This window comes from Nothoprocta perdicaria, unplaced genomic scaffold, assembly GCF_003342845.1.
Source record: "Nothoprocta perdicaria isolate Ctin4 unplaced genomic scaffold, notPer1 scaffold_191, whole genome shotgun sequence".
NCBI classification, from domain to species: Eukaryota; Metazoa; Chordata; class Aves; order Tinamiformes; family Tinamidae; genus Nothoprocta; species Nothoprocta perdicaria.
In genome coordinates this window covers 456796-589338 of record NW_020455105.1, presented here as the reverse complement: position 1 = coordinate 589338, position 132543 = coordinate 456796, and the positions used below count along the sequence as shown (strand labels likewise).

Sequence of the window (132543 nt, the reverse complement as noted above, 5' to 3'; positions counted from 1 at the left end):
GCTATGGCGCCCGGCTTCTCCCCGCGGCGATGGGGGCGGCCGGGCCGCGGCTCGCCCGCCATGGGCGCAGGGCATCCGCCGGCTCCTTTGCTCCCCGTCGGCGACTGCGACGCTTTGGGGGGGCTTAGTTTGACTCCGGAGCCCGCGTGGGTGCCCCCGTGCCCCGCGGCGCTAACGGCCGTCGGGCCGGCTGCCTCTTCCGTGGGTGTAAATTAACCCAAAAGACGAGCGGCGGGCCAAGAAGCTGCTTTTCTGCCTTCTCCAAGCGTTTTAGACGGAATAAAAACAGAAAACAACCCCCCCCCCACACACACACACAGTTCAGGGGAAACGAGCGTCGCCGAACTGCTCGGACAACCCTCACAAGTGAAGCCTTTCAAAATCCACGTAGGAGGCTCGTGCGTGAGGAGAACCGGGAAACAGGGAGGTGGACCACGTCAGCCGGCCGCGCTGGCGCACACGCCAAGGCAGGGAGCCGGGCCGGGCGTCGAGCGGACGGGGCGGCCGCTCCTCGCGAGGAGGGGTCGTTCCGGAGCACAGGTTGGCTTCAGTTTGCCCCCCCATGATGGGTGGTTGGCGTTTCCTTCGGGTGCTTGTTTTTAAAACATGGGGGAAGTTGCACCTTGGACTCGCTGYGCGCAGGGCGGCGTTATGTGGCAGGCGCTTTGGGTGCAAAGCGGATTAAGAAGGTGCCGCCGAGCCTTGGCAAGCGCCCCATCGGAGCAGGCCCCTGATGATCAGATCAGGCCCCTGGTGTTTTTGCAGTGTTGAAAATGATGTGGGCCAGATGTTAGAAACACTTCTATAAATATATTAATAATGCTTCAGTTGTCCTTACAGATCTCGTTTTGTAGTGTGTGCGAGCCAGTTGACCCAGAGCCCAATCAAATAGGGAATTTACTGTGCTTTACAGAGCAAAACTGCAAGCGTTTGCCCTCTGGGAAGTGTGAGATGTAGAAGCTGTGGGCAGCCAGAGCATGTGTCTTAAATGTGCTGAAGAGGATAAACACAGAACGGGAACAAACTAACTTTGTTAGGAAGTCTTTGTTTGGAAGTCTTTCRGATTTGTTTTTGAGCTCCTCTCATCTGAGAAGTAAATTCTGTAAATACAGTACAGCTCACTGTGCATTCTTTTATATCTACRAATTCGTATCTCTGCTCAGGAAGTTATTAAAAATAGTAGGAAGAAAATCTGTGGAGAATRTTTAGTAAAAATCTTTGGAAATGACAAAAATAAAATGCAAAAATACAGCTTAACTGGGTCACAGGAAGGAGATAAACATATACTCRTAACTCAATTTTTCGTAAGTAGAGTCCACAATTTAAAATTACTTTAACTCTTTTGTCTTTGGAGATGAAATAATTCAGGTTTGTGATACTCATGTGGTAGCTTTAGACCGACACTTCTAACATACTTAGTCTYGTAAATAAAAGACTGAATCCACAGAAATAAACTACTTTCTCTTTCTCGCAAGGGGAAAATCCTCATTTTTCTTAGGCAGTATCCTGACGGTGATGCTTGCTCAYGTCTTTCCCATCACGTACTTCCCCATCCTTCCCTGACTTAAAGATGAAACACTTTTTTTTTTTTTTTTTTTCCTCTCTCCATCAGAACAGATTTAAGATTTCTTTGCATCTTGCTGCTGCCTGATTTCTTATAAGGAAGAAAGGTTCAAAATACGGCCCAAAGCCAAATAGAGAACTCCYGAATTTGAACACTCTGTTGGGCATGGATTGCACAAGAAAGAGCTACTTGGTGTATTTACACAAAGAGGAAGGTACTTGGATTACTCGAAAACTTAAAGCTCTTACATGTAACAACAAACCCTTAGGACTGATTTGTGTTTGGAGCTGTAGATGGTCATTAAAAGAACCCTTCAACTAGATCAAAGCGTAGACTGAGTTTAGTCTTGTTTCCTAAACTGTTGCATGTCCACCAGTAGTTAAAATTACAAAATAATGTTATTCTCCTGAATGACAAACTGGCAGCTCTCAAAGTCTTTATTTTGTAGCTTATCCAACAGTTTGCAATTTCTTGAAGATGAGACARTGTTCCTGTAACCGCACTCAATTGCTCCGAATCGCTAAAGCACTTAGGATGCAATTAGATTTCAGGTATTGATAACAGCAAACTCTTGTCAAATTGACAGAAAATTGCTTTTAGCGTTCAGCGTGTGCTTCGGGCAGCTAATACTTAGAGCCTGCCCTTTTCAAAGAAAGCTTTCTCAAGGACTGATAAGACTCTTGCTGGTTGGATGGAACAGAYGTGCTTGAACCTTGCTGAGAAGGAAAGTGCAGTATCAGAAGAAATTTGGGATGTCTAGTAGCTCCATTTTAACTTTCATTTCTTGTTAAAATGTCACTACCATACATGAAGGGAGAGAGGAGACAAAGATTATTTTTTCCACTCACTTTTTGCCTTTGGCCAGCACTTCAGGCATGCAACCCAGCGTCCGGCTTTTTTCCTCATTTACCAGGTCTGTCCAAAGAACAGAAATACTATTAATAAAGTACTAAGTTATTGGGGATTAAGTTGGTGGTGGTCCTCTTGGGCAACCTGAGTGAAACTTCTCTTGGTTGAAAGTGGAGGGGGGCAAGTGAGGAAGTGTGAGCTGGTGGTTTTCAAAGTTCTGGCCTTCTCATGACAGGTGGATTTATAAGGAACAGGTCATGACATTTTTCCCGTTCATGGTCAGGATAGCTCAGTCACAAAGCTTCCAACAGTTCCACTGACTAAAATACTAAAACTAAAATTTCCYCTTGAGCTGATTTAAGATATCTAACTTAACAGCAAAACAGCTGCAGGAAATGGGRGAACCAGCTCGTACTTGGAAAAATGTAGTTTCTATCTCTTTCCTTGCATATTACCTTTGCTGCCCTTCTCACATTGTTTCTCTGCATGTGGTGTGAACATGCTCATTTGCACTTAGCACTTTGGAATAGCTGCTACTTAAAACTGCTATTTTTTTTTTTCTTGCAGAATGTGGAAAGGTGTAGGAATAGGATAAAAGGGAAAGACCTGGGAGTTTCTGAATAATCCAACTGGAGTTTAAGTTAGTGGAGGAACCTGCCTAAAGATATAGCTCATGTTCTAAGGAAGTGTGCTAATAGCTGGCAAAGAATAGGCAAATTATTTGTGCTAGAGAGAGTGGTTCAGAGTTCCTGAAATACCAAGTTGATTTCTGTTCTAGGTTSTGGACTTGCCACCTCTCCCCGAGATGAGTTAACTCCCTTTGAGCACAAAATCTAAGTGATGACTATTCTTTATGCACCTGGGAGAAAAAAGCTATTCTAGGATAGAAGCAGTGTGGATTGCCCATGAGGTGGCTCCTTGGAATGTAACAGGGCACTGAAATATTAAAATTAATTGGTGGTAGTCTTAGCAGCTACCCTTCAGTCTGGTTCATATTTTATCAAAATGAGCCTGTTGATCTTCCAGTTCTAATTAGATCTTTTAAACCACTTAATTTTTACTGGCTGGAAGTTGAGACTGAGATAATATTGACTCTTGACGTTGTGAGCAGGAAAAAAATGCTGTTGGGCAGTAACTGCCTTCATTGAATAACTCCCAAGTGGCATGGCAAACACAGCTGCTTACAGGTGAAAATATTGAATGTTCTCTGGCTGTAAATAGAGTGCAAGTGCTACGGACATCTGTGTTTTCCTGCAGTGGAAACAGCTTGTTGCCTGCTAGCAGATCTCTGTGCCAGTGGTCACTATTGGAAATGAGAGAGAACCTCCTGCTTTTGCTAGTCTCACACTACTTCTCTTTTTCTAGTTGGTGCAATGAAGGGATGGCAGCAGCTCTCTGCTGAAGATCTTGGAAGCTTTTTGTTTATGTTGGTGCTTGYAGAGTAAGATAAATGGTCTGAAAACCTCAGCCTTTGAAATACCAGAGCTGTTGGCTCACGGGCTTCTGTGGAGGCTTGGATCATTGGTAGTGTTGCACTTTAGTCTGGGATTGGAGTTAATTTGTAAAGCAAAGTGACCATTTTTTTTTGATACAGTGTTTGTTTCAAGTCTGTATAACTTTGCCATCACTCTTCCTTCCCCCTCATTTCTTGGTGGTTTCTCTTTGGGGTAGCAGGAATTCCAAGGTAAACCAGATCTGGAAGCTGTTCAGAAGGGAGGAAAAATGCAAGTTGTCTTTTTTTTTTTTTTTTTTTAGAGAGAACGCCTGCAAGAAATTGTCTGTATCTGGATGCATTTGTGCAGGAAATGAATTTGGCATACCAGCTTTTATACTTGTTTTGAGACACTAGTGGCAGAAAGCAATACATTAAACAAAACCTTTAAGATCTTGGCACCTATGAAGTCTAAATAACTTCCTGTTRCTTGCCATGCACAAAGACCTCTCTCTTTGCGCTGCTCCGCGGCTTACTAGAGTTTATCAACAATTTCAAAACAGGCTTTTGCTTTTTCACAAAGTTGCATTAGTCTGTGGCACGTTAGTGTTTTCTGTTGGGTTGTTTAAGTGTGAGAGTTGCTTCCTAGCTCAAGTGTTGTGTTAGGCTCATCCTTTCATATTTTAATCTGCTATTTTGCATGGGTCACTGTTCATCTTCAGCGTGCCAAGGTGTGGCTGTGGGTGCCACTGTAAAGGAACRTGATGTATTTCAATTATTCTGTGTCACACTTTAACTTGGTAGTCTGCATGGGAGGAATAAATGGTCAGCCTTGGTTCAGAGATTTTTATCAGCAGCAATTTCGGGCCAACTTTTTACAGTTTTCTTGTAAGCTCCAGGTTTTTCGTGTTTACTTACAGTGCCCAAGAAGTAACCTTTCACTTCCTGCATGCTTCTTTATTTCAGTTTTCCTCAAAGTACAGCAAAACAGACACCACTGTTAACTTTGAAATTGTCAGGGCCCATGTATTTAGAGAGTTTAAAAGTTCAAGAGGAACCAGCCAGTTAAAATAGCTAGTCTGACCTGTATGACTGAGCTGTCCTGTTTTATAGCTCTGTAACCTGTGCCATAAAGCACTCTTTTATATAAGGAATTATCTGATCTTGCTTGAAAACAAAGGCTGACAAATGCTGTTCTCCTTTTTTTAATTGTTTTGTGTTGCATTTTTATTAAACTACTTGTTTTTATTTGAAGGCTTTCATCTTCTGCCCTCTATTTCTTATTTCTCCACTAAAAATCCCTTAGTACGTGCAACCTTTTTCCCACGACAGTGCTTATGTTAAAGTTGCAAATCGAGCTTTTTGATGAGCTCATCTTGTAGAGTGTGCACACCAGAACAACAYGTGGATGCCTGATGGCACCCTGAGGATGAAGCTCTCTCCATTCCTATCTTTTTTTTTTTTTGTGGCACTTTTTAGTAGCTGTAACCCTGTCAATCCAAGAGCTAAGCTTTTGCTTCCCTCACAGTTCATGGCATTCTCTACTTAAAGGATTTAAGCTGAAGCAAGATAGATGTATTCAACGTACTAGCAAAGTAATAGCTGCAATTTCCAAGCCTTCCCTCTTCCACCCCTTCTAATGCTGAGGGCCATTAGAGTGGTCTGCAGACTGTTATGGGTGCCTGATTTTTCTGAAATACTAATGTGACGTCATGACTTTGTAAMGAAGGGTTTTTCTCTTGGAAGCATGTACAGTGCCCCGGGCAGAGAATAGCTTAATTGTGTTCTGCTTGACTGCTGTGTATGGGTTTTCAGAAAGTCTCTTAATCCCTGAAAAACAGGGGAGAGTCAAAGTTCATGCAGATTCTGTAAAATACTTGTAGATGTGAAAAATGAGTGTCAAGCAGTCGATTTGAGGCTACTCTTGTTACCAACCACTTACCTGTCAGCACTTACTTTGGTAGTGATTTACAGTCATAGATACTCTTCTTCTAAGTGTGGCGTTGATAATATAGGAGAGAGTGGGTTTGAATTCACCATAGAAACACAGTTGGGAAGGGACGTGATAGAGATGGCTTAAAAAAAGCTTCATTTTTTATAATGTAACTATCTTCTATCAAGTTAAAGGAATCCTGCTGGTTCTGCAGTCATTTCAGGTTCCTGTACCTATGACTGACATTGCAGGCAAGTTAAATCTATATGAGCAAGATATATCGGCAAACAAAGAAAAACCACACCTTTTGAATCCTGTGAGTATGAACACAGCTTGGAATAACTAAGACCTGGCAAAAGCTGCTGGTTGCATTAGCTTTGTACAGATTAACTCTTTGTCCTGTGGTATTCATGTAGAATTTACCATGCAATAAAAACGAGGTGTTCAGTGCCTGCAGGGTTTTATCGCGCTGTGCTCCTACAAGTTAGCTGTTGAATCAAGAGGCTGAAGAGCCAGCTGTGTCCCTAGCCTGTACTGTGTCTGCGGGGGGAGCAGGGAAGCGCGGCGCTGCGGGGCATTAAGCAAGGCCATGGTTTTGTGCTGCACAGCGTAGCAGGATTGCTTTGGGTGCTCTTGTTGCAGCATGTCACCTCCTCCATTGTGCAAGGAGCACCCTGGCGTTTACCTGTTTCAGCTTAGCCTTCTTGTCAGCTCCCTCCCATGCTTTCCACAAGGATATGCTAGCTCAAATGCTTTGTGTTGTGAAAAATCTGCTGAAGACATGAGGACGTGAAATGCTAGTATGCTTTGAAGAAGAAGCAGTTTAACTTCATGTTGCCCAGAATACATCAAATATCTTCTCTAAAATTCACTTGCATCACAGTATTTACTAATATAAGGGTTTTATGCATCCTTTAGCATGCAGAGAAGCATTTATATAGAGCCATCCTCTTGGTCTCTATACAGGGAGAATTAATTTTGTATGACAAGGGCTGGCCCTGCCAATTCGTAAGTCTGTGATTAGACTCWGGCTTCCTAGGGAGGCAAATCTGGATAACACTTCAGCTTTGCTTATGTTATGYTGGCACTATCTCACTTTGTTATTTGCAATTCTTTCAAACTTTCTCTGATGAAGTTACTTACAACTCTTTCAATCCACTGTGTCTTTGTTACTTATCTGATCAATGAAATTGAACTAGCAGTTACTTGTTTAGCTAGCTGTACTTGTTTATATGCATATATTCTGTTAATTCCGAACACTGATATTTTAGCGATAGTTTTCCAAGATCATTTTAGCATAGACAAATTAGTGCACATCAATGAGGCTGAAAAAATATGTACCTTAAGAAATTCAGTGACACCAGACTTTATGGTGAGTACAGCCTTGAAAATACAGCTGAGCTGGAACCACTGTGTCTTTCTGATAATTTCACTCAAACTCGCAAGGACTTTTTGTTAGAACCAACTTTTCTGCACAGATCCAGCTGAAAATAAAACTTTACACACGTTTCAGCTTTCATCTTTAAAGCAGCTTAAACTGTGTGAGTTCTGCAACCAGGGCTAAAGACAGTCTGCAGATATGTACACGATGCTTTAGAAACTGCTTCAGATGTTACCACCCCCCAGGTGTTCGCTGCTCCCTTTCTGCTGGAAGTTACTGCTCTCTGCAGCTGGACCATAAATGCTTCCCTTTTTGTTGCCAGCACACTGCGGGCTGCCAGCCACCAGGAAGTAGCCAGTGGCATCTTCAGTGGGCTCTGCTGTCTGTATAACATCTGCTCATGACCATGGCTGGTTYCTTCTATTTGAAACAGTTTGCATTGCAAACTTGTCACTTTGCCACTTTAATAACTAAGTTATACTTCAAAAAGAAGTCCTTTTTTTTTTTTTTCCCTCTGAGATATGAGTTAGGAGCTTCTAAAAAAAACAAAAAAGTGGAGATCAGCTTTTCTAGAATATTTGAAGAGCCTTTTTAAAAAAATCTATCATTACTTGGTTTCAGAAAGAGAGAAAAAAGTGAATAGTGTGACAAACAGACATAAAGATTGGCATTATGCTTCTGATCTTGTAGAGGCAAAACAACCTCCCAAGACTGTAGTGTCCTACAATCTGCTGCACCGGTTTTGGTGAAACAACTTGCAGGGCGTATTTGCCCCTAGAAGGTACAGCCCACAGATACTTGCACTTAATTTGCTGAGCCCAAACCAAAGGCTTAAGGCAAAGCTTGGTGTTAATAGAGATCGCTTTTCCAGACATCAAGGCCAAACTCTTGCTTAGAGTTGCTTATAGAGGAGCTAGAAAATGCCCTTTAAAAGGGTAGGAGGTGAAGATACCTTGTTGGAAATGTGATGTGTGAAGTCAAATAATGCTTTTTATGAAGACAGCTACTGTGTTGGCTTTTCTTTATTAAATACAGCAAACTGATCATTTAGAAATACTTTTGTGGAATTCGGTCTTGATTTTGCATCTTGAGTTCCATAGCTGAGGTATCTTTTGAAGGTCTGATTTGTGTTTGATCCTGTTCATTTTCAGAAGCTGTGGCCTGAGGAGAAAACRTACATTTTTTTTTTTCAAGTGTGAGTAAGAGTAATTTTGAGGAGGAGGTTGGGAAGGGGAAGAAAGGAGAAGCTTGATACAGTAATTTCTCATTAGTTTTACTCTATTCTCTTTTTATTTTGCACCTTAATGCTTTTATAACTATGATGTCATTCTAAGTCAAAGGCACTGGACTTATGTAACAAAAAGCACAAAATGTAGTTTTCATAACTTTTTTGATAATACTGTAGGTCATACTTAAGAAAATAACAATTTTACTTTGTACACAAAAGTTCTGACACAGAGTTGTCATTTAATGGAGCTGTTACTTAAATGTATGTATCTTTAATTTATGAATAATAAAAAAATCTTTCAGAACAAAACCTAAAATTCCGTCATTGGAATTTTTGCCAGACTACAACATATTGAGTCATCTAAAAACCAAATAAACAWATGATAGTAACTAATAAGGAATGGCTTGTTACTGGAATATTCGTTAATGAGAAATGGTATCCTTATTCTGTTCCCCTCACCATATCTGTTTGTTCTTCTGTTATCATGTTTAAAACAGCAACAACAACAACAAAACCCCCCAAAACAGATTTTAAAGGGTTTTGGATGTGCGTAGTTCTCAGTTAAAGCTGCAGTAATTCTTAATTAAATTGACACGCCAGTCTTTGAAAAGAGTTTTCCATCCAAGTATTCTTTAGAGGTCTAGGTTAAATGCATGATTACAGCTTGCAGAAGCAAAGTTTAAAAAAACCTAAAGAAATTCTTTTTCTGTTCTCCTTTGCCCTGATTTCAGAGACTTCTGRACGCAATGATTAGTTCTCCATTTCTTGCAGAAAAAGAAGTGGTCTAGTATTTATGTTATGTTCAACACTTAACAAATCAGGCTTTCTCTTATCATTAAACCTACAAAGTGTAGAGCAWTTTTTTTTTTCTGAATATCATCTTGAATTCTGAGTTTACTTGGCATTCCTCATTATGATTGGTAGCAGAACCATGACTTTTGCATATCTGTCTTCTCCATACGGGTAGGGATTGAACTCTGCTCATAGTGATTTTGTAGAAAGGGCTTTTTGCATTTCTCATAATTTCAGGTGAACTTATTCATAACTGTTTCTTTGCTGTTTCACTAGATTTTCTTGATTTCACAATCTTAATGTTAAGAGATTAATGGTACGTTGAACACCATAAAGTCAAGTTACTAGGAACTTCTTGGAAGATGTTTACAAGCTTTTAAGTAGCTTGGTAAGAACAGAAAATGAGAAGATCAAGAGTCTTGTAACTGTAGGTATCATTTACTTAAAAAAAAAAAAAAAAAAAAGTACATGAGTGTCTTTGACAAACATTGAGAATCTGTGTTCTGCTCAAGACTTTTCAGCTTGATGAAAGGCCTGGAACACTGTAAAGGTGGGACTGGCACCATGTTAATGCTTCGATTCCGTGTGGGTGAAGATCCTGCCAGAAAAAAACTTCTTAAATCTGTATCCAAAAATGATCTCCCATGACTCCTCCCAGATTGCTGGCATAAGACGTGTTTTGAAAGGGAGAAGGGAGATTCCTAGGTGTAAGATATTGCAAAAGACTTTGAACAGTTGTTTAAAAAGCAGGTTATTTCCTCTTACAGTTCTTGGATTGTTTAAGAAAACTTAGGGAAGAGTGATATCCCAGTTACCCGAGGAATTACAGATAGGTTAAAAAAAAATCATTTCCTCTAAAGGAAAACATTGGAAACTTTAGAACAGTTGGTTAGATGACAAATTGTATGTTGTCTTGTTTTCTGGTCATCTTTTAGCTGAATTCTTATGCTAGTCTTTTCCATGTTGTGTAACTTCAACTCAAACTTAAAATATGTATTTTATTTTTATTTCCCATAGGGATCACATTTCTGGCAATTAAAGTGATGCAGGCTAGAAGTTTGAAGGGAAGATTCTTGTTTGCCTAAATGCCATGGTGCCCTATGAAGGGGAAGGAGTGTGTTTTGGAGCATATTTAGTGTACTAGGTATCAGTTACCAGTTTAAGACTGGGACTATTTGTATGTTGGCACAAAACAAAAATATAACAACATCTGAAAGAAACTTTGCAAAAATTCTTGCATGTTAATTTACAGTTTAATTTCTGAGTTGCTTCTAGGYGCACAGAAAGGAAGTAACTTTACGGTTGATAGGATTTGAAGCTAAGGCTGAAGTAGCCATCTTCAAGCRGGGAGTTTGTCTAACAGGCAGTGCACTTAGTAATCAGCATGTGCTCTGAGCTTCTACTGTGCTTTTCTCTTTATTTTTCACCAAAATACATGCATTTTCATAGATGGATTTATTTTCTAAAACTATTTTTTCCCCCCAAAGTATCATTTTGTAGGAAGCRCAATACAATGCAGTTAAATATATATTTTTTTCCTCCCCAGAGGAGCTGCACCTTGATATTTGTGCATTGTTTGGTTACAAACCTGTAGCCAAGTATGGAACGCCCGTCTGTGCTTGAGAAAATCTTTTCTCCTTAGGCCTTGGTTTTGAAATCTAAGTTTTGGAATTATAATTGTAAGACACATAATTGCACCATAGTTTATATGTTTCAGATTTCCTTAAACTTGCCTGTCTTTATCTCTGTCTTGTTTCCTGCTAGGGCTTCGTTGAAGGCCTCTCCAGTGGCCCTTTTGTGTGAGCTGCGTTCACTGTCCTGTGTGTCCTTGTTCATAGGAGTATGTGAAGGAGTAAGCGGTATGTGAAGTTACTCTTGATTCAAAATCAGCAGGGCTGCAGAGGAGCCCTCACCCAGCCCTCCGTGCAGAGGATTTTGGCTCTCTGGCTCCTTGGAGGTCAAACATATCATTACTTCTGGTATCAAATTCTGAAGGGGAAATACAAAAGCCCCTATTCTAGCATTCAGTTCCTGTTTTTCTGAGTTGGCACTTTGAGCTGGGACTTTATCACTGTTAATTTTGGAAGCAGGCAAATGCTATTYGATAGCCATGTAAGTGGGCACAACACTTACCTATCTGCTCTTTATTCGGAGTGAGAAATTACTGTGACTCATGCATAACGTCTGTAAGAAAATAGAAATAGTGCAAATACAGCACTCCCCAACTTGCAATTTCTCTAAATTACCAAACAGCTTTTAAAAAAATTTAGGTCAATGAGTTCTCCTCATGCATCTTCCTTTCCTTGATATTATATGTTTATATATATTAATATATTTAAGCACATTAGTAGTTCTTGAGGGGAATTCATGCATATAAAGCATGAGGAATCAAATATTGCCACCTATATAGTATCCAAAATATTAAACAGATTATAATTAATATTTGATTTTCTTGATTAGTTTTAGTTAATTTTTACGTCTGTTATGAAGATTTCATAATGGCTTTTTTGTTCTCCTCGGATGTTTTGATCACAAGTGTGCAGTTGGAGTACAGAAGTTATGACCTTAGCCACTTGGAAAACCCCTGTATGTGGCTGTGGGTTTCTGTAAAGTCCAGCAAATAAGACTAATGGCTCTAAAAGGTGTTCTCTCTGTTTTGTCAAGTGCTTTGAGTAAGTAACTGCAGAGAGCCGCTGCATTTGGAAGGCTTGTCTGCACAGCACACAGATTTCGAGGAAAAGGACCTTACTAGAGAGCAACTCACTAACTCTGAGCAGGGAGAAAAGGTAAGAAAATACTTTCTTAAGCAGGATGCTTGACAACTGTCTGAGAGACTTTTTGAGAGAGATTTGCCTTGCAGCACATAAGATAAGGAGGAAACTGAAACAACTGCCTGGGATGTTTTCTTGGAGGTCTGGAGCAGTGCTGTCAAGTGTGCAAAGAGGTGTTAGTGTGCACTGGGAAAATAGGTATGGCAGGAGAGACGCATGCTGAGTCATATGTGAGTCATTGCTAAAAGTGATTGAACAGGAGTGTTCCTSCAGAGCTATTTTTAATATTTGCTTACTCACATTTACTGTACTAGGCTCTTTACAGGAAAGTAAAATGCTGCAAGGTCCTTAAGATCATTTTCATGGCAGCAGCTTGTTATTGATGTGTAATGAAGTCTTCAGTCTTGCTGCTTTGAATATTTTAGGATTTAGGGTGATGCTGATTCTTCCTGCAGCTTTCCAAGGAACTGAACTGCAATGTTCCCATCATCTTCATGCCCAGACCCATACGAATAAATTGGCATTGACCTTCAAACCAAAGCAGCTAGCAGTGACATACTGAAGAGGCAAAGCAGAGTGCTAATGAGTAGCTAGAGGTGGGAGCTGTTTGTGCTTGGTGGTATTTAGAGGTGGACGTGTGTTTCATTAGGCACATGAATTATTGTCGGCCAGAAAATCTTTGTGAGTTTTAGCTATGGTGAATATAGAAGTGACATCTTCTCTGTTTTAAAACCCTGCTTGCAGTCTATGTAGTTTTGCAGAACAGCAGCATGTTTCCCTCCTTTGAGCAGCAAGATGCAGTGTCTTCTCCCTTCTCTGTGTGCTGATGAAGCTGTTCCCTTCTCTGCAGATGAAGGCAGCTGCATGTGCAGGGGGGAGCCGTTCAGGAGCTCGTTCAGGGTGCCTGTGCATGTCATGGAGTTAAGCAGTGGCTTCCTGTTTACTGCTGCCGAGTGAGGATTTGGGGCCGGGCCAAGGGCAGGAGCGTGGCTTGCGGATTTGCTGTTGTGCAGGTCTGCAGCCGCCTCGCAAGGTGCTACACCAAGTTCCCAGCCCCACGTTGGGGGGCTCCCTGCACAGCAATGTGCTCCTGGCAAGCAGGGTGCTTCTCCTGCAGCCAGATGCTGCCCAGCACACAGCAAGTCGCTTGGGCTGCGACTTGGCACTTGGGGAGGGAGGTTGAGGTCGCAGCTCTTCAGGCTGGAGGCTCTTTGGCCGACTTTATTAAACTGGGCCTGCCTGAGTGGTGGAAGTCGAGGCAGTTTTGGTTACTGACCTCTTGGCTGCCTGTTGCGCGTACAACCTAATATTTTGGGGTTTCTCGGTGGTAGGAAGCACCAAGGGTCTCCAGCGAGAAATGGAAGCCTCAGTGTACACAAAGTGGGAACTGCTGGGGATGTTGCCTCCCACCAGCAGCTTAACTTCCCCAAGTCTGTAGCTGTTGTTGCCAGAGAGGCATTGGGAGAGGGAAAGCGTGGCTGCAGTTAAGTGTCTGTGCTTCTAAAGTCTGAAAAAAAAAAAATCATACCTGGTGTGAGAAGCAAATAAAGACAATCAGCCAAAACCACAAATTGAGGAGTGGATTATCTATAACTAAGCTTTATAACTAAGCTTTTTTCCTTAGTTTTCAAATATTGAGTAGGACTGAAAGGAGGATGTGTTTATTGTTAAAGAGAACACGACCGGGTTACCACATAGCAGCGACAGGAACTGGACAAGCAAATGCTTTCTGCAGAGTGAAAGCTGTGGCCCATAAATAAACACAAGGTGATTCAGGCCTACCAGATTTTTGGAGAAGAGGTAAATTGCAGTGGTAAAATGGAAGASATGTATGATTTCCCAGGCAGAAAAGTATTTAGACTACCAGGTGGAAACTGCACAGGATGAGATCCTGTGCATGGCCCATCATCAGTATCCATATCCATACCTSATGGGTAAATGTAAAGGCAAGTTTTAGACATTCTTCCCTACCCAAGCTACCAGTGACAGAATAATTATGAAATCTGCTAAACTCTATTATCCAAAGTCCAAACTGAAACCCTTAAATTAAAACCAGTGTTCSGCTGCTCCCAATTGCACGCTGCAGCCACTGATGTGTGTTACCACTTTTGAACCAGTGTTCTCACAGCTCAAAGGTAAACATGCAAGATTTGCTTCTGTTTACAAGTCAGGTAAAAATAGCATATATGTTTAGCCAGCATATYGAATGAGTTAAATGTCAATATTTAGCTTGCTTGGTTGAGCGGCACTAGAGAATAGTGCAGAGTTTACAAATTATTTGTACCAGCAACTCTCTTGATAGTGACAAGCTCACCACGTGCAGCCTTAAAAGCCACAATTAACAAAGGTAGTAGAGAAAATAGTAGAGAAGGCAGAGAACATGATAAAAATATATGTTAAAACTTGGATTGGTTAAAATTCCATGGTAATTTCTGGAATGGTGCTGTGAAACACGGGGCTGCTCTATTCAGATTATCAGTTTAGGTAACTGCATGACAAATGCCTGTGTCTCTTGTCAGTGACAGCAGAGGAGKGGACTGATTTATGGGTTTCTTGTCATTCACATGTTCCTGTCCAACAAGTTTCTTAAAGTCTACCAGTGATTAAGTACTAAACTCTTAGTGTGGTCTGTTATCTCAGGAGATTAAAAAAAAATAAACGCATTGATACTCTTCCACTTTTTCCTGCAGAAAGCAACTATTATATTGTATTAGACTCTCACCACAGTCATTGGCAGCCTGACCTTTCTAAAGTAATGGCCAKCCCATATGCCTGAGTCCTGTAGGAGAAACCCTATGACACCACAGGATGAGAGATAAAGGATTTAGCACGAGCTCCTTTACCTGCTTTACAATTGATATTTGCAGCTTACGCTCCCTTTTCAAAGTAAGGTAAACAATCCAAGGGCTTTTTAGACTCTGAAAATGTAAAATTAATTGCCAGTAAACTGAAGTATATCCAGTGGGAAAGTCTCATCCAGCTTTTTGAGTCCACAATCAAAAGAGACTAGCTAAACTACAGATACTTACATCTCTTTTCAGTCAAAAGAATGACTAGGAGACCTCACCTGACCAGTTCTAGATTTCTGTTTTAGGGTGAGGTAAAAGACATCTTAAATTTCTTGCCGGTAAAAGGAGCATTACCCTGTCTAGGTCAAAGGCAGGCATTCGTTTTCAGTCACATGGAGTGGAAGGAGAGGGGAATAYGCAAGTGCGGCCAAGCTCCTCTGTGCTGAGTGGGAAACTCCCTGCAGAGCTTCTTCCTTGACAAGTCACTGACCTGAGACACAAGGGAGTGAAGGTCAGTGTAGACTCGTGGTGTTCAGCTGCACTGYTGCAGCTCCCTCGGTGGAGGAAAGAGGTCTGACTGCACTTGCCTTTCTGGAGAGGAAAAAGGAGTTTCTGCTTCATGGCTTTTCAGATGAAACAAGTTTATTTTTCAGTATCCAAGCTTTTTCTCCATGATTTTTTTTTTTGAATGTCATTTTTTTACAGCATTCTCTGTACTCTTCTGTTTGCCATATATTGTAGTCACCTCTGGCTGGTTTTCATGTATCTACTGAGAAACTTTGGTGCCCCCTCCCCCCCCCCGACCATCCCTTCGCACTTCTAAATATGTCAATTAGTTGATATTAAAAGGTCATTGCAGTGTATGTTTATTCTAATATCCAGGCACTAAGAACAATTCCCACTCACTGAAAAAGATTTTAACTACTAGATATCTTTCTCATATCCATATATATATGCATATTTTGAAGAACATGCATAGCTATGAGAAGGGCAGTGTGTATGGTGTGCTATTAAGGCATAATAATTTAGGATAAAAGAAAAAAAAGATGAGCTTCAAATAGTGTTGTAGCCTGATCCCAGGCTTTCTTTCTGAGGATTGATCTTATGTCTAATTCTATTTAAATCTATTTAAATAAATAGCGTTCTGCCGTGTAAGAAGGCAGTTGTGTGGAAAGCAAGCAGCTTGGCCTKCAGTACAAACTCCCTGAAGCACCGTGGGCTCAGCTGTCCTCCCTTGCATCTCTTACATTGGTGCAATGCATTGGATTATGTTCAGTTGGATTTCATTTAAATTCTTTTAAAAAGTCTGCATCTGAACCAAACACATCTAGTTGTTTGTTTCATCACAAAATAGAGTATTGGAAAATAACTGTAGGACTCATTAGTTGAAATGAGAGGAAAGTAACCAGAGATGGTTGCTGGTCTCCAGCCTGCTCCCTCATACCTGTGCCCATCTCTACGTGCAGCCCTCGCTTTTCAGAAGGGGGCTCAAAACAAATGCACTGTTTGAACCACGTTGTGAGAATGCCTGTCCCGTCCCAGCACAGCRTTTCTGTTCCCAGGCATCGTGCTTGGAAGCAGAGCTGGCGCTCAGAGGCCTCGCCACCAAGGCTGGCCGAAGGGAGGAGATCTCTTGCCTCGCTCCAGGTGACCCGGCTGCAGAGCTCCTTGGAAAGCTTCCCTGGAAAAGAAGGGCCAATGGATCTGGGTTAGTTCTTCCTTTAGCTGCTCATGCTTTATATGAGGTGCTAAGTTAGTTGCTCTCCTCAAGCTTTTCTAAAGTTAGAACATTTTTTTTCTATAGATAGTCCAAATATTTTTGATGATTTAGATGTTTTTTACCAGTGTTATCCAATAACTTGCTATGGGAACTTTCTAGATTGGAAAGCTCCATATGGTTCAGTTTCCTTTGAAACTGTCTCTTGGGTACACATGTGGCTAAATACAGACTTTTTTTTTTTACTGACTGTTTATTGCAGCATTAATATTAATGCTTTCAGTTTTTATGTAATAGCTCCCCCCTTGCTATCTCTGCCACCGTTAAAATGTTTACCATCAATTTTAAAGCTGCTTTAACAACTCTGGGTTTGTTGGAAGCACTGCATCAGATTAGGCACTCTTTGGCACTACTGAGCACAGTAATCTACATCTTACTGCCAGATATTATGACTGCAGTTCACTGTAGTGAGAAAGAAACCCAGCRTCTGAGAAATTAAAAACTTGTTCAAAATACAGTGCTTAATAGATGTGACAAGAAAAGGTTGAAATGTCATGTTGACCTAGCTCCCTTTTGTTAGCTTTTCTGGCAAAGTTTAGTTCAAGGTCTGCATATTGATTTTCAGACCTCACTGTGACACTGGCCTTGCTGCTTCAGAGCTCTTCTCTCTGAAGAGCCTCTGTAAATGGGTATCTTCCCAGTGGCTTTCTGGGGCAACACTTACCAACTCTATTGCAAAATGAACTGTGTAAAAATTCACCTAACAAGCAGAAAAATGCCTGGTTGATACAACAGAGCAGGTTCCTGCAAGAGTCGGGTTTCGGCAGTTCACTGTCCAGGATGCTGCAGCGACCTGTGTGGTGCCTGTGTGGTGGCACATGCTGGTGTAGTGGTGGCAGCAAGATGGGAAAGAACAGCTCATGTAGCTTTGCTTGCCAGCGGAACCACACGTGGGAAAGTCTGCTTTCAGCTGCAGGTCAGGATGAGCGTGGGGTAGCAGAAATCATAATAAACCTGRCAGAAGAAGAGGTAACAGTGCTTCCCAGCCCGGGGCTTCTAGTGTGCTGCAGCCAGCAGTACCGTTAGTAGTTGAGCTTTGTCCTAAGAGTGGTAGCACTTCATGCTGTAGAGGGAGGTGGGCTGGAGTCCCCACAAGCCCTCCTCAGTGAGGGGCTCTTGGGGTCCCAGCACCTGCCAGAATGAGCTGCCTCCTGAGGGGCACAGAGGTGCCACCTGAGAATCCCTATTGCTCATGGGATTCTCCACTTAGCAGCTTGCWGATTGCCATGTAGCTGCATTTTGATCTATGCAGTTAGGCTGGGGTGACTGAGAGGGGCGTGCGGTTGCTAAAGGTGCTAGTGAAGTCAGGTGAGGGAGTGCAGAAGAGGGCATCACTGTTTGGTTGGTGACGAATCACGGAATGGTTGGAGTTGGAAGGGACCTCTGCAGATGGTCTTGTACAAGGGTTTTTGCCAAATTGAATTAAATTAATCTGCAGCTCTCTCAGTGGAAGCAGCATCTACAGATGTTGCTGCATGGAATATTATGAGGCCACACAGTAACATTTACTACTTCCCCTGCTACCGGAACAGCAAGCTTTCTAATACCTGCCAACTACGCTTCAAATCTCAGCTTTTCATTTCTTTATGTTGGAGCTATATATAGTGTCTAAGAAATGTCTCTTAGCTGAGACGTTATCTTAGACTATGGGAATATTTTTGTGAGTTTTGACCATATCATCTCCAGCCAGAAGTATGCACACCTACTTTTATTATTGGAGTTACAAGCATTATAGCAGAACAATTAACTTTAACTTGTTAAAGACAAGCAGAGAACAGAGAGTGGTAAGACGCTTCTAAGATCAAATCTCTCTTGCCGTCAGTAGCAAATTCTATCATTTCGCAACTATGTTATAGGAGAAATGTTGGTTAGTTGATCTCTCTGTTGGTGGTTGTGCTCTGTATAGAGAGGCAAAGAGAACTGGTGAAGTTTTGTTTGCTTTTGTTTATAACTTGTTTTCAGTGGTGAGCCATTAAGAACAGGCTTAAACATGATCTTCTCACCACACTTTAGGAAAAAAAAAAAGGGGGCAAACCATCAAAAAACACTTACCAAAGTGCAAAGCCACCACAGGAAGCCTRGGACTACGAGAAATCTTCACAAATAAACACCTGAGGGATTCAAATCTYCTGCCGCATGCAAAGTAAAAGTTGACAAGACTGATAAAACTGCTTCAACCTGGCAACGAATTGGTGACATTTGTTTTTAGACCGGATAAAATGCAGAGATGGTATTTCTCTTCATTCCTTTGAGGGTTGCTATGATCAAGTTCAGGTTTCCCTTCATTAATTCCAGCTCCATAGGAGCTCGGAGGTAGCCAGAACTACTTCTGATGAGTTATTGGCTTTCCAGAACGGTGCTAGGGGAAAGSAGCAAAACCCTGAGCAAAACCCTTTTCCTGGGGCTGGGTGGCTCTGTGCACATGGTTGCCTTGGGGCCAGGCAGTGCTGCCTGGCCCTGGGGAGGAGGAAGCAGGACTTGGAGGGAACTGGGACAGGAGCCTCCATTTTGTGATATATTTTAAAAATGATAAAGATTAGGGACATCTGTAGCTGTCAAGGAAGTGGCTCCAGGGCTGAGCGTGCGAGCGAAGTGACCGTGTGTGGTTTGCTCCTGGCTAGCGGGCGCTCGCTCAGTGCTCGGGGGCTATCTGAGGGAGGCAGCTTTGCGGTGGCTCTGTGGTCCCCATGATGTCCAGCCACTTCACACACGCTTAACAGCGTGTGAAGGCCTCCTACCCAGACCGTTGGTGTTTGGGGGAACTGCTGCCAATTCTGCTTCTTGTGCTAAGACAGTACAGCGTGGGACACGAGACCTGTGTTCAGTTACTAGTACTGGCAGTGATTTTCTGGGTAAGTGTGCAAGTCATTTAATTTCTCTGTGGTTACTCATTTTTAGAAGAGGCTTGATAATAGTGTTTCTTGTACGGGTTTGCCTTTACTAGACACCAGCTGTTTACTTAGCTTGTTTTTCACTGGAGCTCTCTGACATGACCAGAAGTCCACACGCTGTCGTCATAGATCAAAGCATCTTATTCTTTAAAAACAAATGGAAGGTGGGATTCCTTGGTTGGGGAGCACCAGTGGGTTGTGGAGATTCTGCTGAAGGAATTTACCGAGTCTGTAGGGTGCGAGAGGTGATTTAATGGTTGTGTAAAAAGAGAGTACAAAGACTCCTCTGAGGTGTGCTTTGAGTCTAATAAAGCAGCAGGAAATTGGAGTCCTACAGAACAGACAGGCCTGCAGGCAGGCGCATGTTGAGTCCCTGCAGGTCGGGCTTTTTCCCTGTCTATTTCAACATGGTGACACGTGTGAGATTTTACATCTCAGGAGAACAGGACAAAACMACCTCTTGATCCAGTTCTGTTAAAGAGAGGAGCCATTCTGCAGTTACAGACCTTCGCTGGGAAGGCATTGAACGCCTGAAGTTTCTCCATCTCTGTGTTTTCTTGTTTAGGAAAAAAMGCTCATAGCTGCTACATTGGTTCTAGCTTTTCAGGACGCAGAGGAAGCTTGAGTGACTGGAGTGTTTAGTAGAGGAGGAAGGGGAGGTGTTGAAACTCTGCAGTCGTGCYGGCGTGTTGTTGGACACCAACACCYTCCTTGTGCTCCYAGATCCTGGMATGGTCCCAGGCGGGTCGCTGCCCTTGACATGGATGCACGCAACGCAGTGCGTCCGTGAAGACGCTCTCCTCYTCCCAGTGTTACAGTCAGCAAAAAGAGATGTCATATATATTGTGCTGTTTTCTTAACTGTTCTTTCTCCAGCCTGTCTGATGGGTCTGTGCAGCTTTTACAGAGTCTTTTCCTCAATTGGAAAGGTAGGGCTGTTTCCTAGGCTAACAGGTCAGCAGGTTGCCATGCATTCGAGAAGCTGCCATACGTGACYCCGTGTTTGCTCTTTGTCCACCCCAGTTGTGCTGTGCAATAGGTTAACTTGAATGTATTTCACCAAAGTTAGAGTTTTTAGCTGGGGCGGGCTCCACCAGATGTGTAGTCTTGCAACACACGTCCTCGTGACCTAGCAAGTTATCACTTGCCAGCTAAGCAGCAAAGAAAACGCTTTGCACRCACTTACTGCTGTTCAGCATCTCTGCTCTTCCAAGAAAACTGCCCTTGGAGGGTTTTGCCACACCAAGTGATTTTCCTTTTTCTTCACATTTTGAGTGTTGGGGAATATGAATAGGAGAAGCCAGACAAAAAGCTTTTCCACACATCTGAAATAAGCATCAGGAAACCCCTTAAATCAGTGCAGTGCCACCAGGAAGAGGTAGAGTTTCCTGGCGATCTGCTCGCTGCTGGGAAGATGACATGGCGCCTTGCCAGCAACGTTCCAAAACATCTGAAAGGTGAAAAAACACCGGGCGTTAGCACGGGAACGGGGAAGGGGCACAGGTAAGGGGAGAGAAGAGAATCTACGGCAAGAAAGCCACCATTGCTGCGTTTTAGACAGGAGTGTAGACAGGTTGTTCATAAAAATCTTCCAAGGCTGGACTCCCCCTTCATCCTATTAGCATCAGTCTTGACTAAAAAATCACCCCCTTTTTTAGCTGATTGACTTGGAAAGGAAGATGAATGAACTTTCTTCTAGCTTGTTGTGACAGCTTTTGGAGTAATGGCTACTTGCTAACTTCACAGAGCTCGTGAGGTTGGCACTGCCAGGATGACTGGTAGAGTTATTTGCAGCCAAGGAAAAAGAGACTGCCTTAGTTGAAAAGTGCTCCACATTGGCTCTAAAAGAATATAATAGATTGTTTACTACTTTTCCAAGAATTGTGTCATTTTAATTATCATAMCAAAAATTGTGGATGAGAAAGGGTTTGGGTTTGCTCTCTTACCCAGTTGTATTTTAGGAAAAGGCTATAATAGTCACGAGTCACTGTATTAGCTGGGATTTTCCCACCAGCCCAGCCAGGGGAAGCCYGGTTTGAATCCAGATAAGTTTCTGGCTGGAAAGAGCAGGCGAGGCAGAGGGAGAGGAGAGGCTGTGTGTGTTTGTGTGTGTGCGCTGGTGTGCRCGCTCGCGCATCGCGAGCAGCCCGCGAAGGCGCTGCGGTAACGCGCAGCTCTGCGAGCAGGCGGCACAAGCTCTGAGCACGCAGGGGACACGTCACCAGCTTCAGAGAAGCTGTTGAAATTGAATGGGAAAAGGGCAGGAAATGAGCACAGTTGGCCTCATAATGTGATTCTGAGTTGGATGGTTTCATGAAGCCTTCAGCATGGTCCAAAGCAGTACTGCAGTGTGGTAGGGAGATATATAGCACCTGTTAATGCAGGTATACGAAGCATGAAGACCGGCTGACATCCATCRGATGTATTCTCTTCCTTGGTTCTTAAAAAGTTTGCTACGTGTTTACTGTTTATGCTGAAATTTTCGGTGGTGTGTCCTCTCAGCCTGGTTTTTGAAACCAAATTTGAYGACATAGATCAGTCATATCATAGAATGAGTACTGTAGAAAAATATGGGGAGAGAAATTAGTAATTCTGGTTATAGAGCAGAGGTAGAGAGCTTGTAGCTCGTTGGGGGATTAGCTTAGAACAAAATAAAATGGTGGCTTGTGTGTTTGGTGAATGTGATCCATCCTAAGCAATCATCCCATGGAAAAAAACCTGTGTGTGATCATGTACATAAAGATGATTAAATAATACATACACTCAAGAAGGAACTACATACCATTAAAAAGAGGACCTTATTTCTGCCTCAGAGCATTTGGGTTCTTGAATTTCCAACAGTAACATTTAGAAAGTTTTAGATCTGTTGTGCTCCGTGCTGTGGGGTTTGACTGYAACTGAAAGCTTTTACCTTAGCTTTGCAGTGACCTTTCCCGCGGCGAGGCTGCCCTGGCCTTTGCGGTAGCACTGGTGTCCTCACCATTCGGGAGGATGGGTAGGCAGCAGCTTGACAGCCCAGTGCGTGATCTGGGCTTTTCGCCACGCTTCCTCATCGCCGCTCGCTTTCTATGCSACTTACTCATGCTGAAATGTATGAAGTCAGCCAAACAGATTGCCTAGGTTTAAATGCCCAGCATGTAATTGCCCAATTAGTTACTGTGGATGCCGGGAACATCCCCAGCGCCAGCACTGGGTATCACCCTGTTGGTGGTTGCACTCACGGCCCTCCCTGCCGCTTCTGCGCTGGTGCCCTGGGAAGAAATAAATGAGAACTTAACTTTCTGGCTGACATCAACTATGAATATTGCAAAACCAGCATGCCCTGCACACTCTGTATTTACTTTTTTAGCCTAAGACTAAACATGTACTAGCTGTGTGCCTGTCATGAAACAAGAAGCGACAGGCTGAGGAAAAAGAGGAAGAGTGTGAAAATAGTTCTTACAGTGGAGTTTTATTTTGGTGAGGTTTTTCCTGGGATTTTCCTCTCCTCATATTTCGGGGACTTTTTGCCAATGAAACAGGCCCTCTGTGTTTTTCATTTCTCTTCGATACTGCTATAGTCAGAGCGATTCTGTCCCTCAAAGTGGCCTGGTTTCCCAAAGGGGGGATGGGGAGTGGGGTGAATCGGCCAGTTCCCGCAGCTCGGGAGCCACACGGGCCTCGGAGCAGCCAGCAACAGGGGATGGGGTCACAGCGAGCCTGGCACAGCCCTGCCCCAGCACCAGGGCCAGGAGCGCCTTGTCACTCACTTCAAACCCATGTGGTTGAGGTTTTTGTTTCGAGAGCTGGTACCTTACAAGGCTTGAGAGATGAAGGGAAAGGGTGCGCTGGCCACGGCGGCTGCGGGGGCGGCAGCGGCTGTGCTCTCGGCAGCTCCCGCCCTGCCGCAGCGACCGGGCCTGGGGCCAGCAGGGCTCCGGGAGGGCAAAAGCAATCTGTTCTTCTCCCTCCTTCATTCCAAGCTGGATGAGTTCCTGRTGCAACCAGCGCTTGCGCTGACTCACTCTGGGGGCTGCTGCGAGCGACGGGTGCGTGGGGCGGCTCTGGCTGCCGGGCTGGCAGCACACAAGCCCCGTTGGGAAAAAACTCAGGTGCATCCTGCTGCAAACGGGCAAAGGGAGYTGGGGACAGAGCCCTTTGCCTGGGGCTGTCTCGTTTGAGCTCCCGTCACAGAGCTTTCTTACAAACACCCTGGCAGGCTCGGAGCCAGGTTTGCTTGCCTTTTGGCGTGCTGAAATAGCTGCACCAAAATCCTTAATCTCCAACTGACAATTTTATTTATCTTTTGTTGCCTTATTCACATGCATGATGACTTTGGGTGCATGATCGAGGTGYACCCAAAGTCCTTGTCCCCCTGGGAGAAGATCGAGCCTCTGTCCCCCTCTGCTGGCAGGTGCCCCGGGCTGGGAGGTGCCACCCCTGCAGTTGAGGTGTGAGCTTTGGGAAGGTGGCTGTGATCAGCAGCAGGGTGTTGGTAGCCCCGGGCCTCGCGGGTCTGCGTCTCCTGGCCTGGCTCCCCTGATGCAACCCTTTGTAGCCACACACTGGTGAGCATAGCCCCCCCAAAATGCATCCCCTTGCATTTCATTCTTGCCGCTACCTATATGTGCCTGTACTACCTGTAGAACTGGTAATAAATACTGCTATAGGAGACAGAAGGTGCTTTCCTTGGTGAGTGTTGGAGCTTTGGAAGACTCCTCAAGCCACTAAAGTATGTTTTTTAAAAGGAGACTTCCTTTTCCTGAAGACTCATCAGTAAAGAGTGAGTTGGGGAGTAGACATTTGGTTCACCTGAACGAAAGACCCGTACTGTAAATGAAGCGGTGCTYGGGGCTCGTTAGTGTTCTGGGAATTGCTGCTATAGTTAGAAACAAGAGCATGAGCTATGAAGCAGAACCGAAGATGACTGTATTGAAAAGCAAAAGTTTTGATTTATGAATTTGCACAAATGCATTGRTTTTATGCTTCTCTTTAAAACCCAAACCCACACAAACATTAAAATGCATTGATTTCCARTTGCAAGAGATTTAGTTTAAAAGAGAACGTTTTCAGTTAATTAGATTAAAGCTACATCCATTATCTTTTGCATTTAAGTTTTCTTGTGCTGTACAAAAATAATTCCTGGCGTGTCTGCATGTTYCAGTAATCATCCTCTCAATTGCTGCATCACCTTATTCTTGCTGAGGAAACATGTCTGGAACTCACCTTTAGTATTAAAGTAGCATGGATGGAGGGAACACAAAATATAATTTTAAATAGGCACAGCACTATTAAATGTTATTTTTTCTGTGATAGTATCACATCTGCTGGAATATGTAAGCTGTAATGTCAGGCTTTCTGCAAACCATGCCCTAAGGGTTCTTGAGCAATATTTCCTGAAGTCTGCAATGGCAAATTAAGGCCTAATGTTATCACAGAAAAACAAAACAAGCAGATAAAGCTCATTTAGTTCAACTACATTTTGGCAGAGACAGGGGAGAGGAGGAAAAGGAAGACATAGGSAATACTCATGGAAGAGTCTTTCAGCCTCGGACCAGCAATCCCCCAAGCACAGGGTCCTCTGTGGGACATTGTTGCTCTCCAGATGACGTGCTCAGATACAAAGCCAAACCGGAGGGGTGTTTCCAGAGGCAGAACGAGAGTCCCACATCCTTATTCCCTTCAGCAAGCTGAGAATCCTTTCCCAAAAGTAAGGCAGCTCTGGCCCTTTCCCATGCTGGGGGAGGAGGAGCAGCCAGGGCTCCCTTGACTTTTTATGGACACCTGCTTTTCTTCCACTTCTTAAGTCCCCTTGGCTCTACAGCCTTTTACAGTCTTGGCATCARGCTCTGCCATGCTAAGCATTCAAAAAGGTTGGTAGTCTGCTTGTTGTACTGAGCTTATTTCTTGCAATCGATACAAGACAGAAAAAAACCTCCCAAACTGTACTTTGTTCAAAAACAACAACAAAAAAAGATGGATAGATAAGGCTTAGAAAAAAATGTAGGTTTTTGGGAGGTGCCCTCTTGCTTGAAGCCCTGAAATCACTGGCTTCATTCCTTTGCAGCAAGGTTCCTCRGAAAGAAATGTGACCCTCACAGTGATATTCACCCCGTTGAGTGGTTTCCCCTCTTCTTGGCAGTCCACACAAGACTCTGCACCTTTCACAGGGGAAAGGAGAACAGAAAAACAAACAACAAAACGTGAAAATTTGGTAGGAAGGGAAACAACAGAGACTAAGGAAGAACTGGAATAAACAAAATAGAGACAAAATAGGAAGAATGTATGACTTCAAAAGCTAGGAAGGGGATGGAGCAATGAGGCAAATGCTCCTTTGGTGTCACAGCTGAGGGAAGGGATGCCATAAATATGAAACGAAGCAGACTATTGATGCTCTGAAAATATAAATCTCCCTTTTTTTTTTGTCTGTATCTCAACTGGTGTATGCAGGGATTCAAAAGAAAACAGTAGTTTTGCATAGAATGTGCAGATTGTAATCCTAGATGTTGCTCTGTCGTTGAGACTTGATTTGGATTTCAGGTATATTAATGGAAAGATTCCCCTTGATTGCAAATATCTCTTTATCAGGCTGACCTTATATTTTGTCTTTCATAAAACCATACAAAGCAATTCCTGACACTTTTTTTTTTTTTCTCTTTCTTTCTTTCAGCCAGAGTCAAGTTGCTCTTGGAAAGTGTGAAGATAACCTGTTTCAGTTGCTGAGTGGACCAGACAGTCACATAAATGCAGGTATGTTGGATATTTTTTTTCCCTCTATTTTGGTGGAAATTTTAAGTAAATGCACCCTAGAACAGGTATTTGGGGCTTTTGCTATCAAAAGAGATGAAGTTTAGCACAGTGTGTATCAGAGACCCTGTAGTTCCTGATCTCACGTAGCTCCATTACTGCCCTTTTTGTTTAAGCACAGGGTGTAAAGCCTTTCCTTTAGAGTTCCAGCTGCATCACCCAGGTTCTTGGCAGTCTTAAGGACATTGCGTTGAACTTCTTTGGTGCTACTCTTTCCTTATGGAGAGACAGAATAATAAAAAGGAACCCTCAAATAAAGCCTATTTCACCACAGCAAATTAAGTATAAGGAGTTAAACAACAGATAGGAGAAAAGTGTCAGAAATATTTAGCTGTTAATATAGATCGTAGTAATAAAACTTTTTAAAGTAAATATAACTTCTACTTTTAAATTATAGTGTTTATGTTATTCAATACGGATTTTTTTTTGCTATCAAACTTTTAAAATCATGTTTTCTTTAAATATATTGTCCTCCACTTCCAGTATCTAAACGTAAAAGAAGATTGCAAAGCTATGGCTTTCTGTGCAAAGATGAGGAGCACAAAGAAGACTGAAGTAAACCTGGAAGCTCAGCACCAGGGTTTAGAACTACTTTTTTACCTGCCAGATAAACCTCCCATTTTTTACACCAGTGGCGAGTTTACCTCAGAGGAACTGTGCATTGAAGCTGCTCAGAAATGCTGTGAGTATCTGGATGTTATATGTGTTTGCAGTGACAAGGTCTGACAGCRTGAAAAATGGTGCTTCTGTCTTTGCATGTAAGTTATTGCTTGTGGGAGAAATACACGTGATACACAGTCTGCATGGAGACCTTGGCAGGGGTCTGCTCAGGCACTGTTTATATTGTTTGGAGTGGGAAAACTACTGGATAGTTTCTTGCAAGTGAAGGACTTGCCTCCTGCTTTCTGGCAGTTACAGGTGCTGTTTTTTTGATTTTAGTAGGGTAGGATTAGGCTGCCTTTAGGAGAAGAGGAGATGTGAATGCACAAGCAAGTTGGAAAAACCTGTTTTTACCTCCTGTACTAGTCAGTAAGGCTGACAAGATCTGTGCTGTTAAATAACCATATTTCCCTGAAACTTGCAAATACTTTCTTTTCCCTTGTCATCTTGATTCTTGAGACATCTTGGTTCTTGAGGCATTGAGTTTATCTTCCAACTCTCTTGCCTAATTTGTTCTCTTCCATTCTAAGAGTCAGAATGATGGAAATATGAGGGACAAGCCCCATCAAATAAGTACTCAGTTTGTTTTTGAATAGATATTAATGAAAATCGGAAGAACTTAAAAACTTGCCTGTAAGGAAATGTTCCTTAGAGGAACTTCTTTCTACTTTTTCCTGTTCTTAGCCTAATCCACAGCCTAGCTAAGGGAAATACAAGAGACTTATGGGTTCAGCAAGCCTGTGATGCAGCCTCTGTTGTGAACTACAGCTTGAATTACTCATAGCTAAACCAGTGATGGCACTTATCTGCTTCCAGGCTACTTGCAGAAGGTAGTGGCCACCCAGCTCCATGCCCTGTGAGCTTTGCAACTGCCATATTCAGCTTTTATTCCCTTGGCTTGTTGTCTTCCCTTCTCCTCTCTCTCCCCAGCTCCAAATGGAATTGGTTTGAGTGAATTCTCCAGGAGCTGAACAGTGAGCTCAGTAGCTGGCCCTAGTTCAGATAGGCACTCAAGCTCATGCTGCAGTAGAGATGCATGCGTGGCTGGGACCTTAAATACACCCGTAGCAAAAAGGTACTGCCTCCTTCTGAAGAGGGAACTGAAGACAAGAATTCAGATAGCATTAGTCCTGTGAACAAACTAGAGCTTAGTTTTTTTGAGGAAACAATGTAAAGGTTAATGCAGATCAGCCTAAACACCTGTCAGAACCAGTTGTTTGTTGGAAAACCCTCTGTTGGATTAGTAAGGAATGGAAAAATGACATGTTTTGCTTTTCTGCCTGTTTGCTAATAGGGAGGGAGTTTTCATCATTTCACTAAGGCCTTCCTTTACAACTATGTGGATAAAATCTAGCAATAAAGTAATACTGAGTATGAAATTGCAGTATGTCTAGGTGATTTTATTAAAAGAGAGAAAAAAAAAGGAAAAACAAAACATTTTTTGTGGTCTGGAAAAGGTAAAAGTTTTTAAGATTTCAAAGTATTTGACATCAGAAGTATCTTGAGATGTCAGACAGTTTATATATGATAAAATAGATGAATTTGATCAACACATCCTTGTTTTTTTAGTGTCTTTTTTTTTAAACTAATCATTTTTTTTTTGTAGATACTGCAAGATTAGATATTTGCTTTATGTGTTTGCMTTTTGGGGATGTGTGCATGTATTGCAACCCTCTGAATTAATGCGTGTATTTTTCTAACAGGTATATCTCCACTGTGCCATAATCTCTTTGCGCTGTTTGATGAGAACAAGAGGCTCTGGTATGCACCCAACCAGGTCTTTAAGATAGATGAAAAAACATCATACCGGCTCCATTACAGAATGAGGTAAGTGTAGAAACATCTGAAAAGTGATTTTTGGGGACACCATGGTGTTAGTATTGTCCTTTGAAAGGTAGGTATGTGCTCTAACTCTTACTACTGAACTCTCTTATGATGCAGGAAAGCAAAACCAAAAGAAACATTTTGTTCTTCACACTGTAGATAAAGAGATTTACAGGAAGAGCTTGAAATGTCCCCAGAAGTTTTGTCTTTTCTTTATAACCTTTAAAAAAAAAAAAAAAAAAAAAAAAGAAGGGGGAAAAAAAAAAAAAAAAGAAACAAGACCTGGAAGCCACAAAGAACCAAATTCATAAAACATTTTTTTCTTGGTCTAATGTGAATCTGGGGTGTTTTATCCTGGAACTGAAATTCTTTGATACAATCTCCTTTCTCTTTAAAAAAACAAAGCATTTTCAAAATATAGTTGCAGGAATGTGATGCTCCAATTCAAAGCATGATGCGGTTTCGACTCAATTTTTGACAAATAATTTCCAGTATAATTCTTGCATATGTATTTTTGCTTTGGGTGAACAGTGAGAATTCCTTTCAGGTACGCATTTCATTCACACTGCATGAGGTGAATGGGGAGAATGCCCTCTGGTGAAGGGAAAAACCCTTTGCTTTCGTCCACATATCCCATTCATGTCTGATAAAACCAGTTTCTTTAAAGTTGCTTGGACAGCTCCCTCTTATAAACATTCTTTGGCTGTTTACAACTGTCAAATTTTAAATATTTAGGCAGGATTTTTTTTTTTACATTGAAATCCATTTTCAGTTTTTTTTCACTTCCAACATTTCATAAAAGTAAGCTAGGGAAAATGCTCAGCTCTGTTATAGTGATTTATTTTTTTTTAAGCTTTGGAGCTGAGATTTGAAGATAGGCAGAGGTGCTTTTGTCTGATATACTTCATGCATACAAAATTGCAAAATTTGGGCCAATTATATCTATTAMAAATAATATGAAATACATTTAAGAAGAGATTATGTGAATTTAGATGTTGCAGTGTAAAGATTCCTGTGTGCTATAAATACTGCAGTGTATTGGTGAAGTGGCATTTCCCTTGCCTTCGTTTCTGATTCATTGCGACTCTTGGCTCAGGCACCTCAGCTGCAACAGGGCTGAGCACTGAAAATTGAGTGATGCAGGATTCAGAATGACTGTTCTCTAAGTGGGTGCTATTTATTCAGAGCTCTGCAAGAGACTGGATTCCCCTTTAAAAATAATAAAAAAAAGAAAATGTTCTGGCCTCATTTAATATTGAATTGTATCAGACAATATATAATCATGCAGATACTAAATCAGTTTTGTGTGAACAACCTTATTTCTGACATTTCATTACTTATATGGGCTTGATTTAGTAATATCCTAGCCAAATTACATATAAAAAATGAAGGTATATGACTAGATAGTTTCAAATGCTTTTAGCTGTTCAGATTTTTCTTCCGTTGCTGAAAGCTTCAGAATTTGCTTTCTGATGGTGTGAGCTTCCCATTCATCTCCTCTGCCATCAGATCTGGGCCAGTTGGCATACTTTTGGCCTTTGATATATACACGGAATTATATTTTAAAAGATTCTGCTTTTTACTGGAAACTTACCCCAGACAAAACAGAGAAAAAAAAAAAAAAGAAAAAGAAAAAAGAAACCACAGTATTTTGTAATATCCTGGCTAATTAGCACATAAGCTGATGGAGGAGGAGTTTAACTATTCTGTGGTTGGGTTAGGCTTAAGCCAGAGATTGTCAACACTTCTTTGCATGGCAAAGGGAGCCAAGTCAAGTCAGTTAATAGGTAAAGAACAAATTATCATCTCAATTGCAAACAATACACAAGAACTTGCCCGTAATTATTTTCAGGAAAGTACCAAATGAATTGTAGTTACTAATTGCAATTCATTTTATAAGGGAGAATAAGGAAACAAAGTGATTTCCTGGAGGCAAAAGGGTTTGTTTTCCTTTGATTTTTGTGCTTGAACTAAAGAAATTATATAGTGCCTCCGAGTACTGGTCGTGAGTTTTTGCCCTGATTGTGTATAGATGTTCCTACTCATGCTGTATCTACAGGCTTTTTGGGGCRATTTATCCGAAAGATAGAAAAAATAGAAACATTGCAGAAAATCTTGTCTCTTTAAGAATAGTTTGATACATAATTCTTCAGTTGAATGGCCAACATACTATGCAGATAACACAAGTAATGAAGCACATAGTGCTCAACTGATAAAAAGTAGTAATTGGCTTTGTCTCTTTGCCTGTGCGCTGAGACTGCTGCGTACTGACCTCCATCACTGCAGAAATGGAGATTAATTCACAAATCCCCCAGACTCGGTGATCTCTAAAGGTCCCGTCCAACCTTAAGCATTCTATGGCAAACAGAAGGTGTCTTATTTATAATACTCCAAGTGTCTTTATAAAGAAGTAGTTTATATTTTCCGCATACAGAAATACAGAAAACATGTATTTCCATGTATTTCCAATTCAGGAGTTCCAGTTCATCACATGCATCAACATTTTCTAAATATAAGGGTTTTTTTCCTTTTTTTTCCTTTTTTTTCTTTTTTACATTTCCTTTATGTACAGTGTCTTACAATTCAAATTCATTTGTCTTTTGCCTGTGCTAAACTATTTCTTCTCATTTTGATCAGAGATTCTTGCTGATTTTACTTAGCACATATTTAGATAGACATGAAAACCTTAGCTGACAGAGCTGTCTGTGTTCCTATGAAACAAATTGTATGACACTCATTGTGGTCCTTGTCCACCAGAAACATCCAGTTTCTCACCTCCTTTTTGTATTAGTAAATACTTCGGCATTGCACATTTGCTAGTGCTGCTATTTGCGTATTCTTATAGAAATCCTTCTTTAGTAGATATATTGTCTCTGCCCTGACCACTTAATTGATCACGTTATGGTCATTTGCAAAGCGTGTGCTCTTGCAAAAGAAACATTGATCCAAACCAGATCTAATTAAACTTTACTTAATTTAAGATGTTACTGGAACCCAGATAATTACAAATTAGAGAAATGGTTTAAGGGCAGATTCTTGAAAAGACATTGACAGATGATTGGACTGAACAAATGATTCATTTTCAGCAAATGCCAACKCTTTCCGTAGGCTTTTACTCAAGTTTGTAATTAAGAGGCCTGGTGTACAGATATGAGTAGAAAGCTTGTTTATAATACATGCGGAAATCTTTTATACCATTTCCACTTAATAATTCCTCTTAAACCAAAGGGCAGTAGATGTTTCAAGATGTCACTGAGGTGTAACGCCATCAGGGACGGTCCTTGGGGCAGTTTTGTGCTGTGTCMCCAGCCCATAGAGGAGGAGGTTGGAGGTTGGCTGGTTGGATTCATCCTGGAATGGAAATGTCCCCTGTTGACTGATACTCAGTCAAGTGCTCAAGCAATGTGAGATAATTGAAGCATCACTGCCAGCTGGTCAGTATGTTGTTATTTCGTGGACTGCGCAAGCATGAGCCAGGTAGTAAATCATGATATGGCGAGTTAAGRGTGGGTGAGATGCTGTGCATTGGAAATGCTTAAGGCCTTTGACTAACACACCACTTTTCCCCAGTTTCTCGGACTAGGAGTGCACTTTTGGCAGTGCACCACTGTGAGCWGTAATCTCAGGGTCGAAGAATTAAAGGTTTTGACTTGTACCTTTACTGTTTTATTCTGAAATTTTAAAATATGTATCTAGAGGGCATCCTCAAGTTTTTAAGTTCACTTTCTTCTTCTTGAAAGATACTACTTTACAAACTGGCATGGGACAAGYGAAAGTGAACCCTCAGTGTGGAGACATTCCCCAAAGAAGTCCAAGAACTCCTACGAGAAGAAGCTAGCTCCAGAAGGAAGCCCCATACTTGATGCATTCTCCTTAGAATACATTTTTGCACAGGTAAGAGCTGTATGCAAGTCAGTTATATTAGGAACACAAAATTGATTTAATACAGAAGAAGTTRTGTCTGCTTTAAAGACCTGTTTTCAAACATTAAAACTTTTCTTTACATTTCAAACACTAAAACTCTGTATCAATAGCTTATATCTGTTCATATAAATAAGCATTTTCTTCATACCCCTGCATAGTAGAACAAAGAGAATTTGCTATGTTTGCCCATATACAGAACTTAGAAACTCTCTCTCACACAGTCCAAACAGGGCTGTTATTTTATAGCACACTTTCTTTAATATTATCTCTTTTTGCATATAATGCTGCCACCTTTTGTGCAGCATTTACACAGAATGGCTGTACAGCTTTTGTCGTTTATAACTTCTACAGCTGAATGATAGGAATATTAAAAGCTATGATAGTATAATGTCCTTTTTAATCAATTTTTATTGCATGGTGTTAAAACATTGCCTGATAATCCACTGTCCCAGAGCCTGCTTACATGCAGTTGCTTTTTCCTTTGCACTTTCCAATTGTTGGTAGCACTGTAGTATGTTCTACCTGGCAAGCAGGCAGGGTCCCTCTTTCAGAAAGCTTATGCACTTAACCAAAACAAGTTAACTCACACACACAAATAGTTTTGCAAGCGAGAAAGTTTCTGCTTTCAGCAAGGAAAAGGGAAGTAATCTCTTAAAAAGATTGACGTTGATGGAGATTTGTGAAATGAACAAGGTAAATGCACTGGAGAAAAACATGTTTACTGTTAATTTGGAGTTAAAGTAAAATAGAATTTTCAGGCTTAAGTATGATTGTGCCCTTTAGAAATGAGATAGCTTGTGTCTACAAAAATGAACACTGCTGTTACAAAACAACAATAAAATAAATTGCCATTTTAGCCACAGCTAAGTGTACACTGTGGTGGTGCCACTTGCATTCCAGACAAATAATAGGAGAAAAGTTTTTTTAATTGCATAATCAGCTCATGTTTTATTTTATTCAGGCTGTGAACATTTATGTAAGTTCATTTATGCAACTTTGCAAAATGACTGCTTAAAAGCATGCCACAAAGCTGATTGTGTCCGGTTTTTTTTCCCCTTTTAAATTTTTTTGAGTGCCAGTGAAAAGAGCCAAAATACCTCTCAAGTTGGTTAATGAGTAAGAACCCCAATTAATAGTCAGACAATATTACATTAGCAAAAATTTACTGTTAAGTCACACCATCTAAAAAGAGAAGTCAAAAAGAAGAACGCTAGTGCTAGCATAATGCAACAAAAGCATCTCTGCTCTTTGACAACCAACCAAGTATTTCTCAAGCAGCTTCAGAGCAAGGTGGCAGCCACTGAGAGTTTACAGCTGTACTTTTGCCATGGAGCAGTGAAGTCAGGAAAGGGATTAGTTGGTGAGAAGCAGATATAAAGCAGAGATAAAGTGCCTATTCTGCACCAAAAAAAAATAAGATGGTGCACCAAGAAAATATGCTAGATGGATGTGGTTTCTTTAGCTAAGAAAAAAGTTGATTTTTGGTGAACTAACATATGGAAGTAAACTGGTAATTTAGAAAGAACTGAGCAGTGCTAGCTGAGAATCTAGTTTGACAAAACCATCCCTGATAATGCACTGTGCTGTGGATGCTGTAAGGATTTGATGTGCTGGAGACGGAGCCCATGTGGTGGTTCTACTTGTGTTCCAGAAACTGTCATTTGAAAAGACTTCTGTGGAGCACAGATCTTGATGCTCTTGTCMGATAAGCAGGTTTATGATGTGACTAGTGCTTCCCTATGTTATTGTTTTACTGATCTAAGAGCAGCAAGCTTTTCCCTTCTCTTCATGAGTTTCAGGCTTTGCTGCTCAAGGAGAGTGTGGTCTTGTGGCCAAATGCCAATTCTTTTTTATTTATGTATATATATATTTATTTATTTATTTATTAAGGGACAATATGACTTAGTGAAAGGCCTGGCACCAGTTCGTGATCCTAAAAATGATCAAGAAGGTCATGAAATTGAAAATGAATGTCTGGGGATGGCTGTCCTTGCAATCTCTCACCATGCCATCAAGAAAAATATGAAACTTCCAGAGCTTCCCAAAGATGTCAGGTAAGTTAGGATAACTTATTGTTCTCTGTTAGACCTGCAAGAAGCAAACTATCCCTCCTTTTCTAGAAGAGCTATTTAAATATTTTACCTTCTAGAGTCTGACTGGAGTTAGAAGCGCCAACATTAGTGTTGCTAAATTTGTCTTCCTAATCCGGTTATTAGGGCTGTGTAATGGAATATCTGAAATTTTCTTTTCTAGAGACTGTATGAAATTTTATGCAGCTAGGCACACTAACACATTGATGTGCTATGTACTCATTGATCTGCTATAAATTCAGGGTGCTGCGGTCAGTAGGTTCAGAAATTAGAACATTGTTAAGTAGAAGTCTAATGGTGAAAATGCTAAGTCAATAGAGCAGCTAATTAGTGACCCATTTTAGTAACACACTAATTTTATATATCACATCAAAATAAAATTTTGATGCCCTTTCTAACAGATATTTCATTAAAGTTATAGTTTCAGATAGCATGCAAATAAACAGTGGATTATAATTACAGCTCTTCTTCTTGCTGGTTCAAATGTTAGCTTTGAGATTTTGTTTTGAATGACAACAAAACTTTCAGATAAGGTTATTACTTGAATTGCCATTGCCTACTATTACTATAGACCAATTCTATAGCCTTAAATACACAACAGTTTACTTCATCTATTCTCTGTAAATTACTTTTGAAGTAAGGCAATAAGTTGCATTTTAGAGGGTTGAAAGTTTAGGAAATGACAATATTGACTCATAGCACTGTTCTTCCTTCTAGTTACAAGCACTATATTCCAGAAACTTTGAACAAGACTATCAGACAGAGGAATTTCTTAACCAGAATTCGGATAAATAATGTTTTCAAGGATTTCCTTAAAGAGTTTAACAATAAAACCATTTGTGACACTAATGTGTCTCCACATGACCTGAAAGTTAAATATTTGTCAACAATGGAGACCTTGACCAAACATTACGGAGCGGAAATCTTTGAGACTTCATCTTTGCTGATTTCATCCGAGAATGAAATAAATAAGTTTAATTGTGGAGAAAATGAGATCCTTCCACAGTATGAAGTGATCGTAACAGGAAACAATGGAATTCAGTGGCGGCTCAAGCCACATGTAAGTATCCCTTTGTAATTTGGAATTCAAGGATGACTTTGGGGGATCTGACAGCTCTTATAAAATGCATATAATCTTTAGAAGCTGTGGACTATCTTTTCTATAAAAAGATTTGTTTCATGGGATTATAGGATCGTTCAGGTTGGAGGAAACCTCTGGAGCCTGCAGTCCAACCCCGTGCTCACAGCTAGGCAAGCTATAGGCTCAGACCAGGACTCTCAGGGCTTGATCCAGCTGTGGCGTGAAAAACCAAGCATGGAAATGGCACAAGCTCTGTGGGCAGCTTATTCCACTGCTTGATGGTCCACCTGGGAAAAATGTTCTTTCTTCAATCACTTTTGAGCCTCTGTTATTTCAATTCAAGAACTGATATTTGAGGAAAAAAAATTTTAAGAAATGCAGTCTGGTTCTTACAGCCTCATAAAATTCTGCCTCTACTGATTGTTAGACCATGTTTAAGTCTAATCAAACACTTTTCTCTCAGTGAGAGTCTCTGCATGGATAGGAAGAGGCTTTGTTCAGGCCTACACATTCACATCTTTTAGGTAATCCAGTGGGTTCATGGTAATTGTCCAGAGTTTTTGATCTGTAAGCTGCTCAGCTCAGTTGGTCTGCGTGCGGAGCTGCAGGGTTGGGCACGTCCTGCAGGCACAATGTGGCTTTTGTGCTGAGGTCTGAAAGGTTCTCTCTGACACATGCTTAGGAATATTATTATCAAAAAAAGAAGACTGAAAGGGCTAGTTTGAAATTTCTCATCATATGGGTAGAAGTTGGCTAGCTAAATATTGCACAGCAGTTGCTGGGCCAAACTTTATATAAATTATAAGATTACTTAAAAGGCTCTCAAACCTCTCTTTCAGCYTCAAGACAGCTGTCTTATGACAGTTCTTGAGAATGTATAACCTTGCAGTACAGGCACACCAATGACACAAGCAACTGTTTAATTCTGTGCAAAAGGTGTAGAAATTATATATCTGTGGAAGATTATTCTGTCCTGAGATTGTTTTAGAGTAAAAAACTGGCCTATTAATAAAAAGAGCTTTTTTTTTTTTTTAAATATAAATATACTTTCCTCCCAAATATATTTTCAGCCTGTACAGACAGAGAAAGAGAAACATAAGATGAAGAGGAGAAAATCAGATGGCAAAAATAAGAAAGAGGAAGAAAAACACAAAGCTCAAGAGTTGTGGAACAATTTTTCCTATTTTCCTGAAATCACCCACATTGTCATCAAGGACTCCACCGTTAGCATTAACAAGCAGGATAACAAAAGGATGGTAAGGACCACGGCTGGGTAGGTTTCCCTCCTCCAGGAAGAAGCTGTGGTGATGACACAGAGTTGTTGGGCAACGTGTGMCGAACGCTCTGAGAAGCACTCGCTGATGAGTGATCAGTGTGCTGATTTCAGTGCACAAATGCAAAAGAGTTAGTTAGAAGAGAAGCCTTTCAAGGAGGACAGCACTTCCTCCATCCTTCTTACTGCGTATTGCTGCTGTTCATCAACTTATTTTCCCTTTGAAGCCCCAAATTTAAGGAGGCTCCTTGCCAGGCTTCCCAGCCAGTGGCTTTCCTGTGTGCATCTTGGATAGCCAAAATCAGCTTCAGGAGGGAGGAACTTGGAAATGATGATGGAGGGAGAGAACACAAGTGTGGAGAGAATCTGAGCAGAAAGTTGGTTTCTAGACACTCAGTATTTGTGTCCCCTCTGCTTCCTTTTGCTGGGCTGCAGTTGTTTGAGTTTAGAAAGGAGCCACCAAAGTTCCCTTGGCTTCAAATCCAGGACCTGCGCCTAAGCTCGTGACGTTTTGCCAAGGCTGACATGAGAGTTCTCATGTAGGATTACAGCAGACCTTACATCATGCTGGGTAATTAAAGTTTCTAGCTAGTAAACAAGGGGGAGAGGGAAGGGAGAGAGAGGAAGAAACACACACAGTATGTTCCCAAAGTRTACAATTTTTTAGCTATCTCTTGCAATTAAAAACCAAGATAAAAATGAGAACACACARATTGCTTTGGAATGTTTTAACTATTCTTTTTAACTAAAATATCTTTTTCTATAGGAGTTAAAACTGTCCTCACATGATGAGGCCCTGTCATTTGCATCGTTGATAGATGGATATTTCAGACTTACAGCAGATGCTCACCACTATCTCTGCACAGATGTGGCTCCCCCGCTGATTGAGCACAACATAAAAAATGGATGCCATGGACCCATTTGGTTAGTGAGATGATTTTAGTTTTCCCACTCAGATAATTCATCCTTACACTTCTGTTGCATTTTGAATCCATTGAGGAAATTTAACATTTTGGTTTCAGTTCCATACTTCCCAGAAGTTACCAAAGGATTGTAGACAACATAGATACCATTAACCAATGCACCTGGCAGTAGTGGGTTTCATTTTTATGACTCCAAGCTCAATCTTTCCCACATGCTTATATAAACAGTTAGTTAGAGGAAGTTTGCTGAAAAGGGAGAAGCTCCCTCTTCTATGGAGCTGAAAACAGAGTTGCGTTTTCAGCAGTGCTGACTGTACTCCTGTTGCCTGCAGCAAAACAACAACAAAGCTCCCAAAACCTCCAGATAAACAAAACCAAGACAACTCAGAACACTAAAAAAAAATCCTTTCAGTAACAGCCTCTGAGTTGTACTGCTACATTCCTAATGGGTTGCAGTTTCATAATTGTGCCCGCTGTTACAAATGGCATATATGACRTGTGTGTATTGCAAATTATGTTTTAGTAATAATATAACAGTATAAATAATAGTGTAAATATTCCTAAGTTGCCRTAGTACTTTTGTGGATTTTGTGCTTTGGTGGATTTTATTAATAGTTTTAGGATGCATCTGCTCATTTGTCAGTTTTCCTCATTTGTGCATTAATTCTTTCAGTACGGAGTACGCCATCAACAAACTGCGACAGGAAGGGAACGAAGCAGGAATGTATGTGCTGAGATGGAGTTGCACAAACTTTAACCACATTCTCATGACTGTGACTTGTTTTGATGGCTCAGAGGTACGTCGGGTGTGGCATTACCAGCAGTTACCTGGTAATGAGTTAAAGAGTACCTGCTCTGGGCAACCCCTGTTGATATATTCCTGTTCTTTAGGACAGTCACTCTTCCCTTTCTTGGAAGCCAGCTGACTGCAGCAGAGGATACTCTTGTACTCATAGGTTCATTTTCTCTGGACTTTTGTGCTAGCTCTGAAATAGGACTCATTGCAGAGAATGTGTGCATGAATACGATTCAGATTAGGCTTTTTTTTTTTTTTTTGCATTACTTGTGAAAATTACATGTGAAAATTACACACAGACTTTGTGACTGCAATTTATCTACTACTTCATGCACATRAATTTAAATACATGAACGTGTTTCTACTGAGACACTGAAAAAGGATAGTGAGTGAGGACAGTTGGCTTCACGTGAAGAGCTCTGCAAAAGGAGTCATGCAGACAGCTTGTGGAATATATTTTGTAAAAGAAGAGAGTAATAAGGAAAACTTCAAGAGGTGGAATGTGTAAGAAAACCATATAGTCATCATTAAAAATAGAAAATAAGAATGTAATAATTATATAAATTATGTAAGAGTTGACACYAATTGGAAGCCTACAGCTGGCTTCCTATTTTTGGATGATATATGAACTTTTTATGGAACAATAATATTATCATAAAAGCTTACAAAACAATTTCCCTTTGAGAAAAAGATTACAAGAATGATTGAGGCCAAGAAAGGAAATCTGAAACAAAAGATATAAAATGATGGGAAAAAAACACCCTTGAGAATAGTAGCCRTTCCTTAGCATGGATAGAGGACCCTTCATTTGTGGTCCTTTGCAACAAGAAAACCCACAAACAAAAGAAAACAAAACAGAAAATCACTGTCTTAGGGCAACATAGGCATTGAAACAGGAAATGAGTTTTGTCATGGAAAATGTTCAAGCTTATTGCAAGGCTTACAGAGGAAAGGGAAGAGAGGGTTGTGTGAAACTACGTGACGTGAGAGATGAGGAAGCAGAGGACAGGCCTTGAAAGGGCACAGGCYTGAGATGGATAAGTATGAAGATCCATTCAGTCTTCTCCAGTGCCTTTGGATTAAATTGGAATTCTGGAGCAGAAGTCTGAAATCTTGTTGGTTCAGCTTGTTGAATAGCCCGAGTTGTGAACCGGAGTCGTGCTGTCTCTTGTTGAGACTTGGAAACCAAGGGCCAGATTGTGTGATTCTTGACTGAGCAGAGAGAAAAATCCTACTGAAAAGGGCTTCCCCTGCGCTGTGCTGTATGGCTTTAAACACATAAGCAGTAATTTGGACTTTTTAGATGTTTGCATTTTTATACTGCTCATCTTCCACTCTGTTTTTATGACCTTCATTCATGGGACCGGAGCTTTGGTTTGTAGAAACCCAGCTCAGGAGCTAGGCTTTAACTGGTCCTCGGTGTCGTTTTGAAGGCTTTTGGGGAGCTTTTGTGAGAACTTGCCTTGTATGGATTTATTAGCTTCTATGAACATTCTTTCCTTTTTATGATTAATATTTTGCCTCTTTCTCCCCTCCTTCCCTATTATCAGCTGTTAAATAATTCAATCCAGTATAAGAACTTCCAGATTGAAGTGGAAAAGGGCAAGTATTTCCTACATGGTTCAAACAACAATTTTTCATCCTTAAAAGAGCTGATGGATCACCTGAAAGGACAGATACTTCGGACAGACAACATAAGCTTTACACTGAAGAGGTGCTGCCAACCAAAACCAAGAGGTAGGTAGTGTTTGTCCCTTAAGAGAAACCAACTTTGTTGTTGAGAGAAGACAAATTTTAGAAATAGGAGGCATTCTTAGTAGGGTCTTTGTGTGAAAGTCTGTCACTTAAAAGAATTATACCTACCATAATGTTTCTTGCTTGTTRATTTAAGGAGAGTCTTGTCAAAGAGCAAAGGTAAGCACTGTGAACAAGATGCTGGGACTTTCCTTTTTGTGGTAGCAGCTCAGCCTGCTGCTGGTCACGAGCCTTTTTGGTATGAACTTTTCAGATGACAGTGAGAGAAGTTCAAGTTTGTCCTTTTGCACCTAAACATCTGGCCCTGCAGTATCAACAGCAGACGCAGAACTTCACGGTTGTTTAAAAAGAGAATGTCACAGCTGACTCACAGTCACGTGCTGAAATGCTGTGGTGAGACAGGGACCATATAAGGGTCTTCCTCTGCTCTGCGGAGTCACGTATGCCAAGAGTGCTGCCACACAGCACGCTGCTTTTCCTAACAGACGAAGGTTGCAACCTGCAGCACGTCATGCTGCAACCTTTGGGTTGAAGTTTGCTTGCTCTCATGATGACTTCTTGATGACTTCATGAGTCTTTCTGAAGCAGGGGGGAAGAGTTGGCCAGCTGCTGTTATCAAGCAGAACGCACATTACGCCAGCAGAGCTGCCTCTGAGGCCAGACACTGGATGGCCTGGGACAATCAGGCTTTTGTTAAACTGTCTGTGCCAACTCTTACTAGAATTGTTTGCTGTAAGCTGCGAGAGACTTGCAGCTTAATTTTGTATGAAAGAGGAAATACACAGTGGTGTGGTTCTGCTGATCAGATAGTGATTTCCTGTTAGAATAAGGGGAATAACTGAGCTACATAAATTATCTTCTTGTTTTGAAGGTTTTAGAGGAGAATGTTCTCTAGCAGGGCACTTGAGTTTATCCATACTTCTTGAGAACAGCGCTAGCTGTCTGGGGCATGGAGAGATTAAACACTTAGGCATTTGATTACATTTTAGTAGATGTATTTGGAATAAAATAAACAAAACAGGTCAATGAGTTGTTGTCCACCTACCTCTGATTTTCCTTGGCAGTAGTTCTGTTTCTTTTTTTAGGGCAGTCATGTCTCTAGGCTTTAGTGCATTATCCTTGAAGTTTCCAGTTCTCTCTCGTCATTTTTTTCCTTCTTTTTTTTTAAATTTCTATTTAATTAGTTATTCATAAAGCAGTAATGTGCTTAAGAAAAATAGTTTTACCAATCTGTGGTCCATGGCTGAATGTTTTAAGAGTGCTAAGTGATGGTTTTGTCTTGACATACATGTTCTGCTCCCAGTAATGGCAAGGTGAGATCCATACAGACATCCAAAACCATCGTATAGTGAGAAATAACTCCTGCTATCAAACTCAGGAAAACAAAATTCATACACAAGCCTTTTGGATATAATCATGCCATTCCCCTGATTGGAAGCAGCGGGGAGGTGGTGCTGGGCTTTTGTGTCTTTGCCTTCTGTTCATTCTCTCTAATGCAGGTTTTATGCTCTCGGAACAGAGACTGTTAGTGTTTCCCAGAGCACAAGACGTTTTTGAGGGGTAAAGAGAAGAAAAAAGGCTCCAGCTGCCTCTTACCACCTGCACACTGGAAAGGAGGCATTGCTGTCAGCAGGGGAGAGCACGCAGTATCAGGGACCCAGCTCTTTCTCAGTGCAGTAAACAGCATTTGCTTCTGCATTATACTCCCTTGTATGGCTGATTCCAAGTTTGTAAACATAATGTAAAATAGCTGTAGTTCTGTGAATTCTGTTGAATGATAGAACCAAAGTTACTTGAGCAGGAGCGAATTCCAAGTTTCCTTTCTCCCTCGAGCTCATCCATTTGGGAATTTACCTTGCATATACAGTCTTGTTGCTGGCTTAGAGAGATGATTTATGTAGCCATCTTGAAAAAGGCTTAAAGAGTACTTCTTCCCCTTGCCTTCCAGAGGTCTCCAACTTGCTGGTTGCAACCAAGAAGGCTCAGGAATGGCAGCCCACTTACCATTTAGGGCAGCTAAGTTTCCATCGAATCCTCAAGGAAGAAATCATACAGGTAGGTAGCTGCTCTTGGTCTCTTMTAGTGGAACAAATAGGGCAGGCGACCATGTCTGCTACAGTAATATAAAATCAGCACATTCTGCCTGGTTGGAGGGTTCTTTTATGCCCATTTCTCTTCAGCAAAACTTCCTTTAAACCTCAACTTTAGTTTAAACCTCAACTCAAGTTGCAGGAACTGCTTTTCCTACCCAGTTTGATTACTAAATATACCTGTATCTTTTGAAGCCTGATGTATGACAGAAATGGACAACTTAAGTTTTAARCTAAGATTCTACAGGAAAAAGAAATCTACAATATTCCAAAGCTCAGAAGGGTCTTGAAAGTCAAAATCTTGACTTTTAAAGTTATTTAACATGTAAGTTTCCATTTTTTCTGACAATCAGATGCAATTAGGGACCAGAATAAACTTCGAAAAAGCACAGAGTGACTTGAGTGCATGAATCCTRTTTAATGTATCTGGAAGTCTTTGGCTCCTAAGCCATGCAAGTTAGCTGAAGCTGGGCCACTGACTGGAGAGGACTATATGGAGTGGTTTTGCCTGGTATATTTACAGTCAACAYACAAACTTTTCCTGCAAAATTATTTCAAAATGGAATCTCCTRCTATTTGGGAGGAAGTTGGGAACCAACTGTTCCCAACTGTTGGAGTATTACTCCATGTAACTTTTGGGAAGTCATTAAATACTGCATCAATAGCTAATTATTGTAAATAAGAGGCCCATTTTTTTTTTTTTTGTGTATTATTTGACACTTAGTCTAGTGAAGTTAAGTCATGCTGAACCTGTTTGGTGCTAGTGGAGATGTAATATAGCATTAATATCAATGAGTTTCATAGGGGGGTGAATATATTCAGAATATTCCAGGGAAGAAAAGCAAGTGTCATTTTGTTTCTAACCTTGTAATAATTTTAGATGGCTAATTCTRAGAGAGATTACGGCACAGATTTGCCTATTCATGTAGATCTGTGCTTGCTTGTGTCATGTTTTGGTTTGAAATTTTGTGGTATATTACCTTTTAGGGTGAACATCTTGGAAGAGGGACGAGAACACAGATTTACTCAGGCATTCTCAACTACAAAGATGATGAGAGTGAAGGGTATCAAAATGAAAAAGAGATTAAAGTCCTTCTCAAAGTCTTGGACCCGAGCCACAGAGACATTTCTTTGGCAAGTTTGGTTTATTGTTTTTGTTCATTGGGGTTTTTTGGTGTATTATGCTGCAAACGATATTCCTAAAAATGTACATGTTAGCTTGACAAGTTAAAATAAAGAAATGGGTGTATACCAGGGAAAAGGGGAATTGCTGAAGGTATAAAGGCATAGCACATCCTGACACTGCTGATCCTGCACGTTACCAGAAAACAGTGCTCTCTTGCAAATGTTTTTGTTGCTTGGCACTGGGTACGTGTGAGGCGCTCGGCTGCCGCGCTCYGCAGCGCTTTGCTGGCTAATGCCCATCACTTCCCAACAGGCCTTCTTCGAAACGGCAAGCATGATGAGGCAGGTGTCCCACAAGCACATCGTCCTGCTCCACGGAGTCTGCGTCCGCGATGTAGAAAGTGAGTCCGGGTGGCGTCTCTAGAGAGGGCTCTTAAACAGCAGGCTTGGTAAGGACAGGGCAGCCCTTCGGCTCCGCACGGTGCTCCGGGATGGCTCATTAGCAGCTGGGTCCCCAACGTGTGTTCTTAATGCAGACAAAGAGAGCCAGAACAGCAAGGCGGCTGCAAAGTCCCTGCCACGGAYAAGCTTTCCCCGCCAGGGCTCAGCAAGGGCCTCGCGGGCTGGTTCCTCGCAGCAGCAGTGGAGTCAGTACAAACCCACCTCCCAAGAGACGCTGCTTCCCCGGGGAGGCTCTGCCTGCTGGCCTTCGCAAGGCTCTGGTCCAGAGTTAGTGCCCGTTGGCTGTRTAAAGCCTCACCTTTTAATTTGGACCATTCATGAGCAGTGAAATAAATTTTAAAGGTRGTGAAATAAAGGCACGTGATATCCAGCTGCCCTGGTAAAAAACGGAGGATGCTAAGGGGTGTCTCAGATTGCTGCAGGTTGTTATAATACTGACAAAAAGCATCTGACTTTATAGATATCATGGTTGAAGAATTTGTGGAATTTGGGCCTCTGGATCTATTTATGCATCGGAAAAGTGAAGTTCTTACAACTCCCTGGAAATTCAAAGTCGCCAAGCAACTTGCAAGCGCCCTGAGCTACCTGGTAAGACCTCTCGGGAAAAGTATTGCCTGTACCATGACGTGGATTTCATTGCATTAGTAATTAAATGAATTTCCTTTCTTAGATAGTAGCACTCTGCAATAAGAGATTTTCTTTTTGTATTCATTACATTGCTTTTAGCAGAGAGAAAGGCTTTCAGAGAAAATGATTAGGTCCTTTTCTGCCAGCACATAATATAACTTATGTGCTTATATTTACCACCAGTTCATGGTGTGTGCTTGGAAAATTCATAGCTACCTCTTTTGCAGTTATATTCTTTGTGAAGAAGGAATAATTTTGTTCTCTTTTTTTCTCCAAATGCATCAAAGCCTCTGAGTAAATATGCTAAAATCCAAGCACTCTGTTTCCCTGCTGCTTCTTCCCCTTGTTCTCTCTAGGATATTTGTTTCCAAGCTCCACTTTTTGTATTTCAGCTGGGAATAGCTTACACAGCCTTCCCCCCCGYGCTAGAGATTGTAGAGCACTTGCAGAGCATTGCTGGATTATTGCAATCCTTACCTTCTTTTTCTCTCTTATTGTAGGAGGATAAGGATTTGGTACATGGAAATGTGTGTACTAAAAACATGCTGCTGGCAAGAGAAGGAATTGACACCGAATATGGTCCGTTCATAAAGCTGAGCGACCCAGGGATTCCGATAACTGTGCTCACCAGACAAGGTATGGGAGGGGAATCAGATTTTTCTCTTCAACAGAGTGGGGTAGGAGAAGGGAAAAGATAAGATTTTAGAGCTTGTTATTTTAGAACCAGCTCTAAATTAAAGTAAGCATCTTTATAGATATGGAAGTTACACAGAAGTGATGGAGTGTTGTGGATAATGGGTGTTTATATTAATTTATCTGAAAAAGCTATGTTAGTGAGATGGCAGAGAAGAAATCTTAATTTCTGGTATCTAGCTGTTGATATCAACTCTAAAATGCTTTGGCTCTGTTTTATCTAAGAATGTGTGGAGCGAATCCCCTGGATTGCACCTGAATGTGTTGAAGACTCAAAAAATTTAAGCATTGCAGCAGATAAGTGGAGTTTTGGCACAACACTGTGGGAAATCTGCTATAATGGAGAAACACCACTGAAAGACAAGACGCTAGCAGAGGTAAAAAGCATGTACACAACTCTCGCCTTGAAATCTCAAGTGCTGTCTCCTTGGTGCTTCAGCTTCCATGCTTAATTCTGGCTGCTTTTAAGTCCCTAGGAAAAAGAATCAGCTCAGCTGAGCTTAATAAGTGGCGGATTCCATTTTAGTTACCGCAGGTGGCAGTGGCAATTCTTGTCCTTGCAACAAAGATTGCTAATTATTGCTTCCCCATTGGCCTTGTTGGTGATTTTCAAGACTCGGTGCAGTAACGGTTAAAAGATGCCCTGATGCTGCTGATCCCACCTGTTCTCTCCTAACCCTTCTGTCCAGCCTGAAGCATTTTGCAATTACARTCACATCAGACTCCTCCGTCCCACAGCCACCTCTGGTGAGGCGAGTGAAACCAGCCCCAGGCATGGAGAGGAGAGGATGCCATCAGTTTTGGGGTGCTGGAGCACAGCATTACCCAGCCAGTACTAGACAGAACAGCTACTTTTTTTTTTCTGCTTCTTTTAGGGGTAATTTTACTATGCTGCCCAGACTCAAATTGTACCACCAGGACAGYAGGTAGTTGCTTGTGCAGCTGGATTCGGTTTGATATTTTCAGCTTGTCTCCTGAATGTCTCAGCTGTGAACTGCTAAGCAGCAGTGCTCGCTCATGCTTTTGACGGCTCCCTCCTCTGCTCCTGTTCCTGCAGCAGGAGCCGTTTCCAGTGTGCAGGGCTGGCAGGAACACGCATTCCTCCTCCCAAGAGCAAGGGCCCCGCTCGCTGCCCTGTCTGCTCTGCCTCCCAGCACTGCGATGCTGCTGCCTCCTGCTTCTTTCCTGCTTGTTTCTCCTGGACATTAATTCAGACCCAGTCTCCTGTGGGATACCAGTTAACCCCTCCAGCTGGTTCCCCAACGGGAAGCATTTCCAGCTGCCCATTTGTCCCTAGCCGTGTGTGGTTGATACAGTGACACTGGTGTCTGGCAGGAAAGCCRCTTCGGAGGGGTTGAAGGATGCAGCTCTTCTTCCAGAAGCATCAGGTGGTCTAAGTGGTTGCTCTGAACTACAGCAGGCCCAGCAGAAAGCAGAGCTGCTGGTCCATGGTGTAGCAGTGCTGCTGCAGGAGGACTTTCTTGCTTTGCTGAAGTTAAGAGAAAGGTCACAGTTTTTTATGGTCCCCTCTGATGCAGAGCATGGGTTTATTCACTTGAAACACCTCCATATATTCTGGCTTTCCATTTACACCTTGCAGAAGGAGCGGTTCTACGAGGGCCACTACATGTTGGCAACRCCGTCGTGCAAGGAGCTGGCCGACCTGATGAAGCAGTGCATGAACTACGACCCCAACCAGCGGCCCTTCTTCAGAGCCATCATGAGAGACATCAACAAGCTGGAGGAGCAAAGTGAGGCGCGCTCGGGCGCACGGCGGGGAGGGCTCTGTCCGTAGCCAATGGAAATGGTCTTTCCTGTAGATAAATGTTTAATTTGTACTGAATGTGCCACTTGTGGTGCGGTTTCGTTTGGTATTCCACAAAACAGCTTAAGTTAGTTKGATCTTGAGCCTTTCCATAGGCCTTTGTTGACTGCCAGTATTAACTTAGCTAACTGATTCCTGGTTCACCTTATACTGATACTACTAAAGAACAATTAAAGGAAGATTGGTGTCTAATAGGGTTAACAGTTCACTTCCCATGCCTGGATAATCATAAAAGCTGCATGACTCCTGCAGACCTGGATGGGAGGCATCAAGTGTAACCAGATCCTTGGCACAAATGAGCAAAGGAAACCTGGAAGCGGCTCCAGCAGGGAGCCCATGAAGTGAGACGGGACGTGCAGCAAGTGAAAGGCTGTCATGTAAAAGAGAAGGAATTTTCTGTTTAGAGATAGGCAGGATTTAAGTAAGARAAGTTTGACAGGAAGGAGGGACACAGGCTAGTAGTGGGGGTGGGTGGGTGGGGGGCGCCACTGGAGATGAGCATGACTTTTCCAAGTGGGAAGATGAAGACAATGTCCTTTCAGGGATCTGTCCAACTTGGGACTCTCTTTCCCCTGCCAGATCCTGATATCGTCTCTGAGAAGAAGCCTGTTACAGAGGTCGATCCCACGCTCTTTGAAAAACGATTCTTGAAGCGAATCCGTGACCTGGGGGAGGTAGGTGACACRGCAGCTCCGGGGCTCTAGGCTGGGAAGCAGAAAGGAGCTTTTCTGGGCTGGCTTGTCCTCCGTCCAGCCAGCGCTGAGCGTGCAGAGCGGCCGCGTTCGTACCTGAGCAGGGAGCACGGTAAGGGGGCAGCACGAGTTGGGGACCATGTGGCTGTTCAGGGCTAACGGGGCACAGCTGCATAGCCCCACTATGGAAAGGAGGCGTATCCTGTATGGGAACATGGGCAGTGTTCCATGGAAGTCGAGGGTGGCCTGATCCAAACTGCAGTGCTGTTTCTGATCTCTTTATTTTTAATAAAAGTGTGTGTGTGTGCTCCTGCACAGTACCATCCTCTGTGCATCTCGGCAGCAGCATGACTCAGCGGAGCCCMGAGTGGTGCCTCATGGCATGAGGACTCATGAGCACTGCCATCACTAACGCTCGCCCTTGTTTCTCCTATAATTTAGGGGCACTTCGGCAAGGTTGAACTCTGCAGATACGACCCAGAAGGCGACAATACAGGGGAGCAAGTGGCAGTTAAATCCCTAAAGCCAGAGAGTGGCGGGAATCACATTGCTGACCTGAAGAAGGAAATTGAAATCTTGAGGAATCTTTATCACGAAAACATTGTCAAGTATAAGGGAATTTGCACAGAAGATGGTAAATCCTACAAATACATGCCTTAAGTGTTTTTTTTTTTTTTTTTTTTTTTTTTTACGCAAACAACCATGCTTCCTGTCTTTAAGAGTTAACACTTTTTTCATTTTCCATGGAGGAGGCAATTTATCACTACGGGCAGACTGGATTCTGTGTCCCAGGAAAGAGCTGACCACTGCAGCCCAGTTACAGCCCCATAGACCCACAGGGCGCTGTTAGAAGCATATAGTCTTCATAGAAAAGAGTCATTGTTCCTTATATTTTTCATTTCTAATAATGATTTTTTAAAGTCACTATTTATGAATATTATTGGTGGTGCGTGGAAGAGATGCTGCTCTGGCAGTGGCAGCTAATTAGSTGCCATTAGTGTCCGGCTGTGGCTGCCATACAGATGCTAATGTAAAGAAACAGCTGAGCAGCACTATGAAAACTTATTGGTGAGGGTGATTTGCCTACAAAGTAAATGTGTTATGTTTTCAGGAGGAAGTGGGATTAAACTCATCATGGAATTTCTTCCTTCTGGGAGCCTAAAGGAGTATCTCCCACGGAACAAGAACAAAATCAACCTCAAACAACTTCTCAGATACGCAGTTCAGATCTGCAAGGTGAGCCTGGCAGCAGCATCTTTTATTTGGTTATTTAATGCTTATGGTTAATTAGCTTAAGACACTGTTTAATAGAGAAATTGGGAGGTGTGGGGGAGAGGCTCAGGGCCTGAACAAAGCCCTTCTCCTTGCTCTGTCTCCAGGGATGTGAGGCCTGAGGCAGCCGGCCCAGTGCTTCAGCTGCTCTTGGCCCAGAGAGCAGCGGGGTCTAAGCGCGAGCCCCCTTTGCATGAAAGAGCTCTCTAAGAAGTAGAAGGGGCTCCTACTGCAGAACTGAAAGTATTAGGGAAGAGGGAGAAGTGCATTTTTAGAAAGGGAATGTTGGCACAAGACCAATGAAAGGGAAGTTGGAAAAATTGCAACGTCTCTGTTGGAGAAACCAGCATAAAAGGTGTTCATTCCTCCTAGGGAATGGATTACCTGGGCTCCCGGCAGTATGTTCACCGGGACTTAGCCGCAAGAAACGTCCTYGTCGAAAGCGAGAACAGAGTGAAGATCGGAGACTTTGGCCTCACCAAAGCAATAGAAACCGACAAGGAGTATTACACCGTCAAGGACGACCTCGACAGCCCYGTGTTTTGGTAATAACATAAAACTTATTTACTTTCAGTGACCCAACTGTGCACTAGAGTAACTTGGCTGCTCCCATGGACTTTGGTTGCCTGAAAGTTTTCCTTGTTTGATAATAATTAAAATAAACATACATGGAAGAGGCATGTGGGGGACTAATCAGCAGGGGCACCATTTACTTCATCCTGGCCTTAATGGTCCATTTTCCCTCTATTTGAGAGGGTATTTTGGGTCTCTGTTAGTTTCGTAGTGGTTTGCTGTGGAGCGGTTGCAGCTGGTTCACCACTTAGGCAGCATCCCTATGGGTGTGTGTGTGGGGGGGGGGCATATGTTAATGTATATGTCCAACTGCATGAAGGCAGCCGTCTTTAGCTAAAGGTTAGCGCTGCAGGCGSGTTGCACACGTGAGGGCAGCTCTGAGCACTTGGAAACCCCATTAACGGCAGCGCGGGGCGCCCGCAGGTACGCGCCGGAGTGCCTGCTGCAGAGCAAGTTCTACATCGCCTCCGACGTGTGGTCCTTCGGCGTGACGCTGTACGAGCTGCTCACCTACTGCGACTCGGAGTGCAGCCCCATGGCTGTAAGTGCTGCGCAAGCGGCTTCCACTGTGCTKCGTTTGGGGAGGAAGGAGGGTGGGAAAGAGATGGAATCCATTTCTGGTACCTGGACAATCCTTATGGGCATCTTTCACTCGAGACCCTGCACCARGGTAAGTTGTGGTGACTGCATGTCCTGGTGAGGAAACTACTTTTACAGATTTTGTTCTGTTTTCTCACGTGCCTTATATGACATGTGCGTCTGCTTAAGTATCTACTGTAAGATGCCATCTTGACATCAGATGGGTTTGGATTTAGAGGAGAAGCGATGGCACCGCTGACTCCTGCTCTTCACACAGGAATTCCTGAAAATGACGGGTCCCACGCAAGGGCAGATGACAGTAGCGCGGCTTGTCCGGGTGTTGCAAGAAGAGAAGCGGCTGCCACGTCCCCCCAGCTGCCCCGAGGAGGTAACTGCACCCCGAGCCCTCGGAAAGGGGCTCCTGCTCCCTGTGAGGCTGGAGAGGCAGTGAGCGCCTCGTGGTTGKGGGCTGGCCCTGCGAATCTGCCCCTTTGTTTTGAATGGAGGAACAAAGGGAAAGCGTTTTAAAAAACTGTTCTTATTTTTCCTTAGGTGGACCAGCTGATGCGGAAGTGCTGGATATTCAAACATGACGAACGGACAAATTTTCACAATCTGATTCAAGCATTTGAAATAATTATGAATAAAATGTAATTTTTTTTCAATATACTGTCAGTACTTCAAATGTGTGTCAATATACAAATGCCCTGGATCTTTCATTTTTTAACTACTGTAATTTGTATTCTGACTGTGCTAATGTGCTTAAAGGATTCTTTTTCCAACAGTTTTCCTTTTTTATTTTAACTTGGTCAACAGTTGGATCAAATTAATTAAATGGTAACTCCTTTTGCTGCAGTTATTGCAAGACATTCTTATCTTTCTTTGATGAAGGTAGTTACAATTTGAAGTATCCTGGCTGAACACAAACTGAAAGAATGGTCTCAAAACTGCTCTGGTTCTCAGCGCACATAAACTATCTGTATGTACCCTCTAAAAAGGCAAGTTTGTTGTTCATGCATATTCCTCAAATACCAAAATCAGGGCACGCAAGAGAATTTACTGTCGCAATTCAGTAATTTTTACGGGGATCTTGAAAAAGCTTTTTTTTTTTAAATTCTGGCTGACAAGCAGCTGCCACGTGCACTTAAATTTTATTAAAAAGACCAAAAAAAAAGAAACCAAGGGAGGCGCAGTAAGTCAGGCAGCAGGTCTGAGTGGGTCTCACACCTTAAAAACATTATTTGTGTGTCATGCTCCTCTCCCAAAGCATCCATCAGGATGCGTTAAGTGCATTTCCTGGAGAAAACCCTCGTCTTAGGCAAACGCAAGCTCCGGCCGCAGCCCCACCTGCTCGAGCTGCCGCGGAGCAGACGCGCGGGGCCGGGTCCCTGTGTCCCGCGGGCGCCGCCGGAGCGGCCGCCGCGCCGGTGCTGCCCGCAGCCAAGGCWCTGGCCAGCGCGTAAAGCAATTCTGGCAGTGTCGCTGTAGAGCACTCGGGCCAAAAGCGAGGGTAGGAGCTAGACTGTTCCTGCGTGCTAAAGAGTTAGGCTTTAATAATAACAGCATTGGACTTKAATTTGACTTACGGACTCAAAGCGTGCAATTGAGAAGCGTTCACCRAGGGACAGTAAAAGCCAGAGGCCGGCGAGGCCAGACTGGGGCCACGTGGGGTTTGACTGGTCCGTAAAGCGGGCTGCAGGKGGCACGGCCGGCCCCTCGGCCGCCGGAGCAGCCCTCACTGCAGCTGGGAGCTCGCGCTGGCCCCGTCCCACGCCTGGGCTCCGGCCTCTTCCCAACCAAACCTGGCTTTGAAAACGCGCTGAGGAAGTAATTCTGGCAATAACTGAAAGATGTCTTTAAATATATACATATATATATATTATATATAAACCCTGTAATTAGGAGCTGCCACCAGGTCAGATTTATTTTTACAGTATTACCTGTCTTTCTGTATGTCCGTGATGACTCTGATTTAAAGCTCTAAGCACTTTGTTACTCTTTATACGAAGCTAAATAAAGTTTTGTTTTGTTTTGTTTTTTCCTCCACGTGCCTGTTTTAATTGTAAATAAAACAAAGAATAAAACCGAGGAAGGTTTTCTTTTTTAAAGTATAACCACTGGTTAACAGAAGCTGTTGTCTTTAAAGCCGCCTTCCCTACATTAACTGATTACCGGCGATGTTTCCCCGCTCAAGTCACCAGCAGTTCATTTCTGCTGACAAGGGTAAAGCTCTGGGGAAGCTGCCTGCACACACAGCTCCAACCAAACACTGCAGGTGATTTTACCCGYACACACACGTAGCATCGCAGGCAGGCGAAACATCCCTAAGCTGCCCTGCAGGCAGCCCCCGACGGGACTAGTGCCGGTGTCTGCGCTGCCCGCAGTGCCTGTGCGAGGCACCCCTTGGGTAGGAGCGCTCTAAAGAAAGACACAAATTTTAAAGCTGCATGTCGCAGTCACAGCACAGAGCTCAAAGGCAGCGTCCAAGACATTTTCTTAAAATTTTCATTTTCTTAACAGGACTGCAGGAACCTGCACAGTGGTTAAATTTGCCAGCCAGCCCTTACGGCCTTGGCATTAACGGGATCGAATCCCAGGCTCGGAGCAGCGGGAGTGGCCGTCGCGGTGCCTTGGAGCAGCCTGGTCACAGCTGACCTGCCTGCAACTCTCACACCAGAAATAACCAATTCCAAGCCGCCAGCTACAGCGATGCGGAGCAGACAAGAAACAGGAGCCGTGGGCACTTCATCCATGCAAGAAAAAAAAATCAGTTACTAAAAAAGCCACCTAAAAGCAGCAGGATACCATGTGGCACCTCTGCGGCTCTGACCCGATGCGTTTCCAGCAAACCGGCTTTGCCAGCGCAGCCTGCTCTGATGCACGGGGAGGCTGCATGACCTTGCACCGCTCCTGTGCCTCCCCACACACATACAGTCACGCTGCGTTAACTCAGTCCTGCAAAAGGTTTCAGCTCCTGGCCGATCAGGAGGGACCGAGGAGGAAGCCTCCAGGCCGGCCCCCACCTACCTGCTCCGGCTGCTCCGATGGTGCAACACAGCACGCAGCAGAGCCGCTCGCTTTTAACAAACGTTTATTGAAAACAGCACAGAGGCTCTACATACACAGGGTAGGTCTTCATTCCAGGATGAAGAGCAAGTATTAAAAATATAAAGGCTGTAAATGCAGAGGTCTTAATCCTGGAAAAAGCAAGATTGTGGAAAAAAACACATTCTTGAGTTTTTTAAAAAATTACTACCACGATGTCTTCATCTTTAACGTGTTCAGCCTGAAAGCCAGAGCAGGGCTCCGAGGTTGTCACGGAACTCACCCCTGCCACCACTCGTTCCGTGACAGAGGTCCATCCTCAGTGTTTTTATTGCTTTTGGCTGGTAGGTTGCTAAAACTCACCCCGTTRTTTTCCTCCTGCGTGTCCGACTGCTGTTCGTTTCGGCGGGATGCGGAAGGGGAAAGGTGGGTGCATCCTGCAGGAGTCCCCCCGAGGCGGCTGCGCTGGCACCCACAGGTGCCGGGCGACTCCGGCTACTGTGTGGAGGCTCCGTGGGGATCCGCGTGCCCCGTGTGGGAAGCGGCGCCGGCTGAAGCCAAGGCAGCAATAAATAGCAGCGGCTGCGGCGGCCGGGGCTCAGTCAGTAAACGCGCTTCTTCTTCAGCGAGGACTCGGCGTAGCGTGCGGCCGAGCCCGGCAGCTGCGGGGCCAGGCACGGCGCGGCGCCGGGCTCCGGCGAGGCGACGAGCGCCGGGCAGCCCCGCTTCTCGCTGCGGCTCGCGGCCACCTGCGGGCRACAGGCTCGTGAGCGAGCGCCGGGCACCGTAAATAAAAGGGGAGCACTGCGATAGACCTGGGGCCTGAGACTGTGCCCCGAGACCTSCAGGAGGAGGAGAAGCCCCGAGCGAGCAGGGCCCGCGTCACCATCACCTCGGTCTGCGTTACGTGGACTTCCAGCCTGGGCTCTAGGGCCTCCTTTGAACCCGCTCTCTACTTGCACAGCATCTCCCCCTTGGTGGAACCAAAGGGTCTCCTGGGCCCAAGAGAGCAGGTTCTGTCTGTGGGCCTGACTGACACTGGCCTCTGGTTTCTGGCACCCTCCTCAAGTGAAAGCCACTTCCCAGGTGGCTTTTTTCTCCCAGGGCCTACTTAACAGCAGGTAACCAGTAGCAGTTTTGCTGCCACCACTGCCAACTTCAGAGATTCACCCCAAAGGGCCTCGCTGCCTGTCACAGAGCCCATCTACAAGGCAGGTGAAAACCTGGAACAGCGTGAGCTCCCTCCTCCTCCTCCTCGTCCTCCTCCTCCTCACTTCATGCTTTCTTCACCGACCTCCTTATCGGCTGGGTCATCCCCACAGGCGCCGCCTCCCCGAACTCTGCTCCCAACCTCCAGCCTCTCCCTGGCAGTAACGGGGCTGGGCGCTGGGCAGTGCAGCCTGTGCCAGGTGGGAAGCTCTGCGCGCTGCTCCTGCCTCCAGGGACATGGGAAGCGCCCCTGGCTTCTCCGTGCACACGGGAAGGAGAGCAACGTGTGGGCCCGGAGCGGCCCGTGTGCCGCGGAGCCGCTCGGGGGCAGCAGAACCCAGGGAAGCGCCGGCGTCTGCAGCCCCTCCGCAGGGACCTGGTGTAGCTCCCACTGCGGACGGGCCCCGCGCTGACGGCTCAGAGAAAACACACTCAGTAATTCACGTTGGTGCAACAGGGCAGCAGCCCAAGGGCACTCGGCTGCTGAAAGGAGCAGTGTGCAATCCAGAGCAGCTCCGGCACACAGCGCCTTCTCGGGCACCAYGTAGGATTTCTTTGCATAATTCCTTGGAAAAAAACCAAACCAAAACAAAGACATCGGTTGCACAAGGGCTATGCAATGGCCTGGCAGAAAAACACTCCTCAGAGTCCTGCTCTGGCCTGTGCAGTGTTATATACCTGAGCATAAGGCTGACACCACTGCTGAGCTGCCTCCTATAAAGAAGGAAAAAGATCTCTTCCCATTAGCTGCCTGCTACAGTTAAATGAGAACAATTCCTACCACCTCGCAGGACATGGGAATGGATTAAAGGCAGAGCTCTCCAAGAAGCACCAGAACACCCTCAGCAGCAGCACTGCTCAAACTAAACATTTAAAGCCACGTTAAGTGCTTAAAAGATCCAGAAGGCCCCACAGTCTCGGCGCACACGCGGGGTGCAAGGGGGAAGGATGTGCAGCATCTCTGCACCGCAGGGACACGGCCCGTGTCCTTCGTGCTACTCATAAATAACATTAAATAGTGCAATAGTGCTATTTTTTAAACAGGATTTTAAGGACCTAGGGATGGGAATTGTCTTYAGGAGGCATCAAAATAAACCTGAAGTTAATAATCAGGTTTGGGCAAGACACTCCAGACTAGGTCCYGTAGTTGCAGCTCAATCTCTCCTGCTCCTCTCACTGGATTCCYGATTGGGAATTCCAACTTGGAAGGATGGTCCTGGCAAAGCTGCCTGTTGCAGCAAACGCTCCCTGGGGTCCTGTCCCACGGAGCCCACACGAGGGCTTCCCAGAGCAGCCCCAAGACTTTTATATAGAAATTACAATAGCGCTATTATCCATTTCCCATATGTGCTCTGCATACGGCTAAAATCATCTGCACTGCCATATTCCGTATTATTAGTCCCCGCAGTCATTAGCAGCCCTACTAGTAGAGCCCTATTAGCCGTGACGGCTAATGAACACAGAGGAGTCCCGGCGCCCGTGGAATTCACCGCTCGCTGTCAGTGCTCTCTGATCCGGCGCAGTCTCCACTTCCATGGCCATACTTGGATCACCAAATGCTACATATGGTAAAGAAATCCTATGCAGCGAAACCGACTGGCAGAAGGTGGAAAAATTCCCAAAGCTGCACTAGAACTTCTGGTACCGAGACCACACTCCTCTCGGGGATGTAGCCAAAGCCCAGGAAAACTGCTTTGGGAAGGGAAAGAGGAAAAAATGCATGGTGCTGAAGAGAAACACAGGCCAAGCCAGAAGTTATATGAAAATAACCCTCTGGCTGACTGTACTGAACTCAGCACAGGTTCTGGAAAAGCAATCTTCCAACAATGTGACCTGCAGCAGGGAACATACAGAGGCTTTTCCTGACTGGGATCAAGTGCCCTTTGTGCTAAATCTCTTCTGTGGCCCTCCCAGCCAGCAGTGAGGAGGATGTTCAAGGTCTAGGTTGGAGGAAGGCCTTGGATCCTGCAAGGGTGGTTGCTGATGCCAGCAACCCCCTCCAGCTCCATGCTCACCTAGCAGGTTGCCCGTCTACCAAGAGGGGCATTGGAAAGTCCACAGAGAAAAACACCAGCCAACGTTAGGCCCCAAACAAGGGCTCTATGAGCAATCTGCCAGAACACCTTCTACCAGAGCGCYGAGGGACCAAGCAGGCTCCAGAAGAAGGGAAGTGCTGTGAAACCTCTTACCTGGGTGTACTCCCCGTGCTGCTGAGAGTAACCGAAATAATTCTCTGCTCCGTGTTGTGATGCAGCTCCCTGAGACGCAGCAGCATCGAAGATGTGGTTTGCAAGTSCCGTCTGCTGCGGCGGACTAGAGGCTTTGCTGGCAGCTGCTGGTCACACACAAACAACACCCGGTCACCTGAATGGCACAACTCAAACCGTTCAGTCCTGGCACATGCCAGCATGGCAATATTCTGGCGTAACAACAGAAATCTGCTGCTTCTGATTGTGCTGCACTCAAATTCAAACACAGGGGTTTGAGGAAAATATTACGGGAATAAAGGATATTGCACTGTGAAGACAGAGTATAGGATTTCATTAAAGACAAATGTTGTGGTCACTCAAATCACCTGCCAAGCAGAGTAACAATTTGCCACATTTTGGTTAAGAAAACTTCCTGTGAGGCCTGCTGAACGGTGGCTTACCTGGGAGACACAAACCAGGCAACACACTTGCCAAATTCAAGTAGGGGTTGGTACTCAGGCGTATTTCCTTTGGTGGTTCTCCCAGCAGCGAGGTCTGTTTTTTCAAGGGAGTCTGTGAAATAATTGCAGAGGTATCATGTGTCAGCATGCTTTATACTCCCACATTTGTCAGAAAGAAGATATGAGGCCCAGCATGATTTTGGGGAAAAAAATGTATAGTTCTGTGAAAAGCAACAGGATTTTTTTTTTGCATAAACACTAGGGACACATTGACTGAATACACTGCCTAGATATTTTCCTCGCCAAATAATTGTTTTCTAGGAAGGTGTCTCTGTAAACTCTAATTTACCGAGGAACACAAAAAAATAAAAGCAACGCAAACCCCACACACTCAAGCAAATGCCTGGAAACCACTGCAGCAACCACAGATGAAGGGAATTGGCAGCACGTACAGAGCCAAACGAAACGCAGAGGCAAATGGAGCAAACGGAGGGCAGACGAGTGCTCAGATGGGAATGTGGGCGCCCCGATGCCCCCCGACTGCTCTGTCCACCAGCCCTCGTTCCGATGGGGAAAAATGTTCATGAGCAGACACGGAGCACGAGGACGGACTCACTTCTCCACAGCACCCAGGGCGCTTTCCTACGAGGGCTGGGGAGCGAACCGGGGAATGGCCCCGGGACAGGGAAGGGCTCTCTGCGGAAAAGAGGAAAATGGGTAGGTAGAGACAAACAGTTCATGGGAAGGACGAGCAGAGCTGTCCTGAGGGGGAAGTTGTTGCCAGGAGCTGCTCGTTTCACTGGCCATGTGGCTCGGTACAACCAAACATTGTGTTGAATGCACGAGCAGTAGGGTTGTTYATAACATTGGAAAAAGCCACCAAAAATAGGGTGGAAATAAGCGGTCAGGTAAGCAAGTTAGATAGCCCGTCTGAAATACATAGCTCCAAGATATTTATGCAGCAGCCTACGCTAGATATAGTCCACTGATTTTTCCAAGGAAAAGATCCCATTATTTAAAAGCTGAAGAAATAGCATTAATCTTCAGCTTTTCACAAACTGTGAGCCCAGTTTTCAAACACTGAAAACTTCAGCGGAGCTTGGAGTTCTTAATCTGGACACAAAAACTGGCATTTAAGATAGGGTGACTGTTCAGTATCAGCGGGCAAGCGGTGGATGTCTTATTAAGGAAGTGATTTCTGCAAATGGGGCCATCTGTCTGCGGATGCGGAAAAGGAAACAATTAGAACATCTACCAGAAAGGAACTTCTCATCATAAACAACACATTCCTTCCTAACTACTGAACTCACACACTGATTTTCTATAGGCACAAACACACCTCTTCGGTACTTTATCCATATGTAGATATACATATGCCTGTAAAGCACAGGCATAAAAATGCAGAATCACTCTTCATTGTAGTAAAAAGTGATTTAAAAAAATAAAACAGTGCCCTTTCTGAAACAGGACCAAATCTGTCAGAGCTGTGTAAAGAACAGAGCCACCAATGCCCCGTGGAATCTAGTCACTCCAGTTGCTTTAGGAAAAAATGTAAGGAAAATGGAGATCTAATCTGAATTAAATAAGATCTTCTTGTTTCCATGTATATGCCAAAGTACATCATATAAAAAAAAGCAAAAGCATGGACCAAATTCTATTGATCGCAGGAAATACAGAAAAAAAAAATCAATTTTGGTTCAGCCACTCCCCCTCAGGCTTGGGGAAATAAATAATAAAACTGATTTCAGATTGGAAAGATGATAATAAATGAAAAGGGGAAATATAATATTTGACGATGAAATATATCAAGGGAGATGTCCCTTTTCAGGATTGAAAATTGAACTTGTGATGGAATGTAGAGCCTCATCGGGAGCCATTCTGCTGGTACGTAAGGCCTTCAGGTCCCCAGATGGTGGTTCTGTACATAAGTGTAGCAATATTTCCCCTTTTCATTCATTATCATCTTCTGAAATCACTTTTATTATTTATTAATGTCAAGGGGCATTTCCCTTGAGATCATTTCATCACCAAACACTATGAAGCATACACATGGGGGAAAAAAACCAGCCCTGAAAACGAGATTCCTTTGTTAGGTCCTTTGGACCACCAAAGAGCCCTGCTGTTCTCTCCCTGCAATTCATAACTGAAACGACCCCAGTTATGAATTCATAACTGAAAGCTTCTCCTGAACGATCCTACGATCTAGCAAGTTTTATAGTGGAGAGCTACAGCAAGCAGCTGTAYGCTCCAGAGCACGCCGCCACACAAATCCTCAATCCCCACGCGAGCAAAGCTGAGGAACAGCGGGACAAAAGCAAGCGCGGGTGCTGCRGGAGCGCGCCTTACCCCTAGGCCTGCGTCGGGGCTTTGGAGCGGGCTTTGGTGCGCGGCGAGCCCGGCCCGCAGCGCTGCCCCGCGGGGAGCCGCGCGCGGCTGGAAGGGCTGCGGCGCCGGCACGGCCRCCTCGGCGGCCCCTTGCTTGTCCCCACCGCCGTTGTGTCCGGGCAGCGCTTGTCCGACCACGTGCTGGCTGGGCAGGAATGGCAGCATGCCCATCCCCGCGGCTGCTGTTGGGATTGGAGGCAGATTAGATGCTGCGGGCGACCATAAATGGAGAAACTTTTCTGCCGGGCGAGATTTATCCGTACGGTTTTGTCTGTGGCTTTTGTTGGGGAGGGAAACATTGGGAGATCTATTTCACAGCTGCCACGGGGTGCTGGGTTCTGATGGTTGTTTTGATTCTTCTAGCAACCCAGGAACAAACAGCTTTAAATAAAGCTAATTCTATAAAAGAGAACTGCGAGGGTTTTTGATAATATTCTCATTCTAAACAGCCCCTTTCATAACAAATTACGAGCATTAAAAAAGCTTTTGAACAACATCCTAGAGGTCTTGTTGGTGGATACGGGGAAAACAATCTAACAGCAGCTGGTATTAGTAAAATTCCTCTTACAAACAAAACATCCAGAAAGCATTCTCTGAAATCCAGAAATTCAAAATAGGTTTCTGAAAAAAAAGTTTTCTAAAAAAAAAAAAATAAAAAGAGCTTTCAGAAAGCTTTTATTTGCTACTGGGTAGTATATTAATCAAATTATGTCTACAACTATAAACAGATGGGAATTGCTTTAACAATATAAGCCAGGCACCCAGCAAAAATGCAACTGCTAACATAGTATTAAATAAGGGCTGGCTCCAGCTTCTGCTGGGGGACCTGTGGCTCTCAATGGAGGTAGCATAAAAAGCCACACTGTGCAGTGTCACAACTCAACTCTGCTCATAAAAATGAAAGGCATCATTCTGATGCCTAGGAATTTGCATTCAAAATGGGTATCAAAGGCAGGACATGAAAATGTACTCAAAATACTGGTGACTGWGTAAGCAGAATTTCTGACAGCCAAATGCTCAACAAATGCCACAGGGTACCTGCTCCGAGTGAGCAGATGAGAGAAGCCAGACAACACAACATACTTCGTGCTTGGTTCCTGCTTAAGGCATGCACAGAGTAGCAACAACTTAATGACAAAAAGCTGCCAGATGCAATGACTGATCTCCATGTATTTTTGCAAGACAAATGCATTCAGCAAGAAACTCTTTTATGCCAAAAWTCAACATAAAATGGAAGAGGGGTAGTTCACAGTGAGACTTCTGAGTGCACTCAGTTAAGATAACGGCATCCCAGCCAGTTTCACTTGACATGAATTGATGCAAAAGGTGTTTGAGCTAGCAAGGAAACTCAGCCAGGCTTAGCTAGCCACAAGAAATAAGAAGCGTGGCTGGGACATATGGTCTCATTCTAACTGTTTGCAGTTTGGGTGGGATAAACAATATAAAAATATTACTACAAGGTTATTATAAATCAATTAAAAATGTACAGAGTAAATATAACACACTTAGAATTAAAATATTCTGAGTTTCTTCAGAAGGAGGGAGTCATATTTGTTACAGAAATTGAACAGTTAAATAGTTATATGTACACTGTTTGCATCTTTTTTTTTTTAACCCTAAAATAATTCAGATTATTATAACTGGGAGGCCCCGAATTTTGTGCCACTTGATGGGAAAAAAATGATCAGAGCAGCAATATCCACAGACATTTCACAGGGAATAGCTATATGACTTGCATTACTGTACAGCTCTGTCCTTACCTTACATATTACTGCACTTGCTAAAGTGGGAGAAAATAAAATACATAATTTCAAGCTGATTTGGTAGGAAATAAAGTGTCATTTACACTTATGAGCTTCTCCACGCGTTCCCATGCCTGAACTCACAGATGGCATCACCCCTATTCCCAGCACTGTCTGAAGCAGCATTGTTGGAGGTTCCCCCAGCAAACCCGGTTTCTGTAAGCAAGAACAGAAGTGTTTAAATATTTAAGYGATTTAAGTGATTAAAATAATCTGTCTGCAGCTATTTCTTATACTTTTCAAATTAAGAGATTTCAGTTAATCTGCCTGGACAGGGCCAACAGCAAAATTACGGTAGATTAGAAACAACCCAAAACATATTTCTTCTCCCAGTTATAAGAATTTCCGAAGACAGCCAGAGCCAGTGATGACCTTACACTATTAGCCTGGATGTTCTCAATCTTCACGAGCTGCTGCTGTGGCAACGGCAGGTGAGGAGGGCTCTGCAGCAGTAAATTAGACGCACTCCCCAGAACTGAATTCTGTGGAATTAAAGAAAGATACATTAGCTGGGAAACGTGGAAAAYAGCACCTTCTTGAAACATTGGCAGAGAATACTGTTTACAGAAATTTGAATGATTCCCCTGGGAATGCCAGGTGCCTTGCTCTGCATTTCTACTACATCAGCTCCACAGGAATCTACAGGCTCTGGGCTCTGTTATAACTAGCAGGGACTTTCATCCCTGCCTTGCAAATAGGATCATTGATTCAAAGACGAATATCCACATACACTCCCCTACTTCACTCTAATGGGAACTATCTATGCTAAGTTCTCTTCCAGAAACATGTAAAAATGGTCAGTTCATTTGCTCTGTGATTTGTGATGTCTACAAAATAAACTCAATYCAAAGTTTCTGTATTGCTGTTCGCCACCACACTCCAGGCACTTAAGAATCCTTTTGGCTGGGTGGAGGTGGAATTCTGCTTTGCTGCATTTATCTTCAGGCATGTGCTCAGGGCAGCAGGGAGGTCTGAAAGAAAAGTTCTGTCCAGCCCAGATCACAAAAGCCCGTAATGATTCATGCTAGCTGAACACGTGCTGGAAACTGTTTTTAACCATCTTTCTGGCAGTAGTTCTTGAGCGTGGTTTGCCAGGCAAAACGTAAGCTGCTCTGCTCATCCCTTGTGCAGCAGCGCAAGAAGAGATAAACGGGGCACTAAGAAATCTTGGTGAGTGCTGCCTCCTTCGCTCTTTGAAATGTCCTACCTTGCAAAGGTCACCCCAAAACCAATAATGAGGCTAGTACATGAAGAGAAGGCAGCTCTCAGCACGCATGTGCTGTGTGACTTTGCATATTTTATGGCCAGCTTCATAACACCTCACAAATATTTTCAAGGTTGGGTTGTGTCTTCTCAGGACACAGTCAGATTCCTTGGGAAAAAAGCCTCTATAAGGCTGTAGGGTGGCCACTCACTTAAAGGAATGGTCCTTTGTGGTTTTGCAAATCTTTTCCAAATGAAACAACACGTGGAACAAGGGGCTCTTAGACACTACAATGTTAGATTCTAGGCTCAGAAATAAGCTATATAAATCAAAAAGGGCCATATCTGGATATAAAATAGCACCTGCTATTTTATAGAAGATTTCTAATAGATATTATCTGCAGCCTTTTATTGTCACTAAGTATCGGATATTCTTCCTAAAGTTGGTTGTGCCAACAAAGAAAACGTATTCCTGAAACTTTTGCAATTGAGATAATACTGGAGTGGAAAATCTGACTGGTTAGAGTCTGCAAAAGGAAGTCCCTGCATTAGTAAAATTCAGTAAACAGACATGTCATTTAGGAAAACACATCACTGAAGAAGTTTAACATGCATTATGTTAGCATATGATAGCCATAATTAAGAAAATTAAAAGGAGTTAAAAGTCATGCTAATTCCAGTACTAAAAAGTTAGTGGTGAATCACTCATTTGTTCAAATTCTTCTCTGTTGTTGCCTTTTCTTTCTTTCTTCTTTTTGGTTTTTTTTTTTTAAAGAGACAGCTTTAATGAGAATACCTCTTGGCTGAAGTTTCTTGAAAAAAATAAATATTTTTTCATGTTGAGATCTCCATGAATAACTGTTTTGATAAAAGATATTTTGTGTTAAGAGACATACCTGATGGACTTTATTCAACTGCAAAAAAGCTGGGCCAACTGTTGTGTTTATAAGGTGAGGTAAACCTGCAGATGCTCCGAGAACTGTTTTGGAAACACAAGAAAAAGTAACAGGATTTTTATAAGGTGGACAGGAAATGGTCTTTACAGAAATACTCCATATTTTTCAGATTTGGTTTCCACAAAAATCTCCAATATAGGAACAATGACTATAATGAAACCTTCCAATGTACCCAGCTTTGATCTGCAGTTAGCAGCACATTAGAGATCAAATGTGYATTTATGGAACCCCTCTGAAGTTGACAACTTTACCCAAAGATGCAGAAACGCCTGCAGCCAACTGCAAGACCAGAGCATTAGCTAAAGTGCTTCGAATGATCCACTCACTTCATACAATACTTCTCTTTATCCAGCTCTAAAGAGGTAGAAAGTTAGCAGAGTTCATCAGTGAAAACTGAAGTATGTTCAAACTGTAAAAAGTGGCTGCCTGACAAAACAACAAAGCTAGAAAAAAAAAGTTAGTGGATTAAAATGCTAAGATAAAAGCAAAGACTTCCCAGCAGTACAATTACTTGTTTTACAGCACTGAAAAAATGAACACAATAAAAGGTGAAGCCTTACAGAAGAAAGAAAAAAAAATAGAGAATTTGGGGAAAATTAGGAGACCGAATATTCAAAGCTACCATTAAAATGACAGGCTTTCAAAGGAAGACAGAAGCCAGTGACAAACACCTATGAAAAACTGTGGACTGCTGTTAAGACTGAAGAGTGAGAAACAGAGCAGTACCTGTGTCACACACTCCTAACTGCTCCCACTTGCCAAATTATCTGCTCCTGTTCTTGCTCCCAGYACTTCCACTATTGGAAATGTAGTAAGATTGCTCTTAATATATATATTTTTTTCACATTCATTGTATTGAGAAAGCAAATTGCTTCAAAGAAATGTTTTGGGCTCCTGCTTTTCTTATGAAATGTTAAGCATAACTATAGCAGCACACAAGTCTGAATAATCATTTAAAAATAGTATGAACTTAMGATGCAGGACTCCAGGCTGTAAAGTTCAGATCTGGAATCAGATTTAAACTTGCAATTTTGATCATGTCTGGAGAAGAGATTTCACTTTAGATCTGCTTCTAATACAAGAATTCAGAGACTCCAGAGTTGGTGCAAAAGTATTTCTAACACACACCAGATTTTACCCYGTCAATCCTCTTTGCTGTTGCTTTCATTAAGAATGAAAAGGTGTCTACACAGGCACACTGAGAAACTGTTTACACACTATTCCTGCTTCTTTCCTTTGCTGAAAGCACCTTCACTATGCACAGGGTTTCTTTTTAATCTCAGSTTTAAAAAACTTACCAGGTTTAATAGCATGTCCACGCAACTGGGGCTGCATTAACATCTGCAACATTGCTGGGTTACTAAAGCTCTTCATGATCTGCACTGGATTTGGTTCTGGAAGCAATCCTTTCCTGTTGTTCCTCATCTCAAAYGAAAAGAGATATCGAAACGTTAGGGTCAGAGGGAAACAAAGAATACACTTAAATCCCCACATAACTGCTATTTTGTTGAATAAGATGCAGAACCTGAGCCAAATTATCCACATCCCAAATCTAAACTACTTTATTTCTGTGCAACTAACAGAATATATCGCGCTAGATCTCTTTACTATGCTAAAATATATCTCTTTACTCTGCTAAAACCAGTGTTGTCCTCCCTTGACAARCGTCTACGTTTCTGCTCTCACACTTTTCCCATTGCTCCCTGGCAGACTTAGAAGTTCCTGAATGTTCTCACTCCATCTCCCAGATTTTGCAGTAGTTAGAAGTCTAATCACAAATCAACACAGCAATGTTCACATTATGAATTATTATTTCTCAGACCATAAAGAGCTCATACTTGTGTGACACTGAGATACACATTTCATTTTACACCCAAAAATAAACCYACCTCTCTTCTCCTTCCCTGCTTCATGCTCCTTTCTATGCTCCTTCCCCTCAAACAAAACTCCTAATTACTCCCTAAAAGCTTCAAACCTACTATTTTTCCCTAGAGCCCGCTTCTTTTTTCCCCCCTTACACAAGAAAGCATTATCAATATAAGAGGATACAAAAGGCATTGTTAACATGAACAACACATGCTCTCTTACAATAGCTCCACTCATCTCTCCTTCTATAAAGATGTATAGCAAGGTTGTGCTTTACTTTCTAGACAGCTTCATGTAACACTTATCACATCCAATTTTCTAGGAAATCATCTGATATGACATGTGGATGCYGAAAGCCTTCTTCTATACTGAGCATGAAATTAAACCGTTTCTACTACCTTGAAATTTATTTTAAAACTGACACCTTGTCACTCTGTTTTAAACCAAATTGTAGCTCTTGGAATGACTCCCCTTCCATTTACTCTTGTTTTGAATTGAAACAACTCCTCTCACAGAAAATTATATTTATGAAAAATCACAAAGCTACGTAAGTGTAACTCTGTGGTATCTTACAGCTATAATTTGCCCTTCCTCCTTGCAGCACATGGCTCTGCTTTGCCCTGGGAGGAGACTGAAACTGGCTGCTTCGGCACACGAGCTGGCTGATGCTTGTGAAAACTCCGTGATTTTCCCCATGCAAATGCAGCTCAAGCTTTTTGATTCAACTCCGGTTGCTCAAGGCACAGGCAACTCATTTTGAAGGTGGAYTGAAGAAACTGATTTTATCCTGTTAACAGCTTGTACTCCCAGTCTTTACACAAATACAAACACAAGACTTCAGTGTTATTTCATGGAGCTGCTCTCCAGCGTATCGTGCTTGGAGCCTTCATGTTTCATCAGGTTTTCTCCTGCTGTCACTCAGCCAACCAACCACCACCAGCACAAGGGAGGCGTCACATGGATTTTGCTTGCTCAGAGGTGCACATGAACACGCAGCACATGCATGCAAGCACTCAGGATTTGCCAAGAGGGCCCTCTCACCATCCTCTGCGCGGCGATGAGCGCGGCCAACGTGCTCCTGCCCGGCGCTCCCGGCGCGCAGTAGGACACCTGGATCCTCTTCCCTCTCACGGTCATGCCATGGGTGGCTTCTTGCACCTTCTCGGCCTGCTCTGCAGTTTCGTACTCCACCACTGCAAAGTCACCAACACAACTATCTTCATCCTGAGCAAACTGAAACAACATGCCATAATGCACTGAACAMAAAAATGCAGAATTCCAGGGATTTGTCGTGAAGTACTTTCATCCGCCCCTGCAAAACACTTGGCAACCTGTCGACATCCCATGTTAATACCTACCTAAATTAAGATGCCTCTTTCTCAAACGTGGTAAATATAACCTGAATATCATTGCTTCACATTATATTTGGCAGGCATCTTGCATCTATTTGAATTACCACTGTCATTTCCTTCTAATCTCATGGAGAACCTGAGCTATGAAATGTATTTAACAGTTATTTTATAGCACAGAAATGCTGAGAAGGAATTTTTAAATGCAGCCCCATGCTTCTTATCCTTTGCAGGGTAAGAATTACAAACTCTTTACTGTTCAGCCTATCTAAGCCTTCACTGACAAAAACGCCATTCAAAATACGACGTGGTAGTTGTTGAAACATGTAACAGGGTGAATTCCGGTGACATATACTGCCTTCTGGGACGATGTGAAGTCTGTGGCTCTATTTAACGCCAGCAGAAGATGCCAGAGCGATCAATCAATTAGACTGGAAACAGGCTTACTTGTCAGACAATGCTCTGTCCTTTGTTTGAAGAGTTTTAAAGCAGAATGAGCAGATTTAAGCCAAACACAAAAGGGGTGAGGAGGGAGGGAGTAAAGCTTAGGCAAAAGTGTTCAGTCACAAAATGAACAGAAATTATATGCTGCTATTTGTTCCAACAAACAGGGACACTGAAAGTTTCCTGCACGTTTCACTGAAAAAAAAMCCCCAACCTATTCCCAGCTATTTGGTCCCACAATCTGCAAATTTTAAAGTGTAGTAACAACTGAAATATAAATCTCAACGACTTCGAAGAAAAAGAAGGTCGTCAAATATACAGCGACACTGTTAAGAGTATCCTCAGAAGAGCTGTGGAGAACACACACACATATGCATTTATACACATATATAAAAAAATTATATACAACTCCCTTAATATGTAAAAATGTAGCTATGATAGCTACATATTTTTGCTAGTATTTTTGCAAATGGATACTTTCCAATACTTAAACTTTCCAAATAAACAGGTACTGAAGAAAAACCCTCTGCCCTTATCTAAATACCAATGGAGACCTCCTAGTTACAATTTAAGGGTGACCGTGAAAGGAATGAGGAGTTGTCCCCTTCAGTAAAGCACCAAAGTGGATGATCATATAGACATTCCTGTAAGCCCCTCCTAGGCTATGCCACATATCTAATAACCAGGCATAAATATCTGCCTTTATCTCTGTTTCCTTTCTGTGATGGTGCATTTTCAATAGAGGAGAAACAAAAATATTTCAGAAAAAAAAGAAAAAAAAAGGATTACAAGTATACTTTGGAATAAAACAAAACAAAACASAAAAAGAAAGAAAAAGGTTTTATCGAGTTCAACTAAGAATCCTCTAACTGCAGAGTTCAACAGTGTAATGGAAAACAGGCTTTATCAAAGAAATCTGCTAGTCTTTGAACTCCATAATTTTAAAAGGACACTGAAAAAACTGTTGGGGGAGCTGGTAACAGCCGCAGGATTATCTGACAGCTGGGGAGACGGCCTGCAGTAAAAGGCTTTAAAAGATCAATCTGTCCAGCTAATTAAAAGCAGATTGCGCAGTGACTTGATTACAGTAATACCTTCTTACAGGACGCAACCAGGAGGCGGCGAAGGCTCCTCGGCAGGGCAGGACAGGCCCCACGGGCACCCGCGGAGCAGAGCTGGAGCCGGCRGAGGGGACGGAGCCAGGAGCGCAGCACAAGGGCCGCGCGGCTGCTCCGAGGGCCGCTCGCCGTTCATCCGCCTCTGGATGCGCCTGGAAAAAGGCCGGGCAAGGCCAGGCTTCAGCCAAGTGCACATTCCCCCAAAGAGGGCCTGGGGAGATGTGCTGGTCTGCAGGTGGTCTGACCAGACAGTCTCGTGGACCTCCTGCTCTTAAGATGCTCAAAATCCCTGGCTCTTATCCTCGAAGCTAATCCCTGAGCAGCCTTCCGAGACAGTTAATAAAACAAAAAACAAGTGAAATCATACCCAAACGCGTGCCTATAAACACAGCTTCCCTGCTGCTGCCTACGGTGCACTGCGGTGCTTCTACCAGCAATGTTTTCTGTGTCCTTTAGGCATCTCACAGGCCAGGCCGATGAGAAGGAAACTCCTACACTTGCAGAGACAACAATGAGCTGAGCTCTTCTGAACCCTCGAGCTTCCCAGAAGATGCAGCCCTTCAGTGTAGAGCATGCCTGCAACTATGAGATTCCCAAGCCACGGGAAAAAACACATTAGATGGTGTCAGTTTTCTAACAGGTATTCATTCCATATATTCCCCATAATTCTTCACAATCTACACAGCTGCACTTTCAGTGCCCGTGGATTTCTTTGTGGCTCAATAAAACCATTTATTAACGTTTACTTTAGAAGCTGTAAAATATTTCCGAAAAAGCGTTCAATAAAATACATGAAAACGGGTGCATTAGAAACATGTTCCTGGCATTTCATGGGAGCGGTCTCCTGCAGAATTCCCAGGYAATAAATACCAACCACCGAACCCACACCAATAAAACATTTGGGCCACATCATATATTGCAATCCACATGTACAGCCATTCGCTGCTTAAATGAAAAATAAAGAGAGAAAACAGCAAGCAGTGAAGTATGCACAGAGCTATTTAAATCACAACCTCAGTCTTCCAAAAGCTGTAAACTCAACGTACCTGGCAGAACACAGGTTTATACTTTAGTGAGAAAGTCTGCATCAGTTCTTTCGGATCAGCAGAGTCTCTTTGAAATTTATCTACGCAAAGGCACTTGGAGTGAATAAGATTTGGAGTCAGCTGGTTAACATCCATCCACTGTGCAAAGAGCGTGTTCTCCTCCAATTGCTTCCCCAGCAGTTCCAGCCTGGCCTTGGCAGCRGAGTCCTTCTTCATGTATTCCACAAAGCCATAGCCCTTCGAATGGCCGGTGGCTTCGTTGTAGACCAAAAAGCACCTCTCCACGTTGCCATACGCACGCACAAGTTCTTCAAACTCTTGCAAGGTAAAGGAGATGGGCAAATTGGTAATGCACAGCAAAGCATCTGTTGGTTGGAGYTGCACTGATATTTCTTTTCCCCGAAGAGGATACTGGTGAAATTTCCCAATGGCATTTTGAGCCTGCTCTCCGTTTAACAGAGTAACAAACGCTGCAAAAGACCAAAACCAAAACATATAACATTAACTACCACAGTYTCCTTCCAGCTACACGAGTGCTTAAAACAGCCTGACTCAACCTCATGCCCACCCAAACCCCACCAACGGAAGCCACAGAAGAAATACAGGAGTTCTGTATCTACCATGAAGCAGTACAGAGCCAGGAATGCTGCCATTTATACATTTATGTATTTTAAAATTTGCCATTATCAACTGGACAATACATTCAATTAACTCAAAGATTTTAAACGTGAATGTGTATATAAACATATACAACCTCATGACCTGGTATCTCACAGCATTTCACATTTGGTAAAGAATAATGATGTTTTCCACTGCGGTCAACATACTACTGCCTCAACAGAAATTCTTTGAGGACAGCACCCATAAATTCTCCCTTTGTGGGTACTGAATCTTGTTTAGGTCTCAAGTCCTTAAGGCATGTAAAACATTCTAACTTGGGTATCAATGTAACAGAAACGTGTGAAAGACACTGTATCAAGTTTGCAGCATCTTCTTAACAATTCCCTTTCTCTCTAAGAGATCAGATTTTTAGAGGGAATTACTCAAAAATTTTCAAATTAAAACATTAACTACTCTAAACAAGTTCATGCATATCTCAAATACACTTGTGCRTACCTAGTTTGTTTGAAATTTCATTACTGGGACAATGAAACCAGGAGGGAAAATATCATTAAAACAGCAGGAGAAAGGGCAACATTGAAAGTCTAGATATTCCAATAGTATCTTCTATTCTATGTCATACGTAGTCTTCAACCTATAGGCCTAATATATGAGAGGCTGGAAGGTTAGTGTTGCTTTGAAATATGTCTGTTGAATGGATAAAGAAAATGCACTGTTTCTCTGAGCAGCTGATAAACGGTTTCTGATGGTGTTTAGACCATTAGAAAGCTACCACACCAAAGGAATCAAGGGTTTCCCTTCAAACTCAGCCCCAGTTTTGCCTGAAACTTCACAAATGCCACCCAACCGTCTGCCACACGGAGGAACTCACACCCCTAGGGGTAGATTAATCTGAACCAACGATGGTCCTGAAATAATCCAGCGCACTCAGTTTGTTAGCTGAGTCTATTCCAAGCCTATTTGGTGATGCTCACGAGAGGGACCCTTATCCTCCAGGAGGAAAATCTCTCCTCTGGATCTCTGCAAAGTCTTGGCTGACCTTGCAGAAGYGCAGCAAAGGTATCTCGCCCTGCATTACAGCCATGAATGTATGCAGATACATCAAATACAAACACTTCTGAACCTGAAGAAGGTAAGTAAAGAAAACATGGAGCTGTGCTGTGAACCTGACTACTTAAAATGCCCTTGTAGTCACACTCTGGGGTAACAGACGCTGGMCACCACATCGCATCAGGCCTGGGGGATGCACTATCTCCCCACAGGTCCCACATGTCAAGCAGGACAGTTTAATCCCTTCCCAATCTGCYTACTCTGACCGCAGCCTGGAAACGGCGGTAACCGAGTTTTCTTRCCCCGTAACCAAATTTGGAGTCTCAGTTGTCCAGAAACAAGTATAAATAATGCTTTCCTCCTCGCTTTGCAATTATCATTTCTGTAGAAGGAACTCAAGCCAAAAAATACGCTCGGTATTCTTAACTATCCCAAAACTAAGAATAGCTCAGAATTCACAGTCRTAAATCAGATGTCCTGGTTCCTAACACTTTTTTTTTCCCTCTCTCTTTTTAAGCGCAGTTATTTTGTTGCAATTCTCTCCCTGATCCTTGCTATGAATAAACCACAAAATGACTCCGGGCAAATTTGTGCTAGTCACACCAAAGCCTATCCTCTTGCAATAGGATCGCTTCCTGAAATTCAACTCCAGGAAGCTCTGGTTGCAAGATTATTCTTTGAACAGAAAACATCTTTTATTCTCAAGCACCTATTAATCATGTGTTTCTACGAATACCACTGCACAAGTGAAAAAAAAAAAAAAGAAAGAGAATCGTAACATGACACTATTCAGAGGCAAAAATGATAATGTTTTCTTTCATGGCTAAATAATCAAACCCTACAGCAAGCTAAAGAGCACTTCTAAATAAAATATAAACACCCACAGAGTATTTCGAAGTCCTAGCTGGACTGTGCCACAAATGGGACTATCTTGTATCAATCCACAAAGCAAATAAAGAACTGAGCATAATCGTACTGATAAACACATAATATCTGAGATGTCAGCTCTGCTGCTCCAGGGAACAGTGCTATGGATTGTGCAAGCAATCAGCCTGTGCAAACACAAGGAGTCTGCAGTGGATTTTACAATCTGTAGTGATTCAAAAGATGTATCAGTAATCAAATAATGGCAAGATGGCAGGAAAATGGGCAATCTGGTTCTGAAACAGATATAAAATAGGAAGCAATCCATGCTGCTGTACAATGCAGTATTTTGACTYGGTAGTGCAAAACATCTGTAATGGGATAATTTTTGATATTCTAGGAACGGTTACACAACAGGCATGGACAGAGGACAAACAAGTTTTAAAATCCTCCTTTCTTCTTTTTTTCTTGAGATAAATGTCTTGAAAACATGTGGAAAACTAGCTTTCTTGCTATTTCTGTAAGTTCGTTACTTATTTTAAATAAGTTTGTATAGTAAAGTAAAAATATTGCTTTTACTCTGAGGAATTTTTGATCTCATTCAAAAGACCACAATGCTCTACAAAGTGTTGCCTACTTCCATCAAACTAAAACGACATGAAATGTATCTAACAACAAGCAAAAAATCGATACTACTGAAATTCCCTACACAAACAATTCATACTTCACTGCATATCTTTTGAGTGGATGACTGTTCTCATGGGCTGATACTTATTTAAACAAGACAGAATAACCACGGGTAACCACACCGAGACACAGTCAAAACCACTAGCAAATCTGCAAAGCAAAATTACTAACCTCACAAATAATCTCTAATATTAAGAGCATGAGCTTGAAGAGCCAAGAAGCTCAGGACAACCTTTGCTGRTTGCACAGCCACATGTTAAGACTCTGTGAAATTAAGCTGCTTTCAGTCTCCTGAATTCTGAAATAACATAATTTATTCTATCAAAAGGAGAAGGAAAAAGCAGAAGCAGTGAACTTCAGCCAGCAGAATAGATGCACACAGTAAACCATACAAAAAATGACAGGAATATGCAAGTTATATACACACACACAGAGGTATATACACATACACGCTCTCAAACCAACATGAATATGCATGTAGTAAAAATCAGTTATATAYGAGAGGATCTAGATTTGTATGGTAGAATGCACCTCACTTTCCCAGCAGCTGCAGCCAGCTGTATTTTCCAAGCATGCCCATCAACTGAACAGATATCTGTCACTGTTGATGGACAGCAGATTGCAGTGCCTCCCCCCACAAATTTGCTTTACAGCAATTCAAAAATCAAATTTGCAAGCTAACGGGACCCTGAAGCACAAGCTTCTGCTTCAGGAGCCAGAAACACCATTATCCTGGCAAAATCTGCCTGAAATCTGACACTGACAGTGCATTGAGGCTTGGCCAGAGAGCACAAGGTCACCCCATGAGATGYCAGGCTGCAGTGCATGGTACCCAGGGTGACTTGGAAGGACAAGGTTGCACAGAGAAACATTTGTCCAGCTCTATGTCTCAAAGGCTGTAGAAATCTGTGAATGTATCTAGAAAATTAATTCCAAAATGGAAAAATACACCAAAAATACACCATAGTGGGCCAATGGATTTCTCACCAACTTCAAGAAGCTCTCCAGATTCCCCCTGACTTTGGTGGAAGCTGATAGACTCTGCAACCAACAAACCCACAGGTAATGGGGGGATGTGCTGGCAAACCAGCAGATGTCCTTCCCTAACTTCCTTACAGCACTGAAATATATGATACTGGAAGAAGTTAAGTTCTTACCTGTTCTTTTATTTCTGTCCACATAACAGTACTTTATTTCATAATCTTTAAATAAGTCATGGATTTCCTGGAAGAGACAAGTACAAGAAAAATGAGAAAAAAAAAATCACCTGACTTAATAAATAGATGTACAAATGTAGCTTCATTTTTTTTGTACGAAAACTTTCCCAATAAACAGAAAAATGTCACCATGGAAACACTGTCAAATATTTGCTTATAAAAGTGTTTGTGATAATCTTGCAGCCATGTTATATCTCACATGAAGAATGAGCTTACTGGATTTGATAAATTTATTTTTCACTTTGTGAAGGCACATGGGCACAACAGGGTGTCTTGCTGGCTATCTTTTGATAAAGATGAGCTACACCACAGCTCATTATGCAGGAAAAACACACACAATTTCTCAGAAGGACAGCTGGCATAGTTAAAACATTACACAGGCTACAGATACCAGCCGCAGCTCATCACGCAGTCTACTGAGGGCAGGCAAGGCCATGACCAAACGCAACAGTTACCCTAGTTGCCTCTAACTGCTCGAGTTCATTTTAGCAGATTTTCGCTCCTTTAATAATGGGTATTCTTTCCACCAGCAATGAGCTCTGCCTGGAATAGCCCCTTGGGACGGATCCTCTATCAACAGCAGGTGGTCAATGACGAAGCCCCTTGACTTCATTTGCTCAGGGTAGCTAAGGGGGAAAGAGGAGGGCAATGGGATGRGTCAGGGAGGAGAAACATGGAGGGGAGGAAAATAAGAAGCTGTGTCCTAGTGTCCCACAGCAAAACGTATGCACAGGAACCACACAAAAAACACGGACTATTATCAGCTCAGCTGCAAGAGTCAAGAGAGAAACATTAATCAGCCTCCACAAGAGGCAGTCAGTAGTAATTTGGACATATTTAGTTTTCAGTTGGGTTAAACAAAACTGTAAAACAAACAGCAGAACAAAACACAGGCTAATGAACAAACTTTATCTGTCACTGCAGATAATTTCCAGTCCTCCTGCAGGTTTGCCAATTCAACAGAAACCACTTGGAGGTTAATTGGGTCCTATCTGGCTGGTATCAGGTGTACACCTTTTAGTCAAGTGAACACCAATCTCTAGTTTCACTAGCTAACAGCTGTCAAATACTACATCAATAATATATGGCCGTGCTTCTCAGGCTACTGGCCATCTTCTTTTCAGAATGTGGTTTCTGAAGGTTTCAAGCCAGGTAGGAGCTTTCACCACAGACATTTCTCTAATGAGAATTATGATAGCAGTTCATTCAAAAGCACAAGAGACTGTCGAAACAAGGGGCTTTCTCCCAAGCTTTGGAGAACTCTGTGTATTGTGATCCTGAAGTCTCTGCCATTGGAGGTATTGTCCCATTTTTTCTATTTCATACATTATTTTATAAGAATAATCCTAAAAGTTCTATATGCCAATTAAGTTAAAGGAAGTATTATTTCAAATGGTTCTTAACACCGTCTTAAAAACACTCAGGGAACCAGATATTTCTTAGTGATTGTTTGAAATTTTAATTCAGAGGGAAAATAACCCATGGGGGATATGGACGAGGTCTCCATTTCAGGGCCCCCCAGCACAAGAGGGACATGGAGCTACCAGTGAAAGGCCAGGATGGAGCTACCAAGAYRAGGASGGGACTGGRGCATCTYTCCTGTGAGAAGAGGTGGGGGAAGCTGGGCCTGTTTAGCCTGGAGAAGACTGAGAGGGGACCCATCTGATGGGTGGGTGTCAAGGAGATGGGGCCGGACTCTGCAATGGTGCCCAGAGACAGGACAAAAGGCAATGGGCACAAACATAAAGATAGGAAGTTCCATCCAGTTATCAGGAACAGCTTATTTACTTGGAGGGTCACAGAACTAGAACAGGTTGCCCAGAAGGGTGTGGAGTCTCCTTCCTTGGAGATATCCAAGGCTGCTTGGACACAATCCTGCGCCACGTGGCCCTGCCTGAGCAGGGGAGTTGGACTTCATCATCTCCAGAGGCGCCTTCCAGGCTCAACCTTCTGTGATTCCATAAGGGATCCTTTCCTTGTAATAATCACCGAGGTTGAAAGGGACCCTTGGTGATCCCTGAGTCCCACCTCTCCAGCAGCTGGAGCGCACRGCACAGGATTGCAATGCTGAATGAATCCACCAGCCTAAATAACGTGACTGACACAAGAATGAACGATTCCACTGAATCACCCAAAGTCTAAGCACAACTGCCCTGGCCCCTGACACGCACAGGGAGGTCTGGCTGCCACGAGCATCGTATGCTCACAACTGTCCTGCATGACAACATTTTGGCAACCCAAACCGTAAGCTGCCATAACGCTCTCCGGCAGAGCTACCCCAGGAACGGATCCCAGAGCTATCCCAGTAAGGGATCTCGTGCAGTTTCCAACACAGGCGCTGTTTACAGCGACGTGCATCTTGCCTCTCGGTAATTGCACTCCGAGGAGCAGAGCGCTCCGCATGGTGCCGCGTGCGCCAAGGAAAACCGGCACGCGGCAGCTCCCATGGGATCCCAGGCCGGGAACACACTGCAGGAGAACAGCACCAGGAGCTCGCTCAGGGCAGCGGCGGCCGCATAAACACACGGGCCGTGCCAGGAGCCCCAGCTACACATCCTGGGACACAAATGCCACCAATAATGCTTAGTTATTACACGGCCCCTTAAACCTTCAAAGTTATTCAAAATAAACTTCCAAAACTGGCTAATCTAATTGCTAGAGAAAACTAAAGTATCACCTCATACTTCATTAGGAGCACAGAAAGAGAAAAAACAAATAGTAAATCTAAAGTTTAAGAGAAAGCGCTTGTGAGCACAGCCTAGACAGACTTAAAAAAAATGTAAAATGTATTATTTACTAATCTAAGAAATAGAGTAATCTTGAAAATATTTCACTTCTTGGCCAGTCATAACTTGTCTCGTGTATAAAAACTATCAACACGAGTTTTCACAGTGCATTATCTGTTCAAAATCAGCATCTCTTGAAGGACAACCACGCGTTGCCTCGAGAGGACCGTTTCTGTATTTCATTGCTCCCTTTACCAGCAGCACACAGAGGAGCAGGCATTAGAGACACGGCTGCCCCAGCCAGCAAGTCAAGAAAGCTCCACATATCATTTCTAATAAAATTAGCTTGTCACACCAAGGATCCAGGGCTGCAAGCAAAAATAGATGCGAGAATTACTTAGTCATCACCTGGCACAACCTATTGTATATAAAGCCTACGGCAGCCTAAAACTAAGTATTTCTTTCTCTCTGGATGTAAATACTGAATTATGTTATTCTGGCAACAAAAACGTTAAACCATTATAATGGTGCCTGGCAAGGTTTCTATCGTAAGCTCCAGTGGCATTTCCAACATAAACACTGTTACTCGGCTCCTAGTAAGTAGCTGAAGGCCTAAACTTCAAAAAACACATATTCTAAAAATGAGAATCTCTTTAATATCTTCATATCTTTTCTTTTTCCTCTCTCTTTTTTTTTTTTTTTTTTTTTTTTTTAAACTAACTGCACCAAATAATATATTCGGCTAGTCAAGACAATTTAAATCACAACTAGACAGGTTTCCCCCTGCTTTGTGTAGGCAGAGCAGGAAAAAGGAAGATGTCTCGGGGAAAAAAACTCAAGTTTACTTCTACAAATGCAGTAAAGGGGTATCATTAAATTAAAATACTTCAGGCCATAAAAACATTGAGTCCATGACCACACATGCAGTTCAGGCTGGACGTACATGAAGTTTGCAGTGAGGAATGGGAGTAAAGCAGAAGAACATCAATACAATCTAAAATAATCTGTTATTGAGGAAAYGCCACAGAAAAAGTGCTGGAGAGCAAGAAGTGTGGTTTATAGGCAGCAGATATGACCAACAACAGTTCTACATACCAAAACACAAGGACTGGTGCAAGTTTAAACTCCCCTGCCAGCTCACRGCAGCAGAGAAAGAGCTCCTCAGCTTCCACCAGTGAGACATCAGCTGCCAAGTAAAGCTCCCTTGCTCCCTAGTATTTAAGGCCAGCAAGCAAAAATTCAGGCAAGCACTGGGTTCTCCACGCTAACCACACACAAACTCATACAGAGAAATGCACTTTTTTTTAAAAAAACAGAACTTTTTCTCATCACTGCTTTTAAGAAAACTCATAAACAAGGACTGGTTGTTGGGGCAAGTCCAAGACGTGTGCGAGCTTTCCCACCTGCCCGGTGTCAGGAATAGCGACCGTACCAGTGGGGCCACGAGCTCTTGCTCAGAGCTCTCCCTCGCCGTTTCTACAAATGGCCACATACAACAAAACCAGGAACAAAATCAAGTCTGTAATTCCAGGCCATAACGTGCCCTGGGGACATACTACATCAGCGGCATCTTGTTTGTTACGAACTGGCGTGCACTTCGGTAGGACCTTTGCACTTCTCAGATCTTCTATATAGTAACAGAAGAAAGCACTAAGACAGAAGAACAAGAGGTTCCCAATAGACTCATCCTGGATGAGGAATGGAAAACATATTCCTCTACACTTCCAGGGTCTGCAGATGAAGTATTCCTCTACCAGCACACTAATACCAGGCAGAAAAGAGTGCATGCGAACTAAACGATATATGARAGAGAGAGAAACAACAAGAAAGAGCAAGAACACATGGCAGAAGTTAAAGAAAATAAAGGAAAAGAAAAGAAAGTAGGAAAGAGAAAATCAGAAAGCGTGTTCTTCCTAAGACGTGAGCACCCCTCCTATCCAGCTAGGAAGCTGYTGATGGCTGGTCAGAGTGGCAGAAGACAAACTGAGACAGAAAAGTGTCTGGCATGCATGTGGAAGAGAGAGAGCTCCTCAGAGCAGCACAGCTCATAAAAGTCTTTTCATGAAAAAGGAACAAGGAAAAACTGTGCCAGTTAATCCAGAGAGAACTGAGACCAACAGAGATAGCATCACTCGAAGGGGTGATTTGTCTTTTGATCAGGAACAACTGACACTGTGGGAAAAGGAAACCGCATGGAGAGCAACAGCAGGTTGCAAAGCACAAAATAAATCCAGGAGAGTGGACTGCACCGGTTCCTTGCCAACATCTGCATGCTTTGACTTCAGATTCTGGTGTGCCAAAGTAGAATGACAGAGCATTAAAACAACTAACTTCTTAACAACTTAACTTCTTAACAACGTCTTATATGAAGCACCTGTGCCGTCTGCACCGCTGCTCCTTAACTGCAAAGAGCATAGAGAGGAATCAAGGAATGAGTTGCCCTTGTTGGTCATTAATTTTAGCCGTGAAGACAGGAGAGTTTTCTGTGTTGATGAGTAACAAAAGGATACCCAAACTTCTACTCATGCTGAGCGCAAAGGCTGGCACGCGACGCAGTGCTCTCCATGTCGGGAGCTAACAGAAGGCCAGGCTGCCATTCAGGAGGGCGTCTGCCCCAAATCTTGTCCTGAATTCTCCCTTAAAGCAGTAGTCAATGCTGCAATATTGCCTCAACATCTGAGGCACACTCCAAATAAATCCCTTGGCATCCTGTATTCTCAGGGGACACCTGATTGCATCTTTCATGGCTTTTGAGAAGGAAGGGCAGGTTGAGAGAAGAAAGAGTGCCTTATTACAAAGGGAAAATGAACTGGTTTTTAATATAGCTTTCACATGGACACAATGATAAAGAAAAAAGATGGGGAAGAAASGAAAACACTGAATTAGTTTAGGCAGGAGCTGATCTGGTAAGCAGTTTTACTAGCAATGCTGACACAGCTTATGGGGTTCTCAGTCAGACCAGAACAAATTCATGTTCGCATAATCTTATATYCTCAGCAATCTAAAAAGTAATAAAAACTACAGCTGTACAGCTATCCATGGCCCTTTATGTCGGGATTCACAGAGATCACAGCAACAGCTACGTCAGTTTAGGGAACCACATGTTTGATAACGTGGGTTCGTGTCTCCACAGAGACAAACACTGTATTAAGGCAAAAACCTTCAAACTCCACAGATTTACAGATCTCGGCAGGCCGAGTCGGGCACGGTCGGTGTAGGCGCTACGCTGGAGGAACTGGGTGAGGATGAACACGGGGAATTCAGCAGCAAGTTGGCAACACTTAGCTGCAGTATGTCAGTATAAAAGTGACTAAACTGCAAATCAGAGACTTTGCTTTCAAGAACAGCAGTCAGCAAAGGCAGTGACAAAAATGTTTACCACAGATTTGACAAAAAAACACTCAACTCGCTCCCTGACTTAGATTGCTTGAAGGAGTATTAAACACCAGCAAATCCTGAGGTGACTGAGGGGTAAAGCCACTGCAGGAAGAATCTGCTCTAAATAATGTTGACTTAATTTGCTTTCCCTTCCCTCTGACATGTGAGGAACCAAGCTAATAAGGGAACAATAATTGACTTAAGAAAGGCAGACTGCAGAGGGCTTGTGCTGGACTGCTCTTCCTCCTAACAACTTGCTCGGGATATTCTTAGCCATACTGATGCTGCCAAACACATYTATAGAGGGAAATTTAACTTGTCGAGATTCAAAAGTGACCACCCTCTTCCTCCTTGTCATAATCATATGGCAACTCTTCTGGCACCTGAAACTTTATTTGTTTGGTTTCTAAGACCACAGAGCTGTCTTTACTACTTCATAAACTTCTCAACTAAGATACATTTCTCCTATGCCCTTRGAAGCAAGTATTTAAACCTCAATTTAACTCAGGTTAAATCGCCTTCCAAGACGACAGAAGATTACATGTGCAATAATAACTAAGATTAATAATTATTTTGGAGATCCTATTCTGAAAGCCACTGCAGCATTTTCGCTCATAGTCATCTCTCTCTTTAGAGAGAATAAACTGTGTGATAGTTTAACAGATTTTCCTAGAACAACAATCCAATYCAACAGCAAAGCAGCAAAGAGAACTTCTTTGCATGGTACTTAACAAAGGTGTTAATTTAAGATAAGCTAAAATTCATGGTAATTTCTGGAAGCAACATGACAGCCAAATATACAGTTATGCTTAACATCCTGACCACAAACATCCTTATCCTTTCCAAAGACACTCCAGGAGAGGGAGTTGCTCCGCATAGTGTGATTATTCCACCTCTATATGCTAACATATAGTTATATATGCGATATATCCAACATATATGGTGGGACGTGCTTTAAAGCAACGCCTTTTCCCACTGTATTGCGGGCGTCGCGCAGGGCGAGATCCCTCGAGGATGAGCAGCGTGCGGGTCCGGTGTATCGAGAGGAAGAYGCGGGTCTCGGAGCCACTTCTCCGTCCTCCAAACAAAGCGGGCGAGCTTCCAAGCCGCCGTACGGCTGCAAACCCGGCCGCGACGCTGCCCCGCAGCAAAACCAGCTGCGACACTGCCCCGCAGCGCGCTCTGCCCGCGCGTGCCGAGACAGGGCCCACGGCTCCCGCTGCGCCGAGCCGCTCCACGCGGGCACCCGTCTGCGGTGGGGAAAGCACCGCAGGCGCCACGGCCCTCGTGGATCWGGGGGTGCCACTCGGCCGGAGGGGGTCGCGGAGCCCTGGGGGAGGCTCCCAAGGGAGCGTCCCATGGGAGCACCGCAGATCCCCGCTCACAAAGCGGGTACCTGCGGTGCAGCCAAGCCGGGTACCAAGCGGGTATCCATAGGGAAAAACGGGATGAGGTACAAAGAGGTTTCCACATAAAACCCAGAACTGGGTATTTTTACCAAGTGTAATGGGCTAAACGCGCACCCCAGGTGGGAGCACCCCCAGACCCGGCGAACGGTGCGTGGGAAGCGTTTCAACACCAAGCGTTTCAACACCAAGCGTTTCAACACCCGCCTCGCGCGCCACGGGCACCGCTTCGGGGTCGCGACGCTTTTCACTCCGCACTGCAATAACCGGGGCGGGGGGGGGAAACTTCCAAAACCACCGACGGACTGAGAGAGAAAGAAAAAAAAAAAAAAAAAAAAANAAAAAAAAAAAAAAAAAAAACACTAAATAACTTTCCTCGGGGAGCGCGCTGGGCGCTTCCAAGCGCCGCTTTCCCGCGGAGCGGCGCGTGCCGCCCGCCCCGCGCCCCAGGCCACCTGCGCCGCCCCGCACCTGGCTGCTGCTCTCGGGCGGCAGGTTCCGCAGCAGGATCTTGCGGCGGTTGCTCAGCTGGCGCCGGGTGCTGCCCAGGCGCCGCGCCACCTCCTCGGCGCCCAGCGGCGGCGGCCGAGCCCCGGCGGCGGCTCCGCGCGGCGGCTCCTCCGCGGGCGGCTCCGCGCCGCGCTCCGCTGCTGCCGCCATCTTGCAGCGCGCGGCCGCGGCGGGCGGGAGGAGGGAGAGGGGCCGAGGCGCCTCCCCGCCCTGAGGCGGGAAGCGCGGCGGGAAGCGCGGCCCCCAGCCCGGCCCGGCCGCGGCGGAGGCGGCATCACCTGCCCGGCCCGGCCCGGCCCGGCCCCTCGAGCGGGCCCAGGTGCCGCCGTGCTGCTGGGCGGCAGCGCCCGCCAGGGACCCCGGGGCAGAGATGCACAAAGTTGCCTCTTCGTGGGGGGAAAAAAGTGTGTTTTTTTCCCTTTTTTTTTTTTTTTTTTCTCCACACGTCGCCAGTGAGATGTGAAGAAAAATATCTTTTTCTCAAATTTCAGCTGAAAATGTGCCTTTCAAAGAACGAACAATATTTGTAATAAAACATTCCCAATTATACCCCAATAAAGTTTTTTTTAAAAGCCTACAGTCATCCTTCAGCATCTCCACAGGTGACCTGGGGTTCATTAACGTGGTACCCAGCCGGTGCAAACGAGCAGCCGGGTCGCCTCGGAAGCTGCCCCAAGGCACCGCAGCGCTCTGTGCGTCATGGCCTGGCTTCTCCAAACACCTCCTTCCCTCAGGAGTCCCCCATTTCACGGCACTGAGACACGGGCTGCAGAGCACGGGGCTGCTGGAAGGGCTGCCAGCCGGACACGCGCCTCAGGTTGGGTCTTTTAACCCGTACTGAGGAAATAAATACAAAATAAAAGGCGAGGAGGAGGGCAGCGATCCACAACATGCATKTGTTCACTTGAACATGACTCATTTCAGACCATGCTTTCATACGCAGACACAACAAGGACAGATTTGCTCAGATAAGCCCCTTTGCAGCAATTCAATTTATCTGTAGTTCACTAAATACCTCGTTAATTAACAATCATCTCCTTACCCACAGCGGTTGCTTGTGGTCCCCCTTCTAGCCGAGCTGAGGATTAGCTGACCCATGCATCTGCAGCATGAAGCACAAGCCTCGTGTATTTACATTTTTCATTTTCGTGGGAGGAGAACGTTAGATTTGTGGCAAAAACAGCCTTTCTGAGTGGACTTGGGCATTCAAACACATTCAGATCTGTGCAGGTCAAATACAAACAAAGGGTCAGAAACCTAATGCACCCTGAAGATGCCCTTGRTATAGATTATGCTGGGAACATATCTGCAAACTCTTTAGAAAAGGACCRTTTAGGCAAAAGAGGAACCTAAACAATCTTTAAAAACACGAAACAATTTGATTCATTTCCCTGCAGTGCAGGTCTGGAATCCATCAGTTACTGCAAATTCTGCTTTATATGGAAATTCTTCCRTAAAAACCCCCAATTTCTAGCACCACTCAACGTGAACCAAGTATAAACAATATAATTGCCTTTGTATTACGGCTTCCTCCAAGCCSGGGCTGCTCCTTTTGTTTCCATGGGGAACTAAACTTTCAAAAGGCAGAGATGCAGTTTCAGTTGTCACCACCATTAATTAATTCAGGAATAATCACCTAAGCATTCAATCAACATGTTTATCTCACCAATGCAAACGGCCTACACAACACCCCATCGGTGCCAAGCTTCCTTCCACCATTTCTCTAACACATTTAAATAAGCCTGGCATTTCCAGCGTAACCTTCTGCAGCGCAGCGACAATTAAAAAGAGCATCATTAAGAAACAGATTGGATTTCGTCTCCAATTGCCAACTTGGAATAGCACAGCCCTGAGCAAACGGTATTTTTGGTATCCTGATGGAGCGAAAGGGCTTTCTGGCCCCTCCGCAGCTGCGGTTTGTGGTGCCGGGCCGTAACACACCTGCCAAGGATGGGGGCAAACCTCCMTGTCCGGACTGGAACGCGGGCTGCGACGGCCACTGCGATGCCTCCCGCTCAGCTACGCTGATTTTCACACTGCCGATCCCTTGATTAATGCTCGGCTCGCCAGGCACGGAGGGCTGCAGCGGGATCGCACGGGGCTTCAGGCCCACGCGGGCGCCCGTCCCGACGCAGGTGCCACATGGGCAGCGGGGCATTACGGCCCCCGCTTCGCGCCCGGCAGCTGCTTGTGCTTCCCCTGCCCTCTCCAGCCACTGCCTTATCTATAATGACACCACACAGCTCACGCTCGCTGCAATCTGCCAGGTATTTCAGAATCTGCCGCCCTCCCAAAGGGATTTCTTTGCTCCTCAACCTTTCTTCCACCCAGACACAAAAGCACTTTAGGCAACTTTGCCCACAGCYGAACAGTTTTTTTTTTTCCCTTATTTTTTTTAAGTGTAACTCAATAGCTGTGAAATGTAGTTTAACACTGCTCCTAGCTGGGCTAGGAATGATGGATTAGCTCAGTAACTCAAAGAGATGGGGTAGCGACATCTCCTCAGTTTCCATTGTGTAAAAAGGACAGTAGCCTGCAAATGAACAGCAAAATAATAATAATAATAATAATAATAATAATAATAATAATAATAATAATAAATAATAATAATAATAATAATAAGGTGAGGAATACAACTTACAAAGCAAATAACTATTCTGAGCATATCATTTCCCTGCAATGCAACGTAACATCCATTTTGGGAATCGCAGTCTTTGCAACAGCATTTATAACCTTTGTTGGCCAGTGAAAATCCAGAGCAGATCAGCATGAAGGTTGTGTTTAAAAGACAGCAAAAAGCATAGTAAAAAAACAAACCCCTCCAAAGCAAATGCAGACCRTTGAATCGTAGTTTCAAACAAAGGAAAATGAGATCAAGCAGAAATATTAAATTACAAAGTAAGTACAGCTCTCTTCCAAGAGCAGCACTAAAGGCTAGTGCATTCACAGTGAAATCCCATCTGTATCGTCTCCTAAAACAGTTCCCTCCCTGCTTGAAATCAGATTTCCTCTCTGCCCAAGTCTTATTTTTCCTCTTTCATTAGAGCCAATTTCAGATTTAGACATAGCATACTAGCAGCAAATACATTTTGGATTTTTTTTTCTAAATAAATAAAATAAATAAAATAAATAAAATAAATAAAATAAATAAAATAAATAAGGGGTTTCTAGCAAAACTAGGTGTAACCCACCCAGTTCTGTGTGACACCTTCTTACAAATACCATTTTTGTTGACTATCCTGTGAACATGCTGCAATTTCAAGTCATTCTGTCACTGCAGCTTCTCTGCAAGTGCCTATTTTTTACAAAATGGAAACAAATCAGAAAGCTGCCAGGCAAACCTAAAACCCTCTCCCATAAACAAACAGCGAAATCCTAATACTGGACCAAACATTCACTGCTGCAAATCCGCCMGTCTCCAAGACCATCCGACTGACATCAGCTGAAGATTGCTCTAATGATAAAGCCCAAGAAAACCCCGCAGAGCTTTGCTATGACTGACTGAATCGCTGGTATGGATGGGGAGGGGAACACACAACCCGCTCYGGTTTGTGAGCGTGTCACTGATTTCTCCTGACAGCAGCCTTCGGAAGGGGTCATTGCAACAATACCTTGCCCTTAAAATGCTGCAACTTGTTAAATACAGAAAACTGGCAGGAAGAATCCAACGCAAGTTAAACTTTCCCAACGTCATCTTCAGATTTTTTTATGGGAGTTCCAACTAGTCTGCTGTTCAGTTATAAAAGGGTTTCCATAGGAACTGTCATGCTACATGACTTTTTGCTGTAAACACTGTTAAACTGTCACACTAACTTGTACACGGTCATCCTGCTTGCATGGGAATCCACTCTCTTGTTATCCAGGTTTTCTGGCCGAGGTAACACCATTTTGCCTTAGAGACTTCCTCAATTAAGCTGCAGTTGAAATAAACACACTTAGAGAGGTTAATATTATTTTGCAGAGATTACATCACACGKTTTAATTACTTAACCTTTCATCTCTCCAAACTGCTTAGGATTTGAATGATTTGAACACACGCCCTATACTATGCCCACAGAATTGATACTGGAACCAAGGCTGGAAAGGTTGGAAGGCTGGAAAACCAAAAATAAATATACCCAAGCTACTTCAGAGTTCCCGTTTCCTGCCGTTCCCAGTGCCAAGCCATCTCCGCGTGCCTGTCCGACTTTATTACCTCCAGTTGTGCTGGAAGAGTTTAAAATTCGTCAAATCTGCCACCTTCAACCAAACTGGAAATATGTGGCAATCTAATCCCAGGCTGCTCCGTCCAGCTGCCATCACACCCATGATGCCTCCTTAAATAAAGGTGGAAAAAGCCAATTTTTAGCTGAACGTGCGCGTGGCACTGGCTCCTTTGTGCCACTTTATTTTCATGCAGACACTGCTTGCAAAAGGTGCTGCCCTGGCAGTATCCGAGCCAGAGCTTTTCCGTGCATCCCYGGAGCAGTCGCGGCACCGGCTCCCTCATCCCATTTCCCTGCCAGGGAGCGGGTGGGGAAGGGTGAGGTTCCCGCTTTTTGGCCAATCCTTTCCCTTCCTTGCCCTTGCTACCAGTGTTTTTATTCCATTAGTGGCAATAACAGCACTTGGTCAGGTGGTGCTCCAAGAAGCTGATGTTTTTGCCTGCATCCACTATAAAAATGTAAAAGATAATAAAGCATAAAATGGTAATTGCTGGATCCTAGCTTTTGAGAGCAGTACTATCTACTGCTACCACTAATGACACCAGCCCAGGGATAAAAACAGTGATTTTTTTGCCATCAAAATTTAAGCAAGGCCTCCATGATTCACCTTTGGGCTGACGAAAACGCCTCCAGATACAATAAATCCTGAGCCATTCATTAAATTTGCTTCTCTGCTCAGGTCATTGGTATCGCTAACTGTACCGGCTGTCACTTTGATGGACATGAAACTGCATTAAATGACAATAAAAGCCTTGGTTAAACACAGTACATCAGATTATGTTTTTGCACTGGGGATGTTTCTTATCCCATAATACACTAATAGACGAACAATTCGCTGAAAGTCTCAATGGAAATTTGCACAAGAGAGGCAGAAGTGGCTGCCGGGATCTCAGCAGGCGACGAGGAGCACCGGCTGCCAGCAAAGTCACCAAGCCCCTTCGGAAATGCCTGTTCACACAAAGCCTGAGCTGTGCTCTCAATTCYTGCCAGTTCAGGCTCCCCTGCAAGCAAAAGCATCCACCTCATCCCTAGAAACCCCCTTGGAAGAAGCAGGGGTGTAAACGGTGCCGAGGCGGGGAAGCATCCGGCCGCTCCGCCGGGATGAACGCAGCGGCAGAGCGGGATGGCAGTGGGAAGCCAGCCCTGACGCGGGCACCTCGCTACCGCGGCCGCGCTGCTGCAGGACTTTGCTCCTGGCTCCAACGGCTCCATCTCATCGTCTCCTTGGGCGGGCAGAAACGCAGGGCCAAGGTCCTCGTGTGACTCAGCACAGAGCGCGGAAAGGGCAGAGAAAAACTRCCTCTCACCACGCAAAGTGCTGGAGATAAGCCCCACGAAACGCTCCGCCACATCTGCATTACTGCTTCATTGTTGGGGGAATTGGTGCAGAAGGGGGGATTTGTACAGAAAACGCAGTGGTTTTCCGAGATAACTGGTGTGGGACCTCAGAGCTGAAAGTTGAGTTCAGGCTGCTTTGGAAATCCCATCCATAAAAGGGATTCATTTTTCAAAGCAAACAAGAACACTGAAACGAGAGCAACGAGCACGGCAAGCAAACCTTTACCCTCCGCGCAGCCTGCGGGGYTCCCTGCAATCTCTTCACTTGATCCGGGACTTTCGCATCCTTTTTTTTTCTGTCCTTTCCATATTTGCTCCCCATTCTCCTCACCATTTCTGGACCAGCTCCGTGCAGAGCAAAGCCCATGAGAGCCAGAGACCTTGTCTTGACCAGTCTCACTCCAGCTGCTGTTGCCCTTGCGAACACCTCGTGGCTTCTCCTCCAGCTTCTCCCATTGCCAAGGGCAAAGGTAAAGATATAATTTCATGGCTTTAAGATATAAAATGCTCACAGGCAAATTGCAACACAGTCTTCTTTCCAAATCACATCTGAAATCAAAGCAATAATTTAAACAAAGATTATYCCAATTCACTTTGAAGCAATAAACTGTAAATACGTCAACAGTTTCTACAGCGGGCAGGCCAGCTGGGTTACCTGCATGGAGCACTTAYCGTATGCACGAAGCACAAGAGACTTCCCACTGCTCAAATACTGAAAGCATTAAGTCAATTTGTCATTAATGAACGAAGACGAAAGGCAACACWCACGTAATCAAGATATAATAATAAAAAAGAAAAACAGAACAACTTTCAAAAGACCTTTTTTTTTCTGAAAGAGTGAAAGAAAACATAAAGGAAAATAATACAGCGAAGTTTCAGAAATGAAATGAGTGGAGGAAACAACACGATGGCCACAAAGCCTGGCAGCAAAGCAGGATACCAGGCATGAGCCCTGGCCAGGCCACGAGCAGCTCATTCCATGACCTTGCTCCCCAGGGAGCACAGGAAGACAGCAGAGGAGGGAAGGGCATGGCAATGATACCCACCATAAAATGGGAGTGCTGCAGTGCAGCTTCTCAGAGACCTGGAGCGCGTTCATGTTCCCTCTTTATTGGTAAGGTTTTAAGTGACTTGATAGCATCTTTTCTAGCACTAGATTTATCCCTACTGGGACCAGGCTAGCTGTGAGCATGTGAATTTGTCATTTGTCACACCTCTGCATTGCTATTTTTTCCTTTAATTATTCCTTAATAACATTAGTGTTGGTTCTTATTTGCTTCAAGCATGTCTGGACCCCAGGAATCAGGAACAATTTGTATGTCCTAGAACTCACGCAGTGAAGGAACAGAAAGTCACAGCACAGGTAAAAACAAGTTTTTCTGCTGATGTTGATAACAGTTCATAGACAGGTGCTATGTAACACTCCAGATACATGACAGAGTATTATTTAAATTTCACCTGATACGCCAGTAGCTTCCAGAGACCCTTCTGCCCTATGGCAACAGCTTTTGGCCCAAATCAGCCTTCTAGATCACATTCGGAGTCTTCATCAGCCTTCTAGATCCCAGAGTCTTCATCAAAATCTCACAGCCAGACCCTCACATCTCATCTACCACCAAAACTTCAGGAGAACACACTTAAGTAATAGGACTACAGGACTAAGAAATTAAAATGTCTTTCTTGATGCCTAAGGATTCTGAAGCACTAGGAAATTAAAGCATCTTCCCCGATATTTAATACAAGCTATTAATAAAACTTACATAAAGTTTGACAATGTTCACACTGAAAGGTATTTTACCTTCACACTTAGAATTCTAATCTGCTTTGTGGTATTTTTATTTAGTCTAGCAAAGGTAGCGGGCCGATGTATGGTCTTCTAAAGGCAAAGCTGAAAAAAAAATCCAGTTTATTCACTGCCCAAAAGCCAGTATTATTTTAGATTCAAAAAACAGAAATTCTAGCAAGCTTGACCCACAAATTGTCCCCGGACAGATACAGGACACCAGAAACAGCCCTTTGGGGACACAAAACAGTCCTTAACAGATTCCTACAGCTCTCTGGTGAGCAAAAAAAAAAAMCCTACAGCCCCTTTCTACACAAAAACATAAGAACAACAAATACAGGCAACTAGCTAGTGCTCAACTCGTGTACAAGAAAAAAAGAAATGAGAAAAAGGGCTTGGCTTTGGTGAGTCCACAGAGCAACCGACCATCTCCAGAACCACTCATTTCCCAAGTAATGACCAATAGGCTTAAAAAAACAAAAAGCTTTGAATCACTGCAACTTAGAAAGATTAGGTCTTTCAAGACTGTCGACAGGAGGAATCAGAACATCGAGCTTTGTATACATATTTTGTGTCGTATTCAGTCAAAAAAATTAAAAGTAGTGAAACAGAATGATTTCAATCTAAAGTTATCCACAGAACTATACTTTATATACAGTTTATTTCACTAGAGATTTTAATTTTATACATAGTATAAAGGGGTATCCTGATATCACACATATAGTTACTTTACCGTACTGTTTAAGAACCAATTTTTTTTACATAATACAGTATTAAGTACCATATTAATTAAAACAAGTGATTTAAAAAAAAACTACATATAAATGGATGTTTATCATATGCACAGTGCAAGGATGTTTTTATATCATTATAATCACAAAATGTGAATCTAAAATACAACACTGTGATTTAAAACTAATTTATAATTATGACGCCCTGTGTTGTAGGCAGACAGACTCGATTAACCTTTGTTTCAATTACCAAGCAATGTTAAATTCCAGACAAACAGCAGCAGCTTACGATTTTAAAGAGACCTTCCACAGTAACCCAAGTTTTACAAAACACTGGCTTATCCCTACCTCTGATCTTGACTGCATCCTAAAGAAACAGAAAAATGGCACAGATTTCATTTGGAATTCTTGGATAACTAATGCTAAATAAATTCTTGAGCGCTTCCACAAAGGAAACCTTAAGAGCTTTTAAGAACGATTGCAGAGATAAAGATGGAGAGATATATGGGCAGAATTCTCTGCATTTTAGTAGCGAGTGACAGGACTTCTGCAAATAGGAAGAAAATACTGCAATGAACTCAGGTTGTAAAATTTACAGAAAACAATCGTGGAAAAGAAAGTATTCCTAATGTAAACACGTCAGAGATGATTTCTTCATTTTCCCTTTCCGCAGAGTGGGGCAGTGGATGAACATCAGCTAATACGAAGCAGACGTCTTCCTCAGAAGAACCACTTCACCATCACAGATTAGATGTGGTAGCTGGAGAATTGCTATYGTGTTTTCTCCCCTCCCTCCCCCCCCAAGTTCCAAGTTCAATAAATAGTAGAAAAATAATCCTTTTCTTAAAAATCTTGAGATGCATTGTCCCAGGTTCCATACAGCAACRGTCGGAGCAGTGAACCTCCCACACACGAAACAGAAACGGCAGAAAAACCCACAGCCTTTTTCTCCCCTTCTGCCTGGCACCTTTTTAAGTTTTCAGCYGCACAGATTTCTGCTCTTCCAGTTAAGGAAACCAAATCATCTCTGGCTCTTTCGAGCTCGCTCTCTCCCCCTTCTCTTGGCTCAGCACAACAGGGCTTCCAGAGTTTCAGCTGCTGTATAAACTTGTATCCCTGTTTTTGGAGGTCTAACATGCCTCTTGCTCCGTCTTATTAAATGTTATGGCAGGCCCATTCATCACGCACGTTTCCCTTCCACTCCAGAGCCAACCTTCCATTTAGGAAAATGTAAAGCTTTTTTCTCTTTAGGCCTAACAGTTTACTCAGGAAGTTAAGTTTTCCTGGGGAAAAGCACAAACCGAGGCTGCCCCTCGCTGCACGGATCCTCGTGGGCTAATTAGGCTCCTTGTGCGGCCGCTCATTAGCACTCTGCATCCACAGTGTGTACCGTGACGGCCGCCTGGAGGTGGTGGCTGTGGTGGAGGGCCGGGTGGTGCAAGCGGTAGTGGTGGAACTTGTGGCTCAGCAGCGCGGCCGTCTGCGGCGGCGTGTCCAGGTCCAAGTCCTCGTCGTGGTTTCCCACGTCCACGCCGGCCGATAAGGGGTCGTTGTTGCAGGGGGGGTTTTCGCTGTCCTCCTGAGGACTCATCGTGCTGTAGCCTACAGGGGCGAAAGGCAAGGCTGAAACCTCGGCGTTTCGCAGCGCCGGCTGCCCCGGACAGCACCCAGCCAGGGCAGTCTGCTCTTCAGACAGCATAAAGAAATATCTGCTTTTAGTAAGAGAAAAGGGGGGTAAAAATGACCTGTCATTTTGAAACAGAAGCCCTTTTGCTGCCACAGTCTTCTTTTGGGAGTCTATGGCTCTGGGCATACCAAACAGCTAAATCAATTTACACACACATCAGTTCGCTATGGAAGGACTGTTAGCACTGATTTTTAACAGCCTTCCCCCAAAATTCTGCCATCTTCTGTTCTATCTTTCAAGAGATTACTTGGATTTTTACAAACTAGCAAGTGGGACCCACTACCTCCACCTCGACTCATATCAAACTACAACTGTGCTAGCAAGGACCACTAGCTATTCTGTAAGCAGCTAAACTTCTTCACATGATCTCATCATATTACATATTAACACAATATTCTGCTTTTAAATGGAAAAGAATGCTATTAAACTATTAAAAAATAAAAAGTTAAAAGAAATATGCTTGTTCTTTTTTCAACTGGTGAGCTTTTCAGAAAATTAATCTATTGAATCCATATGGAAGTATTTTATACAGGTCCATTTAGTCAGGTAATACAGACGTTTTCCACTAAACATGCATATATAGCATGATTAACTTGAGGCTCTCCTTCCTCCAAGGTATCTATTCCTGGGGTCTGAGAAGTTAAAAAAAACGAAGCACCTAAATAAATATTGAGACATTATATTCACTGGGATTTTGTAATGAAAGAACCTCATTAGAAAGTTTGCTAGCTGCTAGTTGTTGCAAGACAAGATTATGTTTCCACTAGCAGATAATACAGGAGTGAGCCTGACTGCTGGTCAGGTCTGGCCTGCACCGTTCTAAAAATCACATCTCAATACTTGCAAATGCAAAAGGGCAAACAAAATTCCAAAGGAAAAAGGCCTTGTRTTAATTAAGAAAATATGCCTTCAGAGATGACTTTGGCTAAAAGATGGAAAAAACAAAACAAAAAAAAAAAMMCCMAAAACCAGTGCTTCTGAGCATCTCAATTTGTTGGGTTTTCAGCTTCCRACACCTAAGACAGGTGTTATAAATATCAGGCTAAGGACCCCACGTTGGTTCTCACTTTCCCCAGCCTTGGCCCTTGTTTCTAGTTGGCAGAGAGGACCCAGGGAATAAAACTGGACAGCCCTTTGAAGGGGAGGAAATTACAGAAACTAAAAATAGAAGTGCACATTTATGATGAGGGTGGGCAGTTAGCCTGGTAGTCACAGCCCCGACCTGTTGACAAGAAAGATGGCGAGGATTTGCTCGGACTGTAAGAAATGGAGCAAAAGCAGCATTATCTTAGCCTCATTACAGGTAACCTGACCCCAATCCAGGATAAATCCTCCTAGATGAAGATCGTGCCTCTTTCAGACATCTGCCCATTCGTGTCCCAAGGCTGTGGTCTTGAGGTTTGCTGTCCCTGAGCAATTCCATCAGTGCAACCACTGTCTTAATAATAGAACAGGTCTGTTATAAGATACACAGCCACCAGGACATGCAGCAAGAGCTGACGTCCATGGCAAAGTGCCTTGTCCAACCTCCTCTTAACTTACATCGGGCCCTCCTCAGGAGCCAGCAGCACGACACCCCTCTAACTGCTCTTATGATTTAAGACCACCTAGTCATAGGGGCCAAGAGGGAGAAATSAGAGTTCTGTGAAGGGTTATAATAGAGCGGGGAAAAAAAGGCGGGGAGAAAACAAACCCATAGCTGAGTATTCTCCATAGCTATTCATACACACAATGTTGATCGTTTGTTTACTTTAGTTGCTTTAAAGGTGACATAAGATGTCCTCTATGGTGATGGCATTGACTGAATGTGCAACAGAAAGGCCAAGGAAGCTTCTGACTCATCGACTTTAATCCATGCTTAACTGCAGCCCAGTTATGCAGGCGGCCAGCACGTACGGCTATAACGGGTGTTTAATGTGATGCCAGGCATGTCACATCTAAGGAAGGAGCAACAGCCACCGTGACTTGACCGTGGGGGATTTGGGTAAGRGGGGGATCTGGGTAGGTGCGAGAGCTCCATCATCTCGAGGGAACCTTTAGATCAGCTGCTCAGGCTGGCTGTGGAAAGCGAGCCCAGTAAAGCCAGTTTCATTCCCGCTGCTCTGAACTGCAGCTCCCAGGCAAGCTAACAAAACCCAGGACTCGGGGCAGAGCGCCGGGCGTCACCGCGTTGACTGCCGAAAGGCATCAGGGCTGTTTCACCGCGAAGCACCAGGCAGCAAAGGTTTCTCTCGTGGTTTTTTTGGGGGGCAACCTTATCTGCAAGGTGCCAGGCGTGCGAAGGAAGCGCGCAGTCGCGAAGCAGGGCTCGGTGCCAGCTCTTACCATGGTCGCTTTCGGTGCCCGAGCGTCCCCAGTAGCGGCGCCGGCGTTCGGGGCTGTGGGCATGGCGCTCKATCACCGCCGCTATGAAGCGCGTGTTGCTAACTGCGGGGCAAACACAAGCACACGGGTGGGAAGGGAGCTTTCCTGGGATCTGCCGGCGTGCCCGAGGCTTCCCGCGAGCTCGCTCTGCCCAAAGCCACCCCCTTTCCGAAGGGAAACCACAGGGGTAGGTGTGAAGAGATGACATTTAAATGTGGAATGGATCAAAATGAAGAAACACATTTACTTGGATCAAGAGAGATTAGAGAATGACTGCACCAGCACTGAAGAAACCAAGGAGGTACCAACCACCCACAAAGACCCAAACTAAAAAGCACTTGTGGAAGCAGTGGATGYTGCCCACGAATCTCAGACGGCCTGGTTTTGCAATCTTTACATGTTCACGGTATCAGATCCCAGGTGTGACTGATTCYTACTTACTCAGGGACAAGAGATAAGGATCTGATCCAACTGTGCAGCTCTCCCAAACTTGAGGCACACTTGCAGCACAGCAGCATCATGCCTAAAGTGCTATTTTTGCTGAACAGTWGGGAGCTACCATCCCAAGTTGAGGGAGATTTATGGACGTGCCAGGCGGTGCTCTCCTGGGCCAGGCTGAGCTAAGGGAGGAGCTTTTCACCCCCCTGTACGGGCACAAATGCAATTTTAGAACTGCCTCAAAACAATTTCTGAGGGTGGTCACGGAGAGGAGGACTAGAGGGGCAGGAGACACAAATTTCCTGCACACATAATGTAGAAACCTTTTATGAAAAAGGGTAATTTTTCAGCAGAAGGCTGAATATGCAGCCTACATTACAATTTAGGTTGAAACACGGTCCAGTCATTTTCTAATCAGCACAGGACTTCCTCACATTTCTGTTTTTCTAGCACATAAGAAAGCAAACAGCTCATTTACTCTTAAAACAAGGATGTTTTACAGAAAAGTGATCGGGCACTTACTGATTCCTCTGTCTTCATGGCTGTCATCGTCCCTCTCGTCCCTATCGTTTTCCAGGTTCGACATGCGCACTGACATTTCTACACACCATTACAAACAGAAAAATGCAACTGGTAAGAGAAAAATTTTGGATCAACTTGCTAACCACCACCCTGGTAAGAGCATTCTGCATTACTGCATTAAGAGATATGGTTGGAATCTGGTAAGCTATTTCCAAGGCAGATAGGGCTAGGAATACTACAAAAATGATACATGCCACATCCCTGGAAGGAACAGGCTTTACAGTGGAGAAAAGCTTTAGAGATAGGGACCTGATTTAAAATAAAGGCTAGATAATCAAAAGTAAATTAGGTATATAGAGTAAATAATTAGGATTGATCACTCTTCTTGCCTGCACTCYTTTCTCCCAGTTTCCTCTCTCAGACTATAACAGCATTGTTACAAAAACAGTCTCTCATTATGCCCTTATAGTGGCTCCCTGACCCTAAAAAGGCTTCTATGCCCTGCTCTAGGATTCATAAAAGAAAGCATTTTGCTCTCTTTTCCTGTTTTGATCTACATGTAATAAGTATCACATGGAAGAGAAGGGGGAATAAGAGCAAAAAAGACACAGCCAAAACAGTCCTAGCCAATAGCAGTGTGGAAACCACCACTACTACTACTACTACTACTACTAAAATCATCACCAGTATTGAAGAGCAAGAAACACATATGACCATTGTGCTAACACAAGGTCCAGAAAATCATAAAGCTGGACTGACCACTTCTGCTTTAGAAAAGACTTCAGCTTCCAGACTGGAAATGCTCCGTTTTGTGCACGTTTGCCAGGAGGCAGCAGGTCTCAGAGCACCCAGGAGAGGGCAGTAACACATAAGCATGTTGGACAAGACCTTGCCTTTAGGAAGGCTGGAAGTGGGAAACAGGGTAAGGCATTGAGGGGAGAGAAGGAAAACCACGGGATGGCCCTRATGGACGTGTGAAGCATCTCTCTCAAATTCTCAGGTAGTGTTTCTCTCTTAGGGGTTATCTGCTCACCCTGTGCAGCCAARGGCGACATGTGCTGGTGGCTCCTGCGGTGGATCTGGTGGCGATAGGCGTACACTGCCAGGACAAGCACCATGATGCAGCCCATGATGCCGCCGGCCACCGGCCCGACCGGCGCGCTTTTGATCATGTTCAGAGTTATGACCTCGTCTCCTGCACCAAAGGCACAAATCAGAGCGAAAATCAACATATACATGTTCTGCTGAGAAATTTACACTGGCATCTTTGAAGGCCGGGGAAGGTATTCCAGAGAAGGTAGGCATAGGAAAGCACACTTCCAAGAGGAAGTCATGCAGAGCAGTACTTATCCTAAAGAAAGGAATAGGCAAGAAACACCAGGCTACATGAAGCCTTTCAAAAATATAATACCCGTAACAGTCCTGACGCCAATCCTTTACAGCCTCATGTACTATTTTATGATAATCCATGGCTAGCATAAAAATTAAACACATCACTTGAAACACACACTGACACTGGAAGTGTCTTACAAATACCAGCAGCTAAATAGCAGCTATTCAGAAAGGCAGAGTTACCTATAGCTCCCAAGTCATCCACGTAYGGGCTCTTTGCTCCGACGATGCCACCAAAGCATTCTTTCTGAGGGGCACAGTAGGATTTATCCAGGTGGGTCTTTCCATCACTGTCTACCATACACCACTCGCAGTCCAACACACCAAAGCAATCCCTGAAAATTAGAAACAGAGACAGAAAAGATTTATTTTCAAGACCATCTACACTCTGAGCAAGCATCTTCTAAGCCTCCTTGTTTTACTATTTCTCTCTTGCTCAAACTGAGCAAATAGAAAACATCCCACTCATAACTCCAGTAAGACATTTCTCAGGCTTGTAAGGCCCAAGTAAGGTCCCAGACCTCTTCTGCAAAGCTTGGGAAGAAGACAGAGGTAAGAATTTGGGAATTCTAGTCAGAGCACAGTGTGTTCTCACAATTTCCAGTTTCTGCAGATTGCTCATAGATGGCAAGAAACGGAGAAGCCATTAAGCTGCTTTGTGCAATGCCAGCAGCAGAACAGAGAAGCAGGAAACCAGAAACCACCAGGAAGCTCTCGTGTGCTCCCAGCTCCCCACCCTGGCAGGATTCTCTGGGTTGCATGAGCACTCCRGTCCACAAAGTCCCCACAAGATAGACAAACCCTTCCCTTTGGCTAAAAGAAGTGTCTTTTCAACAGCAAATCTGTTCTTCCACTTGCACAACTGTTGGTTCTTATATAGTCAGTCACAAAGTGACAGGAAAGCCATTTGTCTCCTCTTAATGGTGCTATGTGACTCTAGCAGAAATACTGAGGTCTTATATTTCTGCACTGCAACATAACAGCATCAGAGGTGGGTGTTACAAYAGCTTGGTCTAGCAGCAGACTTTTCTCCTTTTCTTTTTAAACTGCATTAAGAAGAGCTGTCTTAATTTGAAGAAACAACATTCCTGACCATTTCAAGAGCACACAGTATTTTCAGGAAGSGAAGAGGCCACTTTACCCGCTCTCCGTTCTCTGGTTGCACTGAGTATTAATACACTGCGGCAGAGCATCCTGGAGGCTGGGATCAATTGCTGTGAAAGTCATCGGCTCCTGATGAACTTCACAACTAGGATTCCTGTATGGGGCAGAAAGTTAAACCTTGAGGGTACAAGAAGTTATCAAAGAACAAACATTGAAAAAGTGATTTAACACAAATCAGTTACTTAATTATGTTTTTAAAAGTACTGCATAATGAATCTTCTATCAGTTGGAAGATAGCATGAGCTAACAGCCCATTTTGTTAATTTTGTCGCCCATCAGCACTGCTGCTGAGCAGAACGCTGGTTCTCACCTGCTTTCTGCATTAGTAAGGTTGCCAGTGCACTCGTTCACCTCCAGGGGACACTCACAAGGGCATTCGCATTCGTTTTGTTCCATTCTGGAGTGGCAGGATAAAAAAGAGGAGRAGAAAAGCATGAGCATCAGGGCACCCACTCGCAGCACGGGGCCTGCAGGACACAGCAGCCACCTTGCTAAATCCAAAAAGCAGACAACGGCCCCCCGACAAGCCTTATTAGACGTTGGTCTAGACACAATCTCCCTTCCAGTGCAACACTCACAGTCGTGCTGACACCTCCTGWAAGCATAAGCCGCCTTCCATGGAAGAAAAAACATTAATACACATAAAACAGTGCGTATTAATAGGCCAGAGCAGAGAGCCTGATCCACAGATTATTCCTCCTCTGAGGAACTTAATCAGTCATGGTCCTTAACACTATCCACAACAAAGCACGTGGAAATGCGTGAGGAAACGACTCAGTGCTTTCCAACACATTAACAGCACGACCAAGGGCGAGCAGGCCTTGCTAAAGAAACTGCTTGGCTCTCCCTTCAGCGTTGCCCCACACAGAGCTACAAAACCCACGYGTTGGCCACCACTCACCGGTGGCAGTTGAGGCACAGCCTGTCCACCATGCTGCAGGCGCAGAAGGCCAGCGAGTCGCAGGTCTCATTGACGATGCCCACGAAGGCGTTGGTGCCCGGCACCCGCGTCAGCCGGTACTTGGAACAGTGACTGCCRTGCACGAGGTTGGTCAGGTCCCCCTGGGGAAGAACAAGGCGGGTTGAGAGGTGCAGGAGAGACTTTGCTGGGGTTTGTCCCCCTGCCCAGGTAGCCATCAAGGCTGGGGACACAGTGCCCTTGGGTGTCTTTGTTTCAGGTATGAGCCTTGCAATAAAACGATTCCAACTGCTGTGTTTTCCCTATCTTTCAAATTACCGTTGGGTGAGAAGACTTGGGTGAGGATAGAACGAGAACCCCCACGCTTAGCCAGTAAGTGCTATGACTAGGTGCTTTTTGGGGGTCTAGTCCAAAACACCACCACAAGCAGGTTACGTTTGTGTCCAACGTGCTGCTCACCCTCCCTTCCCTGCATAGCAGCCAGCTCCGCCCTTCCAAAGAGGCTCCTTGTGACTGGGAGGCACCACCGAAACTCACTGAAAGCTTCCTGGCACGTGTACTATAAAAACACACCACGGTGCCCCACAGCTGCGACCTATTTGGTAGGCAAACTCATTCTCTGTGCCGATTTGCATGACATAATCTTACGCTTTTGCTCTGTCCCATATAATTTCCTTTATAGCTGTACACTTTCCTATTTTGCATTTCAAGTAGGGGGAAAATGTTCGAATCCATTGGACATAAATCAATGCCTCATGACATAACTTTCAAATAATTCTGACACTCATTTCCCACCTCCTCCTCCCAGTAATAATTGGAAAGTATTAAAGAATGGCTTCTTCCACACGCCTTGGCATCTTTTGCGTTATTTTATAATGGTCTTAAAACAGTGGCTCCGTGGCATTGCAATTAGCATCCAGGACACGGTGATCCAGGACAGTGATCACATCCAGGACAGCCTCTTTGGGCTCTGCTCTCCAAGCAWGGCAGAGGCAGGAGGAAGCTCACACACCACACGCTGGAGCACCAGCAGCCAGCTCTCTGAACACCATGGTTTGATGTATTATATACCCTGCTCAACATACATTTTCTCAGTAAATGTATCTGCTTGGCCACCTAGTTAGAAGTTATTAAAGACCTTTACTATCCATGTCTCAGGAGGATATGACATGAGTCTGAGGTAGAAATGACATGTCAGATGGCTGGATGTGATGCAAAAAATCCCAACTGCTACTGGTAACTTCAAACCTCGTGCTAGAGACCTTCTTCTGGACTAGTCTTAGACAGCAGCCACAGCTGGCCAGTTCTCACATCTGTACCCCATGCCAGCTGACTCTGTGCAAGCAAATGCCTGTGCTCCAGATCATCGACCTCTTGTTTGCAGAGCGCAGACAGAGGCCAGCCCACACAAAAGGGTGGTCCCGGTGTCATTTCAGCTGGTGCTGGCAAGGATTTGTGTTCCTACCCAAAGGAATCCAACCTAACCAAGCATACTCAAAAGCAAACTGAAAACACACACACTTACCACTAAGCTGGTGTTAAATTTGTAAAACCGCTGGACTGTTCTGTCGCTGAAGCTGTTGCAGAGGTTTTTCTTGACGAAGTTGGGGTGGTTCAGAATGTCATTGGCCACCAAAGGCTCCTAGGAGAAACGCGTAGGATTTTATGCCTTTTTTTAAAACATGTACGAACAGCAACTTGTCTACATTCCTTACGATCTCCAAAATTAAAGATAGCTCTAAGTGATGGGAAAAAACAAGCCAAACCTTGTGTGTAATGTGCTGTTGCTCTACTGGTGCGTGTCCTTTGGGATCGATGAGGGTTGGGTGTGCCACGAGATACCCTCTGTCTTCCATAATGAAGCACCTGCCCCACGACAAAGCAAGGGTACAGCCTCTGGTTAGAATTCCTCGGCTTTTAGAAAAACTATYGTGAAATACCATATGACCCTTACACCTGGAATAAGAATTTTTATAGGCTTCCATTTAATAAGAAAAACATGACCATTAAAAATGTTCGTTGGAAAAAGTATTTAAAGAATATATGGGTATTTCCCTGAAGCTTTTAAACCTGTTTCTGTTGCAGCAAGCATGGACAGATCATCAAGGCCATAAAAATAGAACTGACTGGTGACAAAAAGAAAGGCCAAGCAGTGTATTGTCAAGTCTGATTTGAGAACAGTCAGAAATAAAATATAAAGCATAATGAACTTCAAAAGCCTTAACAGTTTATTAATCTATCCCATTACTAACTGAACACAGATTTCACACTCATTTAATGACCTCCTGCTTTAGAAGTAGCCTTGAATTCAAGTTTAACTGAGGGGTGATAAATCATCTCTATTTAATTTTCCATTTTCTCCATCTTTCCTCTTCCCTTCCAGGTTTTTCACGAGCTTCCTGCGTGATCTTGGTGAAATTATATCATATCTGTGCCCCAGGATCCTCACCTAAAAAACAGTGCTGAGCGGTTTTCATCTGTAATGCAATGCATTCTGCAATGCATTACATGGGGTCTCTGTTCTCTGCTTTGGATTCATTTGCTGATAATCAGTACTCCAGCATGTGTCATTATCCCAAAAAGTCAGATCATTACCCAAAGAATGCTTTGTGCAGATACWTTAAAAGAAATAACAAATAAATAATAAGCTTACTGAACTGTTCAAACTAGATCTCTCTATACCTGCACATCCGGCTTCTGTGTATGGTCTAAAAAAAGCATTTAACAATGTGCCCGACATTCCTGATTTCTGGAATGCAGAGACCTTTTATTATGAATAGTTTTTAAACAAGAAAAGAAAAACAAAACAAAACCAAAGAAAAGAACTCCAGACCAAAAACCTGATACGCCTTTTACGCCTCATCAGACATAAAACCCTCACAAATCAAACAAAGAAAGAAATGGCTCAATAGCAAAAAGCCACTTCCCTTCCTAAATTTAAGGCTTAAAAACAAATAAAGACAATGCCAAAACCATGTTATCGAGTTACTGCATATCCAAACTACAGCCGTTTTTTCACCCTCATGTGACCTCCCTTGGTCAAAGAGGAAAAACAGTAGCGGGGAAAAAAAAGTTAAAAAAAAAGGAAAAGAAAAAAGAAAGTGAAAAAAAAAAAAGGAGGCCAAAGATATGTATTACTTGAAAGAAAATGTTTACCTAATTTTGTTCCCTCCATCTTGGTTACACACCGGCAACAGGTCCATGAGAACTTTATAGAAGTATCTGAGGGTAAAATCAATGCCCATCACTGCCACAGTGTGTCCTGACGACATCTGTGCGCTGCAAAGGGAAAAAATAAACATGAAAACARGCAGCAAAATGGTTTTGCTTAGTTACTCAATCCCCTGGTTATTAAGAGGAACTAGGTTCCCTAGCACATCAACTACCAGGTACCGAAGGACCTAGTTTTCACTTGTTTGCTTAAATTGAAGACTGTCTTATGAGAAAATTTAGATCCAACCAGAATTATTTTCCATTTAATTCTTATCAACTTAAGTGAGAATTAAGAATTCCCTGAGGATGGACACCCAACAACCTCCTCTGCTTCACAGCCTGCTCCAGCATCCCTAGCCTCCGCGGCCGCCTTGCCCTGGACACCGACCGGCTGCTGCCCCTCATCCCCACGATGGACACGACACGGCAGCCTCAAATTTAAATCCTTATTTTAAAAATCTAATTTATTTTTAGTTCTACCCATTTCAGGCAGAATGAATGAGTTAAAGGATGACAGTGAAAGAGCACAGACATATTTAACTCCATGGGACAAGGTGTGAAGCTATGGTGTTCTGACCTTACTGCTCAGGTCCAGTACACAAAAAGCTATTAGGAACACTAGGAGTATTTTAACTTCATTAGTTCCTTCTGGTTTACTGATAAAAGTCGCATTAAATAATTTTGTCCATCAATCTCCTACCGCCAACTGCTATAAAAAGTACGAAGACCGATGCATAAAGTTGGACAAAAAGATAGGTTTCCGTTCCAGATAAACTAACATTGCAATTTAAACCCGCACAATAGTTTCTGATAAATGTATGTCTACTAATTCTACTCTTTTCTGCTTTTTTCGTTTTTCTTTTTAACTAAGAACTGTTTGGAGATTATAACTGCATGTGATTATAATCTTTAGAGGTCATATTTACCTAGGAATCACATTCCCATCTGCCTAACTCTGTTGAACTGTTCTTTAATCACAGCCTAACGAGCCAGGCAAGCAGTTGTTAAAGTGAACTGAACCATCTCTTGCRAAACAGAAATCAGAGTTTTCATTAATCACGCCTCTCTTCTCAGAGAAGGGCTTATTTTCTTAAGCAAATTTCTCTGTGCAAAACCACACAGACAGCAAGCCCGACGGATACTCCTACCAAAAGAGATAATGTGACATTGTGTGGTGGGAAAACGCAAGCAAAGCCAAGKGCCTCTGGAGAAGAAGAGTGGAAGAGCAACTGCCCTAAACTCTGCTGCTCTGGTGAGTGTATTCGCCAGCATGAGYGAAAAGCCCCAGTCTACCAGAGACATTGAATGGGGAGTGTGGAGAAGCCACCTGCTCAATGAAAAACTTGGGACAGACTCCACATAGAAAACAAACTGAACTAGTGTTTCTGAAACTTTCTGGTGTTTGTAATTGCTCACAAGCTCCTTTAACCCTGCACATCTCAAACCAGCGGGATCTCGGACGGCTGGGCACCTGTCCAGAAATCACGGAAACAAAAAATGTCTAGTCTTTGAGGAAAGGATCACTTCAGCCCTGAAAAAGTCTGCATATAAGAGGAAGACTCCATCTCTCATGGCAGCAATATTAACTCTGCTGAGAATGAAGGAAACACTAACACTCCTTTTATCAACATTGATAGATGACTAATCAAACACCACGGGATGGGACACAGTCCTTTAGCTGGAGGTGGTTGTTTAATCCCTAAGGCACGGACCAGTGCTATCACTCGCTTTTCTGCAATACTGCAAGTCCAGGCCAAGGTTTACAAGCTTTTTGTCACATTTTTTCATGCCTGAAAACCCTGGCACAAACCAGCTCCGTGCTAAAATTACATTGCTTGGAGTGTGGAGGGTGGCTCTGTACTTGGGAGTCGCGTGGACTGAGCTTTGCCAGCAGGTAGGCAGATTTCCTTTCACCTCTCGCTCCCTTCCAAACCTCCACTGGTTCATGCCCCTTCTGTGTGCGAGCAGCTCCAGCAAACTGCAGGAAATCTGGAGATTAGCTGTCTTGTTGAAAAAGTAGATCAGTCTACTTGGCTACCAGCAGAGAGGGAACAGGGAACACATCCAAAACTGCCATATGAAAGGGCTCCCTCTCCCCCTCCTACGTCCTCGTCTGGGATACACAAATCCTCGCCTCGTGTCACCAGGAGCACGCTCTCAGCCAATCAATCTTTTCCTCTATACATCGTTATTATCATATATTAGCGAAGCTACAGAATACACATCTATTCATATGCATGGATTATTTCACAGCATTGTAAATATACTATTTCTGCTGCACCAACAAGGTTGTATTTCTTCAAAAGCACTTTAAAAACAGCTTTGGTTTTCAGTCCTTGGACACGCTTTTCTGCTCTCCCCTATGCAAATCTYTTCAGAAGGCAGCTCAGAGTCTTCCTGCTCGGCACAAGCCTCAAACCACAACTTACCTGGAAGAATGGACCGTGTGACTGATGGTGACCACGTAGCCGGCCCCTCCGACATCCAGGTAGGGTCCCGTGAACGTTATCAGGCCTGGGTTGGCCACTGCGTGCAGGTACCTATGGAGGCCAAAAAAAAGCAAAAAAAAGGTTAGTGAAAACTGGCTGCCAAGCGTCAGCAACTCGCTAATGAATTAATGTGTCTGCTTAAGGATCTTAAAATTAACCGAGTACCCAGGCATAATTAAAATCCAGAACTGAAACAGTTCAGACTGGTTCAAGAAATGATTTCTCAGCACATCAGATGCATGAAAACAGCTCAATTCACTTCAGGGTAAAATATGTATAACATAATTTTACTATTTTTTTTTTTCCAGAACAACAGACGACCTGGTGCCAGATGAGACCTGAGCTCTGAAAGCGAGCACAATCCAAATCACTTGCTCCAGGGCAAACACAGGAGCAAGTATCTCCTACAGACAAAAAGAAGCCAGGAAACAACTATGAACTACAGTTCCTCTGAAAAGCTGTTTGCAACATAAAATAAGCCACAATCCAGTCAAATACCTTCTACAGAAACAGGAAAACTTATAAAACATTCTAATCCTTAACATCATTTTTCTTGCTTACAAGTAGCTTAATTGAATTCTGTTTTATTACTAGTCTGGCACTCTGGATTGCATGTTCTTTCCAAAACACTACCCCTTGGGCTGCCTATGCAAAGTGTCTATCTTATGTTGTGTAATGACACCTTCTTTAAAACTGTAGATAGAAAAAAAAAAAAATTAAAGTGCAAAAGTATTAAAAAATTAAAAAAAAAAAAAAAAAGGAGTTTTTAGAAATGGAGACACGGGATTGGAAAGGCATACAGCAGGAATCTCATCTTGCCAAAAAGAGCAAAATTCCATCACCTTATGTGTCAATAAAAACCCAGATAACAACAAAATGGGAGAAAACCTACAGATGTCAGTGCCAYATTTATAGTCCCACCTGCTGCAGGGGGCCTACGAAAGACAAACTACCACTCAAAATGAACAGGTCGAAATTAGAGCCATGAAGGCTTTAGCTAGTTGCATTAAAGCATCAAATATTTTACTTGTTATAGAAACATTCTGGGATTAACAGCTTAGAGCCGGCCATAACAACCGGGCCTTCTATGGAATTGATACTAAATATTTTCCTGGCGCTTGGGTGAYGGGATCCCGACTCACCACTGCCGGCGGGTGGGATCGAAGGCTTTGTCCATGAGGGAGCCGGGGTAGATGCGGAGCACCCCRTTGGGGGTGGCGATGTAGCGGCGCACGATGTAGCTGTTGAGGCTCCTCATTTCCATCTGGGTCATCCACTCATCCGTGACGTGGCTGGTGGCCATCACCTCGTTTCGGACGGAGAACTGCAAGGCAAAAGGCAGAGTTGATGGAGTCCCYCAAGGCACACAGAGTGGATGGAGCTGCTCACAGGGTGTCCCAACAACCTATCTGGAGACATCTAAGTCTGTTGGAGATCATCTAAGTGCACGTAGATCAYCTAATCTTGCACCAGCGACACCTCGCACTTCCTAAGCGGAGGGAAAGGCTGGTTATAACGAAGTGTCCTTGTCACGAGCTCTGCAGAGCTGAGCATCTGCTTTGCAGAATGTCAATGTTTCAACAGAATTTTCTTATTTATATGCCTAAAACCCCCAAGATATTTCCCTCTAAGAATTCCTTACAGCTTTCATTTTTCCAGAGTTCTTTTTGACGCTTGCCACTGCACATTTTCTTCCTTCTCTGCCTCCTTCCCTCTCCCAGCTCTTTCCCTTCTTGCCTGCTGGCCTCGAAGCCCTCCAACAACTCCAGGCCTGCTCAGCCAAGGAGGGGACAGGGCTCCTGCCCACGCAGGGTGGGAAGCATCACTGCAGCTCCACAACACCATCAGCATTGGAAGAGCAGTGCTGCTGGTCCTCTACTACCCCCTGAACCCGGAGGTGCCCCCAACGGCGTGACACAGGCAGCGGGGGTCAGGCACCTTGAGGCCAGGATTAGCGATGAGGCGGGTGTTGTCGCTGAGGTAGGCCGTGTAGTGCTCCACCATCCGCTTGGTCTCGGGCTGGCTGAGATGCTCGTAAGGAGAAGAGAAGCTGCCCGCGGACAGCATCACCGTGGGGCTTTCTAGAAAAGAACAAAAGGGTGGAAAATTAAGGACAGCAAACTGCACCGCTGGTACAAGAAACCCACTCTGACCATGAGTGGGGATGATGCGGAGTCCCACTGCGAGCAAGGGAAGGAGTTGCAGGGATGCACTCCCTGCTCCTGCGGCTCTGCTATTCCGGGCATCAGCACGGAAAGGGTCTCAGTGCTGCAGGGGCGAGCGGGCGGCRCGCGAAGGCAGGGATGCACGAGGGCATAAGTCAAGCAATTTTTTGGAAAGACAACAGAACCCTCAGAAAAGAAGGCTTTGTGATAAAGAAAAATTAGTGAACTGCRTTTATATCGGTTAAGGAAAATGCAGAGGAGTAGGAAAAAAGTCTATGATGATGATGATGATGCAGAGCTGAAAACTAAAAACGCCTTTTGTTGAATGTTTGATCAATTTTGATTTCTTGTCAAAATGACCAGATTTCCCAGGGTGTAAGGGTCTCTAGAGGAGAAAATCCCACCATACTAAGTTAAATCGTCTCCCTTTATTCATATTCCTCTACAACACATCACCATACATCAAGCAAGAYGTACTGCAGTCACTTATTAGGTGCCTTCATCTGCTTAGCAAATCTAATATTCCAACTGCATTTTCCCTTACATGAAGCTCTTCCATTTGCCATCTTAGTACTGTATTTTTTCTGTATATTTTCCATTTACATCTTGCATTTTTGGGTATAAGACAATCAAAATGAGGSACTACATGAAAAATCAACAACAGTCTTTTAAACAACTGGCAATGTGGTTTCCATAGGACTGTCAAGCTCCTCCACAACTCCTCCAGTCTGATCTCACTTAATTATTTGCAGTAGGGCCATGTAGCAAGACAGTATCACTATTCTATAATCTGCTATGAGACCTTCAAACCTTGCCAAAAACCAATACAGTTAATTTGGAACTTTTTACAATATAGCACAAATTTTAGAGAATGAGATTTTAATAATTATTGTGAAAGYTGGCAACTTATGATGTGTTGGATGTGTTCCCATCACTAACATATTCTTAGGATATATTACATTTCTTAAGAGATTTTGGAAACTCTCTGTCCTTTCCAGACATTAAAGCTTCTACTGAATATTGACCCTCCCTCTTTCACACATTCTTTAACAACTACTGAAATTAGTAAGGTGGAAGAGAATCACTTTAACCTGTCATCAGCAGAAGTCTGCCTTTCTGAAACGTGTCAGTGACCTGTGAACCTTCTGCAGGTACAGAAGATGTGGAAATTTCGCACTACAAGAATTCAGACAACATTAAAGTTCAGCGAGTTTYCCCCCAAACACCTAACTTTGGACTTTAAAGTGTCAAAATCGATGGCATGAAATCCTTATGGCAGTGAAAAGTCTGCATAGCCCAAAGTCAACAGAACAGCAGTGTGGTGTGACCGGCCACCACGCTCAAGCTATTTGCCAATAACCTGCTTCACTGTCGACAGGAGCTAGTTGCAAGCCARGTGTGACATCTCTCCTCACCCTACTGCTGGGAACTAGATTGAGCAAGAGCTGCAGGTCAGTTCCCTCTTCCCCAAAGGATGAGCCCTCCTGCATTCGCCGCCCAAGCGCTCGCAGATGCAGAGCTCTCAGGTTCGTGATGATCAAGCAGAGCTGCACAAATGCAACACTAACTAGAAAACCTGCCTAGCAGGAAAGCCCCTCAAGAGAATTCCTGCTCTGTGGGAAGAGTTCTCCCTCTGGCCACACTCTGGACACATGCGTGGGGTATGGATGAAGTGCTTTACCTAAGGTTGCCAGCTGCTTGAAGTGCAGGCAGGCATTAGGCTGGCCCAGCAGATCCAAGCGGTGATACAGGAGCTTGCTGCTGGGGATCGTGTTGAGATTCTTAAGCTGTTTGACAGGTATTTCTGGCTGTATCACCACAACACATAGAATAAAGGACGTGTCTTGGACCTGAAAAACATGGCAAGTCAACAAGAAAACAGAAACATTGATGTTTTATAGCATTTGTTTTCTATCAAGCCCTTTTTTTCTTTTTTCTTGAAATGCTCRTGCCATCCTGTTTGGGAAGGTGGCAACATGTTTAGTCTTACTCTCCAGGATCATAGTCCCACTCCGACGACAACTCCCTTTCCAGGATCTAACAAGGATTTGATCCTGCAGCAAAGAGAACTAGGCAGGTAAAACATTCAGACCACACTGATCTCTGTGCAAGACTGTTATTTCTGTTATTGACAAAAAGACACAACTCTTAAAACAGGTAATATAGTCTATAGGATATATATCCTGCTCAGTTTCAATAATGCAAACTTAAAAAAATTATACCATTCGTGTTCCTGTGCAATCCAAACCTTTCATACCTCAGTGTGAGCAATACTTCATACTTCACTGTATTCAGTATATTAATATACTCTATAATAATGTAACTTACTCTAGGCAACCATGGACTGGTTTCCTTTTGGGGACTTACCATCTTCCAGGCATAGCTGACGTTGTAGGCTTCTTTCCCAACTTCTCTCAGCCTGTTTACATGCCAAGACAGTGAGGAGTTCACAGGGACCGTGATGATCTGACTGCCCAGGGGGATGCTGTATTGGTAAAAATAACAGCCAGCATTTTATTAAACACTGTGAAAGCTCTTAAACAAAACTCATCTACTGCACTTTGACAAAATTGTCACAAGAGCCAAGGGGTTGAAAGTTATATGTCTTTAGTGAAGAAAAGATTGCCCTGATTTACTAACAATACCTACATATTTTGCTGCAGCTATAGGTAATGAAGCATATTTTGAGTAAAACGTGACTTTACAACTGCAAAATGAATTTAAAAAAAAAAGTCTTAAAATCTTCTATTCTGCACAGTCATACAGCTCATGATCTAATCATTTCCTGATACACTATGAATACTGGAATGGTACACATTTCCTATCAGTTTAAATATAGGATAAGAAGCATCAGGTCGACTTTAAATTAGACCTAATACTAGCAAGGCTTAAATTTGCAGAATTGTTCCTGTATATCATATTGTACCTTTGCCTATTCTAACACTGCTTTCAGACCAGATATGTTCAAAATGCTTTAAGACAAGGGCTCTTGCCTCCTAAACAACGGGCCAGTTCTTAAGCAGGGAGTTAAGTAGGAGAGGTGCAATGTTGGGAACAACAGGATAATTTCTTCMAAACTCAAGAGAGACAGAGGGAAAGGAGGAAAAGGAAGTACATGCAATACCTGGASAGTATCAAAAGTATGTTCATGATACAGATTATGATCCTATGTAGAAGTCCTCCACACACGTCTTTTTTTCCAGAAAAGAAACAATTAGGTGCAGTATTTAAATACTACATTATATAATACATTAGAGAGTCCTGAGCGAGCTACCTGTGCCCAGAAGTGCCAGCCACCAGTATCCTCGCTCTCATTCTGACTTAGAACAGGYTTGAGGCATTGCACTTAGTTCTATCTCAACAAACAAAATATCAGGACAACTTACCAACCTGAAAGAGGACATGTGGAAAAAGTGCCGGTAAAGGACTTGGAAAATCAGTGATACTTTTATTTTTTATTAGGGCACGGTGGGTTGCAAGTTTAAAAAAGTAAACCCATATTCAACTAGGAAAAAAATGAGAAATAGGTGGACAGAAGGAAGGATATATCCCAAGGTACAAATATTTGGGCATAGTGCAGAATGCTGTGAAAAATTAAGTACAAAGGAATTAATGGGAGTTGTACATCTTAAATAACTGTTGGCACTTCAATACTAAAATGACTTCTGAAATGTGGAGAACACAGAGAAGAACATCAAAATTACCAGAGGGAAAGGAGAAAGGCAAGGAAAAACATCAGATGGCAACTAGCCAGCCTTATGATTATGATCTTACAGTGTTAAGCAGCCATAACAACTATCTACCAAAAGCTAAAACAGTTGATCTTCCAACTGAGAGAAATGGTATCAGGAGTAAAACTGGAATTACTGGATAGGAAGAAAAACCCAGACCAAATATTTTGAAAAATCTTCCTGAYTTATGAGGTTATAAAGACTCTCTCCCTAGAGAGGCTGTGGAAACCACTGCTGAGCACATCAGATATGATGAAGAAAGCTGGAGGAAAAATAAAAACAGAGTTGTTTGCATTTGCAAAAGAAGATGGGTCCTCAATTCCACCTGAGCATCCAGACATAATAAGAAACACAGCTTTTAATGATAATGATGAGGAACCTGCACCATATATTCTTTTAAGTTTCCCCCTAAAAATACTTGCAGTGCTCTTGGGGCTGCTAAGGTCTGGCTTTACACCCCGGAGGATCCTTACCTGAGGATGTTCTGCCGCACCAGCTCGAACTTGGGAATGTTCTCGTAATGGATAATGTCAGTGTGGAGAGGCGGCTCCGACAGCAGGTAAGGCCTCGTAAGGGATGGATGCATAAGAGTGTATCCTGAAACAGAAATACACTGAAGGTATTATATCTATACACTGGATATAAGCATACAATGAAGCAAGCACTGAATGCATTATATCCACTAAGGATAGAGAGGAAAAAAACATATACATTAACTACACACAAGTGCTCCTCTTATTTTTGGAAATGCTTTAAAAAAGTCAATAAAAAAAGGAATTTTAGCACCAAAGAAGTTGAAAACTACAAATGTGGTAAACTGCAAACAAAAGCTGAATGAATCTGTGATTACAAAAAACAAACAAAAAAAGGCACTTCATACACATACTGCAGTTTTGCCTTTTGCCCTACATCCAATAAAAAAAAATCATTTATAGATATAGAAAACCCATTTCAGTATCAGCCAACATATCTATATTATAGATCCAGTGCAGAAACTTCAAATCTTGAATCTGCTTAGAGTCTCTATGGTCTGGCAATCCTTAGGCAAAATTAACTAAACAAGTTACTTTTACTTTACTTTAATAAACATTATAATTCATTATTTACAGGCTAGAGACATGAGAATTAGTAGCTTGCTTTTGATAGTCGGGGGATAGGAAGAGATTATGTGAACCTAAATGTTACCTTTATTATCAATGAGAAATGTGTAGGAACCCAAGGAATCTTGATAATAGGTGACATCTTCCAAGATATATGCAAGATTAACATCGACTCCAACAATTCCCAGCAACAAGTTTCCAAAGTAGCAAGGTTTGCTGACAGTCATTATCAGGCCTTCAAGAGGAAGAAACAACATGGGAGAGATCAGCAATAATCTCCAGTTAATTAGCACTGGAGGAAGCAGAGCGTGTGCCTTGTGCTTCCATGCGGGAATATGGTATTGGACATAGGGACAAAGTGACGTGGGGGATCAGGAGGACGACAGGGAAGACAGGAGAAGCCTTGGCATCCATCGCTGASCCTTGTGCTTGAGATGTCCCACCTGTGCTCCCAGCACATCCCTGCGGAGCCGCATCAGGAACTGGGATACAGAAAGAGGCTGGATTCCTGCTGGGCGTTCAAGGGGTCATTGCTGCTGGCTTTTCTACACTAGGTAGTTAATTTTACACCTTTGACAGTGATCAAAGATTAATTTCATTTAATCTACACGATTTATTAAAACATACATACATAAAACATACATTTAGTATTTTGCAGCAGTTATCCACGTACAAGCAGGTGCCTTGCAAAGAAGAAAGGAGATAGCRTGAGAGCAGTCAAGCTGCCAATTTGTTCCTTTAGCATCGCTACTTACGGCAACTCCAAAAGACAAAGGGAAGGAATTTGGACTTGCAAAGCAGCAACAGGGATGAATTGTTGCTCATCTACTCGTATGTTCAAAATAGTAAATCTCCTCTGCTTGACTAAAGCCCAACATAGCCATTGTACTGGGAATTATAAACAAAATGATTATGTTTATAATGATTCAAGAAGCACCTTGTGCTAGAGGGCAGGAAGTCAGGGCAATACCTGATTTCTCTTACTTTCCATAGCTATTTGCAAACTCTGCGACCCTTTTCTTTCAAACCTTCTTTCAAATATAAAAACTGCATAGGTGCTTTCAAACATATCTTGATATTATATAAGATAAATCTTTTCTACTATACCATTTCTAGGGCTCAAACTTTCCATTATACTTTGAGAGAGATGAWTAAAATAAAAGCTTAGCGATGTTTGAAAAATATAAAAGCATCCTTTGGACTCAGAAGAGGGTCCTAACCCACACAGGGGGACCTAATGCTCAAGGCAAATATGGCCATGCTAAACTCAGAAATCCTCGAGAACTATCCAGCGTAAGCCTCAAATGCTACTACAGAATAACTAACAGAAAAATATGCAAAGTTGCAAATTAAGAAATAGAGAATTTGTTAAGTTGTCAAAGCAGTGACAATCACTGCTGTATTTCTCATCTTTGTGATGTTTTTCGCATCTTTTTAGAGAACATGAGAGCAGAGCTAGAGAAGTCAAGTGAGCTGCCTAAGAACAAGCAGGGCTGGAGGGAATTAATGGATCTGCAGTCCTGAGCTTCCCAGTAAATACTTTGGATTTAGGAAGGGCGCCAAAGACTGCAGGAGGGAGCAAATCACTGCAACTTGAACTGAGGAAGCCTGAGCATCCGCCAAGGGTGGGGAACCTGCAAGCGGGTGCTCGTCCAGCCGGGGGAGCTCCACCAGCACCACAGGACACGCTGATGCCTGCTCCCCTCCTCAGTGCAATGCAGTGCTTTGATTCAACGGAAACACACTAAATGGATCCCTTCCACTGAATCCAGCTTGTCCCCAGCCTGTCCCACTGTCCCAGAGGGCTGCCTGTCCACTGTGAATGCAACCTAAATGAGCCTGCTCCTCGCCTCGTTACAGCTTTTCTCATAACCAGGCCTTCTGCAGATGTAAAACCTCACATGTACTGYTAGGGTTTCTGCCTAATGTTACATTTGCCTGGGGAATACACTTAAAAACATCACCTTTTTAAGTATACAATACTTTGGGGAACAGGCAAGCAAAAGGAAACCTAATCCCCATGCTTTTATGTCTAAATCCCGTGTTTCCTAAGCACTTACCATCTCCCATTTCATCCGAGAAAGGCAGGCTGAAGACTGCTTCATCAATCATCCTGTTGGGGAGGTTTGTATAGAACCTCCCCACTGTCGTTTCGAGGTTACTTAGCTGGTTCAAGACCATCATGCTTCCCTTGATCACGGGTAAAGACGTTCGGTCTGGCACCCCGTACTTCATGGAGTTCTGCTCCGCCAGGTCCCGGAGAAAGGCCAGCTCCTTTAAACCTGTCACTCCCTCTGAAAGAAGGGAAATAAAAGAAATAACATAAGGAAGGAGATTTAAAAAACTTACTTGCCATCAATATTCCTGCATCTTACTCTAAAGTAAAAGCAAAACGACACAAATATTTATACTGCAGGACTGAACATATTTAAGCAATCAGGTGAAGAGCTGAACGATTATTCATATATTATAACGACTATTATGGTTTTAGAAAACGCTCTTAGCAAGCACAAAATTTAACAACATCACCTCTTACACACTGTTCCACTGTGAAAAATTCAACATGCTGCTCCCACCATCGCTTTCAACAAAGATTTATGTGACTCATAAATCCCAGGATGGTTGTTTCCCACCGGGGCTGGGGCACATGAAGGACCAGGAGCTCTTCATACATCCCTGGAGACAACAGGCTTTGCTCTTCGGCTTGGACATTTGCTGCATATTTTACACATTGCAGCAGACAAATCAAACATTTTTGGAGATATCAGGGCTCAAATGAGTATTTACACTTAGAATGAAACRATCCATTAACTTAAGTATTAGTTTCCCTGGCCAGAGTCCGTGCCACTTTTAGTAACATAATGTCCAGCCTTCTCACTGGGACTGCTTTGCTGGGAATGGCRCAGGACATTAAACTGCCGTGTGAGTGATCTGCAAATTTAACCTCCCTCAGAAGTTCTACCCTGAAGTACTGAAGCACTTGAGACCATGTTTGACGTTACATTCATGCTCACTGGGCATGACTGAAGCAGGAGTCACACACGTCCTCTCATTTTGCAGCACCAGAAGATGCTGCCGGTGTCCRTAGGGCAGTAGAAATCAGTCTGAGCTCAGTCTAGCTGCCACTGCACATTTCAGGCAAGAATATTTTACATCCTGAGCAGCTGCACTTTGATATATAAGCATATACCAACACATGCTTTTTACACCAAAGAGGTAACGTTCGAGCCCAAACCCATTAATGCCTTGCTGTGGTAAGGTCAGTCCTGGGCTTTGAGGAGGTGCAGAAGGGGGAACCTCATCCACCAGGAACAGGACATTTCTCACCATTCATGAGCGCGTAGGTGAGAATCATCACCGAGTTGTTGAGGAAGCTGTTCTCTTCGTTGATGACACGCAGAGTGGCCTTTTTATCATCCTCTGAGGTATCTTTTGATGTAATCCCAGCTGAGAGATAAATTATGACCATATCGGTATCTAAGAAGAAAGAAACATACATAGCAGAAAGTACACTAGGTTTAACATACATAGCAGAAAGTACACTAGGTTTTAACTGCAGGTGAAAGAGGGTAAGAGTTCTCATATTTGCTTACAAACTCACACGCGTGCACAACAGCTTTACTTGCAAGAGTCCCGTTTCTATAGGAGATAAACACACTGCAGCCTTGCGAATTTTATTGCTCCTCATTACGCTGTAATTTACAGAATTTCACAGGCAGCTGCTGCTTTCAGCATCTCTCTGCTACACAGCACAGCTACTGAGCTCCCAAAGGTGTCCCACCTGCCTTTTGCTGATAAAGAGGCTTAAACACTGTGATGTGACCACTTTGATGTCTGTATTTTGTCCCTCATCACATGAAATCACTTYTGCCAGAATTTTTGAGATGAAGAACTTCCTGGGTGCCAGAGCTGCCAGGGACACAGGCTGCCCAGGGAGGCTGCGGAGGCTCCTGCTCTGCAGATCTCCCAACCCGCCTGGATGGGACCGSGTGTCCCGAGCTCTGGGTGTCCCTGCTGGAGCAGGGGCTGCACTGGGGGATCCCTGGAGGTCCCTGCCAACCTCAACCAYTCTGGGATTCAGTGAGGTCCTTCCCAACACTGAGCCCGTGGTGCGGTGCTCTCAGCAGGCGCTCGCCGCACAGTGAATGGTGTTTTTCCTATGTTTGTTTTTCTTCTTTTTTTTTTTTTTTTTTTTTTAAGATGAAACGATTAATTGCAAGAAAAGGATATGCGTTTTATAAACATCCTTTTCTCAAACCTTTTGTTCCTCACCCTATGGATTGTGAAACATGCTCTGTGATTCACATGGTCAATCCTGAAATCTTCCATTTCTACAAAAACACCTAAATGCAAAACATTTGCTTTGTGTTTTAGGCTTCACATATTTGCCTCCACGTAATAATGCCCCAAAATTGTACGAAATCTTGTAAAAATGTGTGGTTCTATGYTAATGAAGAAAATGGCAATACCTTCGAATGGCAAGGAGCAGCAGGTAGGTGAGGGGTGCAGGAGGATGCTCTAACACTCCACAGCCAAGGCTCCTGGAATAGCTACTAAAGACTCACACATCTTACCCCAGGTAACTTCAGCACTGTTGTTGGGGGGGGGTGTGGGGGGGTGCTTTTGGGGTGTTTTTTGGCTTGCTTTTGTTTTTGCCAGGAAGGTGCACACGTTTCATTGTTTTGCCAGAGGATGGTAAAAAAATCTGCCCTTAACAGCACTGTCTTTCAGCGAAGCAAGGCATCTGTCTTTTCTTTTTCTTTATACTATGTGCAGTGATCTGAGCTGGTGCTCTTCAGGACAATGAAAAATTGTCCTGACCCTGCACTGCATCAATCGACTGATGAAAGCAATATATATTTTACATATATATATCTCAGCTGAATGCAAACTCAGCCAGGCCAACCTCAYACTCCACAACACATCACCCATTATCAGTATTCTAAAAAATAAACAAATGCCCCCCCCAACACAAACACACACACAAAAAACACCAAACAAAACTCCCTTTTCCTCGAGAAGCAGTCATCTCTTCCTTAGGATTGCAGTTAAGCAGACTGCACATAATATGTGTATGTTTTGGCAACGAACCAGTGAAGCTGCAGCATCAACTGCTTTTTATTAAAGATTATCACTCCAATCCTTGGTAAGTAGTTCAGCAATCTGGCAACTCACTCCTTTAATTTCATATYAACTCAAAAGAAAGTCCACAAATGATATAAAACAGAAGCTAATGGCCATAATGTGGAGATTCCAGATCAAGTAAATGCTACTTAACAAAAACACATGCATTTATTTTAAATATCCCCAGTGTTCCACTACTATGACCTCCGCCAAAGTGCGAAATTCACATAAAAAAACCCTGCAAATCTCAAAACTAATCAGGATTGCACAACAAGAAACTTACTTCCTTGGAGCTTTGTGCCATTGTTTGTATTTCGTATCAACTGAAATGTCTTTTGAAATCCCACCGCGTGCTGGGTAGGGCTGTCAGATGACTTTATGCTGCTAACGAAGGTGGACATCTTCCTTTTTGTCTCGCTGGTGGCGGGAGACAGAAACGTCTTATAGCACTGATCCAGGGAGCAGGTTCTTACTGTGTCTGCCACGGTTAACACAGAGATCTTAAAAGAGAAGAAACTATATTGGATTACCTTACCATTTATAATTCCTTACGTGCCAATATAGAACACACAATGATAAGCCAACAGAAGAGATTCTGTGGATTTAAAATTCAATTGTTAAAAAATAAAYGCCTGGGGCATAAATCCATCAAATTTGATGAGGATTAGACTTATGGTGATTTCAAGGGAGACTTTGCTCTTTGTTTCTCRGATGAAGTCAGCTTCACACTGCTCATATATAATAGCTACTATACTGCGCCGAGCAGAAACCCAAGCAAAATAGAGGTATCTCAGAACAAAATCTAAACAGAGCGCGTTCAGTAAATCCTTGAGAGCCTACAGAGAAGCAGAGTGCTTGCAGAAAACGAAAAACCCACAGAAATTTTCATAAAGTACCGTGGTTTTTAATGTGTCGGTGAAAATGAGCCAAATCTACCACCAATTTTCTCCCTGTAAAAAAGTTAAGACATGCAGTGGTAACACTTGCATCATCAAATATATGCATAAGGTACTAGTCTTGCTAAGTGTTGGCATACCTTATTATAAATTAATGCAAGAAAGTAGGAAGTAAGAAGCAAGAAAGTCACAGTAATTATTTACCTGTCTAAAAGGTTTCAAAACCACGAAGTTACTGACCCAAGTAACACACTCTATCTTAAATATGTTTTCTTCACTATAGCTCTACATTCAAATACTTTTGACACTTCAAATACTATCAATTCTGCTAAACTACAAGCACTCTTACACCATATTAAAATGCTCTGAAAGCAACCCTATTAGCTAGAAGAGTTTTGCTGCACACTGCCAATGGACAGACTTAAAGCAAAGATTATAATCAAYAGCACTTCAGTTAAGTCGACTGAAACTCCCTTCCAATTCAAAAGAGGAAAAATAAAGGTCCCACAACTAGAGAAGTTCTGAATGTGCAGATGAAGCTGGGGACAGCCCGTGGTCCTACAAAGCACTTTTTYACCCCCTGTGTTGTAATCCCTACTTTCAAAAATTCTGCGTTAAGCTATTTTCTCATTGCCCCGTGGAATAGCTGTTGCAGAGCCAGGAAAGGAATCCCGATGTATCTGGACCTTTACTTTAACCTTCTGCTGCTGCTCTCCTGGTTGTCTGGGACTCTTTCAAACACTAATTATACTTCAGGCTTCTCTGGTAGAGCAGGGGAATAAATCATTTCCATTTTCACAGGCTAAAAAGAGACAGACTCAGAGGTTAAATGAGCTGCACAAAGCAATCTCTCACCTCAGAGGGAAGTGCAGAACTGCACACATATCACAGCGCTGCCCACTACCAAAAGGATCTACCAAGATGAAAAATTACTAAGAAACATGATTTTGCTTTAGATTGGTGGTTTTCTCTTGATTTTTATTTCAGTCTGTGGATGCCCAAACGTTTCCCGGTAGTAATACAGGCTTCCAATAGCAAGTTCAAGCCTTCACCACCCATTAGAGGTAGACCACGGATCCCCAGGAGGCCACGGACCACAGGCTGGAAACATTGCTTTGGACAAAAACCGAAAACATTGGGAATAGTCAAAACCACGGAAAAGAGGCCCAGGGCTGAGGGAAACCGTACCTTATCGTGCTCATCTATGGAGCTCAGAATAACCTGAGCGGCATCTTTGGCGATCTGCAGCTGCGTCTCCGTCACCGAAGCCCCGTGGTCCACAACGACAACTATGTGTTTAGACTGAGGTCTAACCGTGGAAACATAGACAGGCCTGGAGGAGAACAAAACACAAGCCACTGGCTTGAGTCACGTTGYGAAAGCAGTCAGGAATTAAACCACCCCACGAAGAAACAATGAATTGCAAAGGGAGTTTTTTAAGAAAACTCTGGGMGGAAAGACCAGCTCTGAATATAAGCTCACAAGAGGACAACCAAGGCCAGAGTGCAGGTGGGCACAGGCAGAAGGGCCCTGGCTTTCCCCCGTGTGGTTTTAAAACAAAGAGCAGCAAATCTTCCATTGCAGCCCCCCAATGTGGACACCAGCATTCCCAGGTGCACCAACGTAGCTCACTTCACACCTCAGGTATCACCCTAGGGGACTGCTCATTCCAACACTCAACACTGGGACCAGGTAGCCAGATCAAGCGCTCACGCATTGGAGATACAAAGACGGGAATAATGCAGTGTTGAGTCCTGGGAAGCTGGATGGAAGCAGCTCGGGACTGCTTTGTGCCCAGGACCGCACTGCATGGGCACAGATAGATTAAACCAACCTGCTTCAGCTGTCCCAACAACTGCTTTCAGGTGCCAACCACCCACCTCGCCGGAGCAGCGACCGCGTTTGGGATCGCTGCTTGGAGCAGCTCCCATGAAATATGGGGACCCAGGAGCGCTGGATGCCGTGCAGCCCTCACATAGAAGGTAAGCACAGTATTATTTATTATTATCATTATGGGTATTTGCTGGTTCCATGGCAAGTGAAGACCTGTACGGTGGCGCACAGCTGCATGAGCACAGCGTGTCTGCTTGTCCTTGCAGGAGGAAGCTGCTTGCCAGGAAGGTTTTCCTGCYTGCACTCGGGAATGTGCTTGCCCAGGTCAAGGTCTGCAGCCCTCGGGATGCCRGCAGTCTGGAACGGCGCTGCCCATTTCTGTTAGTCTGGTAAAGGCTTCCATGTGTGCATTTTTGGCTAACATCAAAACCCATATTTTCAGTGAAGCCGTGCTCAGATAAGGTTCAATACTGTGAGGTATGTGCGAAAGGTTTAACAAGTTCTCTTCTCAAGGTTTCAACATGGAACGAATTAGAAGGATCTTTAGCAGGAGACAGAACTCTTTTTCCCCTTTAGCCCAGACCCTAAAGCTACTTAACTTCACATACGAGTTTTGGGGATCCACATTTTATTATATCAAAGGCAACCACAGCAATCTTATTAAGAGCAAAGGACAGGCAGGAGATTTTAGACAAGGCACCGCCGTAAACAACTGGCACAAATCAGCCCTTAATTGTAAAAGAGCCTGCAGCTCTGCACGGGTGTTAATACCTAGGACCCAGACAGGGCGTTTGATCTTCAAAGCACTGAAGTATTAGCTAATTAATCCACCCCAACCACCCTCTGAGGTAAACACTAGCAACTAAAATAAAATAAAATAAAATAAAATAAAATAAAATAAAATAAAATAAAATAAAATAAAATAAAATAAAATAAAATAAAATAAAATAAAATCTCATTTAGACAGGGTGAAAGTGAGACAAAGATTAAGCGACTTGTACAAACGTTGCTTTGAACACTCTTATCAGTGGAGTTTCCACCACCACAGTCTCTGCTCTGTCACTGAGGTGCCAGGGAAGGATGCAGCTCCGGTGGGGCCGGGCACGCGGCTCCTCCGTGTCCCTGCTCACYGCTGTCCCCAGCTCCTGCCAGCCAAGCCCATCACGCACCTACTGCTTCACACACGCTGCTCAACGCTGAGCCCAGCTCCAGAGTCAAACTTGGCCTCTGGGCACACTCAGAATTTACAGGATACTGCTATACGGAGCTCATTCCATTTATGGGAGGCGRGGAATCTGCATGCATTTAATTTTTACTTAAAGTTATGTAAAAGTGAGAACTGCTGCTTTAGAAAAAATAAACACACCTAAAAGAACTCAAGAGACCCTAATAGAGGTTAGGTATAACTGCTGTCTTCTTGGCCAAGGATAATGCTGAAAGGAAAACAGTGCCTGAGGTTTTCTAATTTGGGGCTTTTTGGTCTTACCTGCTGCGGTGTTCGTAGCTGCCTTTGCACCGGAATTTGTGGGCTGGGAAAACGGTGAAAATGCCTTCCTCAGAGCTGAAGTACTGCCACTTAATGCCCGGGTTGGACTTCAAGTTATCAGCAAGAACTGGAGGTTGAAGAGGAAAAAGAGAGTTACCACGGGATGGCCGAGATATGAGATATTTATGGATGGGATTTGTATGGAGGGATGTTTATTCAAGGCTTCCCACATATATGCTCAGGGAAGAGCCAGGGTCCAACACCCTGGATCACAAGCAGGGCTCTTTCTGGAGTGATAAAACTTCACATCTTGTTTGCAAACAATGCAAGTCTCCTGGAAATGTAACACTAGGTCTTGCTTAACTGGGTTTCGCTTAACATGCAATTCCCACATTGTAATTGGAAATAATGTCCAGTTTAATTCTATCAGAAGTACTACAGTGAAGGAGACTGCAAATAAATTTCTCCTGCTCATCACTGCCATACAGAAATTAAATTTCTCTTTTTCATGTGACCATGATTTATATCTTTTAAATGAGATCCTCTTATGGGAAAAACCATGTTCATTCTCCCAGTGAAACGAGTGTTCCCATACTGCAGACAAACTCCCCGCCACATCTGCTGCTCTCATGTTCCTTCAGCCATAGGTCAGCTCAGTCCTGCCCTCCTCAGAGGCTGCCAATTTTATCAAAATTATAACTCTGKTTTTTTTTAATTTTATCAAAATTATGATAATTGTTTTTGTTTTTTGTAATGACTACACACAATCTCCTATCAGATAAGCACACTGAAAAATAGGCATTTTTTTCCATTTCTGATGCACTCCCATTTTCCATCTTCCAAAGCCACAAGACCTCCCTGCAGGTCCTTCCACTTGCCCGTCCCCTGCCTGCAAACCCAGCAGTCCCTTCTTAGACTCTCCTTATCTCCCCCTAACCTCACGCTCCCGCAGTTGCTTCCCTGCATGGCATTATCACCTCCTCCTTCCAGCAAAGCCAGGCCTGGGAGAGGCTGGAAAACCAAAAGAGTGCAACAAAACACCCAGCAAGGTGACCTGCCTGTGCTGAACCCAGGTGAACTCACAGCTATGTGTGAACATCTCACTACTTCTTACACAACCTTCTGGGCTTCCCTGTGCTGAACCTGGATCTGTGGCTCTCATTTAACTTAGCCAGGTMTTTTTTTTAATTTGTTTTCGGGTCAGATCCAGGGAAGCTGGGAAGCACCAGCACGAGRCTACGGAAGCGATCTGCCTCTCTGCAATTATAAATATCTAACAAGGCAAAAAGGACTTTTAGAGGGAAGGCCCTGTGTGACAGAGTTCATAAAACTTCAAAGGGAATGCGGTATGATAACACTTAGCACTTCTAGATACCACTTTGCATCTTCAAAGCGTAGTCAAATCATTAACTAATTAATCTTCAAAGAACAGCACAAACAGTAAAAAAAAAAGGCACTATGGAACATAATTGCTCATTATAACAGTTTCTTAGAGTCTTCTTCTTGAGCATTACACTCACAGAGCTGAGGACCACACAGTTCTCACTCTGCAAAAGACTTGGAATTTTGTTGTRCATGAAGCATCCCAGTGAAGAACCTCCATTTAGAATATCCTCGTGGAGACCCCTGGGCGCTCCCCAGAAATGCTCTGCCTTGAGCAGAAAGCAAATGGGTTCCTTTTGCAAGCCAAGACCTTCTCCCTTGAGCTCGCCAGGCCTACAAATCYGACCCAGGCTTTTCTGAAGCAAACTCTACTGCTGGCTCCTGTTCCCTGGAAATAAAAGCCTCTGCAACTGAACCCAATTAAAATTCGATGGATGGGATTAGCCAGAACAAACCCCAGTTCACTCCTTGGTGGGTCTTTTCACTCCRAAGTGCAAAGGCATTTCCAAATGTCATTGAATGAGCGGGTCCAGCTTCCTCACACTAAAGGAGTCGAGCAGAGGAGTGTGTGTTGGGGGGACATAACCTTTAATCTTAACTGTTAATATGAGTTAAGATCCCACATTCCATAATATGGGACATAATCTTAACTCACTCAAACACCAACCGGGTGAAGAAGGCTCAGACCAAGCCTACAGGGAGACTCTGTATGCTCCAGGGCGGGTGGGAAGAAAGATTTACTGGTTCCTTACTTTGTTCAAAAGAAATAAATAAGGAATCTGGTAACATCATATCCTAGCTCTGCGTATCTGTGGTCCTYTTTCCTTCTAATAAATGGAGGTCTATTCGTACCAGTGAGGACAGCTATCTAACACTATTTGAAGACCACAATTTCATCTGAAGACTAGATCCTCACCTATTTTGCAGTAGTGATTCAAATGAATCCAAATTAAAAGGTTTTAGCTAATACAAAGGGCAAACTTGTCAAGACTTCAAAAAAATAACTAGAAAGGAAAAAGCTAAGAAAAAAAGTGGACAAAGCACTTTTGAAGGGTCAAGACAACAGAACTGRATCTGCTACTTGGAAAACAGTAGCCCAACTACCGAAGTGCTCCCAAGGAGCTCCCAACTAGGAGCTCCCAACGAGGAGCTCCTTCTGTATAAGTTCTGGGGGCTCCTGCAACACACTGTATCCGTCAGGAACGCCTSCAGATGTGATGTTTGGGAAGACATGGATTCCCATCCCACCTGCGACTCTGAATGAGAAGGAGAAAGAAGGACCAAAATCCCCAGCAGCACCAGCAACCWCCAGGAGGCATTTTAGAGCGGAAAAATAATCAGGACAATGGTAAGCTCAGAAGTCAAGATGCAAGAGGTATCTTGTAGTAGAAATTTCCCCCTTTTTTCATCTTTACTCCACTTTCAAGAGCGGTTTTAGTTTAGAATAATGAAGACACACACACACATATATGTGTATACACACACACACACACACATACATGTTCTCTCTCTCTCTCTATACATACATACATATATATACATATATATACATACATATATATATATATATATATATATATGTGGGCAGGAGAGGAGGGACACAGGTGGCAGCTCCTGCTGTCCAGGTCTCACCTAACAAGTAAGTCAGGGCAACAAGAAACTCAAACTTTTTGGTTTTGCACAAATTTCTGTTCAATTTTTAAAATTTACATGTTTAAGTTCTCTTAAACATTTGGCTTAGGTTATTTGTATCCACTCAAGGAGGATAATTTTTTAAACATATTCTTTTACAAGCAATTTCTGCAGTAGAGAAGGAAACCTCTGCTTAAAAACATTGTCAGGGATTCATCCAGTGCTTTGCTACTATACTGGTGATTAAAAACTTGCTTTCAAAAATGTTTACTAATCATCAATTGCACAATTCTAAACATTTAAGTAACCTTCTTTATTTTTTAATTTAAAAAGGGATCTTACAAGTAAAACAAGGTCCAAGGAATAAAAAGTGCATGGAGATTGCTTATCTTTAGTATGGAAAACTCCACACCAATAATATTGATCACACAGATATCAGGCAATTAACTTGTCTGGCCAGCACCTGCATTCAAGATGTGCTGTACGCTGCATGGGATGGAAAGGAACTTATGGGAGCTGCTTATTTTGCTCTCTTTGGGGTTTTAATTATGTATTTTAGATTTCATTAAGAGAGTAATTATCCAGAATTGATGACAAGCTCTAAGGGATACTAGTCAAAAACATCCCCAAACTTACRTGAAATGGAGTCCACAACTAGAATCCACAGTGCAGTAAATTATAAAACGCTACGTCACCGTAAAAAGTTAAAATACAAGATAAAACAGCTGCACTAATCCCTGCACTAAATCAAGTTCACCAGATGTAACAAAGGAAAATCCTGCAAGACAACCAAAAGCTGAATTCCTCAGGGATAAGTCATGTGCCTTTGGTTCTTAGATCTGCAGCTTTTTAACTGTGTCAAGCAAATGGGTCGACTGTCAAAGACAGAAACGCCCCCACGAAACAAAGGGAGGAAATATTTTAGGCTGTCCTTTTATTTTGTATTTTTGTGTATCGCTACAACACAACCGCCCATTAGCTGAACTCAGCTAAGATCAGAGAAGTTCTCTGCTTGGCACCATCAATGGGTGATGGTCCCAATGCCAGTGCAGGAAGCCTAGCAAGGAAAGATCTTGGAGGAAAAAAAAAAAAAGTGCAAAAAAAGAAACAAAATTATCCATGGGAGGCTGGCATAAATCTCCCTGACATTTTTATAAAGTACTCGGTCTAAGGGCATTACTTTAGGTATCATCTTTCAATCATGAAATCTCAAATTAAGAGGACTGTGACAGTTTCAAGGAGGGTAAGAGCTTGTTGCTATGGCAATCAATGTTAATTCTCTAGGCCAAGGAAACATTAAAGTCTAATGGGGGGAAAAAAAAAAAAAGGAAACCACAACAAACCTACAAAAAAAAGAAAGACACAAAATTATACTACTCACCAGAATTTAAATCACGCCCAGGATTGAAGGCTCTGCTGTTCACAGTGGTAGACAGTCTATCACAGCTAATAGTTCTAGAAACGTTGGTGTTAAAATTCCCATCAAATCTGAAACGACAAACAGCGAGATTAGCAAAGCAAGCGAACCTTATCTGTTAAGCATACACAGCACTTGACACGGAAGCAAATCTTGCTGAAGGTTCAATGAAAAGTAATTATTTATTTGGAAATGCAAACATCATACATATTGTAAGGGTGCAGGAAAAAGGGTGAAATCGGAAGCTCTTTGGACCYGGGCTGCATCTGCTCTTTAATATATCTTGCATTCTTTTGGCAGTAATATTCACCGAGAGGTACAAACGTAAGAGTGGTTGGCTTAGGGTGCATTTAAGTAGCAGGGCTTCTAGCTGGGGAAACCTGCCCAGCGTTTGAGCTTGCCAGAAGGAGTGTTTGTTCCTGCTGCTGAACCTAACTTCTCTAAATACTGAGAGCCCTTCAAGCACCAGTATTTCCTCTCTCTCCTTTTTTTTTCTTTTTTTTTCAATTTATTCCAAGTACTATGCATGAAGAGGATTTCCTCCTTATGCCTTTGGAAGGCAAAAAGTCTAAAAAGTTAGAGTGATTGTAAGCTTATTTTCTGGAGGATTTATGTTTCAATCAGGGTAACAAGCTTTATAGTCTGGGCTTCATTACATTTTTATTAGGTAAAACAGCTTAAATATGTTCCTAGTTCTAATGCAAAAAGTATCCAAGTGCATAATTCTCCTGATGATAAAATAAATTAAACCAATGTCTTAACAAGATTTAAGAAAAGAAAGGGCTTTAAAGGGTTACACATTTGAAGTTTTCAAAGACTTCAGAAATACAACTCCATATCATTTACATAGGATAATTTTATTTCCTAACCTTTTATTCATCTTGAGCAGTTTGGTGACATTTGACTCCCACTCTGATTATACTGAGACTTCAAAAACTACTCACTTCATATCAAAGAATTTTTCTACCATTAACCTATTTCTGGGAAATTACAATGGACTCCTGCACGTAAAAGCTGCACAAAGCCCCAGTCTGGAAGCAGCTCCTGTCTGGTCCTTCTCACACCCAAGTTGGCRGGCAGCAAATCCTGGGGCTAAACTGGGCAGACTGAGGTTTGCTCAGCACAGTCAAGATTAAAACAGCAAAATACACAAACTACAGCTGCAACAACAGATACTGGCCAACTTATTAATATTAATGGCATACCCACAACTTGCCTAAGATTATGCTCACCCGGTGTCACTYGAGCACATTCATTCCAGCGCTTGCACATTATGGACTTGCTAAAGGCTCTCTCTTTTCTTGCTTACTGTTAACTGCACATAAACTTTTGCTCCACTATCGTTTTTTTCCCTCCTATTCCAAGGGTGCAAAACCAGCGCTGTTTTCCTGGCTGAAGGTTTTGCTGAAAGCCAGACCCTTGCACGTGGTTGTACAAATGTGGTGCCCAGGAGAAAGGAGAAGACACATTTTTTTTTTTTTTTTTTTAGAAGACACTAAGAGAGGTAAAAACTGAGATCACAGACACGTGGGAGCAGGTACTGCAAGGGAATTGTGAGTTACGGAGCTCTAAGCAAGTCTTCTAAAGCAAACTAAACCTCTTCTAACCCAATGGATTTGCGTTGAGCCCAACTGAAGGTAATCCCTTCCTACAGGAGTGCAGCAGAGTTGTCCCAAGTGGCCAGGGGCCGGATTGATGGAAGTCCCATCTCCTGGTGGACGTGGTCCTCATGCACATAACATGAAGAGGCTAACGGTGGGGCTTCAGCATTAGCTTCACACCCTGCCCAAGGATGCTCAAAGAAGTCCTCTACGGTCTAGGAAAGATCTATGAAAAGGACTTAAGGAAAAGAAAGGGACTAGTTAGAGGCTTGAGATTGGCAGGGCAGTAAGCGCTTGAAGGCTTGGAGATCTTCAAGTCGAAGAGTGGAGGATCAAGCACTGCGTGTACATCCCAGAGGGAGGGAAAAGCTGCAGCGAGGGAAGAGCAGGAGGCTGGTGGCCACGGGGTACCCGGGCAAAGGACATTTGGGAGCCTCTGGGGATGGGCACCGGTGCTCGGCACAAGGGCCCCAGGCCACGAGCGCTTGTTTGGCTTTGCTCATGTCGACACAACCGGGTCTAAGAGCGGGCTGAATTCGGCCCGTGAAGCGGACGCTCAACTCCTGCTATGGGACAAGACAGCAGCGGGATCTTCTCACAACTACAAGCTCTGCCCTTCAAGTAGAAAATGTCTTTCCCAAGAACTTRGTACTAAATTCCTTAATGATTTTGTGCATTGGGAACAATTAAAATAATAGCCTGCTATGCAAATGCACAAAAAACCCTCAGCCTGTTTCTTGTTACGGCTTAAACCAGACTAAATATCCTGATTCCAGCAGAGCTGCAAGAGACCTGGGTCTTACACAGCTACAACTCGGAGYACAGGCTGTGTCTGAAGACCCTACAATCAAGTTTAATTTCTGAAGATGCAAAAAGCAAACAAAATGTCAGTAGTTAATATTGCAATATCCTCACTGCTCTGTAGAAATATAACAATGCAAGCTGTGTCATTTTAAACCAATATGCTTTAAAGTCAGTTTAAGCTATATCCATAAACACCACACCTGTAACTGCTGCATTCTTGTAAGAGATGTACCAGAAAATCAATGGACAGGGTCAGAGTGACTAAGGCACCAAAAAATTCATACCTTCACAAAGCTATAATCAGAGAAATAATAATAATAAAAAAAAGGATAAAGGACTCAGGAAAAGAAAGGGGAAAAGACAGAGAAGGGCCTCATGCCTGTATGGAAATGGCCGCAGCTCCCTGCTCTTGCCGGCAGCGCCGCCAGCTCCCGGTTATCCAACCTGCTCCGGGAGCAGCTCCCAGAGCCCTTTCCAGTGAGCAAAGGGCTGGGTATTTCACTGCAAGGGGGGCTTTGGATCAAGGCTGCTCCTTTTGCCATCCCCATGCAAATATAAATCCTTTGAAAAAAATCACAGTTCCTACCAAACAAGCAGGAATGTTAATTTTTTTGCTGGACAAAAAAACTCTCAGGACTAAGATGAATAGATAACGGATGGATTTCATGGGGAATGTGTTTACTTTGGGCACAAGCAGCTGGAGATGAGAGAGACTGTGCAAATTAAACATTTCAGTGCCAAAGAAATATTTCCAAGGACTGGTAAAGAACAGTGTCTCAGGGAAGGAAAATGACTTTTCAGGATGTTACCTAATTACCCCAGTGCTCCCATCAAAACCTACGGGCAATGGCAACAGGCTCACTTGCTAGCAGCAAACACTGCTCATGGCTCTGAGCACCRGCAGTAAAGGTTGATTTTTAATTTAAAGGCACCTGGAACCTTCCCCTGCTCCAGTTTTGTCGTATGCCAAAAGTCACCTCCTATGCTTGCCCAGAGTGACAAACACACCTTGCCTGTGGTTGCTGCATGGCCAAACCACCAGCTTGATTACCAGCTGGAGCAGTAATATCCATCCTGATTAAAAATGCCGAGTGTGTYGCTGCATTTCTTCCTGGCTTGATGCTGTCAAACTGCATTTCAGGTCTCGCGGGCCCAGGAGCGCAGGGTTTGAACGTGAGCTCCCCAGCAGATGAATCCCGGCTCCACTGGAGCTGGGGAAAGCGAGGAGAAATCCCCGCAGGCTGCACTTCTGACAGCACAGCCCATTCCTGCCCTCTGCGCTCACCGCACGCCCTGGGCAAAGGGAGAATAAAGCCACGAGAGACGGGATGCAAACACARCGTGCACGGGAATAATCCTTTAAAGCCCCGAGTTAACCACCAGCCTGCTGAAGGGCCTGCTGGCCGAGGGGAAGGGGTGCTCTCGGGGGAGCTTTGCTTAAAGTCTACCTCAAAGTCTGTTTTCMGAGGCAGTTTACCTTAACCCTGACTTGTCTGCATCTTGCAGAGGGATGGATTACTAAAACAGTAACGGATCTGTGAAAGAACAGCACTGAAGAGACGAATCCTGACTGCAAACACAGATGCTCTGAAAAGCAAGAGCACAGATATGACATACATAGTACTGTGGCAAGTTAATATTTCAGTATTTGTGACCATTTAATTACACCAAGAATCTTCCATTTGCTGARGAGTTTGGATTCGAGTCATTCCAATTACGACTGCACTATTAAACAATCCATCAATCTTCACCATTAAAGCAACGTTTAAATTAAAGCCTCAACACTACAATTGAGGGTTTACAGTTAACACTTGTTTTCTTGCCTGCAACAACCATTTTTGCACGTACCGGGTTTTTCTACACRGCAGGTTTTCTACAAGAGTATCATCTTTGAACATCATTCATTCACATCATTTATTTTGGAAGGAAATCCTAAAAAAAAATGTTTTCTGGCAAGATTTGCAGACAAGCATGCCCACTTGTCTTGCTGCCTACACGGAAGACTTGGTTTTTAATGGCACCCTCCACCCTTGCCAGCTGAGCCCACGGCGTGGGCAAGCTGAGCAGAAGAGAGGGCTGGGGACCTCTCTTGAATTCGTCCCCAAAGCTTCTAGATGTCAATACTGCAACCAAGGCTCAGGGAAGTCCTCCAGATTCCCTACTAGAAAATAAGAAAAGTCTTTACTTTTGGACATATTTTTTCCCCTTAAACAACAACAACAACAAAACACTGGCTGAAATTCAGTTTTAAGAGAAGAGTCACCCCCATCCCCCTTTCTCCCCTTCTCTGTCTCTAAAAAACAAAACCCCTTCCTTCTGGATTCACTTTAATGAACAACTGATCGAAACTGCATCCCAAGGGAGCAGAGCGAGCCGCGACTCCCACTTTGATCTCCTCCCCATGGAGGGCTGCGCTCCCTGCCTCGCTTGCAAGATGTTCCCTTGATTGACGTTTGCTCTGATGTGCAAACTGCTTTGAACTTCAGACATTTAATTCCCATCAGGCTSCACTCATTTTTATTCTCCTTCAACAGGATTTACAAGCAGGAGATCAGCAAATGCAGAAGATAAAATAAATTTGCAGAAGCTTTGAATCTTACATCAAAACAGCGCTCMAGTGAGCTCCAATTGGATTTCATTCAGCCTGAATTTACAGTGTAAATCAACTTCTGCACAGTTTCAGTTTGGCGAAAAAAAATAAGGGCACAGTATCTAAAAACAGCACACAGATACCGACTGAGGAGGTCTCACTGTTTTAAGATTCATTTATTTCCTCTCCGTTTCCGTTTTCCATAAATCTAAAAATGCAAATTGCATGCAAATGAAATTACATTCATGCACTGAAAATTTGGCATTTCCTTTAAAGTCCCCAGCTAAGTCCCTGCTGCTGCCTATGAGCAAAAGTGGCTCCCTTTTGTTTCCCCCTTGCAAGTGCAGCTCTTAAGATACCGAAGCAACCCAAGGAACTGACTGGGCCTGCTGTTATCTCCCACTCAACTGCTCCCGAGAGGAAGGATAAACACAGAAAGGGCTGCAATAAAACTGAACGGCATTAGCAAATATTTAACCATCTGTTTAAAAAGAGGGGGAAAAAACTGAGCACTTCTGAAGGCGGTATCGCAGTCTGGGAGTAAATGATTTTCAAAAATAGGTTTGTCAACTCACTTGGGTAAACAGGTTTGCAACCAAAAATTGTCAAGTAGTATGTTAAGCTAACAAATATTTCCCCATTCCATCTCTTTTGGCCAATTCAGATAAAAGCATTCCTCAGCCTCTTATGGGCAAGGTTAACTACAGAACAAAACTGGCTTTCAAGGCGCCTCAAAACATCCATGTTAGCAGCAGAAACAAAAGCCTGAAATTTTTAATACTGCCCTACGAGATGGCCGACTTTGGGAAATTTGGCGAAATGCATCTTGCTGCAGGCACGCAGAGCCCCCCGAGCCGCAGCTCAGCAGCACCCGCGCACCCGCTCCCGGGTGAACGCAGCTTTAACCACCTGCCGAGGCCGGGCTGCTAGGAAGCAGCCCGGGAAATGGTCCCGCAGGAGCAGCCAGCTCTGCTCTGCACCAGGAAACCCAGCCTTGGTGCACGGTGAACACACAAACCGTGTGTGCAAGGCACCCACCAACCGGCCGTCCTGCCTCTGGGTTCTCCTTCTGCAAATCCGCAAAGCTCATCGTGCTTCCACTCAGTGCTGCCGTCCTGCTGCACAGCACTCCTTTTAATGAAGAAAATTATTTTGATTGTAATTCGGAAGTCATACAACAGACTCTTCAAACTACAAGCACATACCAAGCTACTGCTTCCCAAGACTTGTTTCTTAAGCCCCTATCTGGACACTTTTCACAACCAGCAAGTCCCCCAGGAGCTGCGGAGACGCTGCAGGGGCTCAGGACCTCTGATAAATRAACACTATTTTCCACTCTCGTGCAATGGTCCCCTCTCCTGTCACCCAGCTCCACGACATGCACCCAAGCCTGTCCGAGCRCCGCACGGGAGGGTCTAGCCGTAACCGCAGAGCCCACTGAAGGTCAAGGAAGGGCGCTATCTGCCCACACCTCTGGCTGCTCTGCTTCCTGCCTTTCCCAACAAACTTAGCAGGAAAGCAGCACCTTGAGTGAGATAAACAGGACACGTCACATTGCACACTAAAATACTACCCTTTTAAGAAGAAAGGTAATTCATGAAAACGCTGTTTTGTAAAGGGCCACCCACTCCTATCAGGCTAGCTCACGGCTTTCCCATGAAATTTGCTTTTCACGGCTTCTCCAGCAGCCTCTGCTAGTGCAGAAACAGGAAGCCTTGTTTTTCCAGCAGGGATTTCTCCAGGGATTAGAAGAGCTATGCCACTTTGGCCATCCATTTGCCTTATCTCCCCCAGTTTACCTTCCCATTTTGCTAAGTGCCCGGAGCACCTTATCTGGATGGACTCTGCTCAGTGGGAGCAGCAGCTGCTATAGGTGCTTTCCAGCACGGCTGCTAGAGGTTTGGGAACTCCGAGGCTCCTCCTGACCTCACGGACACACACAGAGTGCGGATGCCTGCCCAGACATCAGATTTTAGAGTCTGCTTCCAAAAGCTAAACCCTCTGGGCTGCTCTTTTCCAATCCTGCCCCTTCCTCCACGCTCATCCTGCCTTTTTTCCATTTCCAAACCCTGATAAAGTAAAACTGAAAATGCAAGCAGCAAAAATCAGAGGAAAATACACAGCCTCCGCCCTGCAGTACCACTACAGCAGCCCACCTCTCCTGAGYAGTATTTAAGTATATACTTAAGTATGTGAATAACTCCCAGTTACAAGAGCACATGTTTGAATGCCTTGGCAAGCAGAATGAGTGCAAGATATGATAGAATACAGCAACCGAGAGCTATATTTTAATTTTAATTCTAAATTAGCATGTGCCAAGCTTTTAAGAGACACAGTACATTTTCATTTTTGTTTCCCATCCATCACCCAGGAACAGCACAAGCTCTGGAGGACCCTGGCTGCTGTGGAGGGCACGAGCTGCCCTTGCTGCATTTAAACCCTGGGAATAGGTAGCAAAAATATTTTCATTTCATTGCAATATGCTAGGGTTTCATAATGAAAAATCTACAAAACTGTACGTGTCCTGGTCATGGCTTGCAAATCCCAA

General features: G+C 43.5%; 3 protein-coding genes across 3 annotated transcripts in view; 1 reads left to right on the top strand and 2 right to left on the bottom strand.

Moving 5' to 3' along the window:
* The first annotated feature begins 10977 nt into the window (after positions 1-10977).
* Positions 10978-52487, top strand: JAK1 (Janus kinase 1). The gene is made up of 26 exons (XM_026037140.1): positions 10978-11038; positions 11844-11965; positions 26056-26135; positions 26676-26874; positions 28556-28679; positions 32417-32570; positions 34491-34654; positions 35408-35750; positions 36842-37027; positions 37811-37968; positions 38641-38764; positions 40314-40500; positions 42467-42573; positions 43596-43742; positions 44047-44134; positions 44656-44783; positions 45323-45458; positions 45741-45892; positions 47116-47266; positions 47920-48014; positions 48474-48666; positions 49144-49268; positions 49677-49849; positions 50301-50418; positions 50734-50844; positions 51009-52487. The coding sequence occupies exons 3-26, from the start codon at positions 26130-26132 to the stop codon at positions 51108-51110; spliced, it is 3471 nt and encodes a 1156-aa protein (XP_025892925.1). The 5' UTR covers positions 10978-11038; positions 11844-11965; positions 26056-26129; the 3' UTR covers positions 51111-52487.
* Positions 52488-53660: 1173 nt separating this feature from the next.
* On the bottom strand, positions 53661-82138 carry RAVER2 (ribonucleoprotein, PTB binding 2). The gene is made up of 12 exons (XM_026037195.1): positions 81950-82138; positions 73909-73975; positions 69530-69999; positions 66614-66805; positions 65005-65131; positions 63647-63729; positions 61925-62029; positions 61592-61703; positions 59707-59954; positions 57361-57472; positions 56900-57045; positions 53661-54250 (listed from the first exon to the last, which is right to left on the bottom strand). The coding sequence occupies exons 1-12, from the start codon at positions 82136-82138 to the stop codon at positions 54104-54106; spliced, it is 1998 nt and encodes a 665-aa protein (XP_025892980.1). The 3' UTR covers positions 53661-54103.
* Positions 82139-89967: 7829 nt separating this feature from the next.
* CACHD1 (cache domain containing 1) overlaps positions 89968-132543 on the bottom strand; it is a gene marked incomplete at its 5' end in the record, with an annotated part of 80587 nt that continues 38011 nt past the window's right edge. Inside the window, 24 exons of the mRNA XM_026037168.1 lie at positions 89968-91647; positions 94058-94159; positions 95057-95134; positions 96090-96251; positions 96632-96783; positions 97590-97706; positions 97923-98009; positions 98514-98674; positions 100057-100173; positions 100298-100397; positions 101688-101810; positions 104174-104284; positions 105376-105557; positions 106172-106314; positions 108080-108248; positions 108766-108883; positions 110603-110726; positions 111315-111464; positions 113290-113523; positions 114557-114706; positions 116637-116853; positions 118438-118582; positions 120569-120695; positions 124965-125071. Of these exons, the coding sequence (XP_025892953.1) occupies positions 91409-91647; positions 94058-94159; positions 95057-95134; positions 96090-96251; positions 96632-96783; positions 97590-97706; positions 97923-98009; positions 98514-98674; positions 100057-100173; positions 100298-100397; positions 101688-101810; positions 104174-104284; positions 105376-105557; positions 106172-106314; positions 108080-108248; positions 108766-108883; positions 110603-110726; positions 111315-111464; positions 113290-113523; positions 114557-114706; positions 116637-116853; positions 118438-118582; positions 120569-120695; positions 124965-125071 (3415 nt within the window). The remainder of the gene's footprint in view (positions 91648-94057; positions 94160-95056; positions 95135-96089; positions 96252-96631; positions 96784-97589; positions 97707-97922; positions 98010-98513; positions 98675-100056; positions 100174-100297; positions 100398-101687; positions 101811-104173; positions 104285-105375; positions 105558-106171; positions 106315-108079; positions 108249-108765; positions 108884-110602; positions 110727-111314; positions 111465-113289; positions 113524-114556; positions 114707-116636; positions 116854-118437; positions 118583-120568; positions 120696-124964; positions 125072-132543) is intronic.